This window comes from Limanda limanda, chromosome 1 (genome assembly GCF_963576545.1).
Source record: "Limanda limanda chromosome 1, fLimLim1.1, whole genome shotgun sequence".
In the NCBI taxonomy this organism is placed as follows: Eukaryota; Metazoa; Chordata; class Actinopteri; order Pleuronectiformes; family Pleuronectidae; genus Limanda; species Limanda limanda.
Genome location: NC_083636.1, coordinates 26,905,328 through 27,047,266, shown reverse-complemented (window position 1 = coordinate 27,047,266; position 141,939 = coordinate 26,905,328). Strand labels below are relative to the sequence as shown.

The following is a 141,939-nucleotide window of genomic DNA, read 5'->3' as shown; positions in this document are numbered from 1 at the left end:
TTTTTAATGCGCAGTCACTGACTTTCGGGTCACGGTCTTTATTTCAAACGCTTGCTGAAGGCTATTCACAGATGTTCTTCATTTTAACATACAGGCAACCCAAATGATTTTTTTAAATTTGAGCTATGCACAAGTATGCTGGTAATACGATATTTATGTTTTGCTATTTATTTTCTTTTGTTTAGATAATTATTCTCTTGTCTTTTTAAAAAGTTAGCTAATTAAATTATTGGCTTCCTTTTTTTCTAATTCACTTCTTTACTTCTTTTCAATCTTTTACCCTGCTTTCTACTGCAGGTCGTTAAAATGATTAAGTATTATTCAATAGAAGTGTTTAAATTATTATTTCATTCAACCTTACCCTTTCCTAGATTCATTTTAATTATTAATTCTTTATTCAGTCATTTCTTCTTAGCCTTTGGTCTCTTTGATTTCCATCAATTAATACGAAAAAACATTCTTTGAAACCAAAAAGATACATTTAACAAGTGAATTATTTTAGACTTTGCAGATGTGATGTAGGACAGTACTAGAAAATCCAAATATTATAAATGTAACGCATAAAATAATGGGTGTCTGATGCACATTGTGATTCTGAGCAGAGCTGAATTTGTGATGCGCTGCCCTCAACACACATTTTGTTTCCGTCTTCCATCATGCGCTCTGAGTGTAGGCCAGTGACAGTGATGTCTGAAGCTGATGGATCGTCATGGACAGATTAAACACCGGCTGTCAGATCGTCTCTTTCTGTTGCTGAAGTGCATCTATTCAGTGTGTTCTGCCTTTCTGCCTCCGTCAATTCCACAGGTTAGAAAGAATCAAACCTCTAATTGACTCCACTTAGTGCACGCACATGTTCGGACCGGGTCTAATCATTAGGAGGCAGACGGAGCTCCGACACGGTGCGGTGAAATTATTCGGGTAGGGGTCAGCGAGAGGTCCTTCTCAGGCTCCATACCATTTGCTGACAGTCGTCCAGCTGTGATAGACATTCAGGGAGAATCATATGCTCAATTTACCTCTGAAACTTTCCTTATGCAAAAAGCATGGATATTCTTGCAGCATAAAATGTAGAATGTAGCAGTGTGTGGACGGGCCCTCAGGTTTGTCTACAGCTAGGACTCTATTAGAATTTGATCCATTACAAGCTGCAGTTATTAAAAAATAATGCACATGCTCAGCCAGGGTTTGTATCCAGAGTGTTGGTTGAACTTTCTTGTACTTTCTATATTTGATTTCAGATTTTAAATTTAGCATGAAGATGGAACTTTTTAATGATGAATCAATTTGGGGAAATACTGTGCTACTTTCTCAATGTGTGAATGCAGTATATCTGCCATAAACCAGGAAAAGCTTATGAAAATATAAATATTTTGGACTTAATTTTTTTTTTAAATGCTGTTCTCACACAGACATCATTTTTACAATGTCAGTGCGATCCACATGATAAAGATCAAACCATCCGCACAAAATATCACAGTGATTTCCACCAGTATGTAAAAGGAATTGTTTGACATTTGGGGGAAATAAGTTATTTGCTTTCTCACAGTGAGTTAGATGAGATGATTGATATCCCCACAGCCTGTATGCAGTCATTTATACACTGAAAAATTTGAAAGTTGGTAAAACTCATAATATGAAGGGAACTTGTGCCCCAGGCAACACTGTCTGCATGAGCTGCTGCTTGTCGTGATCATCTATTCACACAGGAACGACTCTGCTTGCGGAGCTGCAAGGTTACCCTACCCAGAGATTAACAGATTAAGGTGGTTTTACAAACCACGTTTTTGGCCTCTATCACACCTCAAATTCGCTCTAGGGGACTTTTTCAAATTTTGAACAATTGTCACTTGGACTCAAACATATGCCGATGGTCAAAGGTCAAAGGTCTGAAGAAAAGTGAATGTAATCTAAAAATGTAGTGAGGCATAGAACTGAAGGGTGGTAATTCAAGCCTAATTTAAAAGCTTCAAAGAGAATCACTGACAGTTGTATAAAACTATTATTTTTGTTTTGATCATTTTCTCATGTCACTGCTCAACAGTGTCCGGTGCATTCTATATGCTTTATTCTATATGTAAAAATTGTTACTCACAATATCACATATGTTCATCAAATGAAAATGTACATAAAGATATGCGTCTGCATTGAAATATGCAATAATATATATATATAGTTTTAGTCTTATTAATTACTAATAGTGCTCGTTACAACTCAGCTTGTGAAGGAAGGGGGGCAACATGAAACCTTGTGTTTCTGGTAAAGAAGTAATTTATTAACAGAGTTACAATTAGTCAACTATATTGAGAACAAAATACAAACAAAACTCAGATATCCCCTCAAAGGTTCAGTTTGTAGAATTTAGTGACATCTAGTGGTACAGTTGCATTTTGCAGCTAAAACACCCTCACCTCACCCCACCTTCCAAACATGAAGGAGAACCTGTTGCAGACTTCAGTTGTTATTATTACTCATAAGGTGTTTAGTTTGTCCAGTCTGGGCTACTGTAAAAAAAAACATGGCGGCCTCCTTAGAGAGGACCCTCACCCGATGTGAATATAAAGTATTTAAATATAAAAGGGCCCATTCTAGGGTAAAGACAACAACAATTTGTACAATTTAGACGAAACAGGCTAGTGAAACATCACTAGGAGTATTTTATATTCAATTTCTGCCAATAGATCAATTTCTTCTAAATCTTACACACAGAACCTTTAAAAACCAAACAACAAAACGAAACCCCTGCTCCTTTCAAGACAGACCTCATTTAAACTGAGATCTATAAAATCAGTTATTGAATTAGCCGACCCTAATGAGGCTGCTGGCAGACTAGCCAAGTTTCAGCTGCCTAGATGATCCGGCTTTTAACGTCTCAGTCTTGATTGGAGGGCTCGACTGGATGATCCAATCAAATCTGACATCAGAGCAGTGTTGTCCAATCAAGTGTGAGGCATCACACACTCACACATAACTCAAGCAAAATGGCAAGTCAACCGCTGAAGGGAGGGAAGGGGGGTGGGGGGGCAGCATGCAGCACTTTCTCTATCACACATCATTCATACACGGCTGGCACAGTGGCCAGGGGCAATATGGGTTCAGTGTCTTGTCCAAGGACTGGAGGAGGTTTGTCTTGAAGAGAGATGAGAGGTGGCTCAGCATGTGGACACCCCCTGCAGAACTGCTCTGTGGACCCCATTTTTAACTTCGTCTCCCCTCAACACAGGTCAAAATGTGTAATTTCGTGTTTTGGGGACATTATAAAAAATTAAACCTAATTAAGTTTGTTGAAGGAAAGTTTGCAAAGCCCATAAAATATGCCTTTTTCACTATATTTTAAATCATAGAAGTTCGAAGCCAAGTAATTTTCCTGTTAGAGTTTTTACATTGTACACAGTATATTGTTTATGTTTCTCTGATGGTAGCCCATTGGGGGCACTTTACACTGAATCTAAGGACCTCACAATGTGGGCACCACAGGCAGCTCGGCAGCAAAATCACAAAATCTCCCACAGAGAAAATAATAATACAAAGCTTCGAGGCAGACTGGAACAAATTCTGCAGATAATTCCAGACGCCTGCCAAGCAGCAAAAGAATATAGCAGGACATCGCTAAGCACCACAATGACAATGAGCCTTGCAAACAGCCAAACAATATTATACACAGTAGCTTCTAGACAGCTGAAAGAATGCTAAGCAATAAGCGTTGTCTGCCAGGGGGGCAAGGCTGCCTTGCAAGTGACAGTCAGACAAGTGGCTCTCGATCCTTTTAGGCAGCATAGTGGCTCAACGTGTCATTGTGTTGACCAGTGCACTGCCCCAGAAGGCTTTATATTGTGACCCTTATCTTGTATTCTTGAAGCCTAACACAAGTTGTCCGCTGTTCCCCGACAGCCAGATATGAGGTCCTCGAGTTCTGGACCTCTTTAATTCTTTCCCTTCTCAGTCTGATGCTCCGCATTATGCATGTGTGTGAATTAACAGTGTGATAAGTGACCGTGTTGCTGTCACATGATCGTTAAAGGGAACAATGAAAGCCCACCAGTAGTAACATTATGTTGTCTACTAACTGATATTCTTAAACGTGTGATATTACCATCATTACCCTGGCAATGTAGTCCAATGTGTTGCTATAACAACCAAACAATATATAAACAGTTTTTGTTCATAATTTTTGCTCACATGAAACTAATACTAACTTTACAGGGATGGATCAAAATGCCTTAAAGGTTGAGTGCGTAGGATTCGGTGGCATCTTGCAAAAAGGGTTCAATCGTATTATTATCTCCTTTTTCCTGAATATTGATTTTTTGCTTTTATTGAAACTGGAGTCAGAGATTGTTAAAGAGACACATCCATCCATCCATCCATTAGCTGGACCACTTGTCTTTAGAGAGTCCCGGGGTGAATGGAGCCAATCCTAGCATTAGCGAGGGGCAGGGTACACAGTCAACAGTTTGCATTCCCACTTATAGGCAATTTTAGTCATTAATTAACCTAATCTGCATGTCTTTAGACTGTGGGAGGTTTCCAGTAGCCGGAGAAACCCCTGTGTGGTAACAAAGTTGACCACTGCACCACTGTCCTTTAAATGTTGGCCCATTGGTCTGGACCATGGTGTTACGCACACTTCACAACTGTTATATTGGTTTGAACTAAACTGTCAGAACAGGGTGTGACTGAGCCCTCAGGGTGCTAATTCACCGTTAGATTGTTACACGGGTGGGTTTGTGCATTTTGATATGGAGGATTCACTGCTGACACTGCAGAAAAAACAATGCAAAGACAGTAATTATTCAATTATCTGTGATATTGAATATTGGAGGTAAGAGTTGATTAAATATGCATCTAGACATTTTTTTTTATATGGTTTCAACTGGTTTTAATGTGGCTCATCTGTGTGCATGGCTTTGCATTTCTGCAAGTTGCCCTAAAGCGTGTTTAAAATGTTATGCTTTTTATCGCATGGACCATAATGAATCTCCTCCCATGTGATTCTCACATGCCAAACATGATTTTTATATTTGCATGGCATAAGCATGCCTTACAGTAAAGGTGTGTGCTTTGCATTCAGCATAATAATATAGTGCAGAGGATTTTCTGCATGTTTCATGCATAATGTGAAGCTTAGGGCAAACAAACTGGTCACTCACCACAGCACATATATAAACTGCTTCTGGGCAGTTTAGTTGTACATGCTCTGTGAATTAACAGCACCATAAACTATCATATTCAATTCCAGACATCATTACCTCTGAGTGTTTCTACCATTGTTCCTATTAGTTAAATAAAAAGGTACATATTCATTATATCTGACAAGCAGCTATGGGGATTGAGGAATGTGTGAATATGCTGCACATTTATTCTACCTCTGCATAAACCTATTAAATGAAATATCACTGTTGGACCATTTAGAGCTTTATTATGAACATTCAGGGGAGGCCAGGAAAGTGTTCATCACAAACTGCACTGAAGTAAAGCTGAGTGAAATATAAGTTCTCCTCACAGAGAGAGTATAGAGACTCTCTCGTGGTTTTATTAAGCCATGCTGAACACTCTGCTCTGTATATACACGGTTTCCATTTAAGCCTGTATGTTCCTGAATACAGAATTATGAGTGGAGGTTTTAAGTCTTATAAAAATCGTGAATCTGCAAAATCAACTTTTCATGACCTATAAGAAGTAAGTTTTCAACTTTATTTAATAAGCGAGAGAATTTTCTCTTCCCATAAGGGAACTCGTAATATTTCAGTTTATATGGTGAATTCATCGTGTTCACTGGACAGCTACTACATAAAGTGTTATTAATTATAAATTATACATTTTTGTCATTTATTTGTATTTGTATTTTTTATTTCTGGTATTTTAACGCATTTGTCAACATTTGCAAGCGAGCGTTTCTCCATAACAAAACAAAAGAAGCCAGGTGGGCCCCAGATCAGTTTATTATCACAACCATGTCATGTGAAAACAACCACAAAGAAACTCGCCATATACATGTAGTGCTGTCACAGTTGAAAATAAACATAAATTTACCTAAGGTACCTGGTACCTAAGTCAAAGTGGTATTTCTCCTTACATCTGATAAGGTAATATTCTACCCAACAAACTATCTAATATTGACTGTCTTTTTTTTCATTTTTATTTTATCATTTTGTTTTCTTCTATGTGTCAAAATTTGGAACAGAATTGAAATGGTCTGTATTTATAAAGCACTTTCCTAATCAAAAAACGTTTTATAGCTTGTAGTTTTTTGCCATTCACACAAGCATTTGCAAACAGTGCATCATATGTGGGGCACTTGCTCTATGAGAACAGTACAGTAGTCAGAGAGATGTTGAGGTTCAGTATCTTGCCCAAGGAAGGAAGGGGAAGACTAAGATCAAACCAACGATTGTGAGGCTACAGGACGATCCGCTCTACCCCCTGAACCACACCCGTCCGAATTTAAGTGCACTGTCGGGTCTTGGTGGAGGTATTCAACCAATATTCAATGTGATTCACTCATACTCTAAACCCACATGGATGAAATGATTAATTTTTCACAGAACACACACTGCTCTCAAAATCTCACATGCACTGTTCCACCTCACAATCACGCCACCTTGGTGTTCCATATTTATTTAAATTCACAGAATCCACGGTGAACCATCCCCACACCTCTGCTTGCCTATGAGTGAAAGTTAGCACGCACCATTAGAACATACTGTACATTACCATTGTCCTCCACGGTGGAGCTAATATGTACTCGCATTAAAGAACATCACCTCTTCCAGCCTTTTCTTGTTTATGATTTACCTCTGTGGGCAGCAAAGTGGCCTTTTTACATTTTTGGCGTAGTTCCGTCAGAGTGAGACTGCAGCACATTCTACTGTACGCAGGCATGTTCGACTGGTGATATTACCAGATACCTGTATGTTTGAGATTCTGAGTGCCACACTAATATGACAGTATGAATACTGAATAGCTGGATCCAGGCATGTGAGCTTGACATTGATGTTATGCTAATGCAGTGCCACTCTCCTGGCAGCGTCCACGCACACCGAGCACCAGCATTAGCCGTGAATTTTCATACGATCCAGCGATAATGGAAACTCGTTCTATTCAGAGGAAGCCGCGGAGGACGTTCAGGTATAATCAAGGCTGTGTAAATAATAAGCTAATACTATTGATCTTTGTCTCTTACCTTTGTCTCCCCTCACTCAGCCACGTAAACATGCAGCGGCCCCTCTGAAACACATCACACCTTGTTTTATGAAGAAGAATATACCACATTTGATTTTGCACACTGAACACGGCACGATGAATTATGAATCCAGCCCTGGGATATAAAAAAAATAAACGGTGAGTGTGCTTGTTTAATTTTTTAAGTGCAAACACAAGATTAGTCCTGGCCTCACTCTGGTCGGTTGTTGTAGGTCAATATCAGAGAGATGAGCAGTCATAATCAGGTTGAGGAAAACCTCACTGGGGTAAACAAAGTGACCACCACTGTGATTTACATTTTAAAAATCTATTTGTCTTGCAGGCATGAGGCATATATTTGATGTAGGACTATAGATGTTCCTAATCCATTTGACTGTGTATTTTCATCACAAGCAAACATTTTAATCTCGGTTTAATCAAAGAGCATCTTCCCAAACATATACTGCAGTTTTTCGAGTGTTTGTTTTGGCTCACTGAAATTCTACCAGGGGGATATAAGCTTGAGATGAGCTCTGGATCTCGCACCCTTGTACCTCTCCTCCTCCTCCTCCTCAAGGTGAGTCTACAAACACAAACTACACAAGAGGCAAAAAAAATAAAGACAGAAGCCTCATGAGAGGACGTCTGGCGGAAAAATAAAAAATCTTAGATAAATACTGAGATTAGTGAAAATAGCTGGATTTTAATACATTGTTAATTGGGGTTATCCTGGGGGTGTTTTCTGCTTTGTGTCAAAACAGCAACTCAGGCTGATTTTAACAAACATCCAAGATAAACCATCACAGTTTGTCTCTGCAGTCCATTCCCATTGCACTGATATGCTGAACTAAGCAGGAGATGGGAACGTCTTAATTATGGTGCGTTCTGAGATGATGATATCACACACACACACACACACACACACACACACACACACACACACACACACACACACACACACACACACACACACACACACACACACACACACACGCACACACTGGAGAATGGTTGAATGTTACAGCAAGGTGAAAAACACACCTTTGCGTAAACACCTCTTCCTGTTGTTTTTTTTCCTGCTTTCTGCAAAGATTAACACTGACAAGCTACTTAAGTAACTGAAAGTTAAACACTTCTTTGTCTCAAGTTGAATTTAAACACATTGGTTGCAAGGTCAAGCCAAACCTTCATCACCAGCCCTGATTTCCTCCACACATAATCGTGATATCCAGCACAGGGCTGGATTAGCTCAATTGTGGAAAATTTGATTAAGCACATCTTAAGAAATATGTGCATTGTGAGCTCAATACACTGTTAACTAGAGTAATTAAAAGAGGACTCATCTGATTAGGCATTGCACTTCTATCAGAATAACAGACTCACAATGGACAGTTTGAGAAAATGCATTAAAATGAATGCAGCAGCAGAGATATTGTCATCTTCATTCCATGCATTTTTTCTTTTTTAAATCCCCTGGCACCTACATCACAGTGTTTCTCTAATTATCACTAATGGTGCCCAGTAATTGTATCTGGCAGAAACGGAATAGCTTTACTCACAGTGCAACCCTATGGCTCATTTTAGCCCCTATGACCTCACTCGATTGATTCTGCTGCCATTTACAAGATTTGTGGAGGCTTAACTGAATCAAAGATGATCCAAAGCAGCTACCGGATAGTGTGAGGGGCCAACTAAACCCTCTGGTGCTGACACCACTCCACGAGCCCTAACAGTTTGCATGGGGAGTAAACATCATATAGGGTTTGTGTCAGAAGGGATAGCAAGATACGGAGCAGAATGCAGACAGGGCCTGGGTATGCACAGGTAGACAATTAAATAGGGCAACAGTGTCCAAAAACACAGAAGCAAAGGAAAAGGTCAAAAAACTTAACTTGGTCATACAAACAGGAGGAATAAACACCAGGAAAAATGCTGTTACATAAACAGAATACTGACGAGAGGAACTGGAGCAGGAAGAAGGGAAACACACAGACTAAATGCACAGGTGAAATTCAAATGGCTCTCAGAAGGCCCAACAGTCCCCAACTAAAAAAAACATGTTTAAATTGACTTGATCTGCATTTTTATTTGGATGTGCACCAAATTGCACACGCTCCTGAATATCTGTCCCTCTAAATATTTATGCCAAATGTTGAAGAAAGAAAATACCGGATCCCTGTAGTTGTTGCTTAATCTCACTTGATAACAGATCCTTGGCGGAGGTAACTAAACAAGGAAGGGCAGATAATCAAGAAGGGTGGGAGGACAGACAAGTGCTCTGAATGGTGAGTCTAAAACAAAACGGGAAAATAACAAACTGCAAAGTGCAATCAAAACAAGGCCAAACAATCCATGAGTCCAACAAAAGATCCACAAAAATAAATAAAAGCTCAATAAAAAGTACAACGAAAAATCCCCAAGAGTTCATGAGTTTCTTCAAAGGTTCACTTCAACTGCAGTTGTCATGACAGCTGATTTTTTGGCCACGCAAAACTGTCTAATATATCCCTTACTGGCAGAAGCATTTCAACTGCTGACAAGAAGAGACTGGACAGACTGATTACCCCGAGACCCAGTGGAAGTGGTGGGACAGAGGAGGATGAGGGCGAAGCTGTTTTCTCTGATGGACAACCAGTGCCACCCCCTGCAGGACACCATCACAGCTGCTTCAGCGACAGACGGATTCACCCTAGGTGTCTGAAGGAGAGCTATCGTTCCTTCCTGCAGCAGAAAGACTGTACAACAAGCTCTGCTCCCAGTGAAACTACATGCCCCACCATTACAGACTGAACTTTAACATTTCTCAGCTGTGCAATATTAACTGTGCCATATTCATCTGTCATTGCAATATAACTGGTCATGTGCAATAATCCACTATACATATTCTGATAATCTGACAGATCATATATTTCTTTACACTGCATATACCGGTTTAATTACAGAATATTCTACACTTCTTCAACCAAGAAGTGCATGCTACTTATCTGATTTATGCTACTTATTTGATGTGTGTTACACACACTGTGTAACACACACACACACACACACACACACACACACACACACACAAACACACACACACACACACACACACACACACACACACACAACAATTTTCCTGTATAGTCCAAAACCTGAAGGACACAAAGACAAACATCTTCGTAAGATGGTCCATTTAACATTTAAATAAAAATAAGAACATTATGCAAACATGGACACCAATATTCGGTCTGTTGATTTAATTCAGAAAAGGACATTATTTTGATCAAAGTTTTCACTGTAGTTGCTAATAGAATGTTCCATTCATATTCCCGTTTACCTAATTAATTTTTTTTTCATTCCGCATGTGAACTTGTACCTGGTACTGTATTTAATGAATATTGTTAACATGGTAGAGTCTTATTCAGGCTGCTCTTTTAATCACGTCAATATCAGAATATTAGTGTCCATGTAACCGTAGTTGATGTTAAAACCACACTGACTCTATATCTTTCAAATGAGAGCCAACATGTCCCAATTGTTAAGTAGAGAGCAATAAGTACATTCACAGGGACACGCCACACAATAGCCGTAACGGTTGGATGAGCACGGTATCTATCAGTATCCATGGCGACTGATTCCTCCTACTTGCAGTAGAGAGTGTTGTGTGCATCCCACAGTTTACCTGTTTATTAATACATGACCGCTTAATGTGGAGAGCCCTCCACAGCTGTGAGGGTGAAGTGCTATTGAAGAGAGATCAATTTGGGAAAAGGGCCTTTGTCCCTTTGTGTCCCTCAGGATGAACGGCTTTGCTTGATAAACCTGCACCAGTATGCACGGAAAGACCTACATTTTAACTGGAGAGGGCTGTAGTTTTAGTGTCGGGTAATTAAGGTAAACACAAGTTAGCTTTGAGAGGAAATGTTAAAGCTTTACTTTCATATTTGGCAGTGGTGCAGAGAGCTAAAGTCTGAGAGAAAGTCAGATCAGGAGGTTAGCAACCGCACGACTGCCGGTGGAGATGTGTTTAAGAGTGGCAGGCGCTCTGAAGGAGGGAGGGATCCACAGGGGACCCTTTAAAGCTGATGCACAGCCCCTCACACACACACACACATACACACACACACACACAGAGCCTACCTCGAAATACTCCTATAATAACTGCATCATGGGAAAACAAAAGACATTTTGAAGAAACTGGCTGGGACCTTTCAGATCAGACATGTGCTCCAGTGCCAGGCCCTGGCAGAACGCCTGTCTGGGAAGCGACACTGTGCTGGTGAGTACCGCTGCATTAATCCCGCATGGGGCTGCTGAGAGGATCAGCTTGTTCATGTAAAATAGGCACAGGCTGAATTACTGAATGGTACTGTGTTCAGTGTAAAGTAGAGGATTATTGTCTGCTGGAAAGAAGTTTAACAGGAATGTACACTGCGCCATTGTATTACTCAGGAAAAGGAGGAAATTAAATGTTAACTTAACAACACAACTGGCTGATTGAGATCATGGCAAAATCTGATTGGATTACCATACACATCTCACAGTCAGCTGATTAGGCGAGGGGGGGGGAGTAAAAGAGAATTGCGCATGCATGATACAGAGTCTTCCAGATTCAACCGACACTTTGTTTCATTTCTCAACTTACTTTTTCCATGTACAGATCATCATAACAAGTAAAACATATAATATTTAGCATATAGAATCAACGTACTTATTCTACAAACCTCTGTCTCTATGTGGAACGCATAGTTCACGAACAGTTGAACTTCACAACTCCGCATGTGTACCTTAAAATTGACATCCTCATATTAAACACAGCACTGGTCGACAACTGGGTCAAACTGTAGGTCACAATCGCAGCTATAGATCATTTTGGTTATTTCCATTACACCATATCAGATTGAGACACAGACAGGCGGACTGACCCTCGACAGCCAGGGCAGATCTCTGTCATGGCAACAACATTCATAGAATCACTTCCTGTTTAGCAAGTATTCTTCAAGGTGAAAGCTCACTGTTTTGTGGCTGCGATGTCAAATATGGAGCTTTTATTTTTGAAAAGTTGTGAACATGTGTCTCAAGATTGTGTTGGTTGCTTAAAAGACCTTGTAAATGGCCGACATGCAATGCATCATACAGCAAGTCAGTAAATCCTTCAAAATTAATTTATAAAACCACTGAAAAACACTGACTTTAAAATCTTCATTGAAGAAAAACCCTGTAGGATGAACGCAATGTTTTCTCAATTGATTCTAAATCATAGACTGTTTATAAAAAGCTCTGCACACAACATGCTTCCACGAACAATAAAAAGTGACATCGTACTGTAGAACTTCAGAACAGTAAGACTCACTAATGACTGAAGAAGCTCCAGAGCATTAACACAGAACAAGAAGATAGAATATTCCAAATAGGCTGGATTAGAACAGGCCCTGCACTAGTACATTCAAACAATGTACCCTAACCTTAGCTCAATAAATCCAATCAACAGGTAAAGACACTACATGACCAAAATATCTCTGTCTCCAGATGATCCATGTAAAACACAAATGAGCACATCGTGATGAAAGACTTTCATGTTGCAAGTGTTCATTTCCTCACTAAGAAGTTCTCCTTCAGCCTTCCACCTGCTTTAAAAAAAGAAAAAGATCTTTGAAAATGCCTTAGGGGATTTTGCATCCTCCTTGTCCAGCGTGTTTGTGTAGAGAAAGAGGTGAGGGTGTTATCCAGTCTGGCAGAACTTAAGTTGTTTGACGACTTAATTGCGAATAACTCCGTTTTCAGTAAGGGTCGCTGGGTCTCCACTCATTTGATGCTCAAAGGCTGCTTTTACAGTATTGCTGAAAGGCAAATATAAAAAGGTTGAGGTAAAGTACAAACTGCTGCTCTCTACCCTTCAAATTCCTGCTCCCTTAGATGTCTATAGCAAAGACACAGAATCATTTTAACTGTATTATTGGATCCCGGCTCCACAATGAATTATCTCCTACATTCATTTCCCCCTTTTAAATCACACAGAGAGAACCCTTTTGTTATGTATCCATATTCTTTACTTATGATAGGAGACGTCATAGAGTGTCGGCAGTCGGAAGCAACACAATTCTTTCACATTAAAACAATCCTTTTTTTTTTAGAGCAAAACAACCTGAAATGTGTGTTTTCCCATTGAGTCCCACAGACAGTGAAAGTATCAGGAGGAGGCATCAGGTCGTTCTGTTATTCTGCTCCCCCACTGTGACCGACAGCGTTTGCAGAGCGGGCCTTTGCTCGGCGGACGGGTCTGCAGGTGGAGTCACATTGTTGTCAGCGTCAATAGACCCACACAAAGCCCTCTCATAAAACACACATGACCTCTGAGGTCACACACAGACACTCCCTAGGTAGAACAACAAGCAAGATCCAGTTGGACACCTGAGTCCACTGCAGTCACCTGTGGGCCTTTATTATTCTCTCTAAAGCTTTTCTGTCCTCAAAAAGAATAATTTCAACACAGGTCGGGGTTTTTTCCACTCAACAACATATATGTGTTGGGATCTCAAAATGTACGTTTGGGAATCAGACACGAAAAGATACGTAAATGTGCTCGATAAATATTGGATAGAAAATTGGGCAGTTTTAAATCATCTGCAGTTGCTCATAATGTAGTATATTGAAAACTCTCACCCTAGGAGGACATTTCCTCCATTCATTGTCCTTTGTCTAGAGATGTAAATGAATGTTGATGGGTGTGATATAATTGTCTGACAGCCAATGTTGTCTAAACGCTGTTAACATTTGTCTGTGTTGTTGTCGCATCGATTGAAGATGTAGAATTTAATTCAGCACAACTCGGAGTTAACGCGTTCCTTCATCCAACTTGCACAGAACAAGGAAAGACACGGAAATAGAGACAGCTTAGCCTCAAAGTAAATGTGCATGTGTCTACTTCATGCGTGGACCTTTATCGCTGTGATACTTCATTTTTGGCTTTGTCTAATTTTATAAGAATTGCTAAAAATAATTTCCAACTCGGGACATGTTTCAGAAAAGAGAATCAGAGAGAATCTAACTGTAAAACATGTTTTCAATCTGTGGCGGTGCCGACAGTACTTTTTACTCACCCACAAACCCCATTTACAGGAAATCTATTTCGATTTCTATTATATGAGTTTTAAACAGTGTGTTCATAACGGTTATAACAGCTACAGTCCTCTGGCAGCAGAAAAACTGCACAGTTATTTATAATTAAACACCTTTATACTCCTGCGACCCTCAAAGCGGTTTAGATAATGGATGGATGGATCTATACGTGCATCGCTGAGTCCTGATGTCAGGGGTTGACGATAAGAAAATGTATTAGCGTCCAAAAAATCACACCTAATGGAGCTACAGTCATTTGCATCACTGTCATCTAAGCAGGTTCCTGTCATTCAAAACAAATTTCTTTTTTCTGAACTTACATCAACAAAACAGACGATAAATATCAGCCAAAGGTTAATTGCAGTCGTCGAAAGAGCAGTATTTACCACAGCGACGAGTTTTCCTGGTGACTGACAGCCGGAGGCAGCGGGGGAAGCCGAGCAGGAAAGCAGTGGCCAGAAGAAAGCAAAGTTTAAAAGAGGCACACACACGCAGAAGGAGGGGACACTTAGCCCTTAACTTGAAAACAACGTGGTCCGTAATTGAAAGGAAAGCGACCGAGTCAATGCTCAATCCCCGAACCTTCTGTCAAAAGCTGCATCACTACAAAGGCGTCTGCAGTTCACTCATGCTAGCTTCTTCAATGCCTTTATAATGAGGCTGTCCTCCTCTAATACACATGCAGACACACACAGGCGAGAAAAAGAAGCTCTTTTAATTAGATATCTCCTTCCAACACGATTAAGGTACGAATACAAGAGAGGCGCCCGCGTGAGTGTGCCATCAGAGCAGTCCCTTCTCCCCCTTCAAGGTTAAGAAAAAAAAAGGAATACTTTTCTGAATCTTTTCATCCTTCCAATTTAATTTGTGTCACAGAGACCTTCCATCCTAACAGGACTTTACTGAGAACGCAATTACTGAATGTATGGTATATCCTCAGAACTCTCCCCTGTCTACCTGAGCAAAAAGGACTGTACTGTACGCCGTAGAAAAAACGCAGCCTCCTTCCGTCGGTTTCATTTCTTTGTGAATCACGAAGAATCTGAGATCTGATGAAAAAATATACCAAGATTTTTATATTTTGCTCATCTAACGGTTGTCATCATACTTGAGAGAGGGCCTTGAGGGATGTTCTCATTGTCCTCCCAGACCACAGACTGCATTTATAAATGGACGTAGACTCTGTGTCTAGAAAGTGAATTCAATGCCGAAGTACCTGAATCCTGTATTCTCTTAAAGGAATTGTCTATGAGAAAAGGATTCTCATTCTCACTTGATTTTTAACATTTCATAACAATTGATTTCATAACAGCTGCTGGGCCTTGGCAGAGGTATGCGCTCCACTGACAGTCTAGACTTGTCTAGATGTGACTACAATGACCCTAATTTAACTTTAATTTCATAAAAAGTTACATTTTATGAAATTAAAATTAATTTCGGAAAGATTTGCTTAATGCTTCGTCTCTTGCATTGTGTGACTTTGGCCATGGGGAGCTGATTGAAGTTGGGGAGAACAACACATCTGGTTAATGGATTCCACGATCAGGTAAAGACCTGTGTCGGTTGTGTAAGCAGTAGACTGAACGTCATAGGTTTGAGTGAAAAAGAAAATTATTATCGACTGAAAGAGATACTCGTCTTAATGACTCATGTTGAGTTAAACTGAATAAACTGCTGCACTGACAAAAATAAAAGTTCCAGGACGTGGATGAATGAAAAATATGGCTGAGTCATATTATCTGAAGACAAAGTCTACTGTAGACATTGCTCTAATGCTGGAGCCCAATATTGATATTGCTCAGATATATCAATGTCTATGGAGATTTGGCATAAATCATCTCCAGCCTGTTAAAGGAGCAGACAAACAGGTCGGTGCTACTTTTTCAAATGGCACTGACCTGGAACAGCTCGCAAGTGTGAACCAAGGAAGTCCGATAAACTCCCGGTGAGGATAACGCACATAAATCCTGCCGCTGTTGGCTACATCCATCAGACAGACCTTTCCTTCCTTTGACAGGAGTGAGTGACATTTTCATTTTAGAGAGTTCTGAGTCTGCACCTCAGCCACAAGGCAAAGCAACGTTTTGTTAGGTGATCTAAGGAGAGAGAAACACTGAATTAGTTTGACATGCTATATTGTCAACTATGTCCGCCGAGACATCTCACACAAGCGCATTTAAGAATACTTGAATGCAAAAGCCACAACACAAATGCAAGTGAGAACACAACAGCAAAAACCATAACGTGAATGCAAATGCCGCGAAACAAATGCAATAGGGACAACACATTTCCAAAAGTTACGGTGGCTATGGCCTGCTGCACACCAGAGGATTTTCAACTTTTGACCGATTTTAAAAAACCTGGGACAGCACAGACATAACGACAGATTTTGAATCTCATGATCTTTAGAACACACACACTGGACGATTTGGCCAGAGCGCCAGACCACACACGATTTCACAGTGGCGATTCCGGAGACTTGAAATGTCACAGAAACTTACAACATCTTCTTCTTCTATTTAGTTACTTTATGGCGGTTGGCAAACAACTGTTACCACATTACAACCAATGGAACACAACCCAAACAAAAGTGAGTGAAAACATATTTTACAATGAAACAAGCAGAGTTACTTGAGTTATGTTTGATAAGTCCATTCCTTTTTCAAAACCTGAGTGAAATGACCTGGATTTCAGTGGCCGCCATAAATGACAAGGAGAAGAGCTTTAATGCTTCACGTCTCTTCTCCTTGAGAATAGGGAACACTGGCCAATCCTTTATGAAAGGAGAGGAGAATATGCCATCCCACAATTCATTGTGAAAGCAACATTTAAGATGACACAACCTTGCTGTTGCACATGAGCAGAACAAACGTACATAAAAAAAGAGCTGTTTTATTCTCCTGACATGATTTCTTCTCTTTACCATTTGACAGTCGCAGTGAAAACAAGCATATTGAACTTATGGCTAACAATAACATCATCGGAACCAATACAGATTCAAAAATCAGACGTAAATACAAATGTAAAAATTATGTCCTCAACTTGTTTTGTGGCTTTTGCATTATTTTCTTGTGTTAATGCGCTGATGTGAGGTGTCTTGGCCTTAAACATACTGGAGGGGGCTTTTAGCATTTAGGCTACTTGTTACTGGTCAAAGGGGAAATCTGGACTGACAGCTTTAGGTTCACATGTTTGATAAACATACAAATTGTGGATTTAGGAAAGAAAGGACCAAGTTAGCATCTTGTCTTAAAATAAACAAGTGAACCACAGATACATTTAAAATGTACTTAAGTACAGTAACAAAGTAAATGTATTTTGTTGCATCAGACCAAAACTACATGAAATTACAATAAATAACCTCTCATCTCAAGTTGATATTCAACATACAAAGAAAATTGGCTTCATTTAAAAAAACAGTGCGTGCCAAAATAACCATGAGCAACACGTTCTATTTACATTAATTCATGCAGTCACCCATACATCAACACATACTGCAAACACAGATTCATCACTATCCTAACGTACTGTACATAACCCTTTTAACAATTTTCTCACATGTTGCACACTTTCACACATTTCCAACAGCTGCAGAGCAACATGGTGTGAGCTCGACGTGTGGCTGAGGGTATGAGGCCCAGTGAGGTTTCCACACTGTGTCCTTGGCAGCACCATCATCTACTAAAGTGCACGTTGATATACAGACTTTATGAAGACTGTTAGAATAGTTCACAGCTATTAATGAGAATAAGGGGGGGGGTCTTGTTGAATAAAAAACAATATGAAGCTTTTCTTCTAAGCTATACTGCACATTATGTATTATTACGTGGTGCAACTGATTTTTGAAAGAGGATATCACAACTCAAATTTTGCTTTACAGGGGAAGGACCATAAACGGGTATATGCTTTACATCTGTCCATTAGCTGGACTGATGGTCACAAAGGGGCTGGAGCCAATCCCAGCTAACATTGAGTGAGACCATGGACAGGTCACCAGTCCATCACAGGGCTGACACGCAATAACCATTCACACCTACAGGCAGTATAGAGACACCCATTGACCTGCATGTCTTTGGAGATGTGGGAGAACATGCAGACTCCTCACTGAACGGCCCATCACAAATCAGGGTTTGAGCCCCAAACCTTTACTGACACAAGAAGTGATGGGAAAAACATCAAATAACAAAATGATCAGACTTACGTCTGGGTCCCACTGGGTGTGTGTACAAAGTGTGACGGCTGCATTGCTGATCTGCTGAGTCTTGCGCTGCTATGTTGTTACCTCACGTAGCATTCCGGCTACATAAGGTTTCTGGTTCAAAGTACTGCATCTCCTCAAATACAACTAGGCCTATATCTACTCAACTAAATGCCAGGATTCTACAGTATGAAGCCGTGCATCTGCAAGTCAGAAATAATAAAACTCTGGTAAAGGACAGACTATGGGACCATAAGGGAAACCGGGGGTTGAACACAACTGAACCCAACAGATGTCCAGACAAAGAGAAACAGACACATATACACACGGGAGGCACAGGTGAAACACATTGAGACAGGTGCAAACGATCACAAGGGCAGGAACCAAGACAAAGACAGGAAGTAAAGCAAGAGGGACACACACGGAAAGACAATTCAAGGTAAAGAGAGCTCACAGTGCAGACAAAGACAAATCCAAATATACACAAAAAGGTCCAGACACAACGAAATTCGGAGGCTATAGCACAAAGTCCAAACGCAAACAGTCTCTCAGAACGTCACAAATAATGATGTAATATTAAATCTCTCTGATTAAACTATTTCTTTGCTGACTAATTGTTTCACTTTGTCAAAATGTTTAACACCTCTTTCTCTGTTCTGTGGCTCAACTTTGAAGCTCTGCAGTTCTGTTAAATCATTCAGAAGTGCTGCCCCTGCTGGCCAAGACGACAGCTTGTCTGTCGAGAGTCTGTCGACTTCTTCAGAACAAATCACTCTGGAAATCATGACTTCTTCAAGGTGATTAGACCGAGTACCTCACAGGAATCACAAGAGACAAACATTTGCATAATTGAGGTTCGTGTAAGTATTTAACACATCTCCATGAAGAGATACTGAAATAGAAATGACACATGCCTATTTTGTCTGTGTGATGAAAAGTGGGAAAGATCACCTCAAATGAATGTAAACAAAAAGTATTAATATTGTATTTGCTGTATTTCTGCATCCTGGCTATAGATGAACACCAAATAGCAAGAATGCAGGTATAGGGTATTACAGGGGGGGAAACAAGATGCCATTTTTATAGTTATTGGCAACAGCGATCCCAAAACATAAAAAACTTGAGACCTTTAATTTGGTCCTTCCATGTTGAACAGGGATCTGCTGGACTCCTGCTCCATGAAGGTGTTGTTATTTTCTTTCAAGTACCGATGTGAAGCTGGTGGAGGACGTGGAGTGCATGAACTCTGTAAAAGTTACCCCCTGAAAACATTAATGTGGTACCCATTACATTGAACCTATGCAATACAGTTATGTGGAACTTAAATATGTCATTGAAATACATAAAGTCAACATTTCTTCCCGTGTATGGGACTCTTAAAGTCACAAAGCTAGCACCCCACAACTGGGGTTGGAAAATGTCACTTCTATTGTTTGGGGAATTTTGACAGACAAAATAAAGGGCAGAAGAAAAAATCCACGAGCAGAGGAGGAATCTGAGAGCAGACAATTCACGTGTGCACAGAAGGAGTTTGAGTGCGAGGAGAAGAGCTGAAGCTGGACTACAGGGGGACTAAGCACAAGCAGGGGCTATTAGAGTGCGAGAGCATTGCATAATCTGAACCTGAAATCAATAAATCCTGCTTTGAAACTGGAAGACCTCACTCTTGAATAAAGAGAGGTCAGCAAAGTTCATCTTAACAGAGACAAAAATTAACTTGAGGGGAGAAAGCGTGTAGGTTACCTCCACCCAGGCCCACCAGCTTCCTTATGAAACCTCATTTAAATTCACTAGATCCAGATTTATTAAGTTTGAGTTAAGATTATTCTCAAATTCTCAAAATCCACAGATATGTTGAAAAATGTCCAAACTCGCAGTGTTAAAGAAAATGAGAAAAAAAAATGTAATTCTGGATCTGCAGCTAAGTTGACTGGGTTCCTCCCTGACACACTGCAGGTTTTATGGTAATCGATAGCTGAACAGCCAGTGAGGCAGATGGGCATGTTAACAAAACTTCCTCGGTGTGATATTTTCATAATGTTCTTTATTTCTCTGACACTGAAAACAAAAATTCTCTGTGCCCATCTGTGCCCCATTTTTGGTTGTGGGGGTGCAGCAAATGTTTGGACAAGTGGGAGGAAAAGCAGGAAGAAGAGGAGGAGGAAACGCTCAAACTTTCCACTTTTATATCCAATGAAGTTCTTCTCACACATCCCTTCAAACCACATCGCAACACATCAATGATCATGAAGGATCTCAACAGCCGAAACTTAAATTCATTACCACTTAACTCCTGTAAGCTTTTTCATTTCTGTTTGAGGCCCAAAACTATTCTCTTCACACTGCGTGTCTGAGAAAGAAATATATCAGCTCAGGGCGGGAAATAGGTTAACAAAACACAATTTAAGGTGAAGAGGTTTTTGAAAGGTGCCTTGTTTGTTTCTGTCCAAGGTGAAAGAAACTCTCAAATCAGCATCAAATCAAAAAACAGTCACACAAACAAACACGCACACACACACACACACACACCCTTTCCTACTCTGATTTCCTCTATTTGTAAGCGCTGTGTAAGCCTCTTTGGCAGAGCTGCACATTTTCATCTAACACACACCCAAACACAAAGATGCGATAAATCAATGAAAGCATTGTTGTCAGTCAGTGGTGACATTACAAAAGCAGATATATGTGTCAGATTTCTAAAAGTGTTACAGCTCCTCATCTTGTCACAAGTGTTGTCAGATGATTTACTGAATTTAAAATGTGTTAATTAAAAGCATTTAGAAGTGTGCTCCTGTCTATTGCTGTGACACTTAGCTTCAATCAGGAGCATACAGTTTTTCAATTAAATAGTTTTTATATGGACATGTCTGCATATATACATTTAGCACCAAATGGTAAATATATGGAGGAAAAACTTATATCTTACAGAATGATTTCCTGAATGCCTGTTTACTTTAATATGTCATGAATAAAGTTGAATATGTGCATCAAGTGCAGAGAACGCACTTAGAATCACACTCGTATATTTAAACGTTTAACGTACAGTCGATATTTAGCTAGCTCATCACAAGATTAAGCCTTGGATGCTTAGCTATGTTATTATTGTGTGTGTAGAAAACACACTACGTATACAGATGTGATATATATATAATGATATGACTGGTGGCTGGGGGAGATAAGGTCATAATCCCACCTCCTTTGTTATAGTGGATGGGACATGTACAAAATATATATCAATTAAGTTTGTTTCAAAGTTGCTTTCTGTCAGTTTAGCTTGTTCTCATCACACTGATAAATGTTCAAGTGCTAATGACTCCAGTAAGTTATGTGACCTCACTACTGCGGCTTCATCCCCTGATTATAGATCAAACAAAGAATGTACAATAGGCACCAGGATTTGTACTTTTTTCCACATACAGAAGCTTTTCTACACAGTTACTTTAGAATAAAATAAATCAACCCTTAGTTTTCCCCACTTTAAAAAGCAAACGTCTTCACTTTTCCTAGCTCTGGCCATACAAAAACATTTACCCAGAAAGGTTGCTTTAATTTGGAGCTTCAATGGTGCAAACCTTTTCCGAACCTGTTGTTTTGTTTCCCAGATTGCTTCTTGTGCACAAATTGCATTTTCTTCACCTGCAAGCACTCACCTGCTATTAATGGACCTTATATACAGTACAGTAAGAATAGTTTCGGATTGCTCCTCCAACAGTTACAAATCATCATAAAAGGGAATTAAAGGTTTAGATAAAATTGTCAGCACTTATTTATGTTGTGTTTAGTAATTTGAATATATCAGCACCTCAATTAATGTACGTATGTTCTAAGAGACACTAGAACAAAAAATTTAGAGGGTTGGTATATTTTCAGGTGGAAAACCTCCAGAATACTTTTTTTTAGTTTTAGTGTTGAGCAGTTGCTTGCCTTAGAGATTCGCTGGCATGCAAATAGTGACATTTGCTACATTGCAAATACCGTCCAAACTGTTAATATGCCCCTTTTGGTTTATAGTGCCTCGGGTGGTTATCGCTGTTAGAAATTCGATCTCGGTCTGAAAGGGCACTAAGAGGGTAAAAAGTTCAGGGGTGTTTGCTCTTAAACAGACTTCCAGTATCGTTACAAATACACGTGTGTACATTAGAAGCTCATCTCAGTGAACCAGTGTCTTCCATCGATGATCAATTAGCAATATGGAGAAGCAAAAGTCTATTCTGAATTTGAATATCTGTAGTGACCTTTTTCAAGTCTGGAAATGAGTATCAATCCATCAGGTCTTACAAAGGCTTAAACTTCAGAGACGACTGACATTTGGAGTCTCTTTGGCGTGACCTTTGCAGCAGTTCACCGAACACATCTCGTGTCAATCTAACTGTTTGCCTCTGAAATTAAAACGTCCCTCCCTGCTGAAGCAGAGCGAGGAGCAGCAGCGTCTTCCCGTTGCTTTTTAAAGACGTCACGGCAAAACAAAGGCGAGGTTCCATCATCTGAGCAGTCGCATTAAAAATAGGTCTGTAGATGTGAAACCGCAGAACTGTGCTCATCATTTCCTGTGGACCGACTCAGTCTTCCTTAGATGCTGGGGCAGAAAACCTTGACAGAAAATGCAAAATGTTATCTATGAGCAGAAAAATACAATCAGCACCACAAGCTGCAAGAGTAATAAGACTCCTCTTCATGGCTGACATTTGTTTGTTGCCAGCCCTAGATCGATACCAACACATGCAGGGATCACAATGAAATATTAAAAACACACGCACCCACTCCGATTTAAGATCAGACACACTGAATATTGTATGTTATATTCATCCATAATCTGAATGCCATGTCTCATAGGCCAGTCAGTGCAGGCAAAGCAATGTGGAAGCTTGAGCCACAGCTCCACTGTGTGGTGAAGTCCTGAACTACCAGCAATTTCAATGCTGAGGAGGTTTGTATGAGAGTCACATGCAAATACAGCAATGATATAGGAAATACAAAGATTCATCCATCCAGCTATCCATCATCTAAACCTGTATCGCAGGCCTACACATTAATCAACTTGACTCCTATCTGCATGTCTTTGGACTGTAGGGGGAAGAAGCAGAGAAAACCCATGCAGACACAGGGACAGCATGCAAACTCCACAGAGAGAGACATTCAATCACATATGACTGTGTATGATAAATCTAAACTGGTATTTAGATATGATGTTACCAGTGTGCTGAGCAAACTGTATTATGTAAGTATATATACATGAATGGAAATTATAAAAAGACGATCCTGGCTTCAAGTTGAATTGATCCTCAGTTATGAGTAATAACAAATATCTGCCCTTCAATCCAAGTGAAGTGAGTATCTATATAGCACCAAATCCTAACATATGTAATATACTATACATGTTATAATATATATATGTTTTTGCTGTTATATATGTTATATTATTTTAGAATGACCCAACACAAGTACTTGATGATGGTGGCAAGAAAAACTGCTGTTTAACAGATTCTTGAGCAGAATCAATACAATGCAAGATCTTCAAAGAGATGTATAGTAATACTAATTTTAGTAGTAATAATTGGAAGTTGAAGAGGATCATGTGAGCAGTGGGTGGTTTCCAATGCAATCACAGATCAAGATTCGTATTTCCTGTCAATACTCATGCAGATAGGAAATAGCAATAGTCCAAGTTTGTGACAAGTAACAAATGCATATACCTGTTTTTATTCTGCATCTTTTTGAGACCTAATATGTCGGATTTTTGCAATGTCACATAGCTGAGAAGGAGACTTTGTTTTAAATAAACAGTCAAAAAAAACACAGAGATTCCTTGTGGTGGTGCTGGTGGCCAGGGCAATGCCATCTACAGGTATTGCCATTATAAGATCATGTGTTTTTGAGCAGCTTGAGGCCAACTACAATAACCTCTGTCTTGTTTGAGTGTAATGGCAGAAAATAGCAGGTCATACAGTTATTCATGTCCGCAGGGCATGCTTGAAAATTATATAACATAATATTATATTAAACTGTTTGGTTTTCTCTGACTTCACTGAGGATGTCCTACATAACAATGAACATTTATGGAACAATATTTTCCAAAGGAAGCATATACTGTATAATGGTAAATACAATGGGTCCAAGCACAGACCCTTGTGGAAGATAAATCTGTGCCGGTTGAAGCCAGATGGTGGGGAATTATTTGAAACTCATAAAGTTGTCACTGCTGAGAGCTGCAGGGATAAACACTGACTACTTACCTTTTGAACAAACCATATTAGAATCCTGGGTAACAGGTTATTCCAGCAACTGTCTGCAAAAGTGGATGCGCAGGTTTTAATTACAGTGATATAAAAAAATGAAAAGAAGGGCTCATTGTCTTCATATCCTCATTCACTGATGCCCCCCCCCCCCCTGTCTAACAATACACCAGGGCTATTGTGTTACACAAAAAGCAACAGTAAACATATTTTTTATTCTAATCTACCACAATAAGATCATGTAATGTTACACTCCACAAAACCATGTTTTTTTGCACTCACTCCAGGTTATTTCCCTGATCATCACCTGGTTTCCTTCCTCCATGCCACACTCAGAAGATGAGTCAATTTGTCACACCCACATTCACAGTTTCTAAAAATGTATGTAGACTCATGTAAAATAGCCACAGCCCCACATTGTCAAGGACATTGTCAAAGCTATGGAAAAAAAAAAAACAAGGACGAGAGACACATTTCACTGGACCAGTTTGCCCGTCTTTATTTCTCAAGATACAACAAAAGGTTTTTTGTTTTTTTCAAAGTGAGGCTCAAGAGGAATGTGGGCTTGGAAAGATGCGAAAACACACCAACAGACAAAATTGTTTTTTAATTTAAATTGTTTTGTAATAGAGATTGATATATGATTTGAATGTATTCCAATTATTTTACTTTTTTTGCTATTTGTTTTACCCATTAAGTGATTGAAAATGTTACGTTGCATATATATATTGTTTTGATGTCATTTAATTGTAAGTGTTATAATATGGAAGAGTAGTTGTTGCAGAGACAATCACTGCTGAGTTTTTCACCACTCGGTTCTCCTCATTACTTGAGGACATACACGCAGGCATGCAAGGATGATGCATATTTGGGCAGGGCGACTGCAGGAGGTGTGAGAAGGCTTTCACAAGAGTTGTATCAGATTAGAATCAGAGACATAGGGGACAATTGTGTAGAAAGGCACTTCATTTTTGTCACATTTCTTGAGAACAGGCATGAGTGCAAGTCATATTTTTCCAACAATTTTTCAACAATAGTTATTTAGAGTCCCTATAGTATTGCACAATTAGAAGACCTGTTTTTCTTATTTATACAAAGAATGAAGCTCTTCAGAAGCAACTGTTTAATTAAGTAATTATATGTTTATATATATATATATATATACATACAAACATAACATTTTTTTTTAATTCTAAAAACTGATTTCAGTTATTTTAGGTAGTAGGTACACACTGATGCATGTTTAAGTGTTAATTCTTCTGCTAAGTTTGGTTTCAATTATTTTTTTGATGCTAAATAACAGGGTGAAGCTTAATGACAGCAGAGACTTGTAATTGATCGACAGCGAATGTCTGTTGGACGTCGATACCATGGAATGATCTCCCTCTGGCTCCAAATACCAAAAAAAGCATGAGATGGTGGCACCCATATCCACACTTTTGGCTTCAAATCTGTTCAACAGGAGGAAGTGGAGACACTTTGACCATCTTTACATATAGTCTCATCTCATCTTCATCCGCTTATCCGGGGTCGGGTCGCGGGAGGAGCAGCTCAAGCAGGGGGCCCCAGACTTCCCTTTCCCGGGCCACATTGACCAGCTCTGACGGGGGGATCCCGAGGCGTTCCCAGGCCAGTGTTGAGATATAATCTCTCCACCTAGTCCTGGGTCTTCCCCGAGGTCTCCTCCCCACTGGACGTGCCTGAAACACCTCCCAAGGGAGGCGCCCAGTGGGCATCCTTACCAGATGCCCGAACCACCTCAGCTGACTCCTTTCTAAGTAAAGGAGCAGCGGCTCTAATCCGAGTCCCTCACGGATGACTGAGCTTCTCACCCTATCTCTAAGGGAGACGCCAGCCACCCTTCTGAGAAAACTCATCTCGGCCGCTTGTACCCGCGATCTCGTCCTTTCGGTCATCACCCAGCCCTCATGACCATAGGTGAGGATAGGAACGAAGATCGACCGGTAGATCGAGAGCTTTGCCTTGCGGCTCAGCTCTCTTTTCGTTACAACGGTGCGGTAAAGCGAACGCAATACCGCCCCCGCTGCTCCGATTCTCCGGCCAATCTCACGCTCCATAGTACCCTCACTCGCGAACAAGACCCCGAGGTACTTGAACTCCTTCACTTGGGCTAAGGACTCATTTCCTACCCGGAGTAAGCAATCCATCGGTTTCCTGCTAAGAGTCATGGCCTCAGATTTAGTGGTGCTGATCCTCATCCCAGCCGCTTCACACTCGGCCGCCAGCCGATCCAGTGAGTGCTGAAGGTCACAAGCCGATGATCCAATGAGGACCACATCATCCGCAAAAAGCAGTGACGAGATCCTCAGACCACCGAACTGCAACCCCTCCCCACCACGACTATGCCTCGATATCCTGTCCATGTATATCACAAACAGGATTGGTGACAAGGCGCAGCCCTGGCGGAGACCAGCACCCACTGAGAACGAAACTGACTGGCTGCCGAGGACCCGAACACAGCTCTCGCTTTGGGAGTACAGGGATTGGATGGCCCTGAGGAGAGACCCCCTTACCCCATACTCCCGCAGCACCTCCCACAGTTTCTCCCGGGGGACCCGGTCATACGCCTTCTCCAGATCCACAAAACACAAGTGGACCGGATGGGCATACTCCCAGGCCCCCTCCAGGATCCTTGCGAGAGTGAAGAGCTGGTCCGTAGTTCCACGTCCGGGGCGAAAACCGCATTGTTCCTCTTCAATCTGAGGTTCGACGATCGGCCGAACCCTCCTTTCCAGCACCTTGGAGTAGACTTTACCAGGGAGGCTGAGAAGTGTGATACCCCGATAATTGGTACACACTCTCTGGTCCCCCTTTTTGAACAGGGGAACCACCACCCCGGTTTGCCACTCCTTTGGCACTGTACCCGACTCCCACGCGATGTTGAATAGGCGTGTCAACCATGACAGCCCCTCAACACCCAGAGCCTTTAGCATTTCTGGCTGGATCTCATCAATCCCTGGGGCTTTGCCACTGCGGAGATGTTTGACTACCTCAGTGACCTCCACCAGGGAAATTGACGACGAAACACCATCAACCTCGAGCTCTGCCTCCAACATAGAGGGCGTGTTATTCGGATTCAGGAGTTCCTCAAAGTGTTCCTTCCAACGTCCGACGACCTCCTCAGTTGAGGTCAACAGAGTCCCATCCTTACTGTACAAAGCTTGGATGGTTCCCCGTTTCCCCCTCCTGAGGTGCCGGATAGTCTTCCAGAAACACTTTGGTGCCGACCGAAAGTCCTTCTCCATGACCTCTCCGAACTTCTCCCACACCCGCTGCTTAGCCTCCGACACGGCAGCAGCTGCAGCCCTTCGGGCCTGTCGGTACCCTGCAACCGAGTCAGGAGTCCTCCAGGATATCATATCCCGGAAGGCCTCCTTCTTCAATCGGACGGCTTCCCTGACCACCGGTGTCCACCACGGTGTCCGAGGGTTACCGCCCCTTGAGGAACCTAAGACCCTGAGGCCACAGCTAGCCGCCGCAGCTTCAGCAATGGAGGCTTTGAACACCGCCCACTCCGGCTCAATGTCCCCAACCTCCACAGGAATGCCAGAAAAACTCCGCCGGAGGTGTGAGTTGAAGATACCTAGGACGGGGGCCTCCTCCAGACGTTCCCAGTTCACCCGCACTACTCGTTTGGGCTTACCAGGTCTATCCGGAAATTTTCCCCATTCCCTGATCCAACTCACAACCAGATGGTGGTCGGTTGACAGTTCCGCCCCTCTCTTTACCCGAGTGTCCAAAACATGCGGCCTCAGATCAGATGACACGATCACAAAATCGATCATTGATCTTCGGCCTAGGGTACTCTGGTACCAGGTACACTTATGAGCACCCTTATGTTCGAACATGGTGTTTGTTATGGATAATCCATGACTAGCACAGAAGTCCAATAACAAACGACCGCTCGGGTTCAGATCAGGGAGGCCGTTCCTCCCCACCACGCCTCTCCAGGTATCTCCATCGTTGCCCACGTGGGCGTTGAAGTCACCCAGCAGAACTACGGAGTCCCCTACTGGAGCCCCATGCAGGACTCCATTCAGGGTCTCCAAGAAGGCCGAGTACTCTGAGCTGCTGTTTGGTGCATACGCACAAACAACAGTCAGAGTTTTCCCTCTCGTCTACCGGGGTAAACTCCAACACCGCGGTGCTCAGCCGGGGATTTATGAGTATCCCCACACCCGCCCGGCGCCTCACGCCCTTGGCAACTCCGGAGAAGAATAGAGTCCAACCCTTATCCAGGAGTACGGTACCAGAGCCGAGACTGTGCGTGGAGGTAAGCCCCACCAGATCTAACTGGTAGCGCTCCACCTCCCTCACAAGCTCCGGCTCCTTTCCCCACAGCGAGGTGACGTTCCACGTCCCCAGAGCCAGCTTCTGCCGCCCGGGTCTGGTCCGTCGAGACTCCTGACCTTCGCTGCCACCCATGTGGCTGCGCACCCGACCCCAACGGGTCTTCCCACAGGTGGTGGGCCCATGAGATGAAGAGAGGGGGGGTGCCACGTAGTTTGTTCGGGCTGTGCCCGACCGGGCTCCGTGGCAAACCCGGCCACCAGGCGCTCGCCATCGAGCCCTCCGTCTGGGCCTAGCTCCAGACGGGGGCCCCGGGCTTCCTCCGGGCTGGGTCCCATCTCCTCTTGTAACGATATTCATTGAGGGTTTTTGAACCATTCTTAGTCTGGCCCATCACCTGAGACCACTCTGCCATGAGAGACCCTACCAGGAGCACAAGGCTCCAGACAACACAGCCCTCAGGTTCACAGGGACACGCAAACCTCTCCACCACGATAAGGTGACGGTTCCAGGAGAGGTTTACATATAGTGTCTGTTTCAAACAGGTTGTTTTTTGTTACAGTTACATTACATTTGTAAACACAATACATTTTTCAACATTTTCAAACACAGTTTTTATTTTAAGATTCTTTTTTGTATGTGGATCTTGACACATTCATTTGACAGCAGTATTGAGACTAATTTCTCTCCATACAAATCCCCTGTTGCATGTCTGCACCACATGAGCACATCTATCTTTTCTTAGCATCAGTCACTCATTTTTTCCTTTCAGAAACCACCTATTGTTACATCTATTCTTATAGATCCCTCTGGTGAATACCAATACCAACATAGCACATCAAATAATGTTGTGCAATTCCTTTCCTTTTATGATGAACTATCTGTCTGTTGTCACTGTGCTTGAGCACGACTACCACAGACGCAAGCATGCATGTCAAAATCGCAACCGTGTTTTGTGATGGATGTCATTTAAGCACAAAGATGAGACACAATAAAAACGGATTAGTCGTGGAGAAGATGTCGAAGGGCCACGCCTCCGACAGGTATGTAAGTTTTAAGACAATCAGATGGTTCAAGAACATATAACTATTATCTATCTATCTTATCTTATCTTATCTATTTATTTTTACTTTGTTGGTTTATTCGTTTGTTGGTTGGTAGGTTGATTTGTTGGTTGGTTTGTTGGTTGGTAGATTGATTTGTTGGTTGGTAGGTTCATTTGTTGGTTTATTGGTTGGTTTGTTGGTAGGTTCATTGGTTGGTTTGCGGGATTGTTGATTGATTGGTTGGTTGGTTTGTTGGTTGGTTGGTTGGTTTGTTGGTTGGTTGGCTGGCTTCAGACTAAGGGGCAGAACAAATTGTTTTGCCCCATTTGTTAACACTGTCAGATAATGACTTGCTAAAATGACTTCATCTAAAAAGACTTGAGTTGTGTTTTAGGAAGGGAGCCATCAGAAGGTTAAGCTCTTGAAAGCAATCTTAGAAGTAGCAGTCTTGTTGTTCACCAGCGTTGACTATAATCACACATGGAATGCAAAACTGTCACTGTCAATAAATCAACTAACTTGCGTACAGTCAACATTGTCTCAGGAACCTCTTATCTTCCCGCATTTATACATGACTGAGATTTAATTTGTGTACCTGCACTCTTAACGCCTGCTGCACCAGTGTGAACGTCCACATCCTCTCAGAGGACATGGCAATGTGCCCAAACGTATGAAGCCGGGTGTGCATGCAACCTGTTTATATCTGAATGACGATGATATCCGAGTATCAGCAGTGACTGACGGTACATGACGTGTCATTGTACTCCAGTCATTATGTCACCTGTTCATCACCCAGTCTGCGTTATAAGCTGCACGTCTGCATTCCTCTCAGGGATATTGTCTTGTCTGTCTGTGTTACACAGTCAGGCTGCCAGAGCTATATAAAACAGGGACTGTAATGAGCAACACTGACCTACTTTTTCCACTTTATGACTTTTTACATGTTTAAGGATGAGATGTGTGTATTTCATTGTTTTGTTTTATCATCATGGCCGACTTTTAAAATGTGCAAAGAACAAAGACCAACTGAGCAGCACAGAGGTTACATTTTATTTTCTTATATTATATTTATAGTTTATAATAATGTATTAACTGTAGTGTCTGATGCACAATTAAATAAGCAAATCTCTGAAATGTGTCTGCTTTACTCTGATCAGTGCTTGATCTCTTACTGCTGAATATACACACGTGGACAAAATTGTTGGTACCCTTCCGTTAAGAAAAACCCACAATGGTCACTGAAATAACTTGAACTGACAAAGTAATAATAAATAAAAATGTACTGAAAATTAACTAATGAAAATCAGAGATTGCTTTTGAATTGTAGTTCAACAGAATCATTAAAACAAACTAACTAATGAAAATGGCCTGGACAAAAAAGATGGTACCCTGAACTTAGTATTTTGTTGCACAACCTTTTGAGGCAATCACTGCAATCAAGCGATTTCTGTAACTCTCAATGAGACTTCTGCACCTGTCAACAGGTATTTTGGCTCACTCCTCGTGAGCAAACTGATCCAGCTGTCTCAGGTTTGAAGGATGTCTTCTCCAGACTGCATGTCTCAGCGCCTTCCACAGATGTTCAATATGATTCAGGGCTCATAAGAGAGCACTTCAGAATAGTCCAATGTTTTGCTCTTAGTCATTCTTGGGTGTTTTCAGCTGTGTGTTTTGGGGTCATTATCCTGTTGGAGGACCCATGACCTGCGAATGAGACCAAGCTTTCTAACAACTGGGCAGTACATTTCGCTCCAGAATGCCTTGATTGTCTTGAGATGTCTTTGCACCCTGCACAGATTCATGACACCCTGGGCCAGTTGCAGCCCCAGAACATAACCGAGCCTCCTCGATGTTTCACAGTAGGTACAGTGTTCTTTTCTTTGTATGCTTCATTTTTGCCTCTGTGAACATAGAGCTGATGTGACTTGCCAAAAAGCTCTTATCTCATCTGTCCAAAAGACATTCTCCAAGAAGCTTTGTGGCTTGTCAATATGCATTTTGGCAAATTCCAGTCTCTTTTTTGTATGATTTGCTTTCAACAGTGGTGTCCTCCTCGGTCGTCTTCCCTGAAGTCCACTTTGGCTCAAACAGCGACGGATGGTGCGATCTGACACCTTGACCTTGGAGTTCACCTCTAATTTCCCTTGGAAGTTATTCTGGGCTCTTTGGTTACCATTCATATTATTCGTCACTTCATTTTGTCATCAATTTTCCTCTTGCGGATATACTTCTGAATAATATGTGCAACTGTAGTCACATGAACATCAAGCTTCTTGGATATGGTCTTATAGCCTTTACCTTTAACATGCTTGTCCATAATTTTCTTTCTAATCGCTTCAGACAACTCTCTCCTTAGCTTTTTGTGGTCCATGTTCAGTGTGGTACACACCATGATACCAAACAGCACAGTGACTACTTTCACCCTTTAAATAGGCAGACTGACTGATTACAAGTTTGAAGAGACCTGAGATGCTAACTAGAGGTCACACCTTAGTTTAACATGTCCCTATGGTCAAATTATTTTCAATCTTTTCTAGGGGTACCATCATTTTTGTCCAGGCCATTTTCATTAGTTTGTTTTTTAAATGATTCTGTTGAACCACAATTCTGATATTCATTAGTCAATTTTCAGTAAATTTGTATTTATTATTACTTTTGTCAGTTTCCAGTTATTTCAGTGACCATTGTGTGTTTTTCTTTCTTTAACGGAAAGGTACCAACAATTTTGTCCACGTCTGTATATTTGTTTTCTTAGTAGTCACTAATAATGCTGAGCTGAGTCTGTTTGTTTAACATCTGCTAAAACAAATGACTCTTTTATTATCTCATTCATTTCAGGTCACATACACATGCTAGTTTACCGTGTACAGTAATCCAAGGTTTAAAGGCGTTGCCTGTGACAATGACGGACAGAGATAGTTATAATATACCATTGAAAATGGACGAAGAGGCGACGGAAGCGCCTAGTTTTCCTGCAGACACTTGTCACGGCTGTGTGTCAAAAGGGCAGGTGAAACTTAAATGACTCCAGCTGGTGGTGCAACTAATATAATTATAAGTGTAGGATACATTATTGTTTGGTGTGCGTGAGGAGGCTGCAGTTAATGTGATTAATAATACCTGTTCTTCTCCTGCTGCGGCAAGATACAACGTCTCCTCCAGTGATCATTGAAGCATTTTCAGTGGTTTGGCGTCTATAACACGTCAGCAGTACAACAAAGTGACGTTGAATTATACCGCTTCATCGGCAATCACATGCCATGTGCCTGTTGTGGGAGTGTTTGTTAAAGTGAACATACAACATATGTTAGCAATGCCACTGTGTCTAGAAAAATGTTAGGAAGTGCCACTGGGGTTGGTGAGCAAAAAAAAAAAAGAAGCTTTTCATTTGAAACACATCTGTGTGAGTGTGTGTCTCCTCACCTCCGCAGAGGAGATTATGGTTCAATTGCTTCATTTGTCAGCAGGATAACGCAAAGATTACTGAACTGATTTTGTTGAAACTTGGTGGAAGGATGGGACCTACTGTAGGTTAAGAAAGAACCCAATAAAGTGTTTGCCACAGATCCAGTAAAAGGGGCAGATCAAGGAAAGTGTTAGTCACTTTCTTTAATGTTGCACGATAGGGCCTATGTGGTTTCTGATGAAAGAATCTGGCGTTTATTTGGTGAGGCTTGATTGAGATTAAGGGGAATGTTGGGCCTTGGTGGAGGAATGAACTCCACTGAGAGCCATTCTACTTTATATCTTATTTGCAAAGAAAATGTACACCAGGTAATGATTTGTCTGTGTCAAATAATAGAGAGAAATATAGGAATTTTGTTTCTCCCTCTCTCTACTTGGTCTCCACTTGCAACATCTTGTAAATGTCAATTCGTCAAGATACCTTCAAATGTTTTGTCCCTATGATTTTTTTTAACTTTCATGATTTTAATGTTGTGTTGATGACTCTTCTTTTAAGACCAGAAATGATTCTCTATAACAACAAACATTGTCTCACTGGGGCGATCTGTGTATATGGGAAATGGGAAAGATTGGATAGTTGTTAAAGGTCTGTTTTTGCTCAATAGATGGGAATTGCATTAAACGGTAAAAGACAAGTGAGGGAACTGTTTTCATAAATTTGTCGTACATGCATTTTTTCTTCTTAATCTTTAGGGCCAACCAGGTATGTGTCATATGACAATTGGCAAAATGTCAAAAATAACATACCTCACAATTACTTATATGCTTTTTAACTACTGTTCCTCTGAGTGTGAACAGGTTCGTGCATCCTATATACAAATGTGTGTGGAGAATATTTGCCATTAAACTTTTTTTGTACACATTATTGACAAACTATTTTGTAAATTTGGGGAAATTTTATGACAGATCCAAATGTCAAGCTGACATTTCAATAAATCATTTTGGATATTATTTTTGCATAAATCGCCCAAACTGGAAGATACCTTATATGCAATGTTTGATAATAATTCAATTTAATTCCAGATATCTTGAATTCTATATATCTATATTTTAAGAACTTTTTGGAATATCTACTGTGGATTTTTCCACTGGTAAGAATTTAACTGTTGATGAAAGAATGAAGAATGACTCATCATAAGGGAGTGTAGCCTATATGTCTCAACCAGAATTTCTACTTGTCAATATTAGATTATATACATGATTTGGAATTCTAAACAGGCAAAAAGCAGTTGTTGACATCTGCGACTGCTATTACTGCTACTGGGGATATATCAATATTTCATCCCTTTGTGTAGCCCCATATTAATTATAATAATCACTGTTTTCTTATGGATAAAATAATAATCAGACTTTGATTGGACTAATATTATTAAGTGTGTTCTGAGTTTTTTTATTTCTGGATTCTGCTCATACCAGCTCTGAATATATGCTCCAGTGCTCAGGTCCTCCTCCTGCTGCCAGACAGGTAACCCAACATTGCCAGGAGGGAGTGAGTCACACCTGAAGAGATCCTGTACCGTGTCACATGAGGTCCTCTGTGACGGCTGGGGATTTTTTTTTTTTTTTTTTTGCCTGGGTGGGGCGACAGGTACCATTGGCCTCTGAATCAGAATCAGAATCAGAATTCTTTTATTTGCCAGGTATGTTTGCAAATATAGGGTTGGTGCTGGGCACTGTGACGTTCATCTAACAGCTCAGCTTGGCTGCTTGATCTGGTCTGCTCATTTCTCACAGAGCAGAGGGATTCTAAAGAAAGCAAAACCAACCTTAGACACAAAATAAATAGTTTGATTTTTGTGTTTGCAGCTCAGGAAATTCTTGAAGATCAAATATTTCTATGTAAAAGGAAAAAAAAACTAGATTGTAAAACATGCTTTCGTATCTCCTTGTTTGGAATCCAGTAATTCTCCTTTCACCTGCCTGAGCCCACAGAGTTTACATAAAGCTACAGCTTGTCCAAAACTCAGCTGCCAGAATTCTGACTAAATCAGCTAAAATACTTACTTTTCTTTGATTTTAGATATTAATATTTAAACATTATCTTTTAAGGCTCGTTCTAATACATTTTGTACATCTTTTGCCCGGTCGTAACCTCAGCATATAGGCCCGACTCGCCGTTCCAAAACAAAGAAATTCCAAACACCCTTTTTCTCTTTTAAATCTCTCTTAAAGGGATAGTTCACCCAAAAATGCACTCATTATCTACTCACCACTATGCCGATGCAAGGGTGGATGAATGGTGACAGATTCTTGTAACGCAAGACAAAACATATATTTCTATAGTTCTTATTGTATTCATAGCATATACTCTCCCCTCTTCATTGTTTCTGTTATGCTAATATATGTTCAGTATTTTAATTTATACAAATATTTTACCTGTGTTGAGGATTTTGTATGTTTTGCATTTCAAATGATTTTTTCATATTTGGGTGTGGTTGTCAAGCGATTATAAACTATTATTGTTTTCTGCTGCACACCATGCATATTTTTCTAATATTACATTCATGGGTTTTTTGAAAGAAAGAAATAAAGAGTAAAAAAAAATGAAAGTGAGGAAAAATATAACAAATGAGGGAGTATGCTGTACGTCAAAGGTCCGGTAACTTCTTACTGTCATTGTATTGACAATGCTTTTTTAACGCCTCGATGAATACATATAACCTGCCGTGATCCCACCTCTGCTCTGCCTACAGGGCTGAACCCTGAAAGAGGGCTAAAGAAAATATGGAGCTTTGCGTTAGTGTATATAGGATTGGTTCACAGTAGTCAGGTTCCTATATAGACATTGAAACTGGTTTTACTCTCTGTAATCACTGCTCCTGATCATACAGTCCATGAAGATATTCAGCTCAGCTTCAAAACTCAGTGACGGGGGACATACTCCACATGTCTCTGATTATATGAAGATAATCAGTCTTAATAATCTAGCAATAGCTCAAGTTTCGTCATGTGCAAGTTAACACAGGGTCAGCATGAGCTTTAGAAATATCAAGTGGTTATCTTCCACAAGTTGTAACTTTCCCATTTTCATCCATTGCAGCTTTGAAAATGCATAAATGTCATTAATTATCTAAATCAAAGTTCATATCATCTTTGTATTATATATTTACATATTTCCAGCTATTCTTTTGTATTATCTCAATTACTTTATATGTTGTATGCATATCTATACTTTTCTTTCTTTTACCCCTTTTAATCTCTTTATTCTGCTCTTTTAAATCTGTTTGATTGCCCTTTTCTTTTTATTCTATTGAATTATGCCCTTTGAGTTTAAATGTCTTTTAATATTTTCTCTGCGTGTTGCTTTTCATGTCCCCGCGCAGCACATTGAATCTATTAAACATTGGAATGTGCTGTTTAAATAATAACTCTGTGCCTTGCCTATTTTTTACAAGGTTGACCAGGACTTCTTTTTCCAACCTAATCAAGTTTTTGTGGGTTCAAGTTTTGTCTCTCTATATTCGGTTGAACTATTACTACTATTACTACCTTGAAAGAAGTGACAATAGAAACACTTTCTTCCAAGCAAAAGTATAAATTAACTACAGGCCTCTGCAAGGGCGTAGGATTATATAGGGACGGTAGGGTCCCGACCCTACCAAAATCCAGCCTCTACTGTGTAGTCCCTACCAATAATACACCCGCTGTCCGTATTGTTTAGGCAATAATTATAGTACACAAAGGGTTAAAAATCAGTCTCTGCTAGAAGTCCCGCCTCTAAACAACTATCGCGCTTTGATTGGCTGTAGCGGTTTCCCGCAAACCTATATTCAACCTGATTGGCCGTCCCCGCTGTCACTCCATCTGCTTGTTAAAAAAAAAAAAAGCTACCGGCAATTTGCTAGTCCCAGACAGGAGGAGCAACAGGACGCCTCAGTGCATAGCTAATATCTGCATTTGCGAGTGTAAGTTCTGCCTTCGGTCACGTCAGCGAGACGGATTTTAATATCAGTGATGTAATTTGCAGTAACACTTATATTTGTGTGTGTTTTATGCTTGTGCGTGCGCGCGCTGTGCGTGCATGTGTGCGTGTGTGTGTGTGTAGGATGTCGAAGAAACGAAAACTGGACATAAGAGACTTCTTTAGAAGTCAACGTGTAAGTTAATTAAAAGGTTATATATTTTAGAGCCATAACAATACTGAATATAAGTGAATGACATTGTAGATCAGTACCCAGAGCTGAACAGGGACATACTAAAGGTCCAACTAGCCATGTTTAGGTCCAAATACACTGTCAAATCTAGTGTTGAAGTGGCAGAAATAATGAGAGGATTGACAGTTGAAGTGAGAGGTCTGTTTGATCAGGTTGAGTCCCTTATCAGGCTGCTTTTAGTCATACCAGTTGCATCAGCTGAGGCTGAAAGAAGTTTCAGTGCTCTCAGGAGGTTTAAAACATGGCTGAGAACCACCATGACTCAAGTCAGATTGAACAATCTTGCAGTGTGCCATGTCCATCAGGAGACACTGGACAACATTGACCTTAAAGAAATCTATCAGCAGTTCATTTCTGTTACAGAAAGACGTAGGCATGTGTTTGGTTCTTTCAAATAGGAAGAGCACAATGGACACTAATCTGTGTATATGTTAGTATTAGCGATTCCTGGCTGATGACCCTGCAGCTGGCTCATGGGCACTGGAGGAAGAAATGCCCAGCAGGAAATTATACTGACCTGTACATTTAGTGATACACCTGTTGTTGTATTATTTCAAAAATATTTATTTACAATGTTGTTGATGTTGTTTACAGTTGCACCAGAGTAAAGTTGAAAACTCTTCTAAGTTGACTCATTTTCTTTCATTAGTTGCTTTAACCTATAACATTACAGAATGCATATTCTCTTTTGATATTCAGATATGCATTATAAACATGTTAATTAAGCCGATTTATTGATTTTTTTTTCAATTATCATTGCGAATACAAAAAAAACCTATCAACTTTAGGAAGCACTTTCATATCCCACGGACCCCACCAATGTCCAAATCAAACCTACTCCCTTGGGCCTCTGTATTAAACGTCCAAGTGTCCTTTACAACAGTAGGATTTCACAACTTAGACTTCCAGTTATCCACAGCCGAGGAGGACTGGGCTATGACTTTCGCCTTCTTTTAGCTATGTCAGGTTTCTATCTTTGTGCTGTAGCAGTGAAACAGCTTAAACCGTGTTGCGTTTTGTTTTGATAGGGCAGAGCCACACCCCAGCAAGGTCCTTCGACATGAAGCAGGAACAATGCAGACTGTCAGTTGATGAGATTCTCAGACTCTATTACAGACAGATGTCCTAGGCCAACAAAAACACATTCCTGCAAACGTTGATTAATTCAGAGGACAAAGTGCAATCACAATTATTCCGCAGTAGTTCCTGGTATATGATATTGATTCACCTTGTGGATTGTTGTTGTCCTTATTATTACTGTGTTCTTAAAATGGTTTTCAAACAGAAAGGCAGCACGGCAGTGGCAGATCTAGGATTTGATTTCACAGAGGGGCCAATTACACGTCTACAATCCCATCCGTGCACAATTCCCTATTCAGTGGCGTGCTTATTTAGGTCAATCCTGGTTAACCTTTAGCTTTATAGCTTTGAGCAAAGTCACAATTCACTGAATATATTTTGAAATTTGTTCCTTGTTCAAACCTTTTATGTGGAAAATAAAAAATTTTAACATGTGTCCCATTTATTTTAGTATTTAATATGTCATTCATTTATTTTTAAATACTACTGACAGGAGAGCAGCACTTCAAGGACCAGTTGAATACCCCCTTGGATTTCCTGCATCGTGGGAATTCAGGAAATTCAATCGAAAATAGATTATTACATCAGCTAGAATGCTCCGAAATGAAATGAGGCTTAATCTCAGCTGAAACATTCACAGTTATACACTATTGCTGACAACATAAGTTTGAGGGTGTGTTTGAATTATATAGGCCAAATGACTGGCTGACTGAATACAATATGCAGTGTAAAAAACCCTTCAGAAATCTTTTCTGTTCTTCAGCTTTGTGTTCAGTCCAAAGAGTGCCGTCCTCATTGTTCTATACAGTGTCCCAGTCATTTGGACCAATCGAATCCAATAAAATCTCATATTTCTGAGATTCTCCTCTCCTCCAGTGTGAGGGTTTGAGATTAACCAGCTGCTATAAATTCACTCAACACATTGTTACTGAAAACCCAAAATATTTCAGTTCATTACAACTGCTAAACAATGTGTCGACTGTGTCATTTGATTGACATCAAACAAGGGACTTAAACGTAGGTCAAACACGAGGAGGAGACAGTGTCCGCCCTGTTTAGAAAATATGACACACATTTCTACCAGTTTCCTTCTCACAGTGCCAATTTATGTGGACAGTGTCAGTGTATCTATTTTTTTTTTATTTTGGGACACATGCTGAGGAGCAAGTTGAACCGGTCTGACGATAGAAATCTCAGCAGGAAGACGGTAGAGTAAACACCCCCCCCTCTCTCCTGTGAGCCTCATTGTCACACAGACACTGAGGACGGGTGTGTGACTGAAACGGCATCAGTACCTGGCAGCAGTGATTTTTCGTCTACTTCTTTCAAAATTCACAGGAGGCAACACACACGCTGTACGATGCAGCAGCTTGTTCTCTGATCACCGGGGCTAAGACATAATACATTCTATCCATATTCTCGCAAGTGTAACACAGGTGAGGATTAACATTTCATTCATCAGATAGCACAGTTGCTCTATGACGATGTGCTGCTTTCACTGGTTATTCCTTTAACTGTTATTGTATAAGCTTGCAAAACATAGAAATCAGGTTAGTAAAGTTTTTGCTTTATTTATATATTTGCATCAATGTATTTATGTGTCGAAAAAGCATTAATGTGATGATAGTCACCCGTTGGTAAACAATGAAATACATGAATGGAAGTAATCTGATAGTACTGAAAATTCTGAATTATAAGTGGAAACCTTTGTAATGAGACATTTTTAGATAAGAAATGATTTAATATTCAATATACATAAACACTGACATAAACTGATGCGTACTATGAAGTCATGACGTTATTGTGAAGAAATAGAAAACAAAGAATGAGGTAATGAATAGAGGTCACTTCATTTTTGAGACTCATATTTATGGTATGTTGCTTTAAGGGACGAGGTTGACACCAGTGAAGCCAGTGCAAATGTGTGTTGAGTTTGATGTATGTTTCATGTTTGACAATCATCAGTCAAAGATGATGTGACCTGAAAACACTGAGGCATTGTCACCAGAGTATCGGTGTATTCACTAACCCTAATCATGCCATCTCAGTTTGGTTTAAAAAAGGAAAGGATTCATTTTTTGAAATACCAAGATATCAAACATTTGTCGTGAGGATGATTTGTTTAACATGGTTCCTCGTTCTGCTCAGGTTATTTCAGACACACAAGGAAATGGCACAAACAGAGAAAACAAGAGAGCTGGTGGACGAGATCAAGGAGGAACAGTTTCTTAAAGACCTCTACATTTTCATGAGGAAGAAAGACATGCCGATAGAGAGGATCCCACATCTGGGCTTCAAACAAAGTACTTACCAATATTTAATCCAAAATTAATATCTATAATAAGCAATTTTAGTTTGGTACATTAGTGAGACACAGCTGTTTTTAATTTGTGTTATGTGGCAAAAGAAGGTATGGTTCACACAACGCATGTGTAGTAGGTCAATGAGCAGGTGCAAAGCAGTATCCAGGATACAAGGAAAGAATGAGGATCAGTGATTCTTCACCAATGTCTATGACAAGTTAATGAATTCAAGATTTAAATAATTAAGTTTAAAAACTGAGAAGTTCACTGACAGAAAATTAATCCACAGCTTATAATCAATTATCCTTTAAGAACATTTTCAAGGACCAGTGTAGAAGCTTTTGGAGAATTAATTTGCAGAAATGCAAGATCTTTATATTTTCATTAGTGGATAATCACCTGTTACTAAGAATCACTGAGTTTTCTTTTCCTGTGTTTGAGCCCTTTATACTCTGTTATTTATTTGGAGCAGCACTTTCACACACTTCCATGTTTCTACAGTAGCCCAGAACGGACAAATCAAACATATTATTTGAGTTATTTGAGACCCTCCTAAATGCTACAAAACTAACTTTTAAAGAAGAAAAGTCCTCAGCTTTTCAAATATTAGAATTACATTATCATAACATGTCTTTGATTTATGTCAATGTTATCTGCGCAATGTCTGATTTTACAAGAAAGATACCAAAAGAACATACAAACCTTTTAAATGGGCTCTGTGTTATCTTGATAGGTGTTTTTACATTTATAATTTATGACATTTCACAAAAGAAACAATTAAGTGATCACCTAAAAGAAAAATCCAGATTCCAAAAGACTTAATTTTCAAAAATGAATGGTATTTGATTTTGTATATTTTCGCTATTTTTCAGTTGACTTGTTTGTGATGTTCAAGACTGTCGAGGACTTGGGTGGATACCACCAGGTAATTACATATTTATTATTTACTGTTATAAACAATTTACACTTTATGGCAACACAAAAGTTTTTCTTAATACATATATATATTTATATATATATATATATAGTATTTATATGTTTAAATAATCTTAAATTGAAAATGTCTATGACTAATATTAATCATACCAAGGAAGTACAAGGACATGATGCAATGCTTTGGCTTTAACTGCTGTAGGGTGGGGCATTTGCCATTCCATTGAAATTAAATTAAATAAAAGTCTTGTTAATAATTGGTAATTATCAAATTATAAACTAACTGTACCCTGCACCTCTTCAGGTAACTGCGCAGCAGCTGTGGAAGCAAGTTTACAACAGGCTTGGAGGAAACCCCAGAAGCACAAGCGCAGCCACGTGCACTCGTAGACACTACGAAAAGTGAGAGCAACAAAGGGTATACACACCTATCATGTGGAGTGTGGGTGGTTTGTTTTCTAACTGTTTCATCTGATCCGTGTTCAGGCTACTTCTGACATATGAATGTCACAAGAGAGGAATAGTGATGAATGCCTTGCCTAAGCACCAGCCGAGACTCTTGCATGATGTCAACTTCAACAAAGCCGACGAGGACGGCCAGAGACCAGCCAAACGCACACTGTTGTCAGTGCCGCTGCAACAGGTTGGTCTACTTATTCCCTCAAATAACAGCAAAGCTGCCCTGCACTTTTGCACACCAAAAATGTATATTGAATAAATGAGTGCACTGAACAATACATTCGCCCAAGTGCCGAGAGTAAGGAAGAATTTGATATCACTCTCCTGTCTGTGTTGTACTGGCTGTTCTCAAGCTGGGCAAGGAAGCAAATAACTGTAATGCCAAAAAATAATTCCCAAAACTATTCCTACGAACACTGACAGAACATTTCCTTTTCCACAGAGCGCTCCTCAGCTCCAGTCAGATGCACATAGGAACATCTTCCCTCTGCCACTCCATTACCCTCAGTACTATCACCCAAACCGTGCAGTTCTGACCCCGTATGTCCCGATGCCCCCCCCCATGGTGACATCGCAGAGTCCCCCTTCCCCCGAGCCACAGTTCCCTTTCTGTCCACCTCATCCAAATCCAACAGACAGGGCCAAGAAGCCACTGGAGCACCTGCGCCACCTGGCAGAACAGTACAAGACCTCGTCCGGGCTGGCTGAGCCCCTGAACCTGAGTGTCAAAGCCCAAAGCCAGGAGGCCAACAGAAACCCTGCCTCATCCTTCGCTCCACCTTCATCCAGCAAGAACCCAAAGTTTTTGAACCAACCCTCACCTCTGTACACACCCCATTACCCTCCAGTGGTGAGAAACGACGGATGCGAGGCTCCAGATGGCGATGCAGATGTCACACCGTACTTGTATCCTGTTAAAGAAGGGGAGGATTATGTCATTGATGTCGACGCTCTAACAGACTCAAGCAGCCCCAACCTTGAACCTACTCTGACGGCAGATGAAGGCATCACAACTATGGCACCAAAACCCTGCTCTCCGGAAACAGATTATAGAATCTGGCCAAAAAAAGACAGCGAGGGCAGTTCAGAAGTAGAGGGGCTTAATATCAGCTACGCTCGGCCCAGCCCCCCTCAAGACAACGGAGGCAAGATGGAAATTCAGATACCGCTGTCTATGTTCCACAGCTGGCTCAGGCTTTGTGGGTCCTCAGCCCTGATTCATGGAGCTAAGCAGCTACAGACACCTCCACTGGAGGCACAATCAGAACAGAGGAACTGCTCTGATCCAGACATCCTCCCCACCAATCTCTCCCTACGCTCAGATCCCCACCGCTGGAGCCCAGCTGCTGAGGATTTGAGGCTGAGGCCGAGGGCAGCACCAAGCCCCACACCAACCATCCAGACAAATAGCACGAGACAAAACCATATCACCAGCTACAAGTCTTTGCCCTCAGGTGGCATTCTGAAGCACGCATCCAGCCGTGATGTCTACCAAGTCGACCAGCAGGATAATATTCAGTCGTACGGCTCCAACGTCTCACGATGCTGGGACACCTATGACAAAGAGACCCACATCCGAGGGAAAGTCGCATCCAGTCCCATCACAGTTCAGCAAGACTTTACCACAAAGTCCTTGTACCAAGACGCACCCAAGGGAGGAAAAGAAAGGTCGGAGATGGCGCCCTCAGCCTTGCTAATGGTGAATTCCAGCTCTCTGCTGCACCTCACCACTGAAGAAGTGATGAAGCTGAAGAAAATCATCTCGAGCTCATCATGAAGATCAGTTCAGATTATACCTCACATACTCCAACATCACATTAAAGCTGACCGTTACTGTTATGTTATGTTGCTTTTCCATTTACCAGTTATCTGTTTCAAAATGACTTATCTCTGGATTCATAAAATGATCATTTAATGAATAATTTTAATATGAGATGAAACTTGTTTTTTATGTATAATATGCAGTTTCTTTTTTTATTTTATTTTGATTAATTTTGTACAGACATTTCTTACTTGTTTGACTATAATACATTTTATCCAAATAAATTAAGATATATAAATAAATTAAATGTTTCATGACTCATTTGTTGATCCTACTGTTAGCACTCTACTATGGGCTTCTTTAGATTAATCCAGTCAAACAATTGTTTAGTCAAGCTTATCAATTTCTCTTCTTTAGAGGATTTTCCAAGTCATATGTTTGGGAGATTTCTTTGGTATTTAATGCATAGTTGATGTTGATGTAATTGTCACCTACTGGCCCAGCATGCTTGTTTGAATGTTTATATCCGTTCTCTTCTCTGGATGGAGACTTTTTTGATTAAAAGAGTGGAGTGTATCCCAAAGTCATTGCAAGCTCAATGGAATGACCCTGCAACACCCATACAATCCAGCCATATACAGATTTCTACCCAGTCTTGTTCAACCTGAAACGAGAAGGCAAACAGCGCTCAACGAGTATGACTGAGTGAACCTTGGTTCAATCTTGAAAAGTCTAACTTGAAAACTCAATGTCACCAACACGAGAAGGGTGAATCAAGAATAACCTCATGCGACATTCAGGGAGAGGTGTGGAAACCTGTGGCACGATAGCCAGAGATACAGGCTTTTTGTTATCCCACAATCTCATTAATCGTTTTTTTTTTTTTATAGACAGTACACAACCGTGTCATTTAAGTGGATCATGGAACTTCTTTCACAGCCCAGTTAACAATAAGCATTCATAGCTTGACGTGTCTAATTAATCATCTGTTATTTTGTTTTCTTAAGGAGGGGCAGATTTAAGGTTTACGCTGTTTACTATCATGGAGACAGTTTGTGTCTGAACTTCTAAATTCAAATCTCACAGTTGCTGCTCCTGGTTTTAAAAAACATGATATGGGCACTGTGTTACTGTGTGTAAACCATCAGGTAGAACACAGACAAACCAACTGTGTTCAAGTTATCACTTTTTGTGTTTCTCACTTGCATTTTTTGAAGCTTAAAATACGCAGACATCTATTATCTATTATGCTAATCACTATAATCAGTACGTCCTCAGATTAAAAACAGGATATGTGGAATTTGTAGGGTGTGACATGAAGGTGAAATAGGACACTCCCCATCTGTAAAAGTACTGGGTCTTTGTTGTGTACACATTTTTCTCTAATTACGTAAAGGACATGTGACCACCTTTAATTATATATACATGCCACATGAAAAGGACTTAATGATGGATCATAGTCACTAAGCCAATTAATCACGAGCAAAGTTCACCCTTTTTCTTTGTGACGTTAATTCTTGCTCTTTATTGCGTTGTAGTTTAGGGTTCGACTCACTTGCAAAGGAAACCATGTGGAAATATTTTTACATCATTAGAAACAGCAAGACCTTAATACATATTTTAAAATAACACAAACTTAACAATAATCAGAACCTTCAAAATACACAGTACTGTATGTCAGTCATTTTAAATAATGAGACAATAAAAATTACTAGTGTATTTTGTAATGGTTCAAATACCTTAATTTATTTTACATAAAAAAGCAAAATCGTTCATTAGTTTGGAGATCACCTTAATTTACAGTTAACAGGTTAAATCAACACAACTGAGAACTTTAATTTGAAAAACCATAATTCATTTGTGTGTTGGCAATAAACAATTGTTTTCCTTCCGTGTATGGTCAAAACACCTCGGCTGGGAGGAGGCAGATTGTGACAGCTGATCACCAGGAAGCTACATGCACTGTATCAAGGTAGAATGGCATCCAGGAGGTGTGGCAACAGGCTCCACCATCTTTTTATACAGTCAATGGACGGTCATCGTCCATCATCATGTGGGCAAGAATCCACTGGTGGACAGTCTGAGGGGTGCAAGCAGGCCAAACTTCTTCTCCTTTTTCAGCATGTAATTATTAACGACTGGCTGTCAAATAAGGTAATAGATAGATTTATATTGACTAGAGATTTACTGTACATGTAAATGTCATAATGTTGAAATGAGACCATGAGAAAACACTACATGCTTGGATTCAAATTTTGTTGAGCATTTAAATAAATATGAATTAAATAAATAAAAGATTTATCTATCTCCATCAATTTGAGAGTGACAGTGGGTTCATTTTTGTAATCATACATATCACATCAGATTCAGAGATGGCACCATTTATCATGTCCATGCTTGTTTCCTTGACCAGGCATGGTAACCGAATAAAACGGGTTCTCACTCCTCCAGTGCAACTGTGGTAGGGTCATCAATAACTGTGAAGAATAAAACCAGAGAAAACTGTTGTACAAGTACAAAAAAAAGACATTGGTGCACTTAATACGCATCTCAGTCCTACATTATCATGGTCACAAGTGGACAGCTCTAAAGCGCCCTGAGGACAAAAGTGTACTTTGTGAACCTACTTCAATATGTGTACGAGTACTTTTTGAACAATATTGTGACAATAATGTTAACCGTGATCATTTTGGTATAACCGTGGTATGACATTTTCACATAGTTTCATCTCTACATTAATCAAGTACCTATTACACTGCTCAGCATCACACGTCAAATCAAATTAAATTTTTATTAAACTGTGTACGGCACACTAATTCCCTCAGCCCTACCTTGCCCATATCTCCGTCACAAACACAGACACATTGTCTCTTACAGTCGCACTGATAAACATATAATTAGTCTTTGTGAAGGGAGATGACGTATGTTGGTTACTGAATATAGCTTTCATGGATATTTGAGATTGTCTTTTGGCTTATGATTGGATCATTTGAGGACTGGGAATTTTTGCAAAGTCATCAGATGTATTACTGTCGAAGCGGCTTCCAGGAAGTGGTCTTCAACAAAAATGTCTTGCCATGAGCTTAGTTTCCTGGTAACACACACACACGCACACCTGCCCAATTAGAATTCCAGTTGGAAACCACAGCACGCATCACACTCCCTTGGCATTTGAAACTATTCATGCATGTATCCGTCAAAACAACAGCTCACCAAGCGAGATTTGCAAAATTCTTATCACAGCATTTACTGGTATGAGGATATAGTCCCTTTACTAACCAGACTACGCATCAAACATTAGCTGTATCTTCCTTATCGCTGCAACGAGGGTGTGAAAACATCTTGGTACTGGTTTTATTCACCTGCTGCAGAGGGAAATATATTTCACAAATTGAAACAGAAAAGCACCTTGATACGGTGTGGATGCTTACACATTTTTACTCCAGTATTTTAGTTGCATTTACATTGACAAACCACTCATGTGTCTTTGCTGGGCTGATTGTAATTTTCTTAACTCTACTTAAACCGTCTCTGCAAAGTACATTTCAAGCCTCACTGAGTTGACATCTGAGATTATGTCAAACTCATGTTGTGTATCACTGAGGGTAAAAAAGTTGGCAGTGACTCATCAGATGTTGTGTACAGCCATGACACAATGGAGAAGGGTGGAGCATCGCTGGGAAAACAGTCGACTTACGGTCCAGTAGAAAAACAGACTGTTGCAATCACACAATGAGTTCTAAAAATAAAGAGTGAAATATTTTTCAGCTTTGATTATTGCTTACAATTATTGACCCACAACTGCGTTTAGATATATATAATTTTGGCCACTTTAAAATTTTCATTGAACTTAAATGACAATTTTAGTTAAAAATTTTCCACTCGTGCTTTGTCAGACAGTGGTATTGAAGAAAATTCACATTCTGACAGAGAAACTACTCTTCTCGGAATCAAAAATATCCTGAATGCTGCACTCTCTTTTTAAATTTTCCCATACAGGTGCTTTATTTATACTTTAGTTCCGTTGTCATGTTTATGTGAAATACTCCCACACTTTCAAACGTTTAACTTCAGGCATTTTGTTGTCTTTTCAACTCTCCTTTGAGGGAGCTGCCAGTTAATCGCAGGCTAATTTTAGATGCTGCCGGAGCCATGTAGAGAGTGTATTGCCACCAGAGTTAAGTGTAATGTTAACGAGACATGTGTAGTGATTCTTATATTGCCTGAAAGCAGGGTACTATTTCAGTGCATGGCTCAGGCACAGAAATCTAGCTTGTGATTTGGTCTGGTGGGTAACGCAGGGTAAGAACCGGTACCTAACCCTGGGTGTCAGTGTATCACCTTTGGCACTGATGTGACGCTCTACTTTATTTTCACTGTATGACCTCCTTTCGGCCATATAATACATAATGAAATCTCTGATCTGTCCTTTCTGGTTAATATCCTAAATTGAAGCCACTTAGTCTTAATCACCCTCTGGGGGATGGCTGCAGTTTACGTCCTAAACTCCACGTCCTCCATGATAGTGGATGGGACATCAACACATCAAATAAATCATTTTTATTTGATGTTATGAAAACAGTTTGAAACTTCTCGATTGAGACCAACTCGCGAATGGTGAAGCATGTGTAATGGCGTGTGTAATAACGTGACTTAGATAGCATCGGACACTTCTGCACGGACTCTGGCTCCAAATGATGTAAAAATGGCAAGATAACAGTTCCTGTATCAGGGATATTTGAGCTTAATTTCTATACAACAGAGAAGCAGAGAGATGTCATCTATCTTTATATACGTTCTTGGCCATATTAACCTGAGATCTTATAACGGATGGTTAAGCAGAGATCATTGTACAGGCTCACACACTAGAACAAAATGCAGCTGCTAGACTACACTTATTTTCAAAGAAGAGAACACATTACGGGTACCACACTGGCATCACAATTCCTTTTAGATTTGATTGACTTTTACAGCATTAAACACAAAGGGTCCAGAATAAATTTTAGAATTAGTGATCAGACTAGAGCCCTCTTAATGCTCCTATGTCTGACTTGCCTTTGCTGTTGGAGAATATGAGGGCAGCCCTGAGGAGATCAATCCTCAGTCTACTTATTGTGACTTGTTTATAAGTCACTGGTAACATTGGTTTAAAAAAAACAAAAAAATATTCACGACTGCTGGAAACACAGATGCACACACAAAGTTACACAAAGCCACCATTGTAAAAGCTGGACCCGGACAACTTCCTCGCTGGTTTCTTCATATATATGAAGTCACCAGCACAGCCTGTTTCTCTAGAACATCTTTTGACCAAATCCCTGCCTTCCTCTGTACACAAACAACCACACTCCTGAACAATATCTGTAGCATTTGACACCCAGGTGCTTTATGTACCGACTTAAACTTGTAACCTTGTGTGTTTGCCGTTCTAATCAGTCAAATGATCAGTTGATGTTTGATGACATAGCCCACATTATATAATAGGACCATTATGTATTTTGAGTCGCAGCGGTATTTATCTTGCTTAGCTCTGATGTCACCTGCACAGTCATGTCCCTGTGACCTCAATGGGTACAAGCAAGAACAGTGCGTGACTTATGCTGCTCTTTCCACAATAAAGAATGAACTGACCAAACAAGATATTCTAGCCAAATATACAATTACATCTTCTTAATAAAGCTTGACTCAGAGCTGCACATCATGAGAAGTTAACCACCCAAAGTAATCTCATTGTTGTGTGTGGCAATTTCTCTGAACAATTAGCAGTTAATACAACTAATAATAATAATTAATTTAGATTATGAAATCCTGTAAAGGATGAGACGCGATATCTCAATAGATATTTCTAATCTTTATAGCTGACACCCTTGTTTAGACATTTTGTCCGGTGAAATACTGACAGGAAAACATGCAATGGAAAAACTTCATGGCATTCTAAGGTAAACTGTGGTTGGGAAGTTCTTCACTCAACACTCTTTGTGAATGCTGGACAGTTAAATTCTTATAGGCTTTTCTTTTTTTTGTCCGTTGCAGGGTCAGCATTTATTTCCATGCCTCAGAACCAGAAGCATGTCCCGATTAGCGTTGTACTGCTTATAGTTCAGTTTATTTATCTCAGGGACTTTACATATAAAAAACATTTCTTTAAATACGCCATGATTTGCCAAAAGGCAATACATAGTATTTTTTACGTATGTCGTCCTTGGCCTTGTGAGAAGTTGGAAGCTTAGAATCAAGAAACAAGTTTGAAATAATAGTACTCTTGTAAAACATGGGAAATATTTTGAGAAAAGACGTAGGCAGCAAAATTACTGGTTCAACAAAGCAGTAACAACCAGTTACAGTTTAAATAACAGATCAGCTTCGCAAAAACAGACATAAACATGAGCATAGACACAAAACCGGACATGCCAGAAACAGAACCTTAAGCACATTTAGTTGTATCTAAGTTATATATTGACAGTCATTTGTTAGATGATGACAGAATATATACTAATGCTGACAGGTTTATTGGCTTGATTGACTAGAAATAATTTGTATTTGACACTGATTTGTATTGTCAGTGCCTAACAAATTGAATGGGGGAGTGGCCATGCAACTAACAATTTTATAGATTAGACATGTATTTGGATTTTTGAGATTAGATTGTCCCAGCTCAAAGATTAACAGTATTTTCCGATGGTGAAACTGAAAGTTATACTTGACGCTTATGCAAACCTCAGATATAAACAGATGCTTGAATCCATCACAATCTCAAGGTATTTAAAGGCTCTGTCATTCCTTGTCTTTGTTCAAGTACAATATGTGGCTCAAAGGTATTGCCAATATGGATCCTTGTGGGTGAGTAAGAGAAGTCGATTGATGGCTGTTGAGATCAGTCAAGAAGACTACTAGCATCTAGAGAAAAAACTAAAAGTAGATAAATAAAAAAATATGACAGCATGGTTTACAGCAGTGGACACCAACCTTTTAGAGTCCAAGATCACTTTTTAATTCCAGATGTAAGCCGAGATCTACCACCCTGATATCTTCCCTTTGCAGTAAAACACAATGTTTATCTGTCTCTGACACAAACTTATTCACGACACTTCCCGAACCCGTTTCAAAGTAAAAGCACTCCAGCATTTCACATTCTGAATACATTAATTTGCTCTAACAGGGCTTTGACTGTAATCGACAGACCGGAAGATGCGCGTCTTTATACCATAGACTCCTGACATTTAGTATAGTACATAATCCGAAGTGTATTGAAGGAAATGCAATAAATAAACCAGCAGTTTAGCCGCCAGTAGCAGACACACATAAAAAACACTGCCCCAACAATACCAACCTTAATCAACAATGATTTAACCTTCTTTACAACGAAGCAGCTAGTTGCTTAGCTTGTTTGGCGCTAAAATAAAAAATGCATTAGAAAGTAAATTGTGCTATATGTATATTTTCTTCAATACTGCCTGTATGCAGAGCTCTGTGAAACAACCAAACATTCCATCTTTGTGATCATGTGCCATATTGTGTGTCGTAGGCAAAAACCTCTCCCAACATCTGAGTTTGGCCGCAGCCTCCAATGCTCTAGTCTTGTTTACTTTACTCAGAGAAAAACAATAGAGCCTTTCAATCAAGCAAATTCAACTGGTCCCTTAAAATGTTTCCACGGATTTCCACACCATTTGCATTCTTAGTTTATGATGTCCTCTTTTCTTTATCTGCTCTCAGATTATTCAGCATTACCTCTAACTTTGCTAATTGTTACTCGGAAAAAGCTAGCTTTAGCCAGTGTGTTCCATAACACAGTGAAATTGAGTTAAGATATTTCACTTTAGAGCTATTTTCAGGGCAACCATTCACTATTTCCACAGTAGATGTTTTGATAGTAACCTTGTTGGAGTGACACAACAAACAAGTTATTACAGTCAACTATGTGCGTTATAATGACAAGGTGAGGTTGGCATGTAAATCATTCTGCCAAGTTCATGCAGATGCTCACGTACGAACGCTGAAAGAAAAGTGCTCTGTGACTGAAAGCCTACCTTTCCTTGTAGTAGGAAGAGAGCAAAGTGCGGATCTCTAAAGATAAATCCGGAGCCACAAGACCGTCTCCGGGAGACGAGGGTGTCACTTAAAAAAAAGAAAAGAAAAGAAATTTTAATCACTTAATTAACACACCGAGTATTTCAAATATGCCTTTTTGACTTGAATGTCAAAGTTGATTACTGATTAAAGGGAATTCTGAGAAACATCACTAGATTTACTTCATAGATTGCCAACTCTTCCCTCTGACAGTTTTTATTTCTCAAGCTATCTTTGCTAAGCTTTTTTTTGTCAACATGTATTAACGTCTACTCTACAGCATCTGCCCTATTGTCCCAGATCACTGTTGAGCCATTTATCGCTTTTAGATCCTGTGATTTGCTTAAACCTGTCCGTTGACTTTCATGCCAGGCATCACTCCTGCTTTCTGCAGAGGAAGACAAAGCCTGCACAAATTTTCATTTGAAGTTTTATTAGAATATCTGACTAGCATATAGTGAAGAGCTGTTCGGGTGTAAGTTAACGGCATTTTGATAGACAAGTAACTGTACCCTGATATCATTATTTATGCAGTTTAATTTTTTGATTCATGCGAATGTGAAATTTTAACACAAATCAAATTTGACAGGCGGAACTGCTGGTAAAGGCCCTTAGGACTTTGTTTGATTGACATCACACTGTGAGGTGCAAGTGTGAGAATATGTCAAGCGTCACTCTTCTTGTGTTACACTACCTATTTCATGGTATAGCGATCCCTGCCTCACTGCGATGGATTTCCTGGGGCTCGGCATTTCAATCTTCATGAGGTGATGACAACACTGCTTCCACTGGCCTGCAACAAACAGTATGAGCGGTGATTTCAAAACACATGGACTTAAAAACCTTTTGTCAGCAATTGATTTACAACCTGCTTCTCTCTGACTCCATTCAACTGTCTGTGAAAAAGTGGTGCACACAGACAGCTGTACATTCCAACATATCATCAAAACAGTGGAAGGGATAATAATAAATGAAAATAAGGCTCCCATACATACCAGAAACAACTTAGTGACTCTCGTAAATGGGGAAATGTATTCACGGTCATGCAAGGTAAGATATGTATACAGATAAGGACTAAAAATAGCAAGAATGTGCATTTGTAAAGGCCTGAATATCAGTGCACTTCATCATTTATCTCCAAGGTAAAATGACAAGTGCGCAGACAAGCACTTGTTCACGATACTGCTGTCATTAAAGACTCAAAGAAACACTCCAACATGTTCCTCGAATGATAACCAAAAGACAAAACAAAATAAGTTTGGAAATACTTTCTAAATTCATTTAGAACATTGGACGCAAAATAATCCCTAAATGTACGATAATAGCCCCAAGGTGCAAAGTATTTCATTAATTAAGAATTAACAGACTTGTTAACAGACACACCTTTGGCACAGCGGGTGTGTCTTTAAGTCCGTCGCTTTCATTAAATAAATAGTCAAACCAGAGACAAATATTTAGTATTCGTAAAACAGCCCATGGCTTATTATTGTTTTAGGTGTGTGCGGTAATTATTCATGCATTTAGCTTAACAACAGTGAAGCATCTGTAATGGATGTCAAACTATTGGTTTTTCTAATCAGGATGCCAGGCGAAATAAAAGAACTGCACAGGCCGTTATAGCCTAAGGGATCGAGGCACTGCAAGCTATAACATACAAAACACGACTGCAGACAAACAGACAGATACAAACAATACAACCAAATAAAGTAAAATGCTGTATAGTGGCCTGTATACACTACAGTTATAGTTGCTCTGTAACCTGATCTGATTCTCCTACATATACCTAATAGGAAATGTATCAATACATTTAGTTTAATGGGGTCTTATTGAGAATATAGGACGAAATGTTAAATATCCATTTTACGTTTGAAGGTCTTCTGCACAATTCAGGTTACCAACTACCAGTAGTAGATGTTAGCAGGTGTTAGTTGGCACCAGCAGATGTAAGGGACATCCTGTAACTGTGCACCTCAGCATCTAGTGTTTTGGGCCTGTAATTAATGATACAGGCCGAGCTTGAGGACGCTGAAGCCAAAGGTAAATCGGCCTGGCTACCGTCTTGTAAGGCAGTAATATGAGAGCCATGTGGCCCACTTAGTAGATCAGATGTCATTACCTCAATGCCTTTTTAAACTAAACACTTTCCCTTTTTTAAAATATGACAAGATGGAGAATACGTAATGTACGTTCTACCGCACTTTTTAATGACTACCACCAGTTGATGATCGGATGTTGGTGATCACCAGCGAATTTTAGGGACATATCTTCAGTTGTGTACCTTAGTGTCATCAGGTGTTTCGGCCTTTTAATCACAAGACAGTCTCTTCTAAGGCAGACCCACCACAGGTTGTCAGACCTGGGTGCATGTCCCTAGCATCTTGGGGCCCATTTGGGATCTTTCCTCCAGATCCAGAGCCATTGGCTGCATCGTTCTGCAGTGTGCAATGTTTTTTTTAAGGTCTGGCGCAGGACTTGTCCATGGATCCCTAGATCTTTGAGCAGCCTGATGGTGGATGTTTCAAGGAAACCCCTGCAGTCAACCTCCAGAGGGCAAACTATTGCTTTCCAGCCTCATTGCTCTGCCTCAATTACCATGTCTGCTTTTTCCTCTCATTCGCTTCATCACCATAATCCACCAAGGGTACTGTCAATTTTACGAAGTAGATGACGCACAAGGTGTTGAACCAGAGTATAAGGTCAGGTCTTAGGGTGGTAGTGACAATATGTGATGGGACTGGACTGTAAGCCGCTGGCCCGCCAATATCTCCCAGTCTCTGTCTTTCTCCAACTTACCACTCCTGGTCAGTGGAGGAGGCCCTTTCTGTCCCTGTTCCCCCTCACGGACAAAAGTTGTCCTTTGGATTTGAGTACCTGGTTGTGTCTCCATGTATACCTACCTTCGGAGAGACTTGTTTTACAACCAGTGATGATATGTCTGACGGAAGCTGGAGTTTAGCTAGTGGGCAGGTAGATCTTCGTTCGCCCAATTCTATAGGTTTTAGGGTGAGGTAAGGACGTCATATGTTGCTCTAAGCGCGAAGCTAATCCTACTTGCATCAAATGCACCTGTCTGGCTTGAGTGACAGCCTTCGCACATTTGCTGCCTCTTCCTGATTCTGGATTTCCATGAATACCAATTTTTACAGGGGTCTACTCTGACCTCGGCCCAAACCTTCTCTTTCCTGTTGAACGTGGCCCACAATGTCATTGCGCTCGAGTGCTGCTATTGCTTGCTGAGTTGCACCTTTTGGTGTCCAGTTCCGTCCTTATGATGGTCCAACAGCCCTTATAGATTTGTCTCCGGACTCTGAGACGGTCATCTCCAGCCTTGGTTTGGTGCATTTAAACTCCTCTACGAGACTTGAGATAGGTAGCTCCAGGGTACATAGGAATTGATTGTTTTCTCCATGTTCTCAACTTTTGTGTTCAGAACGTCATCTACTGTAAGCGACCACAACAGTCGGGTAAACGGCCAAACTGTAAGCACCAGAGCTTTAGCTAGCAGGAAAGCGTGGACTGGCATCGTCCAAGGCTTTTTATTGGTTTCTTAGACTCTGTCAAAATGGGTTCTCCCGTCCCCACTCTCGCTGACTCTTGGGATATTTTTTGTTGAGTTGCTTTCGTAGCCATTAGCGAGTGTCTTCGCATACCAATTCCTATAGGATCCTGCCAGTATGGGTAGCCTAACCCATGCCGTGGGAAGGTCTTCAGCACATTTTAGGTTACAAGCTACTTTACAAGATATAAAAAAGTCTAATAACGATATTAAAATGTTTCTTTTCAGCAATGGCTGCCAGCTAGATTGATGATTGATTGTACGCAGTGTACGAACAATCTGTCATCACCCGCCCCCTGACAAATTTTAAATCAAATGTGATGTGTTTTTTATTATTTTGATGCTCTCGACATGAAGGTACGAAGGCGTGTGTGGTGAGAGCTGATTAAAGCCTTTACAGTATCGAGGAGGTTACACCTGTCAACAAGAAACTCTGCTTCTAAGCTCTTATCTAATCACTCACAACTGCTGAATTCATATTAATGTTCCTGGATAAATGGGGCGTCGCTTCTTCTGCAACAATGATGTTAAAATGCATTGTTGCGTCTTAGACACCAGGAAGAAGTTCTGTCTGCAGGTGTGTGAGTGTGTGTGTGTGTGTGTGTGTGTGTGTGTCATGAATCCTTATCTCTACGGTCACTTTAACACTGATGCCCTGGCTAGGAGCTCCATGTCACGTCTCGTGTGTGGCAGGTGAACTGTGTGCGTGCCAAATATTGGACTTTTTTCCAAGGCGTTTAAATACATGCCACAAACTCTAGAGCGTATCACACACACACAAACTAAACTTCAATACTGTTCAGATCCTAATAACCTCTGATTAGGGATGGTGAAAATTGTTAACATGTAAAGTGACCGCAGGTCAGCGAGGGAGTGGGAACATGCGGCAGGGTGATACAGCTATGACTGATTGTACGTCAGTCGACAGGTTGGTGGTATGTGGCGCAAATAGAAATCTTTGCAATCGCACTTGGACAATGAACAAAACATGCGTCAAAAGTGAGACAAATATCTGAGTATCCAGGGGACACAAAAAGGTCATGAACCTGGCGATGACAGGCCAGTTGTTCAGTGTCAAAGTTTGTAAAAACCTGATTCAAATGAAGTAATCAACACATTGTGTATTGATGGCTGGAGCGCTAAATGTTGCCTTATGTTGTAGCTATGTCTGATTGTAGCACAAGCAGATATTGTTTCTAGATGACATGTCAAAATGCCACATACTCCCCTTTAACTTTTAGTTTCCTCTATGTAGAGTTGGTTGTACTCCGCCACATGGCTGGACGTCACACATCTTAAATACATATAAATACTGCAATACATAGAAACTGACTTCAGAGATTTCATCGTAGCAATTTCACACGTGTGTGTAAACTTTTTACCAGCACAGAGACAGACTGCATGGTTGGACAGAGAGAGAGAGACATAATTAAAGTCTGGTTTCGTGTACAGCGGATGAGGAAGTTTTAAATAATAAAAAAAATTTGTGATTCCACATTCCCGGCAAAAATTAAAAGTGGTTCATTGTGAAAGACTTTTTATTGTGAAAGAAACGATTAATGGTCAAGTATTTCTCAAAGGATTACAGAAGCATGTTTGTCTTAATGTGTGTGTTTGTATTTGGCTCTTTTTTGTTTGTCTTGAGCTAGATGTGAAGACTGATACCCTTCTCATGTCAACAAGAGTTTTTAACAGGCATCCAGTGGTTAGCAGGTGATCCTGTGGTTAGTCAAAAAAAGCTGTCTCGCCTAACGCAACCCAAATCAAAGCAAAGCATTTCTTAAAATCTGCTCCATTCTAATATAGAATGCTAAATCCAAATTCCTGACCATCAGTTATGAAGTGACTATAAAAAGTCATATTTCTTAAGAGTTAAGAGTTTATGGTTTCAGTCCGTTTTTTCTTTCGTCTGTCTTTCGTCCGTAATCTCAAAAACCTACCCACATATTTGAGTGAGAGCTGCTGCCACCTCAGGTCATGACTCAGCAACAGAAAAAGTGTTGTGTGCTCTTTGGGGGCAAATGTGGATCAACGTGGATAACTTTAAGGGCATGAACTACTGAACTGTACATGTGTGTTTCAATGCAGATGAAGAACAAAGCCAACCTACAGCTGACTATTATTTATAATAATACCCTGCTGTGGAACCTTGGCAGAAGTACGAGTGTTTGCATGCCAAGTGTTCGTGCTTGTCAGAACACTCTGCATGCAGTCAAAGCACAGGTTACTCCAATTAAAGATGACAACAAATCAAAGATTATTACTTGGCTCGCTGCCTAAATCCACACCTAAAACCATATAAAGATAATTAGGTGACAGAAAGCAACCCTGCCCAGATGAAAGACCAGGTGTGAGCATTAGGTTTTCAGTATATGTGCAAACATGAATGTATAAGTGCCATCAGGAGCAAAAATAAACATTTTTGTTGTTGTTCAACCAGGTCTCACTTATGTTGTAGATGTGTTGCCACAGGGCCTTGCTCCAGCGCTGCGTGTCTTCAGGTATGTGCATGGTCAGTGTGTAGGATACCTCATCTCCTTGACACTGTGTAGTCATGTGTATTCTCTGGGTATGAACAGCATCTCTCTCCAACGCACAGACAAGCGTATCCTGACAGAAATAAAAAAACACAAACATGGAAAGTATTGGAGTGAGTCAGTGTTGTTGTGGTTCATCCGCATAGCTAAGACATTACTGTACATGTAGCCTCGCTAGGACAGTCAGCCCACTCAGATATCAGCAGCTTACATGTTTATAGAACTAATAATCCAATAGCTTAAACTGGAGTTTAACAGGAGCTCAGAGTAAATCTGCAACTGACACTTTAACAACAAACACTTTTACAATAAAATAAATAAAAATGCATTAGCAACTAGAATAAGTGCTCTGTTGTTGTATGCCTCAGCCAACCAGCAGTTTCAGTTCCTTCAGGTGTTCCTGTAATATTACATTCGCAATAATATACAATAACCTTTGACTAATCCAATCAGTTCATCGTTGAGTCCAAGTGAGAACTGGTCAAAAGAAATTGCGACATCATGTTCACAAGGACAAAAGGGTGTTTTCTGAGGTCACTGTTACCTTGACCTTTGACCATAAAAATCTAATCAGTTAATTAGTTAGATAATTAGTCCAAGTGGACATTTTGAAAGGATTCTCTTGAGCTGTTCTTAAGATAATGCTTTCACAAGGCCCAAAAAAAAAGGGTTTGCAATGTCACCGTGACCTTGACATTGGACCTTTGAGCAGCTGAATGTTTGTAGCCAGTGGTGGAATGTAACAAAGTATTTTTGTGCTTACTTTTGTACTGTACTTAAGTAAATTTTTACGTATCTGTACTTTACTTAAGTAAAAATAATAGTGCATACTTTTTACTTTTACTCCGTTACATTTTGCAGCTATTATCCATACTTTTACTCCACTACATTTCTACAATATGTGTCGTTACTCGTTACATTATATGAACACAGTTTCGCCAAAATGTTGCTGTGACGGAGCGGCTCCGTCACTGACCATCAGCGGTCCACACACGCACACACAGTCACACACGCGCACACACAGTCACACACACGACAACAAACATTTCCACTCTTCCTGTTAAAGTTAATACTTGATCACTATCTAACCATCAGCTACTCTGTTTAGCGCAGGGCCGACGGAGGGTGCACACTCTTCAGCTCGGCATCTGGGTTACACACACGCACACACACACACACACACACACACACACACAGGCCGGTAATCAGCCGTCCGGACCACTCCGCGAAGAAGGAGGAGGAGACGTTTTCTTCAGTTTTAACGCCGCCACTTTATTTATTGACTGTCCACCGGAGCAACACTCTCATCACCTCTAGATGGTCGTTCACTTCTCGTATTCCCACAATACCCAGGTGAACTACGTCACTCTCTGGGCCCGTTCCTTAAAAGGGCAGGCCATACCTGCAACAGCGCGTTTGGCAGCAGCACTACAACCTTGTCTGTTTTGCTGAAACATTCAACAGACAGCCTGACTAACTGCCTATTCAATATGGATCCAGAGTCAGCCTCAACTGAGCCCTCTGATATGAGCCACCCTTGGCCCTATTTAAAAGACATGTTCGAGTTCAAAGGCCCCAAGAATGACTCGTGGAGGTTTCAATGCGTTTCTCCCTAAAAAAAAGGAGTTGCTAGCTTTAAGAATTCGCCTTAAAATTTAAAGGAGCATATCGAGGTAAGCGGAGTTCTGGCTTTGCTAAGTTAATGTCCCCATGGTTTGGCTTAATGGTATTAACTTTGCAGATAATCCCTGCTAGATAACTTGTCATCCGCAGAATTGTAAAATAGAGTGTGAACAGTATTACAGAGGGTAAGCACAATAAGTACACCAACCTTTCCAATAAACAAATGTTGTTGCTTATAATTATTACTAGTAGTGACATCTGTAAAGGCATGAGTATTACCAGTAGCTATATCTGCATTCTTTATCAAAATGGCACAGCCTAGACATTGAGACAACCCATTGCGTGAGTACTTTTACTTTTAATACTTAAAGTAAATTTAAAAGTAAGTACTTTTTACTTTTACTTAAGTAGGATTGTTGATGTAGTACTTTTACTTAAGCATATATTTTCCTGGGTACTTGTACTTAAGTACTCAACTTCAGTACTTCCTCCACCACTGTTAGTAGCAAATTTGAATAAATATCTTTGGAGGCATTCTTGAGACCTCGTGTTGAAAGGAGGGTGCATATGAACCCCCCAAAAACATATCAGTAATACAGTTAATAGTGATTAATAAACAGTCAAATAAATAAAGGTGATCCTACTTCATCAACAAAAGGAATTTACGTTGTATGCTGTTCGTGCTTAGACCTAGACCACAAAAAAAGTTCAATTACTTCTCAGCCATGTGGTTTCATATGAATGACAGGTCGGATACATAAAAAGATGTAGTGTTCAACATGTTCAACTTGTTTCAAACGCGTGTGTTCCCTGCACATGGAATGAAACACCTGCGAGGACCCAATTAAACAACCGTCTCTTGTAAAGTAGTTAGTTGGCAGAAGCTGATATTCCTCGAATAAAACATGAGAGGGGTCAGATGTAAGCTGGATACTGCTTGGAAGCTTGAATCAAGCAGTCGACCCACAATCTTTGAGGAGATACTGATTTGATAATGCTTAACACTCAGATAAAAAAAATAATAACATAATGTGTTTGTTTGCTCCAAGTGGCCTTATAGTTTCGAAATAAACAGTTGTGTGGTTGTACCTTGCTCCAGATGTTGGCCATATGTGAATTCTTTGTTAAAGCAGCGTCCACATAGATCCCCAACTATTTGTAGGAGGAAACTTGCTTTATTTGTGTGCTTTGGACGATAACCAGTGGAGAGTATGAGTTCAAGAAATTTTATCTTTTGTCTATGGATTAATAATAAGTGAGTTATTTTCATACTATTCCACAAATCCATCTGTACAACATGATCTATGTTTTTCTGAAACTTATACAATGTTTGAGATGTAAAATCTTCATATTAAAAGTTACTGGTTATTCTCCGTCAGATAAATGTAAAAGGAAAAAGAAACGTATTTCTCATTTGGAAGTACTTCACTGAGTCAGTTTACTTTCCACCACTCTATTTGTACTGTTGTTTTGTTGTTATATGTACAATATGCCACTAGGGGTCTCTCAATCAAAACAATAGCAAAAGACCAAGTCTGATGATGTTGTGCAGCAGCATGGGATCACGGGAGTTGTTATATTGCCCACCATTTCCGATGAAAATCGATCTGATGCCACTATAATGCAAATCATGTTCCCAGATGAGGAAAAGTATTCACGTTTTATTCACATTACGCAGCAAACGGCAATAGATAATTGTAATCTATTACGAGTGACCGATACAAACAGTGGACGGAAGAAAGAGCTGACTGGCTGACTGGCCAGCAGCGTGTTTTTCCTTCGTCTTACGTCGTTTGCCCCTGAAGTTTTAGCCGAGACACGCAAAGCCACAAGTGAGGTGGATATGAGGCAATAAACGACCAAAATTATGCAATAAACAACCGAAATGTAGCTTGAATTCAATTGTGGATTTATATGGGTTTAAATATTGTTGGAAACATTTTGGAGAGTGTAAATAAACATGTCAATACTATCTATTACATAGGTCTGGTACTGTTTAGACATTTTAATGAAAAATTATTACTTACTAAGTCTAAGAGTAGTCATTTATTTCATTTTATGGTCAAAGATCCAGCAAGTCCTCTGGAGCGGCTACGTTCCAACCCTTTGCTGCCCCACTCTTCCCTTTCATGCTTGAACTCTGTCCTTTCAAAAAGGGCTCCAGTATCCCTGAGACTCTTAAAGAATATGATGGAATGGTTTGACGGTCAAAAAGCTTAAAATGGAGTTTAACAGGAGCTCAAAGTAAATCTGCGACTGACACTTTTACTATAAACACTTTTACAATAAAGTAAATAAAAATGCATTAGTACATTTGACAAAACTAGAATAACTGCTCTGTTGTATGCCTCAGCCAATCAGCAGTTTCAGTTCCTTCAGGTGTTCCTGTAATATTACATTTGCAATAATATACAATAACCTTTGACCAATCCAATCAATTCATCTTTGAGACCAAGTGAGAACTGGTCAAAAGAAATTGCTACATCATGTTCACAAGGACAAAAGGGTGTTTACTGAGGTCACTGTGACCTTGACCTTTGACCGTAAAAATATAATCAGTTAATTACTAAGTTAATTAGTCCAAGTGGACATTTTGAAAGGATTCTCTTGAGGTGTTCTTAAGATAATGCCTTCACAAGGCCCAAAAAAAAGGGTTTGCAATGTCACCGTGACCTTGCCATTGGACCTTTGAGCAGATGAATGTTTGTAGCAAATTTGAATAAATATCTTTGGAGGCATTCTTGAGAAATCGTGTTGAAAGGAGGGTGCGTGTGAACCCCCCAAAAACATATCAGTAATACAGTTAGTGATTAATAAACAGTCAAATAAATAAAGGTGATCCTACTTCATTAACAGAAGGAAGTTGAATTGTATGCTGTTGGTGCTTAGACCTAGACCACAAAAAAAGTTTAATTACTTCTCAGCCATGTGGTTTCATATGAATGACAGGTCGTATACATAAAAAGATTTAGTGTTCAACATGTTCAACTTGTTTCAAATGCTGTGTTCCCTGCAGATGCAATGAAACACATGCGAGGCCTTAATTAAACTTGTAAAGTGGTTAGTTGGCAGAAGCTGATATTCCTCGAATAAAACATGAGAGCTGTCAGATGTGTCAACATTGTTGAGCTGGAGACTGCTTGGAAGCTTGAATCAAGCAGTCGACCCACAATCTTTGAGGAGATACTGATTCCATAATGCGTAACACTAAGGGAGAAAAAAAATAATAACATTATGTGTTTGTTTGCTCCGAGTGTAAATAAACATGTCAATAAAATATATAACATAGGTCTGGTACCTTTTAGACATTTTAATGAAGAATTATTACTTTAAGTCTAAGAATAGTCATTTATTTCATTTTATGGTCAAAGATCCAGCAAGTCCTCTGCAGCGGCTACGTTCCAACCCTTTGCTGCATGTCTCTTCCCTTTCATGCTTGAACTCGGTCCTTTCAAAAAGGGCTCCAGTATCCCTGAGACCCTTAAAGAATAAGATGGAATGGTTTGATGGTCAAAAAGCACCACTTGATTATTTTAAACTTATGTAACAGAAAGATATACATCTTGGATTAAAGAGTATCAAAACCAAATGTTCCAATCTTTAGATGCTCATCACTACAATGGGCTTTCTCTCCTGGGAAATCCTTAATTAATTCACAAGTGCACTCTGGTGGCCTCAGCATGTTATGTCTTCTCTTTATTCATGAGGTGCTGCTCGTTCAGAACCGACCTTTCTGATGGGGATCACAAGTAATGGCTTCTCCTCGGACTCCAGCTCTTCTCCACTCTGATAGCAGAGGAGTCTTTGTCCCCTGAGGACCCCATAGAGGTTTTCCCAGCAATCAAGGTCCTCTCCAAGCTGAATGAGAGCAGGGAGAAAACTTACACTGTGAGTGACTGTTCACTAAAACATCAGCAGATGGGAAAATATAAAGAAAATATAGTCACCTTAACATCGAGTTGACCACTTATGACTGGTTGAATCATGCACAGAGGCTGAGCAACCAAGCGGCAGCACATATTTCCATAGAGAGGTAACCAGTATGGACTGTCCTCTGGAAAAGAACAGAGATTTAAGGGTTGACTTGCAGGAGAGAGAGGAGAGGAGAGGAGAGGAGAGGAGAGGAGAGGAGAGGAGAGGAGAGGAGAGGAGAGGAGAGGAGAGGAGAGGAGAGGAGAGGAGAGGAGAGGAGAGGAGAGGAGAGGAGAGGAGAAGAAACAAGAAAAGGAGAGAATCGTAAAGGGTTAGAGAGGAGACTAATTATATAGGAGATGAGCGGGTGAGAAGAGCCAAGAAAAAAGGAGAAGGGAGGAGAGGAGAAGAGAAAGATTTGAGCTAAAGGAGAGGAAATAAAGGAGTGGAAAAAAACTGAGTAAACAACAGTTATTTAAGTGCAGATGAGACAAATAAAGAGGAGATGAGAAGAACAGAGGAGGAAGAAAAAGGGAGAGGGGAGTAGAGGAAAGGAGAATAGAGGAAGATGAGCTAAAGGAGAGGTACAACGGAGTAAACAAAGTAAGTGCAGAGGAGAAAAAAAAGAGAGGAGATGAGAAGGAGAGAGGAGAAAAGTAAAAGGAGAGTTAAGTAGTGGAGGAGAAGAGGAGAGGATGTATAACTCACCAGCTGCTGCTAAGGACAAATCATGGGTCTTGAAACCCTCCTGCACATGTTCGATTCTCAGTGTTGTGTGAGCCAACAGGTTGTACTTTGGGCCCCTTCAGGCAGAAAGCAGTGGGGAAAATCAAATTCAATTTTTTTGTGTGAGTAAAAGTCATCCATCAAACATTCCTCTCTAATGTGGCTCTGAGGGGAAATTGTCAAACCTCACAGTTTAGACAGATGAGTGGATAAAGGCGGCGACGAGTACCCCTGGCTTACGTCTCCTCCACTGGAAGCAGACCCACAAACAGCTGCAGACTCAAACGCAGCACGGATCTTTTTCCCAGAGGAGCATCCCAGAGAGCCCCCCAGACGGGTCACTCTCCTGGGTCCTAGAGCCCCGGGGGAGAAATCCTCCACCACACAACTGCTGTAGAGCTCAACGCGAATATGGAAGCCTGGATCCACCTCAGTGCTGCTCACACAAAAACACAGAGAGCGGAGGGGAGACATTTTTTGCATCACATGTAAAAAGTCTGAAACTCTGAGAAGCTCCCAGTGAATGTGACATACAATACGATTGTGTCTTCGAAACAGATGTCAGTTAAGGTCCTGTCCACCATCACCAGGCCCGTGTCATAGATCTCTGTGCCACACTGAAGCAGGCAGAACACGGCACAGCGATGCAGCTCTGCAAACGAAGATGAAGAGGACAAGGTGGAAAAATTACCCTCAAGATCTTTGCTGTAATAATATTCATTCATTGAAGTCAGGGCTTGGATTAGGTTTCTAAAAAAACTTCCATGATGTCCAGCAAAGGAGACTTTGCATTACAGTGATATTCTTGAGGGACCAGTCTGCATGAAGTGTTTGTTTTTCAGCAACATTGTACAAAAACTACTGGACGGATTACCAGGAAACTTAGTGGAAGGTCGTCTAAGGTCAATGATGGAAATGAATGCTCTTTGGAAGAAGACAGATATTATCATTATTTTATTATTCTCCATCCTTTTGTCGTTCTCTCTTTTTTCAAGGGGATGGGGTTCCTAGGTTTATCTGCAAAATAACCACTAGGATATAATGATTATTTATTGGTTTTGGATAGGATCAAACTAGATATCCCACCAATACAAGTTCTTCTTGTATGTGTGGTTCAGCAGCACTTAAATACTGGTACTGCCAGACCTAATGTCAATAATCCGTAATGCAAACATTACACTAGGTGATATGCCCCATCTCCTTTGTCAGGGAATTAACTTTGAATTTTACCGTCTCTATGAAATGTCTTGAATGCAACTCATGCAACCCTTTTTATTAGAAAACCTTTTATTGTCACAAAAAAAAACAAGTATGGCCAAAAAGAATAACATAATAACACAATAAAAAATGTTAACAGCCCTGAAATATGAGATATAGAAAAACAATCTCTTTTTCCTCACAGAAAAATGTATAACTCTTAAACTATAAACTGTATTCACCTTTAACCATATATCACCATAATGCTTTTACTACCAAATAAAATATATCCTACATGTATTATGTATCCAACAGCCAGTACAGATAGTGGGTATTTATCCTTCCCCCACTGATATTTTTTTTGTCTTTGGATAAACTAAGCAACTTGTGTCACATCTGAGGCTTGTTACACTACCATTCAAACAGCTTGATGCCATCATCTATGGCAATTTACATTCAAGAAACCAAGTTCCCTCACTTTTGAGGGCTTAATGCAATCTCTCCTCTGGGAGATGATTTGTCGGAGAATATTCACGTAAAAGGCAGTGGATTCATTGTGATGACACTGTGTGACAGTTTAGACCACTGTCCCTGTTTGGCTGCCTGTCGGCGGCGCGCATTGATGGATGGTGTGAGCGGCAAGGCCCTCAAGCATACATTCTCTTTGTTCAAACACTCACAAACAATCTTACCCGCTCACCACGGCTCTGTACTGCAGACTAAAAGAGTCAGGGTGGGGCTGAGGGCTTTAAATATGGTGTCAGGAAATACCTGCTGCAACTGATTGGACTGATTGGCCATGTTTGGGCCAAACCATTTTCCCTTGTGTCAAAGGGGGACACTGGACATTGACATTGGACATTAATGAGTGACAATTTTAAATGTACTAGTGAAAATCACTAATCTGCTAAATGAAAGTAACATTAACATGCATGCTGTATTTTTTGATGAGTGTATTCATGGTTGGTTGGCAAAATGCTCAGTATTATAATCCCCCTGTTGATTGGGCCTGTCTAGTGGGAGGAGCCATGGGGTATATAAGGGGTGAGCTGCTGTCCTTCTGACAGTCTGCTGCATGCTGTTGCCGGAGGAGGTTGTCGGTGTTGTGCAGGGTGCTCAGCTCTCCACGGAATATCTACTGAGATGTTTGGGTTTTGGCCTCCTATGTAAGTTGTGCACTTATTTTGACACGTTGGGAGAATAAATGTTGTTATAAACCAATTTGCAACTGTGTGCCTTGCCATCTTTGGGTTTGAAAGTCCAGTCTTTTTAAGGTTACATTACCTTCACCCGAGGCGGGGTGTGACACACTGATATAAAAAGAACGTCTCTTAAGTACTACTTAGTTCATTCGTTCGCAGCAAAGAGCCGTTAAAAAGAATCAAATTGCTCCTCCACACCACTAGTAACGGGTCAGGGAAGAACCAATGATATTTTATGCAGATGCAGGAATTTTAAAAAACTTTCTTCTACACTGTGAGATATATATATATTTTTTTATATTATTGATTTCTTAGTATTGATTAGTCTTAATGAAAAAAAATCTGATATGTTTAGGGAACGGACATTAATATTATAGTATCATAAATAGTGCATTATGGTATAGATCCAAATAAAAACCTGAACCTATTGAATTGAAATGTGGTTTAATAAGGGGCCTGGGGCGGTGAGGGATTCACTCCGAGTGCTGTTCTAGTATTTTAATTGATTTCAGAAATTCACATCATTGAGTTCTGACTCACCTCCTTTGTTTTTGAAGTACTCTGAGTCTTTCCACATGAGCGGGACCCGAAGGTCTGCAAGGTGAAAATTGTAGATAGGGGATAAGAACATCAGTTATTTTTGTCCATTTGTGGGAAGATGCTTTTGCTCCCACTCACCTGAAAGGGCTACTTTTCCAGTACATGGCACTGTGTCTTCAGAGGACCTGCAGGTAAAGATCATTTATCAACCATCCACACAGTCAGGGGAAATAACATGGAGTAAGTCCCACTAGACACATACATGTGTGTGGATTCTGCATGCACATGTGTAATGTTACATATAAATTATAAGCCAATTCATTTGGTAAACCCTCACATATACTGTATAATCTTGACACGTGTCTGCCCTCTAGTGGCTGATAGCAGACATACCAATATCCACAATCACCTCACTTACCTGTATAACTGTATAACCTCCCTTTACACCCACCAATCTATCATCCACAGTATTTACCCACGCATACAGTTTTGTGCGCCATCTGACCTGCGTCCTACTCCCCGTAGGATTTGAGCTTTCCTCATCTTCTGCAGTTGGCTGAGCAGGGCCAGGATGCGGGCGTTGCAGGCCAGCAGGCTCTTTGAGGCCTCCAGGGCCTGCTCTCTTCGGGAACAGGCGGCCAGCAGCTTACTGGCGCCCTCCCGCATCCGCACCTCCCTCTCAATGTGCCTTAGCAACTCTTTGTCCTGGAAAAATATATTATTGTAACTAAACAGGAAGCTCAAAAGGTTCTGAGGATGGTAGTGAGGTTTATCAGGCCTTCAGGACCCAAACAGTAAGGGGGTCAGAGCATGAATACACTGCATTCTTAGCCCAGGCTACAGCACTGTAGCCCCATAGGGATGTCAGTGACCGTCAGTTGATCCAGAACTTTGGTCCAGACGTAAATAAGTCGACAGCTCCTAAATGGTTTGGCACGTATGTTTGAACATCCTGAGCCAGCGCGGTTACATAACAAGCACTCGGAACTAGTGTAGGTTACATTAGTGTTTACAACACTGGAATAAGTGCAACACATTTAACCCCTGGATACAATCCAGCTGTCATAACAGGAGAGTCGGATAGAGATCAATGAGATGGGGCTAACGTTATCTTTCTAACGATATACAGTGAGCAAGAATGAAAACAGAGCGATGGAATAACGATTTCAAAGTCCACGTGAGTGTGGAATTTTTCTGTTGATAATCTATATCGTAGCACATTTCCAAATGAGTGAAATATTTCTTGTAAACAAACTGTTAAAAGCCTCTAAATCTTTTCAAGTGTGATGATGACTATAAAAGTTTCATATTAATAATAATAATTTGAATTTATTTTGCAGCTTTTAAGGGACCCAACGGTGCTCAGCAGAGTTAGAAAGAAAACTTTCAAATGATAAACACAGCCTGAATATTAATGTCGTGCAAATGTTTCTTAGATTTGTTTCACTGCGGATATCATTACATAGTGTGCTATTTGTTTGTGGATCCCATAAACTTGGAAACAGTGTTTTGGGGTTTTCCATGTATTAAAGAGCCAAACAGCACATGTGAGGAGAAGTTGAGCTTCAGGGATCAGAGGGTTGTTACATAATTCAGTGAAGTATTCGGAGCTTAAGCCTCGATACTGTGTTGTGTCTTTGTTATAAAGTTCCCTAAGAATTAGCTATTACCATAACCTGAGCTTTACTTTTGACCTTTAATATATTAAATTTTTGTTTGTTTCTTTTTTCATTATTATACAAATTAACAGTAATTCATATTTAGAAGTTAATAATAGTTGTTAAATATGGAAAAACACGTTTTACAATACTTTTTTTCAAGGTTTTTTCCCACATACACAGAGAATTCATTGAATTGGAATCATGATCACATCAATGCAAAGATAATTTATCTGACATGTACCGTGTAGCTCTGAAGAATTAGTAGATATTTAGAGTTTTATTCCAGAAATCACCAAAATGAATTTCTATACTGGAGCACAATGCGCATATTAATCAGAAATATAAAACAGGGGAAAGTAAATCTCTTTTCACTGACCTTAGTGTTTTCGTTCATGTTACTTCTCCACTGTGCCTTGGAGGTCGGCTCCGGTCCCTGAACAGTCAGCAGGCGGTGCAGTGAGCAGACTGACTAATCCTACAGTTGACTACAAGCGTTAAGAGTGGACCTGCAGACGGAGCCGCTAGTTAGTCAAAAAAAAGATCAAAACCGGTCTTAAGCCTCACTACAAGAGGTTGCAGCAGGAGGGATTAGAGGAGTCTCAAACCTTAATGTGTCTCGGTTCCGCAGCTCCATCACTGGCACTAGTGAATGTTAAATATATTGTGATTCACACAGAGTTTAACGGTAAAAGATTAAAGTACATTTTGATTATAGTGTATACAGTGATGGTGTCTGAGGGTTTCTTAGGTCATGAAGTGTGACGGCGTGAATCGGATTAGATTATTGTATGGTGCAATAGCTTGAACCCTCAGTGTAAATCCCTCATGTGGTGCACAACTAGGACATGAGCGGTGATGTAAAAATTCAAAGCAGGCTCATTAAAACATTCATTGAGTGACGCCAGCATTTCAAGTGTGCCCCGTGACTTCTATTACAACAGGTCACAACTGACAATCAGTATCCAAAACTGCAGCATGTTCTTAACAGCTCAAAGTGATCATCATATTAGAAATACAATAGTATTATATACGAGCAGTATTTTCTCAATATTGCTTGTACATCACAGTAAACACTCAATCCAGTGGTGTTGGAAGAATATGTTTTATTCTGATGCTATAAAAATCCATCTTTTACTTTGGATTTCTGAATGAAACATTTAAGGACACAGTGTTTTGTTTCAAGTAATGTCTAGAGTTTTCTAAATGAAATAATTTTTAAGCTATTCTTTAAAAAAAAAAAATCAAATTCAAAGACAGAATTGGTTGAGATTAAAATAAATTATGAAACATTATCACAAAAATACACATGCGCATAAACGTTAAAAACGTAGCACGTTTAAATGTACAACTGTACACTGTGACCTAATCCAGTCGTGTTACCCATGTTGTGGTCTGGAAAGCAATATGGGGAAACATTTAAAGAACTCTTTGTTATTCTACAATATTTACATTATTATAGCTGTAAATAAACAACTTCAGAAATTGGAGGCTCGAAACATAATGAATTGTTGAGAAAAAGCTGCCGCCTCCTTCCCTCAAACTGGTTATTTACCTGTTTGCTATGAAGGTGACCAAAACATCTTGGCAAGCACAAGTAGTATATACACTGACTAAGTTCACCATAGACAGTAAATAAAGATTGATGACACTGCAGCTCCCACAAAGTGAAGCAAAAGCGTCCTGATCACCACCTGGTGGCTGGCTGCAGTCTCCTCTTTGATGGATGGGTCATGGACCAAAATAAAAGTCAAACAGTGTCTCTCATAGGGGCAACATCCTTCGAAGGCTGCATTTCAAGAGCGCTTGTGTCACAGCGGCGCCGCTTAACCGTCCCACTTCGAAGGCTCCTTCAAATGCTGCCAACAAATGCGTCCTTCACCAGAGAAACGAGGGTTATAATGGGTGTATCATTCCCTGCCAAGACTATCCCAGGATTCATTGAGCCTCATTGACAAAATGTTTTTCATAAAGGTAATGGCAACCAGATGTCCGATGCTTGAGTATCATGTTTCAACTCAACAAGTTCAACAACAAGTTCATGTGTTAAAACACAGAGGGACATTGACACGTTCACGTCCAACTACAGCTCTGTTGCTAAGCAAGGGCGGGACAGGCTGCTGCACCGAAATCCTCTGTAGACGAGACCATCTCAACTCGGTTCAGCCTTCGTGGTCTGCGCGGCCCCTCCAAGGAGGCAATCTTCATGGGCCACGGAGACCATGTTCTTGAAAGGATGAAACTCCTGAATTGAACACATTTTTCTAAAAGATGGTCTTTGTCATTTTAGGTAATCCGTATCACACTGATGCATGTCCAAGTGCTCATTTTTCTGTCTCCGTAAGATGGTGGCATTCAAATCCTGGTAATTTTAGCTTTGTTTCTGAAGTGGGAGGACGTGGAGATGAATCTTTATATGCAGTCAATGTTGTAAACATACAATTGTACAATGTTTATACGTTCAAAATGCTTGTGAGAGTGAAATCGTTTTTGTAAACATAGTAAATTCAGCTTGACTTCACTACAGGGGAAAGAAAGCTTTTTAGTCATAAATAAATCTTTACAGAGAAAACTTTACACAACAGAATGAAGAAAAAGCTGAGGGGCTGGCAGGTCCTTCCTCTCACTCCCCCTTTCATCCCTACTCCACTTCAGTAAAAATATCACTTAAGAAGTACTGAGACACACTGGTGGGCTCCACCTGTGTAGCACTGCTCTCCACACAGTCACTTTGCTGCGGAGCTGAAACCTACAACAAAGAAGAACAACGGATCAGCTGTAATCAATGTAACAATTCCACTGGAGTAAGATGGCGGTCCATCCAGCTCTGTAGCCAGTAACCCGTCTTACCTCAGCTGTACACTGAGAAGTGCTGGGACTGGTCAGTGCTGGCAATGTGATAGAAGAGGTTGAATGGCTGAGTTTCTGTGGCTGCTCTGTGTGACCAGGTGAGGGAGCGACAGTGAAGGTTGAAGCTGCAGGTGTCGAGGTGGAGTGTTTTCTTGTGCGTGGAGTTTGGACCTTAGGGCCCTTGGAAGCTGCTTTGCCACGAGGAGGGTCGCTGGTGTTGGCGTCCGAGAGGAAAGAAGGGAAATCCTCGGGTTTTCTGTCATTATTAGAAAAAACTTAAATAACATGATCCTTATCAGACATGTCGAATTATCATGATGGTTGTTCTTTGTCCAGCATCACCATGAGGACATCTAGTTTTGGCCAATACTGTGATATATGATCTAATTCCTGAAGACAATCAAACATTGATTAACATCGATTTACACTTTCGTAGCCACAGACAAAAGAGGAGATGTGGACGCAATGAAATGCTAAGAAATAGGCGACCTGTTTTTAATTTAAATGGAATCAAAGTCAAAACCGAACTCAAATCATATTTCAGTTGCTTTTTGCGAGTTGATATAAATGTAGCTAAATTTGTAAAATGGACACGTAATATCTTACTGTTACAATCACTTGCCCCTAAATCGTACGGAACTAAATTGGATTGTGGCAGATTTTGTGATATCAGCAAACATATCATAACATTGGCCAAAGAATCTATATCAAATCATATTGTGATAAAAACTGTTGATTTACGCCCCTGGAATATAACCTGTTAAACATCAATAATTAACAATCGTCAATGACATGTTGTGTTGTGTTATCATGCTGTTAACATTTAATTACAGCCTTACAAAGCTGCTCACATGCTGCAGACTCCTTAGTTCTGTTAAATTTAAGTATTTTAAATGTCTTTTCCTCACCTTGCCCGAGTGATCCTCCCCCTGGTCTTTTCCTGAGTTTGTGCTCTTGGACTTCTATTCTCTGGACTCTTCCCAACCGACGGAGTCTCCTTTCCTATGTCTCCATGGTCACCACTCCTCTCCCGAGGTTCAGTGACACCGACCTTGCCTGCGGTTGTTTTTGCATCAGAGGTTTCTGCCTGCGTGGAAGGCCCAGGACGGCCTGACTCCTGGTTGGTGTTCGCAGCAATCGTCTTACTGGCTTGTGTCTTCTTTGTAGTATTGGGCTTCACCTGCACTTTGGCTGGTTTGAAGAAAGACAAGTACATGATGAAAAACATGTGTCCAGTTAGAGTGCATGTGAGGAGTTTATGAAGAGTTTGTCTTTCCCCTGCATACCTCGTCTTCCAGTTCCTGATATCCTCTTCTTGGCAAGGTGGGTTTCAGTCTTGGCATCACTCTGTACAGTTTCTGGTAATGTGGGGGGCTGGACTGTCTCTGTTCCAAAAAACACACAAGATCAACATTAACAATCAGTAATATGAGATGAACCACTTGTTAAAACAATATATATGATGAAATCACTCTACCCTGTGGATCTTCTGGATTCTCCATGACTGAGACCTGGTGTGGGTAAAAGAAAATGTAAGATAACAATTGACATTTCACACAAGTGGTACCTTTCAGCTTCACTCACTTTATGTACAGCCGAGATGGACACAGGGACACTAGAGAGAGATGTGTCTTCCTCTGGTGACAGACTCTCTCCAGGAACACTGCAGAGAAGTAAAGAAGGGTTGAGGAACCATTAGCTTTACAAAACAGGCTGCAAGTCTGCCTGGTTAGCAAGCTGATGAGAGGAATGCACAAACCTCTGTTGCTGTATTGGTGCATCTCCATCTGGAAGATAAGGTAGGGGCCCTGCTGCACTGTCCACCAGCTCCCCCGAGGAGCAGACTGGGATTTCACTCAGTGAAAGGATGAAAAACGGTACATCTGAACCTGAAGGCATCGGCTCGGACGTCACTGAGGAGCAGGGTGGGGGGGGAGAGGTTTTCACATACACCATAATGACTACACACTGCACAACACAAATCATCTGATGTGAGTGGAACGTGATCCATGATTGACTTACAGTCTGGGAATATTGTGAGACATGGATGACTTTGGGTCCCCTCTGTGCCTAATGTGGATGTGTTCTAGGATTTAAGGAATCAGAGAACAGTATTTCAGGATAAATCCTTACGAATATAAAATTGTTAGATACGTAAACAGAAATGGATGTAGCCTTCTATCTATACTCTGCGTTCATTTTGTGCACGTCAACTGTAAGCTTATGGATTGAGACGAAGTGGAGCAGTACCACTGGAAATCCTGAGAGGCAGTGGAGCCAATCGCTCAAGCAAGACGACCATGAGACACAAGCAACACATTTCAACAAAAGTGGAATTTTCTGAGCAAAACAAGATGGTAAAAAACTACAGGAATCGATATGATGCTACTTTTCCTGGGCACATGGACCAACAGAGGATTTGGCCTCTTTCTTAGGAGATACATACAACCTCTTCCACCATTGCCATGTTTGTTGTTGTCAGACACTCGAGACTTTGCGCTGCCCTCTAGTGGATGTATTCTATGTAATATATTCCATAGGATGCATGGTGGACATCTATGAGGGCAAGGATGTTTACATTGTTTAAAACAGACAGATGTCTTTTTATATGTTAAGGCAGCATAAATCAGCCTCTAAATGTGATTGGGTGTCACTAAACAACATTCTTAATACAACAGTGGATACTGTTAAACTACAATAATGCATTCATAACACTGTAACATATTGTCAACTGCAGAGTACAAGCATGGTAAGGAATCTGTATCATACAATAACACAATGAGAATAAGTTTTTAGCATTTGTTATTAGTATGATGTTACATATCTGGAAAATACCAATATAAACAAGCAGGCATTTCAATACAAAAAGACACTGCAATCATACTTGTTATCCCACATATTGATTAATATCTTACTTGAGAAAAATTGTCCACTGCTTGCGTCACACAACCCATAGAGGACACAGCATCATTTGAATGGGAGTCACTCTCCTGATGAATAAATTGCGTCAAACCCAGCAAGGACTGAGGATCATTTGGGCAGGACTCTTGGTGACTATGTGATTCAACAGCTCCCTCTACTGGATCTGGAATGTTGGGTCGGAGTTCAGACACGGGGTTAAGGGAAACTGAAGCGTCAAAACTTTCTGATTGAGCACCGGAATCTGTGAAAATAGAAGAACCATAAGTGGCAGTAATTTAAAAAAAACTGCTCACCATTATTGGAGACAAGAAAACTTTTCATTTAGGGTTTCAAACCTGCTTTTGCTTGTACTGGGGACCGAACTTGTTGGGGCTGTTGAGGCCGACTGCTGCGTCCCAGGTTGGGTTTGGGAATAATAAGCCTTCCTCTTCGACTTTGAGGGCCTTTTTTTGTAGACTTGGAAGAGTCTGTGAGTTCTAACTGAGAACTGTCAGTTCTGTAAGTGGAAGTAAACAGTTACAAGATAACTTCCTACTTAAAATGTATTACATGACGTTCAAAATCTATAACTAGTATTTAGATTAAAAGACAAAAACGTTTTCATAGAATCAGGAATATAAAACTAACATCTTACCTTGAAGCGGATTGAGTTTTGTCAATTGATGTTTGATGAGTTTCGGTCGTTTCTGAACATTGCTGGGCTGCATCTTGACTTTTTACTTCTGAGTCACTTTCTGGACATGACTGAGGATAGCTCTCTGTTGGATGGACGGTTGTTATGGAGAAGACATTCGTTGCCAAAACCGACGATATTTTTGACTCTGTGGAGCCACCTTCTGGAGACTGAGACTCTGAGGCCGTAATTGGATCAGAGACTTGTGAAGCAGGTCCAGCCTCCACGCTGTCATTATTTGACATTTTGTCCCTCGTGGATTTCGTCTCAAACGTGGACATTTCAATGATTTCACTTTCAGGGATTTTGTCTGGCAACAAGGCCTGATTCTCAGCAACGCATGATGTTGCCATGACAATACCATCAGAAGATGTACCCTCTGTCTTTTCCGACTCTGCAGGAGCAGATTTTTTCAAACTGAGTTCTGTATTTAACGGACACTGCGATGATGTCAAGAGCTTTAAGTCCTCCTCTATCAGTTTCACTTCTGTTTGTGAATTGTCCACAGGTGATGGTTCTGATGTTACATTTGAAGAGGTGTCCATAACTGAGGGTTCACTGATTGTCTTTGGCTGCAGTTTTATCCGTGTGGTTTTGGTGGAGGATACTTTGGAAAACTGTTGTCTTCTATGAGGTACATTTGGTTCTGAACCTTTTAAGATTGAGTGTAGTCCAACTTCTGTCAGTTGTTGCATAGTTGCAGATGATTCCTCTGTGGGTTTATGACTAGAGCATAATTCCAGTGATGGTACAGAAACCGTAGAAGTGTCAGTACTTTGAATTGGAAGCGAGATGCTGCAAATTGGTGGAGCTTCTATCTCTGCTGTTGTCTTCTTAGTGGATTGAGGCTTTACAGTTGGGCTGGAGGGTGTCTCCACAAGCTGCACCTGCATGACAGGGTCTTTTGTGGTTTGAGGTTTGGACCGAGCGGTTCTTGATGTCTGTGCTAGGTTTGGTTTAGGTTTGATTTTTTGAGCTCTCCTGATCTGGCAGGTCGATGCCACTTCCCTCTCTTCTTTCTGACTGACTTGTAAATCCTCAGATGTAGCAAATGAAGCAGGGTTGTCAGTGCTCTCTTGGACTGAAGCTGCATCACCAGTTGCCATTTTGTCATTTGTCGATCCAGATGTTGACCCTGTGTCTATGTAACTGGTTTCAGAAATGCTCTGGTTTTGCGAGTACACTTGACCAACAAGTGCATCAGCTGTCCTTCTCTCCTCAGTTGTAGACAGCATCTGTGTGGGTGTAAGAGTAGAGCCTAAATCAAACAGTGGTATCAAGACTGAAGCAGGACCAGTGCTGTGACAGGGTTTTTCAGGAGAGGTGCCACAGATTGCTTCGGATTCTCCTTTAGTTTTTTCATTGACTTTGGGGACTGGAGTCGGGCTGGAGTCTTTCTCGGTGTCTTCTGTGGTTTGAGGTTTAGATCGAGCAGTTCTTGTTGTCTGTGCTAGGTTTGGTTTGGGTTTTACCTTTTGAGATCGCCCTCTCTTGAACTGGCAAGTAGATGCAGCTTCACTCTCTTCTTTCTGACTGACAGGTACATCGTCTACAGGTGTAGCTGATGGAGCAGGATAGTCACTAATCTTTGGAGCTGAGTCTTGCCCAACTTGTGATTTTGTGACAGCTGAGTCAGATGTTACCAGGTTATCCCTACTCTCGGTTGTTCCATCACGAGTTGCCATTTTTTCATCTGTGGATCCAGATGTTGACCCTGTGTCTCTGTTACTGGGTTCCGAGAGGATTTGGTTTTGTGAGACACTCTGATTCAATCCACCTTCTGTCCTTTTCTCATCAGTTGTAGACATTTCTATTGCGGGTGTATGGGTAGAGCCTAAATCGAATGGTGGTATCAAAGCTGCAGCAGGACCGGTGCTCTGACTTGGATATTCAGGAGAGGTGCTGCTGGTTGCTTCTGGTTCAACTTCTATTGTTTTTTCATGGATTTGGGGGTCTGGAGTTGGGCTGGGGTCTTTCTCTACTGTGGCATTTGTAGTTTGAGGTTTAGATCGAGCAGTTCTTGTTGTCTGTGCTAGGATTGGTTTGGGTTTTACTTTTTGAGATCGCCCTCTCTTGATCTGGCTAGTAGATGCAGCTTCACTGTTTTCTTTCTGACTAACAGCTACAGCGTCTACAGGTGTAACAGAAGAAGCAGGATGGTCACTGCTCTCTTGGACTGGAGCGGAGTCCTGCCCAACTTGTGATACTGTGATAGATGTAGCTAGGTTATCCCTACTTTCAGTTGCTTCATCACATGTTGCCATTTTTTCATTTGTGGATCCAGCTGTTGACCCTGTGTTTCTGTTACTGGGTTCAGAGAGGATTTGGTTTTGTGAGACACTCTGATCCAATCCACCTTCTGTCCTTTTCTCTTCAGTTGTAGACAGTTCTATTCCGGGTGTATGGGTAGAGCCTAAATCAAATGATGGTATCAAAGCTGCAGCAGGACCAGTGCTCTGAGTTGGTTTTTCAGGAGAGGCGCTGCTGGTTGCTTCTGGTTCGACTTCTATTGTATTTTCATGGATTTGGGGATCTGGAGTTGGGCTGGGGTCTTTCTCTACTGTGGCTTTTGTAGTTTGAGGTTTAGATCGAGCAGTTCTTGATGCCTGTGCTAGGATTGGTTTGGGTTTTACTTTTTGACATCGTCCTCTCTTGATCTGGCTAGTAGATGCAGCTTCACTCTTTTCTTTCTGACTGACAGGTACAGCATCTACAGGTGTGACGAAAGCAGCAGAATGTTGACTCCCTACGTGAACTGGAACAGAATCTGATGTTTCAGATGTTGCTAAATTACTACAGAAACTCTGAATTATTTCAGCATGAGACTTCAGCTTTTGATCCGACATCTTGTCTCTGGTGGCTTGTTCTCCACTGGGTCCCAACTGGGTATCAGAAAAGCATTGACTCTGGTGTTCTGAGGCACTTTGGTCTAATGCTGCTGCCCCTGACCTGTCCTGAGTGACACACAGCTCTTCTGTGTGTTTAACTTTAGTAGAGGAATCTTCATCTATTGATGATGTTGGAGTATTTTCTAGTACCTTCGAGGTTGTTTCTTCAGGAGCTGATGGTGATTCAGTGACTTGAATGTTTGAAGCTTCTGTGTTTGTCTCTCCAGCTGTCTGTTCTGTTGATGTATCTGGTTGGGATTTGGGCTGTTCAGTCCTGGAGTCTCGGCCCAGGTTAGGTTTGGGTTTAACCTTGGACAAGCGTCCTTTTCTGGTCTGTGGAGAGTGTTTCTTTGCACTTTCTGGACATGACTCTAACTGAGGGCAAAAATCTGTATAAGACACAGTCTTCTGCCCACCACACGACTGATCACTAGTTTCAACCTTTGGAGCGTCACCACTGTCTGCTGTACCTTGTTGTGGCTCCACAGTATCAATAATTTCTGCTATTTCTGTGTCTCCATGATCAAACATGATATGAATTTCACAGTTTTCCTCTTGGTCAGCATCTCCCAGGTGTTGCTCAGTTTCTTCTGCACCTACTGATGTTGTCCCTGCATTTTAAGACAATGCCACATATTAAGTTTACTGAAAATGAAAAAAAAACACTAAAAAAGTTCCAATCGCAGAAATCTCGTAGCATCTGTCTCGTACCTGTTGTGTGGTCTTCTGTGACTATTTGACTCTGTTCTGAGAGTTGAGTCAGGTTGCCGATGGTCAACAGAGTTTGAGCAGCTTCATTGTAGCTCTCGTCTTCAGTTACTGAAAGAAAAGACACCGCAAAACATGAATGAAATAAAACTAAAAGATGAGTAATCCACTGGCAACTAGTCAGAGTACCTCTTCAACATACCTTCTGGGTGTTCTGAAGAGAGGAAATCTATAACATCCTGCAAAGTAAACAAAGAGTGTGATTATTATTGATCATTGTATGAGCCTTCTTTAAAAAGGTGATTACACCCGGACAATAAAATGCTGCAGTATGCTCATCCAGCTCAGCAAATTATAAAATATAAAAAGCTGGAAGAATCAGTTTCTTCATTTAATGTGTGATAAAAAAAATAAAATTGACATGAGGTCATAAGTCATAATATGATAGTGATACAGCAACAGACAAATACATGCATTAAAACTGAAAAAAAAAATAAAATAAAAAAATTGCATTTTATCAATATAGATAAAACTAAATAATTTGAAATTATAAAATGTTTAGTGTGACAGGGGTTAATGATTTAATATCAGCTGTAATACATTTTAGACATGATAAACTTACAACCAGCAGGTCCAACTGATGTTCACATGGTTCAGCTGTGCCGGTGTCATTTTGTGCCAGATCGAATGAGGAATCAGGGCACAGTACATCTTGGGAGAGGCCCAACACATCAGGCATATCGGCCAAAATATCAAGCTATGGATGGGATGGGGAGGGTCAGAGTGGAGGGTGTGAATTATGAAATGCAAAACCATGCACAAAGAAACACGGATGCAAAAAACAATACAAAAATGCGTGTTTTATGAATTATGTCAAATTAAATCAAATGAATGGTAGCTGTTCAAGATGTCTGTGAAAACAGTTTCCCGTACCTCCTCCATAGTCTCTTCCACCTCTGAAATCACAGGATGCGGGGAGCGCAGGCTGGCCGGCACAAACACAGGGGCAGTGCTGTCCTCACCGGGGCTACACAGAGGGTACTCCTCCTCCTCTATCTCTTCCTGATCCTGCTGCTCTTCATCTTCATCGCTGAAATCTGACCGAGAGGTCCTGAGTGTGACTAGTTTGGGCTTTTTGGACTGTTGGGCTGATTGTTGCTTTGAGGATCGTCCCCTCTTGGCTGTGCATTTGGGTTTAGGCTTGGCAGCAGAAGCAACTGGTGAGGCAGGGGAGGAATTGGACGCAGAGGTGGGTTCTTCTTTGGCGGGGTAATTCAGGAGCTTGGTGGGCTTGGGCAATCTTCCATACCTACAAAACATAGTCAGAATAAGTACAAACCAGTATACAAGTATAATTTTCTAATATTGATACTAATAATATTTTATTAGATAGTAGTTTCTTTGAAGGGTGGGAATGTCAGCATTTCTGGATAGTTTTGAATGAGAGTGTCTTTTAAGACATGAAGTATTTTGTACCTGGTAGGTCTTGGAGGCAGAGCAGTGACATCCTCTTCTTCAGAGGAAATGTCAGCATCGTCTGACTTCCTCTTATTATCCTCTCTTAAGGGTGATGAATCTTTATTTACCTAAAGGTTTAACATAGCTTTTGTGAGATACAGTTACGAAAAAATGTGTCGCAAAATGTGAGGAATGTGAACTGAAACTGAGATAATAACCTGCTCCTTCGAGGCTCCATCAGTCACACTCTCGTCTTCTTTATCTGAGGCAGTATCTTTGGCCTTTGTTGAGTCTGGTGGAAACTTTTTACTCCACTTTCGTCCCAAAGGCAGTAGTGGTTTTGGCGCTCTGCCTCTGGAAAGTTTAGCTGGCTTGATTGCTGTGTCCTTGGAAGCATTCACGTTCTCAGTCTTTTCAGACCTAATTATTTGGAAAAAACGATGTATTGAAATTCAAACTTTAAATACATGAACATAGTTTACTTAGAGAACATTTCTACAGTTTACTTACATGTCTGGAGTTGTTTGGTCTTCGGCAAGAGCAGCTTCAGGGTCTTCAGGTATGCAGGCCTCACCTGAGCATTGAAGCAGATCATAATTAAGTTGCAAGAAGCCGAATACAATGTGAAAGCACACATGGAGAAACAGGAATAATGTGGTCACAAATTACTTTCTGGGGCTGCATGGCCCCTTTCTATAGCCTGGAAACCAGATCAATCAGCAAGTTTATGTTGATCCCCATCCATTTTGAAACTGAATGAGCCAATCACAACTATTTCTCTAAAATGAGGCATATTTGATACAATGACTGACAGAGTAGCGCCCAATTGGAGCGTGGATGGGGCATTTCTATTCACAACCAAGATGTGCATTTTCGCCAGGTCAATCAAAGTCTGGTTTTTGTCTCCCAAGTCAAATTACTCTGCACTAGACAGAGGTTTTTATATGCTCTGATTGACAGTGATGGAAATGAGAAACCAAGGTGAAAGCACCAATTTGGCAAGACAGTGACGTGAGAGAGCTTCTCAGGCTCAGAAAAAAATAAAAGACAAACTCATATACTGGCAAAGGAAAATTACCAATCTTTTTTTAGGTTTCACTTGCGTTTACAAAAAACTGGACGGTATATTTTCTCTATGATTGCAGCAGGACTGCTTGACATATAGTATTTAAGTTATCTTTCAAAATGCTTACCCTCATCAATGCTGCTAAAAACTTTAATTCCGATGATGTTTTCCTACACCTGACATCTATTGCACTTCTGTCCGTCCTGGGAGAGGAATCCCTCACATGTGGCTTTCTCTGAGGTTTCTACATATTTGTACCTGTTAAAAGGGTTTTTAGTAGTTTTCCTTACTCTTGCTGAGGGTTAAGGACAGAGGATGTCACACCATGTTAAAGCCCTATGAGACGAATTGTGATTTGTGAATATGGGCTATACAAATAAAATTTGATTGATTGATTGATAAAAGTAGAATTGGTCCATGCTGTAGTCTTTTTACATTCTTCTGGAACTCACACATTACCTTGATATTACATTGATAACCTGGAAATCAAAAATGAACTGAGCCTGATGTATTGCATTTCTTGAAATCTTGTTAGAATCTAGTTAGAACCAATTAGGTAAAACTAAATGGCAGCTCCCATGGATCTACAAAGCAATATTTACTATTTAATTCTACCAGGTTATCTAGAAATTGTGAACATTTTCCTGAAACAAGTAAACGCTAGTGTACCTTGTTCATTGTTCTTTTCACCAGTTTTCTTTTTCTTATCATTTGCTTCCTCATTCACAGCTGCCTGTTTAGCCTTTCTTTTGCGTTGTTTCTTAGGCTTGGAAACAGGGGTTCCTCCTTCATTACAGAGATTCTCGTTCTCTTTCTCTCCCTCCTCTTCCTCATCCTCCAGATTTGGAACTTCATTGGCATCGTCTTCATTTTCTTCCTCCACATCACTCAGCGTGCTTTCAGCTTTTTTGCCTGTAGAGGGAACGAGAACGTTGCTGTACTCCAGACTGTAATCCATAACCCTGAGCATAAAACATGGTAAAATAAAAAAAAAGACAAGATAAATACCCTTTGCCTTTCTCTTTGACTTCTTCGGGGAGTTCTTCTTAACGAGTGTCTTGAGTTTCTTCCTGTTTTTCTGAACCTCCAAAATTTTCTCAAGAAGCTTAGAAAAATACTCAATATCCAGCTTGCGTCTCTCTCCTACAAAACAATTGGCAGTAAATATTGCATCAAAATAAACACAGGGGCCATTCATTTAATGTCATATTTAACCAGCCAAATAAAGTGCTACTGAATACTTACTAAACGCCTTGTCAATCCTCCAGGAATTCTCTCGCTCCTCTTTTTTGAATTTGTTCTGGAAGTTAAAATACAGTTTAAATAGTTTTAATGAATTTATTTAAACAGTTGGAATCTTCTCCTTTGTCCTACTATACAAATATATGTATGTATGTAGTAATAGCCTGGTCATAGTAAACATCTCTGACCTTTATCTCTGATCGAGCTCTGTGAGGAAACAGTTGGCAAATCATGGAGAAGTCTGTCCCCACCATACTGACTGACAGGTAGAACATGTCTGTCTCTGTTGAAAACAAAATATTCAACTAATTAAAAAGGTGAAAACGGAGAAAAAGCTTTGTTATAAAAAAATATTGTAAGTCTGGATCTTATTATTATTATATATGCCAACCTTCACTGGACCAGGGTTTTGAATAGCTGCTTCTCCTGAAGCTGGAGTACGTTGTCGTGGAGCCACGCTCAAAGATGGGATCTCGACCCTGTGCTGGGTTTGGTCCTTTTGCTCGCTGGACTTCCACCGTCAAGCTGAGATGCAGGTAGAGAGGATATTATTAAACATACAAATGGTTCCATCATCTCTTAAATCACAGTTATTTTTACATTGAGAAGACAATTCACATGTATGAGGACAGTTTGGATGCATTTTTAGTTATCAAGATAATGAAAAACTGAAGTGTGTACAACCTTTAACCAACAAAAACAAAGAAAAGAGAAGTCAATAAATATGAAAGAATGCACTGACCTCTCTTCATCAATGATGAGAGAGCCATCCTCTGCTACTTTGACTTGAGGAACCATGAGTGAGTCATCCTCTTCGTCTGCCATCTCCTCTTCATCCTCCACCGTGCTCGGCAGTTCAGGGGGAGCTTCGGGTTCCGGCACTTTCTCTGGAGACCTGCAGGCGATAAATTATAAACAGAAACAGATTATAAATCAGAGAGAAGGAATGTGCAGCACCATCGGCCTCAGGTCTCAAATGGCATTCTTCTCTCCTTCCACAGTCTTCCACCAGCATCCTGAACGATATTTTGACAACAATTTGAATCATGCAATCACACAGCTGACATATATTTGACTGTTTTTGTTATTTGCCATTTACTTTTAATGACACCGATTCCTTTCCGATATATAAATATTCCACCAAAACAGGCCCCCTCACACCATTTTACAAAGGCAGAATCAATGCATCCTGGGCTTAACACCAACCAGGACATTTGTGATTGGTTTAAAGAGATACAAACAAGCCTGGACATATTTTGCTCTAAAAGCAGAAAGATAATGGGTGCAGCCACACCATTCTCAAGCACTGACACAGCACTGATAGGTCTGGCTTTACAAATGGACAAGCAACTTGTACTGGTTATTGACTAAAATAATCCAGACTATTCTGTCTTTCAGTCAATCACTTAGGCCGTCTTCAGACAAACTGATAAAGATGTCTGTACAATGGGGTCAGGACTTTGTCCAGAGATTGCTTATCATAAATAAAGAACGCAGCAGGACATCCTCCTATCGGACGCATTCACAGCACCACAGAACATTCAGGCGAGGGGAGGTGCAGCCTGCAGGAGGCGGGTCATAACGTATAAATTCTGCTGCGGAGATCACATGAGTTTGTTTACAGCACATCGATACAGGCATCGGCCAATATTATCAAAACCTTTCGAATATCATCCTCTTTGCAAGTTGATGTCTTTGTTGGCGACTTCTATGTGTATGGCTCTTTTGTTTGTTTTTGTATGTTTCAGGTATTTCACGTGTTAGAAACGTCATCAACACATCCACTCACTTGTGGGGAGTCCTCCGGAAAATATCCTGCCTTTGTGTTATGTGGGCTCACAGTTCGGACATTATCCTGTGTTTTTACTTGGTGACTGACAAGAAAAACTGTGAATTTACGGAGCCTCTAAGTTGGACCTTTATGTTCTCACCTACAGCCCCTTTTAGGGCTGCTCAATTAATCGAAATATAATCGTGATTACGATTATTGGGTCAAACGATCTCCAAACTACTATAATCGAGTTGAAACGATTATTTGGCATTTTTTTCTAAAGAGACGCACATGCGCAATTCAGTCCCTCCTCTAAAGCATTCAGCGCGGCCCCGCTGACCGGCACTCACTCTCAAGCAGCTGTGAAGTTAAGGAGGCGAGTTGTGTGTGTGGGGCCCGGAGGTATTTAAAAAACAGCGCGAGTGGAAAATGGCAGAGGGAGGGCAGCCACGTCTGATCGACAAAAAGTTATGTTGTATGGGAACACGTCGGATTCAAAGAATCCGACGAGCAGCAGCACCACACAGTGTAGCGGCTGCGCCGCACAGCGTCCACTCTACAGCGCGCAGCCGCCGGCTATTCACACCTGCGCGGGTCAGCTTGCGATTCTCCGCTTGTTGTTGTATGGAACCCGTTCAATGTCGGGGTTCGGGGGTAAATGATGATGGTCCTCATAGCCCCCCCCACCCCTCTCTTTCTCTCTCTCTCTGTGTGCTTGTACTGGGGGGGCAGATGGGGACATTTAATATTGAGAGGAAATTTCAAAGTTCTCAGTTACAAAGTGTTTTTATGGAGAGTGTTAATGTTGCCATCATTAAGGGTTTGAATAACCGGGTACCGATATCCTGCATGGTTTCACGGAGGAATAAGACACGCAGCCGTAATCGGTGTAAACCGGAACCAGAAGTGACTGGTACTTCCGGTTAGTCATTAAAAAAAAATAAGGGCACATTAATAATCGTTTGAATAATCGTGATTTCGTTTTTGTCTAAAATAATCGTGATTATGATTTTTTCTATAATCGAGCAGCCCTAGCCCCTTTAGATAATGTCGGTATTTTATCCAGAGCTTTATAAATTAGGCAAACAATCTCTATGAGATGTGCAGTAAATTAGAAATTTGATTTTTGAAAGCTAATGCTGCTACTGCAATCATTGAAACAAATACTGTATCCCCATCCGAAATATTCATCCTCAATGCCAAGTCAAATTTTCAATGACCAATAACTGTGTTCAGCCATCTTTCTGCTATATTCGTCTAAAGAAAAACTCATTTTTGATTGCTAGACATAAACAGGGAAAGCCAGAAAGAAGCCAACACAAATTGTGCTGCCCAATAAGTATAATATCAAGAAAACATAAAATGAAAGGTATTTAGAAGAGTATGATATATCCTTACGGTTCTCTTGCTGGTGAAGCTGGGAGCACAGTCTCATTTTCCTGAGTAATGTCTTCTACGGTCGATCTGGAAAAAAAGCAAATTATATTCACATAAGATGAGGAACCACAAATGTTATTATTCCAAATAATCAACAGAAAATATTTTTTCTGAAGGTAAGAATTAAATGTTTATCAAAAATAAACTATAGAGACAGTTAAGAGACCTACGTCATGGGGTTGGACAGCGGTAGATAATGGATAAGGTCCCTCATGGTCATTTTGGAGGGATCTAAAGTATATTCCTTCACATTCGGCTTCATTTTCTTGAGTTTCTGCAACACACAACATATAACGTCTTTTTTAGTCAGCATTTTAGTCAGCAAAATTGCTAGGTCCATGAAGCTAGCATGTTTCATTTTTTCCACATTACATGATCTAGTTAAGAAAGGTTTGAATACCGTATTGTAATCTAACAACTAGAAATCATGTGTTTAACAAAAAAATTACAAAGGAACCACTTTACAACAGTTAGTGCAAAAAAGCTGGAGATCTATCTGACTGTGCATCACTTGCAGGCTCTTTGGTTTAGCAGTGAATGCGAGGTCTACTTCAAGCGGTCCTTCTCGGAGGACTCTGCGTGGGAAGCACTGCCACAAAGGGTACAGGTGCCAAATGAGCCGATAGCATGGATAAGAAGTTTACATGTGCTCTGCCAATCAAGGAGAGAAAGTTCCAGGACCTCCAGTCAATGAAACCCATCATGCCCATTGAGTGTCATCACTTCTTTCACAATTTGCCACATTAATAGGCATCAGTCAAAAACCAAGCAAAAAAGAGCTGGAGGGAGAACTAAGGAGATGCACATGCCTCCTCACCATTATGTAATGTATTCCTCTTATGTTACATAATTGACAGACATTGTTATTAGCATGTCAATAGTCATCTATTGTCATAACCTTTTTGAGTGAAGTTGTAAATAAATATCATATATTCAACATTTGGTTAATTTTTTTTGTGTTTTATGAAAATACTGAAAAAATTACTAGGGAGATTCGTTTAAGAGAGTGACGATATTGAATACATTTTTATTCAACTGAGAGTGAAGATAAGTAAAGAACAATGTGAACTCACCTTTTCTTTTTGCTTCTCCTGTCTGAGTAACTCTCTCAGTTTTTGGGCCTTGGCGAGCCTCTGTAGATCGGATGGGTCATTCAGGAGTCTGCTCAAAGAGAGCGCTGATGGGGACAATGAACGTCCACTCTTAGAAGACACGAGAGACTTGGCCCTCTCGGATAACTCAACTGCTTCTCTGTCTGGTATAGAGAAGAGCACTTTATCAGGTGGTCTGGGAGGAACTTCTTCAACTTGGCTGCCTGACTTGCTCTCCAATTGTAGGCCACTGTCCATGGGCTGATCGGTTTGTTCTAGTGAATCCTCAGGGAGAAGGACAGCTGAAGGCTCAGAGGAGTCAGTGGCTGCTTTAGGCTGCACTTTGGGCTGCTTGCTCTCCTCCGAACGCCTTCTCCGCCTCGGGGACTGGAGTCCTTGAGGAGCAGCCGTTGTCCCAGTTTGGATGGATGTCGATGGCTTTTCAAGGTCTGAGCCGGGGGTTTCAACGGGAGTTTCAGCATCTGCCTTGGCGAGGGACCTCGATGTCCGAGCGAGGGCGGAGGGGCGACCAGGAGCCACTTTGGGCTTGACAGAAAACCGCTTCCTTCTCTGGAGTGCAGCCGAGGAGCTGGCTCCTTCCGCATTTTGGTCATTGCCATCCCTAAACAGTAGTGAGATAAGTTGTTTTAGTTATACATAATGTGAGTAATGTCATTCAGAAGTCCTTTAATGTCTGATACTCACCCAGGGGCTGTTGTTTTTTCAGATGGGGTCACGTCAGATTTGATATCTGTCACAGCAGTGGGAGTGCTGCTCTCACTGATGTCTTTGGGGGTCTCACTGGACTCCTGGTTTGATGAAGGTGCTTCCTGAGGTATTGCTGCTGTTCTGCCTGCCGTTCCGACATTAGGCCGAATACTAAACCTTGATCGACGAAACATTTTGACCTAAAAATAAAAAAGCTGCATTAGTATTCCAAAAGTAAAAACAATGTCCTGAAGTACAAGTCGCTCTCACTATTTTGCCTTTAATGACTAATTAACTGTCGTGAAGGGTTTTCGAAAGTCATTCTAAATTCTCCTCATTTGAATATTCACTTCTGCATAAAACTGAATATTTGTTCTGGTTACCATTTGTATAACTTCAAGGAAATGGCAAATGCAGTCCCCAGACTAGAATTAGTCGCTGTTTGACTGCAAACAACTGTTTAAAATGTTGTGATAGATGAAATGTCTGACATACAGTGCTGTTTTTTTGTACAGTTATTGTACAATTATTTCTACAAGTCAAATAACTCTATACATGTATGATAGACAGTGAAAGAACCCAATCAGGTAATCTTCAAGAGGGACAACCTGTCTTATTCATAGCAGCACCAATTCTACTATAGTTACACTGGCACAGTTTTTCAAGGTAATCGTCAGGCAAGTTGTTTTAAGCCTCTTAGAGGCGTTGCCACAGTTCTTCTGTGGATTAAGGCCCTCGCTGTCTTCATGTAAAAACCACAAAGACATAATGTTGAGATCATGGACTCTGTGGGGGACAGACAATCTGCTACAGGAGTGTGTTTACAGCCATTTGCAGTTTACTTGATGATGAATAAGAATCTAAATCATCCTGTATTTCCAAATTTGTCATAGATATTAACTTCCGTCAAGGAAGTTATGTTTTCATAGCCGGTTGTTTACTAGTTAGCAGCATTACACAAGCACTACAGGAGGGATTACCATGAAGCATAATGGAAAAATCAATTTTGGTGTGGATCCGGATCAGAGGGAAAACTCAAGATATTTTTTCAAATCCTTTAACTTTAAAACTTATGTTACCTGCACCAAAGACCCTAACCCGAGTAATATTGTGTTAGTAAATTGCATGATAAAAAAGGAAATTCCAGAGAATAACGTCACCATTTACCTCAATTGTATTGGATTCGGCTGCAACACTGTTTACCCCTGAAACTCCATAAGCGTTTTGTGGACTCAAATACTTCACCCACCCCTCCATCGGCATAGTGGTGAGTAGATAATCAATGCATTTAAATTTTGGGGTGAACGTTCCCTTTAAACATCACAACTAAATTCCTTACCCTAACCCTGCAACCAAGTCTTAAAGGGGACATATTATGAAAATTCCACTTTTGTAGTGCTTCTACACGTTAATTTGGGTATCTGGCATGTCTACTGTCTCCAAAACTCTGGAAAAAAACAACTCTTGCGGTTTGTTATGGTTTCTCTACGTCAGAAACGTCATGCTTGAGTGACTGCAAATGAGCTTCCGTATCATTCCCTCGTCACAATGAAATGGGAGTCTCTATTATGGCACTCAAAAAAGGTCAATCTGAGGAGGGATGTTTTAGACAGGGTAAAAAGAGTGCTGTTTTAAATTATCCTAGTGGTATTTTGACCAACATATGTTACAGACATTTCATTAAGACCCCAAGGAACCATATCAACTTGTGGTAAAATGGGCATAATATGTCCCCTTTAAGCCTCAATTATGAGGACCAGACAGAATGTCCTCACAATGATGTTTAATGGTCCATAATCGACCTGATAACTAACTAGCACCCACCCACCCACACACAGTAAAAGAAGTGCTAAAGAAGTTTTCACCCTGTGATTGTGACGTTAGACAGAAACGGTACCTGCGTGGCGCCCCAGCCAGAATACGTTATTTACGTTACGTAGTGCAGACCTGTGACAGGACGAGAGAGGCTGACAGGCGTCACCTCCGGCTGCACAGAAAACAATCAGCAGGAACCATCAGCACAAGTTGAACAAAGAGACACAGTCTGTTCTAACGAGGGTGAGAAGCAGGGAACGGACTCATTCTGAACCAAACAAGTACAAACACACACACACACGACCCGAGCAGCTGCTGCTAAGAGTCCACAGTCACACTGAGCTCATGTCAACGTGGACACAGCTGAGGCGGCCATGTTCCCGTCTTTACCACGGCTACATGTGTAGTGTGACTTACGATAACGGAGCAGCTCCGCGATATGTCCTGCGCGGCGAGAAATGCGCTTTCATTCAACGAAGAGTGACAAACAGCGGACTTCACGCACACATCCCTGCGCCATGTTTAATTATATGACGCGCTACACTCGTGGGTGAAAGGGGTTATGGGAAATGTAGTCAGGTGGGCTGTAAAGAGCCGCATGAGGCAAGATTACTTAGTTCATGAGTAAGACTGGTCCTCACTGTCTAAAGGAGCGTTACATTAGAGACATATTTAGATAATTAATTTAAAATAACATCAAATCAGTTAGAGAATTAGCAGCAACATTTACTGTAATATATGAAATTATTAATAATGAATAAACGTAACTTGCAAAGTAAATATCTGAAGTGGCTGAAAGCTGCCGTAACCCCAGTTCAGCAGGCCACTGGAAGAAGAGTGAACCTCCAAATTATAAAGAATGGTTCAGACTCCTCACAGAAACAATATACCTTTCAACGTTTCATTTCTAAGATAAATAATAACCCGGATGTCGTATTGGCAATCTGGGAATCTTTTTTACATTCCATGAAAACGACCATAGATTTGTGTTACCTTGATGAATCTTCGAGCATGTGTTTGGATTGAATTGGTGGGAGTTATGGCAAAATACTGTTTCCTGAATGTTATGGAGCAACCTTTAAATAATTAGGGTGCGAGCACTGAACGGTGAGAGAACCTATTGAAATTGTAAGAACTTTTATTGTTAGGGCGCGAGCACTGAACGGTGGGAGGCCCTATTGTATTTCGAAGGATTTGTATTTCCCTTTTGAGCTTATCAGGGCCTATACATGCTCAAATTCAAACCCTTCACCTTGCAGAAGTTGATTTTGCAGAGCACGTTTTTTAAAACTGAGATGTATTTGATTTTCTCATCCGCGTAAACTCACCTGCTTGTTAAGTTTCCATGGCACAAGCGTAAACACAGATCACAGTTAGCCTGTTAGATACCCCGCAGTTAGCTTTATCAATGGTTTACTGTTGACACAAGATTCTTGTCGTCACCACTCACTGTTTGTTGTTAAATTCTGCTTTAATGGTTGTAGTTGTATTGCGAAGTCACTAAACTGAAGTAAAATGTAGTTGCTACACGCCACGGTCGCATAAAGTACTGCTAGCGTAGCTAACCTTGACAGTTGTGTTAATTTTTAGTCAGCTAACTTAAACTCGTAAATACGGGTGCACTGAAGATTTGTATTTTGTGAAAATAAGCCTAGTTGCCCAGCATTTCTTACCTCATGCGGAAAATGTATCAGCTGTTGTGCCATTATGGTCTTTTCCTCAATTTAGTTTCCTGCTAAGATTAGTTGTTCAGGTGAATACACTGCATAATATAAATATTGTTTGTGAGTTACTATTTCACTCAACAATACTTCAAAGGAGTCATTGATCAAAGGATTCTGTCAATTTGCTTAATGTCATTGTTTCATAGATTCCTTTGATGTCTTAGACTGTTGCAAATGTGAAAGATTTATACGATCTGAAGAGAAACAAGACAGTGCTTTGACCTGAACAGATCTTTCAGTCTTGTATGTCCTGATAGCACCCTAAAGGTATTTGAATTCTGGAGCAATTTGAAATGGGCGTGGCAAAATGACTCAACAGCGCCATCTAAGGAAAAGCCCCTCAGTTATGACATCTACACAGAAATCATGGTTTATAATCACAGCGCAAAATAGATAAGGACATGTTTCTTTTCATAACAAACAAATAAGTCCCCCCCCCCCCCCTATCGGATACATCAGTGAACCTGAGACCGGTTATCTGACAGATACCTGTGAGGGATCGAACACAGCGGACCGTGTTTCCTGTAGCGGGTCAGGATGAGACGTCCCAATCTGGGTGAAAAACAAACCTCTACGTTTCAGTTTCTTAAGCTAACACTTGTTTGCTAATGCCAGACGGTGTTGTGATGCCATGTGTTAGCGGGATGTCGTGGTATTGAGACAGTAACAGTGACGCTGTGTTAACTGTGGTTGTGTCCGGTGAAGGTGAAGGAGGCCCCAGGGATTATGTCGCCAGCGGGTACAGTGTTCACGAGGAGGAGAATAAACATCTGCAGGAGGGACTGGGAGCCAAAGTCAACGCGCTGAAAAGTGTAAGTTTCTCCTGATGACACGAATCAGCTGCTGGGGACACGAGTCTGTGTGTTTGTAACATAAACGTGTTGATACTGGTTTCCACAGCTGTCTATCAACCTCGGAACGGAAGTCAAATACCAGAATAAAATGCTTGACGAGATGGTGAGTTTGACTTCAATACTGAAACTAAATATCAACAGCAAATAACACACATTCAGATACTTGGATTAAAACCAGTCCTACACAGTGTAATAATACCTAATAATACTTTACTTAAAACTTAAAATCTACAGTTTGAAATCAAACGTACAGATATGATATTGTGTAATTTATTTAATGTAATATTTAGTGTCTCAAAATCCCCAAAATGCAAATAACTCCTTACCAGCGCTGTTATTAAATGTGGTAGAGTTCAGAAAGTACATTACTTCTATATGCAATGTAGCAGAGTATAGTAAATACAGTTAGTAAATTACATGAATTAAAAGTAAAAGATTTTATCTTTTGTATTTTATTACTATACTCGTTTTAGAACACACCCTCTTTTGAACAGAAATATGCTTATTTTCAAATATAAAGGAAGTGAATCTTTTATGGTGTTGTGTAGTTTAATCTATATTATCATTGGCTGATTTGCATAATAAAATACAAAAAAACTACTTACCAAAGCTGTTATTAAATGTATGAATCCAGAAAGTAAATAGCTTTTATCTGAAATGAAGTAGAGTATAGTTAGTATAAAATAGCATCAGAAAATTACTCTATTTGTGCCTTTATACAACCTGGATATTTTGTAAGTTTTGTATTTCATTTCCTTGTTATATTTGGGTGTGGTTTCCGTCTAAGCCATCACTGGTTTCTTCCAAACCCCACACATATTTTAAACACTTCCTATTATGTATACATTTTTTGTGAAATAAACTAAACTAAATTAAAGTTACTGTTCTTGAGTAAAAACATTGGTTACATATCACCATTGTAGTATCTGAATCGAAAGTGGACTGTATTTATTAAGAACTTTTTCTAGTCACATTTACTCATTCACAAACACACACTGACGCTGCACTTAAATATGATTCACTATTCAGTCAGACTTATGGAGCAGTGACATCAGGAGGAATTTAGGGTTCCATGTTTTGTAGACTAGAGGACCCAGGGATTGACCCACCGACCTACTTGTTAGTGGCCGATCCGCTGTCTCCTGAGCTGCCTGTTACATAATAACACCTGGATCATTATCATGATCCTTTTCCGGACTTGGGACTTTTACTTGTCTCTCTTTCCCACACTAGGACTCAGACTTTGACTCAACCGGGGGCCTGCTCGGTGCAACCATCAGAAGAGTGAAGCAGCTGTCCAGACGCAGTCAGACCAAGCCGCTGTGCTACATTCTGCTCTTCTGCTTCTTTGTTTTCTTCGTCCTGTACTCCCTCATCAAGCTGAGGTGATCGGAGGACCCTCCTAGAGTTGTCCCTTTGCCCACATCTCCCTCCTCCCGCAGTCCCTGTTGCGTCTCAAAACAAGACAAGCATAATGATGATGATGATGATGACAGGCAGGGGTTTAAAATAAAGTGTTCAGCTTTACAGGGGGCCAGTGTCTGTGAGCATTTAATACAAAGACCCCAAAATAGAGCCAAGAAAGGACCAATGCTATTTAATGTCTTAAACAGTAAAACCAGTTTAGGAAGGTGAAACAGTCTGAGGTGATTAAGGATCACATGTATCACGTACGCAATAAGTGGATGATACCAGTATTTGTACGTCCTTGACAACAGCCCAATTTACCTAAAGTGAGAAGATGAGAAAACATGACACCCAAGGGCGTAGGATTATATAGGGACGGTAGGGTCCCGACCCTACCAAAATCCAGCCTCTACTGTGTAGTCCCTACCAATAATACACCCGCTGTCCGTATTGTTTAGGCAATAATTATAGTACACAAAGGGTTAAAAATCAGTCTCTGCTAGAAGTCCCGCCTCTAAACAACTATCGCGCTTTGATTGGCTGTAGCGGTTTCCCGCAAACCTATATTCAACCTGATTGGCCGTCCCCGCTGTCACTCCATCTGCTTGTTTAAAAAAAAAAAAAGCTACCGGCAATTTGCTAGTCCCAGACAGGAGAAGCAACAGGACGCCTCAGTGCATAGCTAATATCTGCATCTGCGAGTGTAAGTTCTGCCTTCGGTCACGTCAGCGAGACGGATTTTAATATCAGTGATGTCATTTGCAGTAACACTTATATTTGTGTGTGTTTTATGCTTGTGCGTGCGCGCGCTGTGCGTGCATGTGTGCGTGTGTGTGTGTGTAGGATGTCGAAGAAACGAAAACTGGACATAAGAGACTTCTTTAGAAGTCAACGTGTAAGTTAATTAAAAGGTTATATATTTTAGAGCCATAACAATACTGAATATAAGTGAATGACATTGTAGATCAGTACCCAGAGCTGAACAGGGACATACTAAAGGTCCAACTAGCCATGTTTAGGTCCAAATACACTGTCAAATCTAGTGTTGAAGTGGCAGAAATAATGAGAGGATTGACAGTTGAAGTGAGAGGTCTGTTTGATCAGGTTGAGTCCCTTATCAGGCTGCTTTTAGTCATACCAGTTGCATCAGCTGAGGCTGAAAGAAGTTTCAGTGCTCTCAGGAGGTTTAAAACATGGCTGAGAACCACCATGACTCAAGTCAGATTGAACAATCTTGCAGTGTGCCATGTCCATCAGGAGACACTGGACAACATTGACCTTAAAGAAATCTATCAGCAGTTCATTTCTGTTACAGAAAGACGTAGGCATGTGTTTGGTTCTTTCAAATAGGAAGAGCACAATGGACACTAATCTGTGTATATGTTAGTATTAGCGATTCCTGGCTGATGACCCTGCAGCTGGCTCATGGGCACTGGAGGAAGAAATGCCCAGCAGGAAATTATACTGACCTGTACATTTAGTGATACACCTGTTGTTGTATTATTTCAAAAATATTTATTTACAATGTTGTTGATGTTGTTTACAGTTGCACCAGAGTAAAGTTGAAAACTCTTCTAAGTTGACTCATTTTCTTTCATTAGTTGCTTTAACCTATAACATTACAGAATGCATATTCTCTTTTGATATTCAGATATGCATTATAAACATGTTAATTAAGCCGATTTATTGATTTTTTTTTCAATTATCATTGCGAATACAAAAAAAACCTATCAACTTTAGGAAGCACTTTCATATCCCACGGACCCCACCAATGTCCAAATCAAACCTACTCCCTTGATGACACCTAATGTAACTGGAGAAGATACTGCGTCAAACCCCTTACAGTAACAGAACTGTGGATTATTTCATCAACCACAACCTTTGCTGTGTCACTAATAATAACTATTGTTCATAAAAGTGCTAACGTTGTAGAATACTAAAGGAAATAAACTGGTGTATTTTGACTGTGCTTGTGACGTCAGAAACGTTACATGCACGGCGCCCCAGTCAGAATACGTTATTTACATTACGTAGTGCAGAGTGATGCTGACAGGCGTTACCCCCGGCTGCACAGAAAACAATCAGCAGGAAACATCAGCACAAGTTGAACAAAGAGACGAAGTCGGTTCTAACCAGGGCGAGACGCAGTGAACGGACTGATTTTGAACTAAGAATACGTTGTAGCACTAACAGGCCTGAGCACATGCATTTTGAAGCCTGTTGCGGTTAGTGTGGAGAGCAATCAATGACCATGCGCACGTCTCCACGTTGCAGGAGTTTTGCGCACTGCAGCAAGGATAACGCTTCACTTCCCGTGTCCGTCACGCGACGTCGATCCTTGCGTACTAATTGTGGTTCACGGTCCACGCTATCAATTGCAGATCACACGGTGACAATTTTATGTAAATTGAATGATAGTTGTTAAACAAAGCTTACTTCCTGTTGCCAGTAGGTGGCGCCATCACTATTATTACATACAGACTAATAGAGCTGTTCAAGTAGGGGCTCTGATGTAGCGGAAGCAATTTTGTGTCAATTGCTATGACACTGAGGACATATTGACACATGGAGCTCTTCAGGCTTGGACTGATCATTAGACAGAAGTTTGGTGGTGATAAGACAATGCACAGCAGAGTTATGACAACACCCCTTTGGCGATGGATAAGAGACTGCATAAATTGAAATGGTTTGGAATAAAAAAATGTCATAAAGACAAACATTTCCTACAATAAGTCAGCCATTCTTTAAAATTAAGAGCAACTGTTACAGAAACTCATTCTCAATCCCTGCTCTGTATATTGACATTGAATATGTTTCGGGTTTCCTCCTAAAAAGTCCACCTAAAATGTTAATTTGATGGAAGTGAAGAAAACTAAACTAATTCAACATATCATGTACCAAAATGGTGATTTGTCTATCACATTCTGGGACAAAATACTACATTAAGAAGAAATCCATATTATATGTGTAGTGTAGACCATCTCTTCCACCCTTGCATACAAATAACTTACAATATTAAAATGAGAAATAAACACATCAAAGCAAAATAACCCTTAACAGAGTACTAAAACAAAAATCACACGAAACACATGAATATTTTAATATTTATTTTAAAGACTATGGTCTCCTCCTTCTCTGCCTTTTCCTCCTTCTCCTGTGTCCTCCATCACACCTGCACAAATGAAAAAAGATAACATTCATTATATTTGACACTATTTTTTTGTCACAATAATGATCTGTTTAAAAAGAAATAACCATTTAATGTTTACATGACTCACAAAGTTAATGAAGGAGATTTCAAAGTCAAATTCTTCAATATTTTAAAAGACAAAACTAGTTGGAAACTCCATCCAACGGTACCAGTTCAGTGTGGTGGATTTAAAAAAGGCTTGAACCTGCTATACTGCAGTGAAACCAAAACACACACCCACAATAAATTAACAAGATAAACATCATATACAATGCAATCTTATCCTTGACGTGACACAAAGCATATCAAGACACTTACCATCATTGATGAAAGCGGCACAGGCCTCCAGCACATCCACATGCAGAAGGGCATCCTTGAGGCGGCCCTCCATTACAGCAAGCTGCGCCTTAAAGAACGCAGCTTGATGCATAGCAGCCCTCCTGAGCCGCTCATTTTTTATCAGGCAAGCTATCGCCTGGCTGTGCGCCTCATTGATAAGCGTATATAGCTCTTGCCGGCCGAGGGCTTCATCCATACATGCATACTACAAAGAGAAAACAGTTTTTCGCTTGAATGTGCCACAATTTAATAAACCATTACTAAACAAATACCTATCCACAGTCACATCAGATAACGGTTATATTTTCAGTGTCATGGCTTATTCAGTATCAATAACTTACGCTGGCGATCTGGAGTGCATGGCGCACTCCCTCCACCTCCTCATCATCTAATGTCGGGAGTTTGGTTGGTGAGGGTCTTGCCATCTTCTGTCAAACATGTGAACTGTTGTTCACATTGTAACACGGACATTCTAATTCTTCATCAGCAATGTCTATATAAAACATCTAACAAAAGGACCACAAAGGACACAACAAAGGGCATTATTTAGCATCAAAGGAACCGCCCGATACTGGTTTAAATTGTATTTTTCAGATCGATTCCAATTCCTGCAAATTACTGATACGTCTGTGCGCACCAATGTTAACATTGAGCTGGATCATGTGTCAAGTCAACCAGACAGAGGGAGAGGGGCATAGCCATTAAAAAAAATAAAATGTTGGATCCTTATTTACAGCACCACCATCTGACCAATTGATCTAATATTTCTGGGAACCTAACACACATAATTTCCACTAATCATGCCAAGTTCCATGTATTCAGCTCATTCCAGGTCCTCATTTCAATTATATATAAATGTAAATGTGTTTGACACATTTCTGCAGTTAATTTTAATAAAAAGGTATCAAATTTTGCTAATTGTTTTACCCTATCACTTACATTACACTTGCTGATACCATGTAGGGGCGTAAAAAAAATGTCATGTAGGGACGTAATTTTTTTTCCCCCTTAAATAGTTTATCTGCCTGATAGCTGAAGCCCAATTGGACAGCAATTAACGGCTGAGTCACTTCCTGAATCTGAGGAAGACAATGAAGTTGTCACCACTTTGCAGCATCATGGTTGAATTATTTTATTTCTTTAATACACACAGCTTCAGCAGTGAGCCTCTTTTGACATATTCACACATACACACACACACACCTTGTTTCTATCTTCAGCAGATCATGACACAACATTTACTTCTCAGATCAGTGGTCTTCAAAAATAAGGGCACTACTGATTGGACAGAAATAAAACATCAGGGAAAAGAGTTTGTTGGATTGTCTCGGGCATTGTCTCGGGCTGATTGTCCTAAAGGTGGGACGTGAAGATCTCCATTTTCCATTTAATCCTCTGTAAGAAAAAAAAAAGAAAACTTTAAAAAATTGTCAGCAACTAAAGCAGACAAAGTGAGATAAGAAGTTAAGAAAACACTTACCTGGGAATAAAGTTGTGGTCAAGCAAAGGGGTTTCCAAAGGGATCCCCGAAAGCAGCTGTTGAACCAGATGTCTGACCAACAGTGGCAGTCTGTTGTAAGATGAAGTAAAACATGACACATGAAAACATAATTACTGCAGGCTGCTTGTTATTGTGTAAATATGTTTCTAGGTGTATATCTCCGTACCAAAGTTACAGGCGGCCCCCCGAACAGACTCGAGTTTGGAGACCCAAATGCTTCATCGAACATGTCCTGATTAAGGCCTTGTCCCTGGGCTGGTGCAGAGTTATTTGAGATGGAGGCAGAGGAGAAGGCATCGAGGAGTCCAGCGTTAAAGCTTGGAGCTGCAGCAGGAGCAGGAGCAGGCTTGGGGACATCTGAGCAAACACAATACAACAGAGGACAAGATTAGAGACAAATCTCAGGGTCATTCAAACACCAATTCGTAAAGTTGATCTCCATGTATTATGCCACTGGTTTACCATTAATTGCTGACATTTGATGGATATCAAAGTCATCATGATCTGCAACATCCTGAGCCAGGCCCACTTTATTGGAAAAGTACTGATCGAAAGACCCTGGCTCACTGCTGATGGGGGCCGGAGCAGAGTTGGTCCCGAGCTCCCCTTTCCTCGCTGGGATGGCTGGAGGCTTGGCAATCTGGAAGTCCTTGAACATGTCCTTTCCACACTTCTTCTCTTTTTCTCCGAGAGGGTCCAGAGCTGTGAAGGCGCTGTTCTGTACCTTTGGAGCCTCTTTTACCGGTGGCCTGGGAGGGGGGCGCGACGGACCTTGCTGCTCGCCCATCGCAGAGAACTGGCCTGCGTGGAAAGGATTGGTCATTGCAGGCTGACCCCAACCTGGAGCTCCGAGTTGGCCAAGTGGTGGAGGCTGGCCCCAGGCGTGGGGCGGGACGCCAAACTGGGATGGCACTGGCTGGCCCCAGGCTGTGGGTGGTATGGGTAGACCTCCGAAGGCCGACGGCTGTGGGAAGTTAGGCAGAGGGCCTGGAGCGGTCATTCCTGGCATTGGGAACATGGAGGGCGCTGTAGTGGGGGCTCCCCACATGCCTGAAGCAGGGATGCTTGTGGTAGCTGGAGGACTTAGATGAAGATTCCCTGAATGAGGAAAGAACCGAATATAGAAATTACGAGGGAAAAAAATATAGCCTGGGAAAAACATTTGCATAAGTTGTCCTCTTGTGTGTTACCCAGGGCAGCTAAGGAGGAGGGAGCGGAGTTGGCAGGTGCACTGCTGAAAAAGTCACTTGGGGCAGATGAACCCTCAGATGGAGCAGGAGCAGCAAACAGCTCTGCTCCAAACAGGTCACTGGATGCAGACTAGTCCCATAAAATACAACACAAATATGAAGCAACATGGCAAATGTACATGGTTACTCATAAACCACAGTAACAAATACTTTACTATAAATATGTATATGTCAGAAATAGATACTATCTACCTGAAAACTGATACAAATGCATGCTTCTTCACTCACCAGTGTTTTTTTCACTGTAGCATGAATGTTAGAAAAGGGATTGTGAGCAGAGGAAACAGAGAGAAGTTGATTCAAAGTTAAAGTGTCATTCACCAAAGCCAGTTAGAGAAGCACGTGACCACCTGAGCATGCATGAAGACAGAACGGATCCAAACAACGAGGCCCCTAACCGCAGGTCCAAATTACAGGCCTTGCCAATGCATTCTCCAGCATAACACGCCCTGTCTGACACCAGTGCATCACCCAAATGCTCAGTGAGAGATGTTAGCAACTATTATTATTGTTCGCTTGAAAAAAAAAAAATACGTACAGACACTCCATTTTCAGGCATCGCACATGCAGCTATACTTCATCTATGAAATTTCACCTTTCCACTCCGTCGACCTCGTCCGGCCTTAGAGCTCTGCGGAGGGGGGCTTATGACAACTGAGTCCTTGCTATGAGTCACAGGGGGTTGCGGGTGAGGAGTAACGCCATTAGTGACGGGCAAAGTGTTCGAAGATGAGTCAAAAAAGGGGTTTTTGGTCGAGAGGACTCCAGAGTCATTTCCGTCCATCATGGTAGTAGTGCTGCCTTGAGATATTTTGCCCCCCAGTGGCCACTGTCCGTTACTGAGAGCAAGGATCATATTCTTGCTGGTTAACCCATTCATCTGCTGACTAAGGTGTTCAGAGTTTCCATTTGTAGGACCATTAATAATTGTCTGACTAGTGCCGCCAGCAGTGCCGTTTAGGTGACCGCTGGAGAGGAAGACCTGGGGATTATCAGGTGATTTAGAGAGGGGGTCGTCTTTGAAAGGGTCACTGACTGGAGCTGGGAAATAACCAAATGTGGAGGAAAAGGGATTCTCTGTCTGGGAAGACAGCCCACGGTCAGGATCATAGGACGTTACAAAGGAGCTTCCCTTTATGCAATTCTGATTGCTGTCAACTTCAGCGGAAAAGTCCAGCAAGAGAATATCATTTGAGTCCTGGTTAACAAGTGAGGGACAGTGGGAGAGAAAAAAAAGGATTTATAAATCATGTCTGCAAAAAGAAGGTAAACATATGTGTTAACACAATGAAAAGCGAATCAAATGGTGTGAGAGGATATGGAGATTTAAACCTGCTACCTGAATATTTCATGTAAGTTTTAAATTGAAATTGATGGAATGTAATTTACTTTCTTCCAACTTGGAAAATGAAGTGACCGAATACTGTCGAAAAACAGCAAGGTAGTCAGCAATAGCAACTTGACCTTAAAGGGATAGTTCACCCAAAAATGAAAACTACCACTATGCCAATAGAGGGGTGGGTGGAGGGTTTGAGTCCACAAAACAGCATTGCAGCCAAATCCAATACATTTAAAGTAAATAGTATACTTAAAGGATGGGTGTAATTTGAACACCTCTACAAAAAAGGAAACTGGTATGCTATTTAACAACTGAACTTTCCCTTTAAAATTCAAGGAGCGCTGTCACAACAGTGCTGCAAAAGCAGTACCAGTATTGACCTGAGGGGGTCACCAAATTTAACAAAGATATTCAGTTTTAAGCTGCTTTCAGACAAACACTGGAGAAAGTCCGGATCCCTTTTTGGCAGACCTTCTCCAGAGTTTATGTCTGCAAACAGCTTTCAATTCAACTTGTAGCAGCTTTAAAAGGTTTGATGAACAACAATGAGATTGGTAAACATGAAGAATAAACTCAATTCTTAAGAGAGTTGTTTGCCCTAATCCTAAAATTTACAATTTATACATAAAAATTATATTAAACACAAAACTTAGATCTTTTAAGAATTGAGTTTACACACACAGACACACACACAAGAATGATCTGCTGAGGTTATTTAGTGGAGCACGTAGCAAAACAGAGTTCTACCATTAAACTTACTGTATCAATATTATCACTTATTTTTTGCTTGCCAAAAACTCTTGCTATAGAGAAAACACTGGATAAAAGGCCTATTGCAATGATTCAGATGTGTTAAAAGAACACAAGGTAAGTATAAAACTGTTAATACACAGCCACACAACACTGACTAAGTATAATTCCACTACGTGGTGGATAAAGGGGACATTTGACACTATGGCTCCACACTTACATTTGGAGCCTGGATGTCTGGGGGGGTTGACATGTCTCCAAAAAGGTCAAGCTGCTCCACTGGCTAGATGTCAAAAAGAAACAGAAACATACTGTATTTATCCAGCTAATAAAACCACCATAACAGTGATACTCCATGCTGGGCTTTAAAACAGGGCAGGAACTCTTACTTGGGTAGTTTTTACTTGACTATCCATATTTAACAAGGCATCATTTCCATTCTGAAACAAAACAAGAGACAAAATGAAAGTTGAATTAAGGGAGCGAGAAACTATTTGAAGAAAACCAAGTGCTTCCAAGTGCTTACCTCAACTACCCCAGTGCCATTTTCACCCTGTAAACAGAAGTAGACTGTTAATGATTGCACTTATTTTCGTAATTTCCTGAGCCATGTGTCATTCATGTCGTCTCATGGGAAGATGTGATTCCCTGAGAGAGCACAGAGAGGCAGTGTTGAGGTATATACAGTGTTTCCTGTCAGTCCTCCCACATGAACACATAAAGCTTTTCAGAAAGAAAATGTTCTCACTGTCCAACTCTTGAAAAAAGAAAAAAAGCAACTTTTTCCAGTTTGAAGTGGAAAGCTCCTGAGCCACTCACCTTCTGTGAGGCCTCTGCCTCCTTCTTCCTGACGTTGAAGATGACCTGGAAGAGATCTTTCAGATCAATCACCAGCGGCTCTGCCTGTTGGGGTTGAAAATAACAGACAGCACAGAGTCAAACGCCTGTAACAGAGTGGGAATACATGATATTGTGTTGTTGTTTTCATTTTGAGAAACTATGGTCCTTCTCAAAACAGTTCAACATTATACGTTCACTTTTTGTTGTTGTTTTGGTGGGCTGTTATTATTTTAATACATTACTTGTCGGTTATTTTAGAAATTTCATTTTGCGAATTCATTTATGTGTTTGTGCCTAAGTGTGTGCACAGGCGTAAGTGCTGTTTTTCCCTCTTTTGTTTCCTTTTCCTTTTCCCTTTCCCCTCTTGCATTTCCTCAAAATTTTCCTTCTTCCTTCCCCCGATCTTTTTTTATAATAATCAGAAGAGTCCTGTCAGAGGGGCGTTGCAGTGTCCCAGGTCAGCAGAGTTTACCGGCTGTGTGTTTGTCACTGAGTGTTACCTGTTGTCCAGTCTTTATGGCGAAGAACTGATGCTGTCCCTCGGCGCCACACACATATCCAAACGCCCTGTTGTCCGTCACATCTCTGGCGATGAAGGAGATTTTGTTCACCACGTGCTCTTGTTCAATCACCTGTGTGAGGAGGTTATAGTATAAATTAGCACTGAAAGATCTCCAGTGTTTGATATGAGAGACGTGGAGGGAAACGGTCAGACTCACCCCAGACTTCTCATCAATGATCTTTATTCCCGACATGGAAATGTTGACCCAGATCCTCTGTTTGTGTTTACCCTGGGTCCGGGCAGCTACTGCCATGCCCTGGAATAAAAAGGCTTTTCAAAACACTTATAAGCAAACCAAGCATGAGAAGATTTGAAGTAAGTTCCTGCACAGTGTCGCCCTCTGCAGGAAGCACACGTCATCAGCAAACATGGTGTAATTATGGAAAGCAGGCATGGAATTGAATCAGCCAAATTTGTCAAATGCAGGTAACAGTAGAACGTGTGCATGTTTTTCTAATTGACTATGATACCCTCCAAACAGATGTCACGATTAACTGAAAACATCACAGACACCACCTTTAAATAAACATTCTCCTCAAACTCTTAAGAATCTTAAAGCTAGTAGATTAATGTCTCAGGTCCCCGGCTGCACCTTAAGTTTCATCATGGAGTCCTGGCACATCTTGTCTCCCCGAGCCTCTGGGACGTCATCAATGCCGATCAGTTTGGCCTTGTACCTCACGCCATCCCCTTGAAACCTGCCCAGCAGGTACTCATCTGTCTTCTCTGGAACTGTAAAAAAGAAAAAATCAAGACAAGTAGGATTTGTGTCAGATCTTAGTTTAAAATAGAAGAAGGTATGATCATGAGCATGTTTTCTTTCACCATTCACCTTTCTTCTTCTCTCTCTTGAATGGGACCTTGGATGTGGCCGTTGCAGGGGAGGCCGGCGGAGTGTCGGAGGCCGAGCCTGCGTATGGGGAGGTGGCGCCGGCATCGGCTGGGACGGGCACGCTGTTCGCCACCTCGGTTGACATGGCGTGGAGTGAGCCTCACGGGACGAGTGGACGGTCAGGCGAGGTAGAGCAGACAGGCGTTCAGGGGCAGCGAGGTCAAAGGGAGCAGATGACTTTCAACACCCACACATGCTTCTCTTTTTTATTTGTCTGGAGGAGAAAAAAGTGAAGTGGGGACAGTGGTTAATACGCAATAATTCCTGGTGTTGGACTGTAAATAACTAGAATTAATATACTTTGTTTGTGATGTGAAGCTTATTTTCTCACAATCATATTCCTTTAATAATCCACAGTAAACATTTACAACCACAGAAACATCTTTAAGAGGGAGAAGCATAACAGAACACATGACCAATAAAACATCATGGCCTCATGCGGACACAAGCACAGAAAACCCACACTTTAACCCAGCTTTATACAAGCTGGGCAAGTTGTTCAACCTCGTAACCTCCTCATAAATGTACATGAATCACATCATTGAACTTCTTATTTATCTTACATGGAATAAGTCAGTATCACTGTAGATGCGAGGGATGAACAAAGGAAAACACATTTTGCAAATCATGCTGCCACATCATGTGATGCATTACCCCGTAAAAATCCAGTGAGCTGTGAAAGCTGTGGCTCGAACAAGCAACATGCTAAATCATATGTATCTGCACATCCACAATAATATCATCAATTTAAGTGACCGCCACCAAAGAATGTGCAGGAAAGTCAAGGCACTGTCACAGATTCACCTACTTCTTCCCAGCTACTATAAAACCAACAATATTGATATTTCAATATCACCATTTGCTGACTTCATAAATTAAACTTCATAAAATGCTGACAATCACACAAATTCAGTCAGAGAAAAACAAGCCACAAACGAGTCCTGCTCTGCACAACCAGTGCACTATACTGGGACGTACATACCTTTAGCACCACATCCACCGGCTACTCTGGCTCAACTACCGGTGGAATGAGGTTGTGAGTAGTGTGGGACGAGACCAAAGGTTGTCAGTGGGCAAAGGTTGAGCAATTACCTGAGGTTAATCTTACGCTAGCAAAGCAGGAGATCCCGTGATGCCCAGCTAACTATAAACAGAAATTGGAGCCTCGGGAACGATCATTTACTGATAATGTTGTAATTATCAAGACGCCTAAGAGCTCTCATTGTACTGGACACAATGGCGACGTGGAATCATGAGAAAAGTGCAAATGCACCTGTGTGATCGGGCAAATTCTGGATTGTTATCGTCTAAAGACAGAACAACTGTCCAAAACACTGCGGTTGTTCATGATGGATGAATCCAGCAGGCCATTAATTTGAGTTATAAAGGAAATGAGAGCTGAACAGGATGAGATATCTCGTGTGAACTTTCAGGGCACCGAGTGCTTCCCAGCCAGGTTGCATACTAGGGTTATACAAGTATGCAGGAACTGTAAATTCAAAACCAAGGTTGAAGAGATAATGTGTCTTGTAATCGAGAAATCACCTTTTTTAATTGTTCTTTTTAAGAGGATTGCATCACAAGAGCTACTGTACAGCCGAGTTGTAAAACAATTAAAGCTTCATTTTATCTTCTGGTACCAGTTTTAGAAGTGAAGGAGAGAAGCAGTGTAAACTCAGGGCAACATCCCCATGTTGACATTTAAATCCCTGCCAGGCTCTGATGCTGTTTTTTTTTGCAGTGCAAGCAAGCGTGAAAAAACAGGACCCTAAACACTTGTTGATGCTCCATTTACACAGTCAGGACACATGACTGCACCCGTCCAGTCACCGCCGTGGTGTCAGAGTCCCACTCACTGGGGGGAAAAGGGCCAATAAAAATGGCAAAGCGTCAGCACTTCATTGCAGATTTTAGTTAAAGGGTTACATTTTAACAAGAGGCCGTCCCAGCTCCAGCATTAAGGTTTGTTTGTTTTACAGCATCCAGCCAGTGTCAGAAAAAAGAAAGAAACCTCAGGCTACAGGAACAAGTGTGAATTCTTCTTTGTCAGCAGAACGGCTGCAGAGCAAGAGGCAGAAATGTCACAATCCAGGGCCGTCAGGAAACGTAAACTAGTGCACATCTGGAGGAAATCAGGGAATGACTCAGTCTGCAAGTGAACGAGATGGTGAAATACCACAGGCCTGCACTGTGGACAGAGAGCATGCCAACACTTTCACACTGAACACAACTGGAATATCAGATCAGATGCACATTCAAAACTCACAAGTGTAGAATAGATTTGAAGGGGAAAAACGTTATTTTGCTAGAGCAGTGATTTTCAAAAGGGCAAACCCACTGGAAAGTGTTTGTTATTTCTGCAGTGGAGGCAGGAGCAGACCCAGGAGCTGAGTCACAAATGAGACAGAAACAGCGAATAAAGTTGGAATGATGCTCCGAGGCTGAAACTCAACTTTCTCAAACTTACGTGCGAGTTCACACTGCGGATCTCGAACGCGCAACGCCAATGAATCTTAACTTTACGCACGGGTGGAAAACACGGTACCTGTGTGAATGCGCGCAGAGGAGGGATGGTGGGATCCTGCTGTCCGTCTGTGGGACTCGCTGCTTGTGGCTGGATTTTTTTTTTGGCGTGTGGTTTCCCGTGATGCCTCCGCGGCCCCCGGTGCGAAGTGAGCAAGAAAAAAAAAAAGAATGAAAGCCAGCTTCGGGAAGAAAAACCGAAGCAGGAGTCAGATGTTTTCCGCTTAATGCAGCGGACAGAAAGCAGAGACTGCTGCTGAGAGCTGCCCGGCTTAACCCCTTCCCTCCCTGACGCACACAGCCAACTCACAGTCCACAGCACATTTCCACTGGGAGAGGGGCGGTCTCTTCACGTGGAAGAAAACATCACCAGTCCTGCAGAATTTAAGTGGGTCATGAACATTTCCCCCCAAAAAACATACAGCACACTCTTTGACAATAGTGGTCTGTTCTCTACCCATTACACCACACACACACACACACACACACAAACACACCACAGAATGAATTTTTCTTTGGTGGCCAGGAGTTGTTCCTTTGGTTTGGATGACTCGATTGGGTGATGGAAGATTTCCAATTGTGGACTTGTCACTGGAGATATGGGCCAGGTAAAGAAGTGGTGTTCTTGTGCAAAATGAATGTTAGACCTGCAGGGATGGTTCACCCAAAAATGAAAATTCACTGATTATTTATCACCACAATGCCGATGGAGGGGTCGGTGAAGTGTTTGAGTCCCAAAAAACACCTTTGGGAGTTTTAGGTGTGAACAGAGTTGCAGCCAAATCCAATACAGCTTAAGTAAATGGGTCCTGTGGAGTCATCCAAGTGTCCGGAAGCCCACACCATGTTTTCAGCCTATAACTCCTAACGTGATGTGGATGATACCGTTTCAAGTCCAATTTGAATCTCTGGGCTTACATGGCCCACTTGTTAAATAGCTAATGTGGCCCAGTTTTCTTTTTTTGCAGAGATGTTAAATTACCTATATCCTTTAAGTAATCCAAAGTACCTAAACTCTTTATGTAAAGGTTTTCTTGCTGTATCTGTTCAAAGTAAACTGAAACTCATGTCACTTAATGAAGTATTCTAAATGTAAATAAGGCCGGGGAAAGGAAAATGTGTTGCTCTGCTTCGTCGTTATGGACATTACCATTAATGTTGGCCCATTCTTTACTTTCTTCTATGTTGTTCACGGAAATTTGCGCCTCTTCTGTGCGCTTGAGTCTCCCCCTCTTGTCTATTTCCTCTCAATACGTCCTTTACCCCGTGTAACGTATGTTGTGTTTGATAGAGAACAAGTGTTATTTTCCATCCAGGTGGATATCTGTCTTGATATCTGAAAGGCAGCGCTCGATGATGTAAAATGTGTGTATTTTTGGGGGGTAAAAATTATAGATATGTGTGTTTAAATGAAGGGAGTAAACGTGAAAAGTTTGCAGAAAAATAAATACTCAAGTAAATTACAGATACATGAAAAATGCTCCAACAAAGTATTTGTTACTTCCCACCAAATAGTGGTGACATATATATAATATAATGGTGAATGGCCCAAATAGCACAAAACAAATCTGGACCACCTTTGGCACCTTTGTGGTTAACATGCAGTATTGCTATGGCTTACTTGTGGCCCAGATCTGGCAAACAGGAGCTGACTGTCCAAGTGCCATCACTCCATGTGGTATGTGGACCGGGCGACAGTGTGGCAGTTTGATCAATTTGAGTTTGGGTGATTTATTTTTCCAGTAGAATTTGCTTGTTATGAAGTTTGGTAATCAAACATATTAGTGGTGGGCTGTGTCTGAATAGAATAGTTGATTTTTGGCAATATGAAGATTAGTTAGAAAACAGTAAGCCAGCCAGATGTTTCCCTCATATTGGTGGGGGCCTAAACCCGAGTGGTTATTAATCATTCATTTGAAATATGTCAATGTTGTGTTTCCCTTTTGTCACTGCTGCTCTCAATTTGCCAAAAATGTATTTACTGCAGCTTTAATTTTCAATTAATCAAGTCCCTTCTCACAGGCCAAATGGGAGTATAAGGTGAAAGTCGTCAGCTTTCATTTTTATTGTTTGCTGAAACAAAATATCTTTCAGTATAACTTTTATTTAAAGTGAAATATGAGACTTCATTTGAAACATGTGGTTGTCGTTTTCGAAAGCAGCAGAAGGTAGAAAACGGGCTCGACTGAGATGAAGCAAAGACCCTTTGTTGCTCAATGAGTGTAGCCAAATTTTCTACTGTCAGTAATAAATGTAAATTTATGATTATATCCTTCCTCCTCCACAACACCGGGTGACATTCAAATTGTAAAACTAAAACAAGGGTAACAGCTAAACACGGAGTTCAACAAGTATCTTAAAATGAAATGTAGGAGTGAGGGGATAGAAGAACCTAAGCAAGGGAGGAAAGCTCCACTTTTGCTGACACATCTCTTTTTGAAAGAGCAGGCTCTACATTTCCTCTGCCGTGAACTCGTCCTGCTACAGTCAACTGACGGCTGAAAATGGGTCATCAACTTCCTCAATATAAACGTCCATTTTACCATTCACCACGCCATGAAATGAATGGGCCATGTAATGACAGTTTTTATATTTGCTGTTCTAAACACCAGGTGCCGTTCAATAATGACTTTCCCAGGAGGAAAAAAATCCTCAGGTCACACAGGAAGTGTTTTGTGTCACGTTTGCTGAAGCACCAATGGATGTTTATTCAGGATAATGATGAGATGAAGTGTGTGGTTTGTGTCAGCAGGGGTTGGCACGCTTTGTGGACAGAAAATACAAAAGAACACACACAAGACCCGTATGTAAAAAAGCTAGAGTAAACATAAACACTGAGATGTGCAGTGACATGAGTAGTGATGTCAATGTGGCCTCTTCCTGTGATCCGGTTTCACTTCTCTAAATGTGCGTGTATCGCAATAAAGCACAGAGGACTTTAAAATGACTGATGCTCACTTAATCCCAAGATGCCTCCTGATGCTGTGGTGTGTTCAATTAATGAAATGTGTGTAAATTATTACTGACATCATGAGGAGTAACAGAATCAGAGAGAAGACTAAAAGATATAAGGCCTTAACGTTTTCTTCTCATATACTCAGTTTTATGATTTTATTTTATGTATATTTATTTGTAAAAACAACAATAATAATACAATAAAATATATTTATTTATAGAGCACTTCTCAAAAGAAAGTGACACAGTACATCTCAAATAAAAACACAAATACATAAAAAAATAGAAAAAATAAAAAAATAAAACACTAAATGTGAGACAGATATTTAAGCACGACCACCCAACACATGATTAAACCATAATTAGGTTAAATCATGGGAGTCGGTAGGATAAATGTACGTTTTGAGCTTGGATTCAAAGGCAGCTACGCAGCCTGCATTTCTTCAGACTCATCTCACAAGCTCTGTACCTCTTAGTATTTAACCGAAATTTATGAGAAATTAATATGAAGGTTTTTATTTCACAGACGACGTCTCTGCCACCATATGTCAACCTGTTGATGCCGTGGAACTGAAACCGTCACAGAGCCGGCCAGCCACAACTTGACAGCAGCCAGATGTAACAATCACATCTTCAACCCAGATCCTCGTCATATTTACATAGTTCTGGTACCTCACAGAGGGCAAAGTGATGATTTTCTTTGGGCAAACAAAAACCCTTAATGTGTGATGTTAAAGAGATGAGCAGTGTGTTGTGGGATGAGAGTTAAGAAGCGAGAGGGATTGGGACAGAGGAAGGACGTTCTTCCTGGCTTTGTATCCTGCCTTCTGCTGACAGAGGCTGGTTTTGTTGGAGATGAGCCCCACAGAAACCAGATAATTCACTAGATGAGAGAGTCTGTTTTCCCCTACAATCACCAACCAAGGGAACTATCTTTTACATAGCCTTTTATGGTGTTCTTTGTGAAATTCAGTTGTTTCACATGTGCTTATTCATCATATAAGTATTATTCAGTGTGAGTAGGGGTCATCATATACGAATGACAATAACAAAATGTCCTTTCTATTAGTCAGATTTGGAGAATGTTGAAATCTTCCTTTCAGCGATGTGTATCTCTGTTCCTTTGCATGACTGTCCGATGACGTTGAGGTCCCTTGGTTCCTTGTTCTTCTGAATGTGATTCATCTTCTGTTAAGATCCGCGCAACTTCCAGCTAAACCGCACATGTGGACACAGGAGGACATGTCGGACATGTTCTACTTACTCATGTGGAATTTGAGTACGGATTTGAGTGTGGATTCTGGGAGGACGGGGAGAAGTTTGGGACTCCCTTCATCAAGAGTCAGATTACAGATGGCACATGAGAGGACTTATTTTTATGACAGAATGCTGACAGAGACAATCTAATGGGAAGTGTCCTTTCCCTCGTTTATGACAGGAAGGACACAATCCAAACATAAAGCATTTGGGGCGTGATTCCTGGAACCAGCTGCCACCACAGCCAGAACCTAAGATAGCCACTTATCTCCAGTCCATAATTGAGGTAGTCTTAGATTTTTATCCTCTCTGTTTTTTTAACTCTCAGCTGCCATCACGGCTCTTGTCCGATTCAGTCTAAAAATACAGCATGAAGCAGGAGTGGCGGCGCAGGAAGCAACGTCATCATATTCTGACAAGGTTTGTTGGGATGTAGTCTGTAAATCACAGTGAAAAGAGAGGCTCTGTGAGTGTTTCCACACAGTTCCAGCCACCCCCCCCCCCCCCCCCCCCCCCCGAAAACAGGAAGTCTTTCTAGTCAGGAGAAATATTGGCCAAGCACCTTACCTACCCTCTGGTTTCCTGAGAAAGCTGGGAGGAAACTGCCGAACCTCTTAAAAGTGGTGACTTCAGCACATATTTGTGCCCCTCCAGCGGGCCATGACCACATAGCCCCCAGAACTACCCCATTTCTGCTCGCAGATAGAGCGAAAGAAAGAGGACAGGGCAGGCCCCACATTGACTTTGGAGACATCAGGGAATAGTCCAACTGTGTTTATTTAAGTCAGCAGAAAATACGGGTCAAGAGTATTCTCAGCTTCACACTGGATAAAAGCGGACATTTGTCGGCCTGTCCACGGTGCTGCGGTTCTGTATCCACGAATCAAGACTCACCTGATCATGAACAATTAGCTAGTTTGATCATAACCTTAACAAAAAATCCAGTAATGCCTATTCTGAGAAGTCGTCCTTTCCCTTTGTTTTTGTCATTTACACACACTGCACTCCTTCCTTTTGAAGAACCAACTAGTGCAGACTCAGCAGCAGCCTCCGAGATCACATGACAGATCATTAGGTGCAACAGTTTAAAACTTCCTGTAAATGACTCAAGGCTTGTGTTGATATATTTACATAAGAAAAGTGTGTTTGACCTGGTACAGAACCGCATTAGTGCAAACACGCAGTCCACTACGTGTAGTAATTATAGTCTCTGTGTCTGTGTTTTGCTTCATTCAAGATACATAAACAGTGTGAGACTGGAAGACGTGGACACAAAACACAAATACTAATGGTCTGTTCAATGTTGCCATCTTGTGGACAGAGCATAGAACTTCAGTACGTGCACTTCTAATCAGTGTCCCAAACCCCTTTCATTCACGTTACAGTTCCTTTAATATCATTAACATTGGCAGATAGATCAGTTAAGTACCAGGTTGAGTTCTGAGAGTCCTGCCATTCACTTTCCAGACTTCTGATGATGACCTTGATGAACCATGGACAAATCTTGTCAATGTATTACAACAGTCAAAAACTCCCTTTTCCTGCAAATATTTGCTCTGCTGTGCGGTAAACCAGCCAAAAACAATTGCATCATCTTGGGAACACAGAAATTAACAAATTGTCTGCAATCAGGATGAGTGTTCTTCAACTAAAAACACTAAAACATCACATGAGCTTGAATTAAAAGGAACCCCAAATGTTTGTCAGCTTTTGTGTGACAAGCTTCTCCCTGCATTTCACCTGTGCATGCTGGGATGCTTTCCAACTTCCCCTGACTCTGAGGAGGACTGAATTCATATATAATGCATCAAAATGTATAATACTCAAATAATACTTTCCAAAAACTACAATAATATTTACCATGATATTTACTGCCAAAGATTGTAAGTACCAATGATCAAACTTCTTCAAACTGACTTATATCCAACTCAAGTTGAAGCCTTTTAACACAAATTCAAATAATTATTATCTATACTGTCAAATTGTATGATCAAGTTGATAAAAATAGATTAGGTATTAAATAAGAAAACTTGAAAACCAGTCTATTATATTTATTTTTAATATGCCCTCAAAATGGTTTAAATTTTGTGTGATTTCAGTGTCTTCATTTGTTTTAAGAGTTTCAGTAGTTAAGTTTTTTGCAATAGTGCTAATTGATAAGGGAGAAGATAAAGGGAATATGTTTTATTAGTTATGGGTATACTCAGTTTAGTTTGGATGAATGTAGTACCAACTAAATAAAAGTACTTTAACACAGAAAGTTTGGGTTTTTCTAAATTAAAGTTAGCAAAGGTGTTAATATAACTTTAAGTTGAACAAACTGAATTCACTTGTGTGTTACTAATTGAAATATAAGTAATTAATTTAATTATGTCAAAAAATTTTCTTATTTTCCTGCAGATAAATGTAATTTAAAAAAGCTTGCAGGGTCAATAATAACAGATGAATCATCACTTTTACGTAATGTTAAATTTATGAAGACACTTCGCTGTGAAGAACAAAACATAGAGACTGGATGAGTAAAACGTTTTTACTTCAAACAAACACTGAACTTCCAAACACTGACTCAATGTCACTGTGGCTGAAATCCAAACTATTGACTTTCAACTTACTGCGTAGTCCTTCGACAGTTGGATAATCATTGACAGAGCAGCAGCTTAAAAGAGAACAGACGCTTAACACCATTTATCTTTTCACAGGTTCATCATGAGGACTGAGGTCGCCCTCCAGCTGGGCTTCTGTGGCCTGTGTCTGACTCTGGCACTTCTTGGGGAAGGAATGTATGTATACGTCCTGCTTCATTTGAGCCTGAACATTTGAGACATATGAGGATGTTGTTTTTTAATCAAACTGTGGATCTTAGTTCTTTGTATCTAATGTGTGTATTTCAGGGCAGTGGAGCTTCCTGACCCACCAGCAGTGAATTGTAGATGGGGTACCTGGACACCGTGGATTGCATGTGATCCGTGCACAAAAACCAGGGTGAGATCATTTGAAACTGTTTTGATGCCAGTGATTTCAAAACTCAAGTCTGAACTTAGTCTAATCAGAGTCTACCAGCGAGTATGTAACAAACGGGTTAGCTTGTTACATACTCGCATAACCCTGACAAATATTTATATTTATTTGTTTATTTACTAGCCTTTATTCAACCAGGTTAGTGCCATTGGAGTAGTATCTCTTTGAAAAGGGAAACCTGGTCAAGTATAGCAACTAAGTAAATGTTAATGTTTTAACAGCTTAGTATTTCTGTATGTTATGCCACATAAATAAGGCAGAAGCTAAATCTAGAGAAAAGTAAGTAACACCAGAAGAAAAATTATAAGCTAGCCGAGGATGACAGAGCATAGAGTAAAGTTAAAGGAAGGTTATCTAGCACCACCTCATATTTATGTTATAATACTGAGTCCCCTGTTCTCTATTGCAGTATTAATAGGATACAAGGTTTGGTTAATAAGCTAGATACATAACAACTAAATGAATAAAAGGCTATAAATAATAATATTCCTGTGAGTGGGCACTCTGACTTCCTTGGAGAAGGATAGAGAAGACACAATAATGGTTTATTTGGTTTAATTGGTCCAATAGGGTAGCTCCATTTAAAGCCTAATGGTATGTAGCCAGTCTGGCCAACGTGGCAAGGACAGGTCAGATTTGGTCGTGACAATACAACTATGAACTTGTTAACTTTCTGTCCACCTCATCAGCCTGGTATCCCTGATACATCTGGAATTGAGAATAAATACTTTGCTTAAGACGTCATCCATCTTCAGAAAATACTTCAGTCCTTCCACCAGCAAGATTTCCCTCACTATCTGGACTAGAAAGCTAAAGAAAAACCAACCCATAATGTTTTCTCTGGGCCCTTTGTAAAAAAAACTTGTAACAATGATCTAAAATAGGAAATGCATAAAATCAAGGTTTACAACATCTGTTATACAGTTTGTCATATTTCAAACCTTTCTTCTCTCAACGCCGCAGAGACGTTCTAGAACCGTGGAAGTGTTTGGCCAGTTCGGAGGTGACTCGTGCCAGGGTTCACTCGGGGACAGGGAGCACTGTGTACCAGATACTGAATGTGCTCGACCACCACCCCCTGAGTGTTTGGACTCAGAGTTCCAGTGTGAGACAGGTACTTGTACTCCACCTACAGTAGATCTCTCTTTGTGATATTAAACTCCATCAATTTAACCCCCATCTGATCTCATCTGAAAACAGGTCATTGCATTAAGAAGAGACTAATGTGCAATGGAGACTATGACTGTGAGGATGGATCAGATGAGGACTGTGATCCTGTTCGCAAACCATGTGGGACGAGGGTTGTTGAAAACAACGAGCAAGGCAGAACTGCAGGATACGGGTGAGAGCGAGTTATTGTTATTTAGGATCTAGAAAGAATCAGTTAATTAAAGAAGATATATTCATTTCTCTCCTAGAAAGGAACTCAGTGGAGTTCAAATCTCTCCCAAGTCCCAACAGTCCCATTATGAGACAACATTCAATACACGAGATCCAGATTTTTATTCTGATTGGCACATTTTTTTACATAATCATAAATATTTGTCCCCTTAACATGACTTATTTTTCATTGAGATACATTAATTATTAAGACATATCAAGGAAAATGTTGAAAAAAACAATGCTAAAGAAAGTGAAAAGAAACTCTGATCCGGAAATCCACAACAATTTGATGGGTTCTTTCCTGACCCATTCCACATCCACACATTTTAATGGTAATCTGACAAATAGTATTTGCATAATCTTGCTTAAAAGACAGCAGAGAGGGGTTAAAACATAACCTCTATAGCGGAGGTAAAAAATCGAACTATTCCTTTGAGTACAAGTAAAAGAATGCGTGCTCCTCAAACTTAAACTGTCTGAAAGTGTCTGTTCTGTCCATCGTCCAGAATCAACATCTTGGGTGCAGATCCTCGTATGAACCCCTTCAACAATGACAACTTCAACGGAAGATGTGATGTAGTCAGGAATCCAAACACTCAGAAGTATGACAGGCTTCCATGGAATGTTGGTGTGCTGGACTATCAGGTGAGACGGAATTATTTTTCCTATGGGGATGTATTAACTATATCGTTGTGCTTTAAATCGTGATGAATATAAAGGCAGTGATGGTTCTAAAACTGTTTTTCCAGACTCTGGCTGAGGAGACTGTTTCGAAAGAAATCTACGAAGACACACACAGCCTTCTGAGGGAAATACTGAAAGAGATGACGGTGAAATTGGATGCTGGACTTTCCTTCAAATTCAATGCGAGTGAGGAGTCCATGTCCCAATCGCCTATAAAGTTGAATTTAGATTACCATCACGACAAGAAAACTATGATAAAGGAGGTCACAGAGTACAGCACTATTAAGGTAAATGAAATAATTCACAGAGCAGTATATAGCAGTTCAGCACCATTAACCAAACAGGAAGAGCAGGACACAATGCCTGAAGCAAGAAGGCTTCAAAATCATCTGTATTCATGAATAACTCTGTCCTACACGCTCAGAACAAGAGCTTCATGCGGGTGAAAGGCCGAATACAGCTGAGCACCTACAGGCTGCGCTCTCGTGACTTGAAAGTGGCCGATGAATTCCTTGCGCACGTCGAGTCTTTACCCTTGGAGTATGAGAAGGGTATTTACTTTGCCTTCATGGAAGACTACGGAACCCACTACACAAAAAACGGGAAGGCTGGTGGCGAATACGAGTTGATCTATGTCCTCAACCAGGACACCATCAAGGCAAAAAGTAAGTGTGTTTTCAAATCCTCAGCTCATTTTTATGTTGTGAAACTTTATAAAGTGATAAAAAATCAATAAAGTGCTCATCTTTACTTTTTGAATCCTTGCAGATCTGACTGAGAGAACGATTCAAGAGTGTGTCAAAATAGGCATCACAGCAGATTTTGGAGCAGATCAGAAAGGAAACGTTAAACACGACAAGTGTAATGACGTGACCAAGAAAGAAGAAGGTTTGCTTTCCCTGTTCCTAGCGATTACACGCTGCATTATATCATAGGATTTTCGAGCCTGTTTTAGTACGATACTTGCCGACCATATGTACACTGTAATGAAAAATCTCATAATCATTCCTCCTGTCCACATTGGTCAATGCCTTAGCAAAATAACCCTATGACATCCACAGCCCTTTGGTACTTTGGTTTTGCTCTGTCCGATGATAGACCTTAACATTGACCCAGCAAAAAATATGTCAGGAGAAAAACAAAGATGGAATTTTATAACTTTGGTACGCTGGTTAAAAGATAGACTTTTAAAAATGTACTTTCCTAAGAGGACACAGACACTGTGATGAGTTTATGTAAAGTTTTACACAAATGTTACAATAATTCAAAGTCACTAAACGTTGCTCTGCTTCTGGCACACAGGAAGCATTCATGGAAAAGCAGTGGTGGACAAGGTGATGACATCAGTCAACGGAGGCACTCTAGAAAGTGCAGTCACTATGAGAGCTAAATTAAACCGGGATGGGGTGATGGACCTGGCTACGTATCAGAACTGGGCTCGAACCGTCGCTGAGGCCCCAGCGCTGCTCAACAGTGAGGTAGGAACTGTTTATCGGCAAACTGTCACGCAATGATGACAATGTTGTGTCAGTCCACCGCTTTGGCCCAGAGGGAAACACTTCAACAACTCATGGGTTGTTTAGGAAATGTATCAGTATTCTTGGTTTCCAGAGGATGGATCGTAATGACTTTGATGAAACTCATATTAGGTTTTTATTGAAATTTCCCAACAGCAAAGAATTCCATAACATTTTATTCAGATAGTCATGTCCTGCTCAGAGGTAACTTGTAAAGCTCTGGGTTGACTCACTTTTCCTCATTGAGGTAAAGTTCTAAATACATGGTCAAAATTATAGGAAATCTGCATGGTACTAGCAATAGCTCCAACCTGTGCTTAGTACAGCCTCATAGAGCTTCTAGTGAACCAATGCTCCGGAGTTCATGACTGAAAACGGCTTACGTCTTATTAAAATCCTACAATTTGTTTCGATGTAATGTGTTTTTTTCTGTCGCAGTGTAATGGCAAGTGAACTGAAGCCCATATTCTGTTGTTTCTGGCAGCCAGAGCCCATCTACATGTTGATCCCGCTGGACATGCCTGGCGCTAACTCCCGGATAGCAAACCTGAAGCAGGCCACAGCAGAGTATGTAGCAGAGTACAGCGTGTGCAAGTGTAAGCCCTGCCATAACGGAGGCACCCTCGCTCTGCTCGATGGAAAATGCATCTGTCTGTGCCCTCACCTGTTTGAGGGCATGAGCTGCCAGAATTTCAAGGGCGATAAAGCTCAACACCCAGGTAAGAAGAGAATAAATCAGAGCATACAGTGTGCCAACATACCGACAAGGCCACTCATAAAGCTTTTTCTTCTTCTGAGTTGATTTGGAAAATGTTTTTTCAGGTACGAGACCAACTGTTAATCAGGAAGGTAACTGGTCGTGCTGGTCGGCCTGGTCCGGTTGTAACGGAGGGAAACGCGCCAGGACCCGCAGCTGCAACGCAGACGGGCTCCATGGAGCTGTGTGCAGGGGCGACACCAACAGTGACGAATTCTGCTCAACAGAAAGATGATCAGTTTCTCACTTCTATCACTAACACACACACACACACACACACACACACACACACACACACACACACACACACACACAACTCTAACCCTAAAGTCAATCTTAGCTCTCAAACAAAATATCCTCACTTTCCAAAAATATCCTCACTTTCCAAAAATATCCTCACTCTGTAGGGTCTATCCTGACAATGGTCCTCACACACAGATAAGTACAGTAACACACACACACACACACACACACACACACACACACACACACACACACACACGCACACACACACACTCACTCTCTCTCTAAGGAGAATTTGGAGAACAGTACCGCCTTGAGGCTGTTCATAGATAATGCAATTCATTTAATGCTGTCTTTGTTATTTGTAGATATGGTTCATATTCTTTTGTGATTTAAATGTGAAGTGTCAGTATGCAACATAAGTTGTAAATATGTTCACACATGGATTGGTTTGAAAAAAAAAAATCAAACTAGATGATCCAGTCAACTTAACAACACAAGCTGTCTGTTTAAGTAAAAATGACACAAATTTAATACATGTGCTGATTTCAGCTCCTGTGTCATTTAAGCTCTTCTCACTTCGGTATATTCAGCAACTTCATGGCTCAATAATAAAACAATAAATTAATTCAAGAGCAATTTTCAGCCTTTTTCATTCAAGATTCAGAACTGGCTTTTACAATCCACAGTAACCTGGACAGAAAGAAAACAGTGTGTCCTGATCACTCATTAATCAGACTAAGACCTAGATCCAAAAGAACTTTGACTTTTTCTCTCCGAAACAAAACTGTGTGTCTTTCAGCTGTAGTTCTCTGAACACGGTGCAGGCTGCAGTGTGTATTAATGGGCTAATAACTCATCTTTAAAAGCACAGACACATTCCATCTGGATGTGCCGTGCAAACAAGAACCAGAAGAGCAGACGCCGACTGGGTGGAGGGAGGAGTGAATAACTGGAGGACAGAGATCAGAGATTAAGGTGTTAGACGTAAACTCAACATAAAGATCACATCATATGAAGACAGTTTATGTGTGTTCTGTTTCCCTTTGTTGGGTGTTGCTGAAAACTCCTTCACACATGCACGTGTGTTTAAAAACACATGTTACTCATAAATGCGACGACAGTTTGAATATATGCTGCATATGGTGAAATGTGGGAACAGAAAGACACTTTTGGAAGTCTGGAACTTAGACATTGAAAATAATAATATATAATATGCAGATTATTGCTTTTTGAAGAGCTTTGTGCTCCCTCTACTGGTGAATAGGTTGTGTAACATGGCAGCACACATTGTAAATAATACATAGGCTTTTGAAAGGAGTAAGCAAAGTAGGAAATATTGCTAAAGTTAGTTATTCCTCATTCATCATAAATAATGCATCATATTAATATGCATGGCGGCTCACTGTTACGCTGCCATTAGAACACCTTTTATTTATAGACATGAACTCCTGAAAATGAGTTTTTCTTTCACCTATGAAAAACACAGCAGAAAAGAGTCTGAGTCAGACGCGTTCACAACAAGAAAATGTCCGGAGCATACAGGTGAGGGGGTGGAGCCTGGGTAAAGCATGCAGGAGGTGCATTCGCCCCTCATTGCCAAAAGCTCTCTAATCTAATTGTCTTTCCCAGTTGACGTCTTTGCCTCTTCTACATGTGATGGTTGCAGGTTACATCGATATGATGAGTGTTTGTCATTCTGAATTATTTGGTTTCTTTTGGGGTTCACTTCCGCGTCAGTCGTGTGTTGGAATCGTCATCAACACGTCCATTTGCTCGTGGTGAAATCTCCAGATAATCTCCTGCTATTCTTACACGGGCTCACTCAGATATTCTGTGTGTCTGCAGCCACTAATTCACACTTTGGAAAGTTTCAGGAAAATGTCTGGACCTTAGTGCTGGTCTGAAATCAGCTTTAAAGATGAGTCTCCAAAGGACTGTCTGCCTCGTCCTGTGCTACAACCCACTTGATCTTTTCTTTCTTGTCATATTGATTTCTTCTCTTTTTGTAGAAGTGTGTTTAACCTCTTCTAATCATTACTGGTAAGAATACTTACCACTGGGTATTTGCTCTAATTCTCATTGATTTGCCATCACAATGGGCAAAAAAGGCTGCCTGGCATATTTGCTCAGCTTAATGGCCTTTGATTTTGTGTTTGCTCTCGGACTTAGACCCAGTCATTTAGCACCAACACTGCAGGCATGACTGCAGATCCTTGTGTCAGAGGAGGCCCCGTAAAGTAAACAGCAGTAAGTGACCCAGCAGACAGTTTACTACCACTACTACAGCCTGGCACAGTATTTGGGACTAAAGAGGAAATGTCCATGTTATAAAAAGTGTGACATTTTACCTATGTAAAATGAGACTATGAATTCTTTGTGATCTTTAATATAAAATAAAATCCACCCACCTTTCACCAAAGTCTGCTGGATTTACCCTCACCTCCAACCCTGTAGGATAAGCAGTATGGATGAGTGGATGGATTTAAAAAAATCCTCAACAGACTTTAATAAAAGAAAGACTGAGAGGATAGTAACATATAGTGCACCAGGATTGAATGTAGGCTCTTTGTATAGTGTGTATCATTGAGTTGGGCTTTGTTAAATCAACTATTTTCAATAAACAATAGTTTAAAATGACCTCATCAGTTTTGGTCTTTCTGATTCATTTATCACTTATTCCCCTTTCAGCAAGTTTTCTGGGAACAACACCTCTTAAATAGCGTGGAGATGAAGTCCTACAGATGCATGTGTGTGTGTTGTGGGGGGTGATAAATGCATGCTTGAGAAGTAACCACTGGGGGTGGTGGCCCCTGGCCTTTGGGATGTCCGCATAATGGAGTAAAACTTTGGAACCTTATTGAGCTCTGGGAAGACCCCATTCACTCCAGAAAGAAACCCAGGCTCGGGCCATTATCTTAGCCTAAAATGTTTTGTTCTTCCTCCAGCCTTCAACGGAACAGTTAGCGCGAAATAATGAACCCCTCTTCATCGATTGACTGCCTGATTGTCTTTTACTAATATTAGCTCACACTCAACTGAGGAACAAGGGGAGATTTGAAGCCTTAATGTCCAAGCTACTCAAGATGCTGGCATATAGCAGGTTCTTATTTCAATATAAACACTGAGAGAGCACATTTTCCATTTCAGCCGAAATCAATTTGAATATCTACAATCCAAAATAAATATTTTACCCTATATGTGCTTAGTAGAAGCAACTTAGATTGCACATTACTTCATCTTGATTTGTTTCTGCCCTAAAAGTATTCAAAGATAAGCTCTTCACACTTTAATGAAGCACGTTACGAGAAACATAAATGGAGAAAACGCAGTTCATTCCACTGAGTAATAACTTAAGTCCCAGATTTCCTCACTTTGAGACTTCGTTCTCACAGTCTGTAGGAAACTGCATTTGCTTTCAAAGTCTAGCCCATTGTCGCCTCATCTCATAAACATATAGTCCCTGCTTTCAGCGAGGAAGAGGTAAGGGATATTTTTGTTAACAAAAGCCCTTAGAAGGGTGTGAAAGGAGCCCCTTCGCACTACTAAATGCCTGCTCACAGTAGGAGCTGCCCCCTCCCCACTTCCCCGGGTCACTAAAGGCATTGAAGTTTCAGAGGGCTGCCACGGCAGATTACTCCACACAGCTGTCCCAGCACCGTGGAAATGAAGTTATGCCCCTCGTCAGCTATGTTTTGTGTCCTCCTTCTCCTCCTCCTCCTCCTCCTCGTCTCTCACTCCATGAAAACTGTGCACCAGTGCTCTTTGGTTGGCCTGCAGGGGGGAAACAGAGGAGGCCACTAAAGGACAATCGCCGTCCAGCCTTTGCAGATAGAGAGAACCTGCTCTGATTGGCCGATTAAGTATTCCCCTCTTTGTATCATTAATCAGACAGCCTTAAAATCCCTGACATTCAGGCCCAGTGCAGCCCTTCTCCCAAACCAGACCCTTCCCCCATGAACCCCCAATCATAAATCAGCCCCTCCTCCACCTTTCCCACCTCTCGAAAGCTGGGGATACAAATACCCACTTCAAATCCAACCCCCAACCTTCCAATTATTGTGAGTCTCTGGGGTTCACACATTGCACTTTGCTCTTGCTCAAGTTTGTTTACTTATAGTCAAACCTGAGCTGTGGTTGCCCAAACTAGTGACGTGATAAGGAAAGACTTAGATTATGAAAACAGTAGTAACAAAATCCTCCCTTTAGAAAATAAAAAAAAAATTTATGAGCAACAAAACACAGCGTGCAAGAATTTTAAACTTGAATGATTTGCTGCAACAGCCTCATTTGGTGTGATGAGGCCAGCAGCTTGGTGGATAGATAATATTAGTTTATACCTTTATATATATAAATATATAAGAAATTTTGTCCTTTTGCTGACTTTATGTGACTCTTTTTACTATCAGAGAAGCACTTTATATAAATGGTAGCAAGAAAACCTTGGAAAGAAAAAAGGAAAGTGAAATTCAGTGTTACTAGCATTTAGTCTTTTTACATACTATAACTTTAAGGTATTTAGTTTTAATGAATGACACAGAAATCAAATATATGGTAAAGTTCTCCCTTACAGCTGCCAACAGGTGCATTTGCCCAACCAAGATATAGTAGAGCTGCAACAAACACTTATTTTATTATTGTCAAATGTTTGTTGAGTTTGTTTTTTCGATTAGTGGACTAACCATTTCGTCTATGAAATTTAAAAAAATGCAAAATGCTCATTGCATGTTCCAACTATAACTCTAATACCTGAAAGATATTGGATGTACAATGATGAACTAAAAGATAAAAACTGAAAAATTATCAAGTCTTAGGTTATATCCATATGACTCCTCCTTTGTTTGATAATGGCAATTTCAAACAAAATCGATATCTGTCCATGTGAGCGTTTTGGCTCCGTATCCGTTTTATTATATCACTCACATACACTGAGCATGCCCGTGCGAGTGTAAACAGGAAGTATTTGGTTGTTCTGGAAGGGGTCATGTGATAGGAGCCTGACGAATCAGTGAAGGTTATGAGTGTCTACCTCATCATTCCCAAACATCTCCGTTTTTGCTCGGCTAGACTAAAAAATAGAGGCAGAGTTTTCAAACTAAAACAGAGCCAGCATGGATGTAGCCTTAGAAAACGGGATCAGCAAAGATTGGAAATTTCCTTGACAATAACTCAAAGAAACATCAATAACGGTAAAATAGATATATAAATCAGTTGATTGTTTTAGCTTTTGGAATGAGTGCAGCTAGAGAAATCAAAAGCTAAGATCACACATCACAACATCTGCAAAATTTAAGACTTTGCTTTTCTGCTGTTTGGATGAAAATGTGTTCGCTGTCATCATGTAAATCTAACTTTGTCCTCTCCGTTCACCCTGCATGTCTCTTTGGGTTCACATGAGCAGAACTGAATTAGAAGCAGTTCTCTATATATCAGGAGCGGGAGTTTCCAAATGTCCTCACCAAGAATAAGTCAGTCTGGTGGCCGAGCTGTTTTAAAAATGTCTTGCAACGTTCCACTGGGACTTTGAGAGGAAGGGAGTTATTTTGTTGCCTGTGATGCCAATGGAACTGAGGAGCAGTGTCTGATAATATAATTTTACACCCCAAACATTTATGTTGAGAGTAAGATGGTGATTAAGTTTGTTTCTTTACACCAGTAGTCAATTAAAACATATTTAAGTGGGAACATCACTGGTCTGATTTAATATTGTCTAAAGTTTAAGTCCCAGCCCTGTTAGCTTTTCCTGAGTGAAACCTAGAGGACGGAGGATTCAGGCGTGACAGAGGGGAGGTCGGCCCAGCAACAGAGTGAGTTATGATGAGGCAATTTTAATGAGCTTCTAGTCCCGGCACCAAAAGCCCCAGTTGACTCTTTTCTATTTCAGCATGGAAAAAACACACAGCATTCCTATTTTTCTCTGGTGCCAAAAGTTAATTGAAAACATTTCAGGGTAAAGTATGGTCTGGGGCCCCCATATGACTCTCATCCCTTCATTATCCCTAACAATAATAAAAAGGCATTACAATTATTAATGGCTGGAGCGGAGGCCTTCTCTCTTAAAGGGACAGTGGCAGGCTATTTTGTTTCTCACAACAAAGGCCCCAGAAATGGCTTCATCACATCACTTTGTTTGTCTGTTTTTTCGAACACTCACTGTCATCGTAGGATTTATTATTTGTGGTCGTTCTTTTTAAGCCTGCTTTTTTCAAAGTCAAGTGAAAACCGAAAGCCAAACTACGATAAAGTGAGTTAACCCGACAGCCGCAGGGAGAAGATAACATGACTAAACATACAGATACCAAAGAGATACCTGTTGCAAAAATGAAAGTTGTAGAGGGAATATTAGACGAAGCAATAAACCAGAACTTTCTCACATAACTCCGTCCTCCTCGTGGACGGCCGCCTCCTCCCGCACTCCCCCACTCCCTGAAGAGGGGGGACAGAGGAACAGTGTGAATGAAGTGCCCCCACATTGTGCCGCAGCACTATTGTGTGTTTTGCATCTCCATAATAGAGGTGCCACTCGACTTCTCTTCCAATCAATGGGCTGGAGGGCCCATCGCTTTGCCTTGAAAAGCAATATGGCTGCCATCAATGCTTTCAAGACCCATTATCACAAATGAAGGAGTGAACACCATTTTTTGTGTTTTTTTTAGAGCCGACTGACTCATAAGATGTAAATAAAATACATGTTCCCTACAGTATCACTGCTGTTACAGATTATCAAAATGTTACAAAAACATCAATGAAATGTGTAAGAGTTGATTTTTCTGGACAACCACAAGCTGTCACCACAGAGCAAGGCATGTACTGCTTGTTGGAATAACTAAACATATTATCACAGCCATGGTGAACCTACTGAGACCTTAATCTGGTGAATTATAACATTTCAAGTGGGTAACATTGGATTCTGAGTTGTTCCGAGGACTATTACTTGTTCTGAGTAGTACGAGCACTTAGGTAATGTAGGTAAATTGGCCTACCAAGAATATCAGAGTTACTGTGACTCAAAGGCTACATCCACGCTACTACATTTTACAGAGATGACAGTCACCCACATTCACTTTCTGATTAGTTCTTATTGGAATGAGTACAAAATGTTGTAAACACCTACTGTCAGATTCAGTTCCACCCAATCGTCAGTCCAAGAAAATGAATCCCTCATCTCACTTTCATTTTGTTGTTTCTCATTTGCTGTATTTTCTGTAACCAAGCAACCAACTGCGGAGTAAAGGCAATCTGCTTCCCGTTTACGCACATGTCAAGTCTACATGATATAGGTGGGTTAATGTGGACGGGGATTTTATGCAGAGCTATAACGCACATGTGGATGAGAATACGTAAGTTTTAAATTGCTGTTTTTAAAATGACAACATATTTGATGGATGTAGCCAAAGAGTCATTGTGGGTAAGGACTCTTGCCAGATGTTTAACATGCACACTGGCACACATGGTACAGATACAAAAATAAGGCTGCTGCATGCAAATATTTAGAAAACCACTGTAAGGCTCTGAAATTGCTGGAGTTTCAATGACACATGGTAAATAATTACTTTAAGAAGTAGCTAAACACATCAAACCCTCAAGTGTGTGTAAATGAACTAACATTAATCAGAAACTGTGAAGTCTGGATTTTTCCAAAAGGAATCAAGACAGGTTAAAAGTTTAAAATTGTTTTAAAACGTATTTATTTATTGTGCACGTACATTCAGAAGAGTGTCTTCATAAAGGGCCACATAATATCTCAGCTCACAAGAACACAGGCATCTTCTTTTATCTCAGTGTGTCTGAGACGACTTCTAACAGATACACAGGGTGAAGATAAAGAAAGTTACCAAAAGCTCCATATGTGCTGCAAATCCCAGAGAGGAGGAGTTTATACCTTTCTCTCACGTTTGAACAGTTTCCAGGAACAAACAGATAATACCTTCTGCAATCACCAACGTTTACAAGGTCAAGTCAATGCCTCTCAAGAGCTTCTTTTATCCAGATGTAAGATATCCACAGGGTTTTACTGGCTGCACGTCACCTTTGGTTATTTAATGAATGGGTTGTGGAGAGAGCTGCTTTCACAGCCGGTCACTTAATGGTGAATAAAAAAACCAATATTAAAACTTTTAGGCACTTTAACACAAATCATTTCCCCCTTCCTCTGTGGTTATAATGCAGTAAGGCTGGGACTTGGCTCTTCGCCTACAGTGCAAATCTTAAATCACATATACAAACACTTTTGACCAAAAATAATTTTACACAATATACTGTACAATATATCCTTATATTGACTACATACAAAATAGGCTCCTCCAACTTTACAAGATGACTAACATTTATGATAATATAACAAGGCTTCATGTGCTATAACCCACAAACTGTCATCTGCATGATCCTGACATGAGCAGTTCAACAGCAAATGTCTTGAAATATATAAATTTGTGCGGATTTTAAGTTTATAGACAAAAGTGTTTGGTTCCAGCAAAGCAGATGCTGGAGAGGTGGGTTGACTCCACAAAGAACAACACTACTGACTGTAGTTGCCCTGGATGGCTGCAGCTTTTCACAATAATATGGTTAAAACCAAGATGGTGGTCAGGACTTGCAGCACACTCCGACACGGTGTGGAGTCCCCGGAGTCTTCCACATATTGATAATCCCCCTGGTCCGGGTAATCGTCCTCCGAATCGTCCTCAGCGTCCGAGAAGCCGCTTCCCGCGAGCCTGTCGTCGGGGTCGGAGCAGAAGGTTTCCATGCTGACCTTTATGTACTCGCAGATGTTCCTCTCCGCGCCGTCGCACACGCATGTGTCCAGCTGCTGCGCCTTGGAGATGGAGCGCATGGTGGCGATCACCCTGCGGCAGCCGTCCGAGCACCTCTCCCCCCCGAAAAGCTTCCGACAGTGAAATAAATAATCCTGCATGGTGGAGCTGCAGGCCGGGTCCGCCTCGCACTGCCGCCGGGCCTCGGTGCAGCCCAGGGTGCTGGTCCGGGGCAGGCACGGCTCGATGGCCTGCTTGGCGCCCCTGCACACCGGGTCCAGGGCGCAGTCGCAGTCCTCCAGAGCCGGACCGCTGCGGGTGAGGTTGAGCTGGATCAGGGACGAGATGCAGTGGCTCGGGCACTTCTTGCGATCCCCGTTCAGGACAGAACCGCAGGCGTAGAGGTACTGGTCGTACGCGTAATGGCACTCCGGCTCTCCGTGGCACTTGAGGATGGCTTTCCAGCAGACCAGCCGGCGGCTGTGGCTGGGGGATCCGACACAGAGACCCACGGTCAGGAGGAACACGCTGCAGATCAACACCGCTGCCCGCTCCATCAGAATGGCACGACCTGCCATTTCCAGGAAGAATGAATATCAAAACGGTCCAACTTCATGTGGACTTCTGTAACTCCGCGACGCTGCGTAAAAACCGCGTTTCTTCTCCTGGATTGTTATCATGTCTCGGTTGGTGGCTCGGAGCGACCGAGGCGCCACAAAGTGAGCAGCAGCTCATCCTGGAGGGCTGCACGGAGCCGGGCATGATCGTCTATGTGTCGTTGAGGAACCGCAAAGACGAGCAAACTTCTCCAAACTTCAACATGTCCTGCAAAAACACTTATAAGTTCTCCAGAAGTGTCTTGAAGTCACTCATCCGCTCCCTGTTGCACTCCTCCTCCTCTTCCTCCTCTTTACCCTGAGCCCCGCCGCTTTGTGATGAGGGCTGTGTAGTGATGGGATGATTACTGCAACCACCACGTCCCATTGGTCCGTCACACTGTTGTGATTCGCTCGTCACAGGGGGGGCCAGTGACGCCAGCTACTGTTTTTAAACTGAGGAACAGGGAGATTTCCTCCTGATGGTTTATCCCATCAGGAAGATTAAAGTGGCTCCTGACGATAAGTGGTGTTGATGTCCTAAACACTAAATGCAACTATAAACACGTATTTAATGAGAGAAGAATTACAAATAATATAGGGGCAGTATATTGAACTGGCAGAGGCTATAGTTCTGTAGGTTAGCCAATAAGATAACACATAAGAAATGCACATCAAAGTTGAACACAATAAATATCCAACTAATCTATATCTCTCCAAATTTGTTGATACTGGAAACAAATGTAACATTGTAACGGTGATACAGAACCATTGAAGTAATAATTTAACCATCGAATCCATTCAGTTACTTTCCAGACTGGATTGAAGGATTGTATATTGTGTGAATCTATGCTTCATGTGAAATTTGACTGTTCTAATTATTATTACACATTTTAAAGATGAGAACACGGACGTCATTTTAAATGTCATGATTCTGTTGGGTTCATTTCCCATCCATAAATGCAGATGCTTAACAAATTTCCAGGATTTCTCAGCGAATTTTAAGAAAATATCAAGACTATAGAAAATGTATAGACACTAAAAAAGTAACAAAACTGTCCAAATGTGCAATGAACTTTTCAATGAGCTATAAGAAACTGTTTCCCCTTCTATTTTTATATTATCTCATTTGTATTAAATTAAATGTAATCATTTGACACTTTGTATGTACTATTTTTTTATTTATTTATCTGAATGACCGTTTATTTATTACTGCAACATCATTATTTATACACATTTGTAAATAAAGTTAGAAAAAACAGCTAATTTAAAATGAGGCAACAGGGGATTTCTTCTGCCTTACTTTTTTATTTTCCTCAATGTAAAAAACAAGAGAACATGTAAAAGTATATTAAAAAAGAGAATTAACTAACACTATGCTAATTAATAATTATCACAATATAGTTTTATTATATATAGCCCATTTGATATAATGCTTATGCATCATCACAGTGAGGAGATCCAATATTGAGCTCTCAGACTTGTGTTTGTCATTCTCTGAGCGTAAAGAGTTTAAAACCACAGCTTTCACTCAGCAGTAAAAGTCAGTGACATTTATCATGATTATTATAATTGTACCGACTGACTCGTTTTGGGACATATCTCCAAGCCCATGGTCCAAATTATCCAAAAACTGTTCTGAAGTTATATTCTCTTTATCATGAATTTTGATTTACAACACAGTTCAACTACTGTGGTGGGATTCTTAACATTTTGTTTGTAATAATTGTATGTATAAAACCCTTGAATTGTGTGGTCTTCCTGTCTGCAGGGAGCTACAGCAGCTGTTCTAACACACGCAGAGCTCCTGTTTTACACTTTCCCCCATGAAACATGACAAGTCTTCTAGCTCTGCTACAACATACGTATCGACACTGAACAGGAACATTAACACACACCAATAACGGCATGCCAGCTGAAAGAGCCATCGTCTCCACATAGGGAGCTGGGAAAGTACCAGAGGCCTTCACACTAACACATTTGGTATTTTCTTTACGAGTGTGAGCAAGCTGTGGTGTGAAAATGACCAAGCGCTTTACCTTTTGGTGTAGGGTATTTCCTATTTCCTAACAATAACACTTAACAAGAAAAAGCAGTGTGAATAGCAACTGCAATCACAGGCACGCCGTGTAAACAAACATCGAGCTAGAGGCCAGCAGGGAAGGATGTAGAATGGATCATTTGAGGCCAACGGAACCAAGAAAGAAAACCACTTGGTTCTCCTGACCCCGGCACATCACCGCGCTATGACCCACAAAGAGCTGGCAGCTCTCGGGGGGGACCCTCGAACGCCCCCGATTCCAATTAAAGAGATTAGAGAAGAGTCGGGACAAGTGCAGAAGACTTTCTTAGCCAAACAAACCAAACACCCACCTCACTCCCTCGCGTACAGCTGGCATACCAGAGCAACAGGGTGACTGCAGACTCAATTTAGAGCAACATCAAAGTGGTGGATAGAGAAAGCCCAAATGGGGAACTGCTCAAAGGTCCCCATTAACTACAAAGAAGCTGACATAAGCCAAGACCAAAGACAGTACTCAACAGAAAGATATGTATAAATAAGGCTGCTGTGTCTACATATTTTGTACTTTTAGCTTAGCCTGTTTTTTTTTCTGTAGAGCTACAGTGAAACACAAGTCTGTACAAAGCTTTCTTTTCAACCGCCGAGGACAAACTGAAGCACAAACCCTGGCCACACTTGATTTTGGCTTTTCATAATGCCGAGCAGAACCAAAATCCCATCAGTGCTGGACGTCAGCCAGATAAAAACAAGGGCCAGATTCAGTGGAGCCAGCAGCTCTGTATGATGGAGCAGGCAGCTGCTCTCCCCCCTTACTGGACCTCTTAAATTACTCTAATAGAGCACTTGCATTTTTTTCCTTTAATACCAAATGTCTCGGTCTGTACTTGGGGCAAATACGAGGCCTTTACAGTTTCCTTTACAGTCTTGTCGACCATTAATTTCAAAAGGAGTTTACGTTCAGATATGCATCCTGTTCGTGCGGCTGTTCATTGCGACTTTCACCAATGTAACGGGGTTTCCAGAAATGGAATGCGGTTCCCGAGAGTGTATTTGTAAATACTCGGGCAGAGACAGACATGCTCTTCAGTTTGTCTCCACTGCTGTCAGAAGTCGCTACACACGAGCTGCCCTGCCAGAACAATTCACTGAACTTTGTATTCAAGTGCTTCCAAGCCCAGACACACACACACACACACACACACACACACACACACACACACACACACACACACACACACACACACACACACACACACACACACACACACAAAAGTTGCCAAATGTTTTTCTGCCTACGTTTTGTATTTCTTTGTGGCCAATGGAAACTTCTGTTCCAGATATGTGCATGTGTTTCTCCACGCTTTTCAGACAAAAGAAGAATCCTTTAGTGAAAACAAGAATTTACCTTTAACATGACTATGAATATCAGTGCCATTATTATTTATTGAGTCAACAGCACTGTAATATCAAACAGTATGGCCCACCACTGCTGGAGAAAGGTAATTTATGCTTGTGGCATAATGTTGGTCGATAAGTCAACAACTACTGGGTGGATTGTTACATCTGTATTCATGATCCCCAGATGATAAAGCTTAATTACTATGGTGTCCTGGTTTTTCCTTAAATGCCCCCATGAAATGGAAGTTTTTGTTTTTCAGTGAAATATATCACATTAACTATTAAACCTATTGCCATGGAGTTTTGTTCAGATGCATGGTTCACAGGGGATAAATCTTAATGATGTTGTTCATCTCCTGACCTTTCATCGAGTATTTCCCGTGGGTAAAAGTTTTCATTTATGTGATTAAATATTTCAACATTAACCAGAAGAATTGGCACAACGTTTCCTACTAACTTTCTTGGTTCCCAGACCATGAATCCTGACTTGTGGTGACTTCCCTGACTTTTTTTCCCTTTGCCATCCCAGGGCCTAAATTTGTGTTTCCTTCGCTTGACTGACAGATCCTAGGATCTGATCACTCAAACCATATTGGGAGGTGGTCTGGGACACATGTAGCTACATTCTATTTCACTGTGCGAACACAAATATTAGCCTGGACCATATGCAAAGGACCAACCCCTCAGTTGACGTCTTAAAACCCATTGCAGTGTAAACAGTGTCCATATTTTCATTTATTTGTAGCTACAATATCAACACTGAGCACCACATGAACACTTTTCTTAAATTGGTAAAACATTTCTTCCTAGCCATGGGTATTCATTCATTCAGTCCCTCCTGCCTCCACTATCTCTCTATCTGTCTCTTTCTCGCAAACAGACACACATAAACATAAGACTATTGGTCTTTGTGATAACAAACAACGGTCTTATTTGCATACAGAGCTGTGGAGTTGAGATCCAACCACAAGAAGTTACAGGAGACACATTAAGGACGCATTTTAATGAAAAGTGTAAACAGAGAAACCTAACGCTGGCCACTTGTGATTGGGTCTCTCCGGATGGATGTTAATATTAGATTAGATTAGATTCAACTTCATTGTTATTGTACGAAATGCCGTTTAGCATCTAACCAGAAGTGGAAAAAAAGGCAGTAAAAGTGCAGAGTATTGTGCATATTTAATGATAAATATATGAATAAATAAGATAGGTACAGTAAGAAATATATATGGAATAGTACAGTATTAAGAGGTATTGTATGATGTAAGAACAATGAATACACTATGAGCAAGATAAATATCATATCCGAACAGAGCCTTTGACACAATCAGTCTTCAAAGCAAATAATGCGCTGCATAACTTTTTCACACCAGAGATGTTTTGGGATGGCACCACATGTTCTGAGACTATGTGCATCCCTCTGGGGGAAGCCACACACCACAGCAGGAAAAGGATTTGACTTTGTTCTCACCGAGGATTACAGAGCCACAGGTTCAAACATGGGTCACTCCTGCTGTAAATTAGCTGAAAGTACTCAAAGTTTGAATCGTCCAAGCGAAAAGTTTAGAACACGGTATGATGAGAGGTTGAGCCGATAGACAGTTGTTACTGGTTTCCCATTAATAAGACTTTCAGATTCCTTTGGTTTATTTGATGGAACAGATACTACGACAGGGAGTAAAGCTGGATAACGTGACAAAAAGATGCACCGTTTCACATAAGGTTTCGTAGGAAAACAGATGGTGCTGTTAAAAGCATTGGAAGAGGAGGCTTCATTCCAGACAGAGAGGTAGACGCTGGTTTTGCCATCACAGATGACGGTAACTGATATTGGATGCTGTGGTGGATTAATGACACCTGCAGTAAAATCGGAGTTATAAGGAACAATGAAGACCTCCCAGGGTTGCAAAGGCCTTCAGCACAGAGGTACTCTCTTACACCGGTCAGGTAAGGATAAGATAATGGAGTCATTTCCCTTCAGTACAAAGCAGAGGAGGACAATGAAGCGACGCAAACACCCCCTGAGGTGATACCACTCAGTATCTGTGCCTAAAGAAGGAAGCGTGCACCGCTACAGACGAAAACACAACTCTGGGACAGACAGAAGGTTTTAGTTTTTGTTTGAAATGTGGCCTCTCCTCTTCAAACAGCGATCACGAATCTCTCCAAGAGGAAATAACTGCTCAGGAAAACACAAATGCCACCATGACCTCTGCACATAGAAGTCATTGTTTATGATTTCAGGCTTTAGAAGACACCAGAGAGGAAGCTATTGAAAAGAAAAGGAACATTTTGCTCTTCAGTTTTTGTTGAGGCTAATCAGATGAGATATAGTGTGAATTAGTTTTTTGAATTAGGCCCTGTTCAAAATCCTCACCCTTGGCCCTACCCATAGATATGAAGTACCTTCACTGGGAGGGAGCCACAAGGGAGAGAGCTAGAAAATCTTCCCCAGGATCATCAGCAGCTAACCAACGTTATTACAGTGACAAACAATATCAACTTTTTCATATTAAAAACCGTTATCAAACAACATTATAACAGTGACACATCTGACAACTGCAGGACAGACGGAACAGATTAATCTATTGATCAATACACACTCAGCAGGCTTACATCGGCTATTTCAATGTAATGTTAGTCCTGTCCATAGAAACTTTGGCCCCACAGTGAAAACATTATAACATGACGGGATTTTTTATTTTTTAAACTTCATATACTGGACAAGGGAGTAACAAACCTTACTTGTTACTCTACAGGGCTAAATGGCCACTACCCCTACATCACATAGAAAAATGGGGCAACACTACAAGCAAAATGAAGGGGTAGGAGCAAGTGGTAGGGCAAAGGGGTGAAATGGGACAAAGCCTTGAACTGTGCTAAATAGAGAGATTGTTCTTTACCTTCCATCATGGCCTTCCGTGATAAGCTAAGCCAGTCTAAGTGGCTGCTTATTAATGTGGGAATAATACTCTGCATGCATATAATCACATACAGTCCCACAGTATAAGTTGCAGAAGCATGATATGAGGCTGCTAGTTTTCACATTTTAATGGTACATCCTGTAATTCAGACCGTCTGGCGTCCTGCCAATGTGGGACACACAAGCTCAGTCTTTAAAGCGTAGCTGCTGTTACAGGAGACAGAAAATGAGACATGACCCAATGCTTCCCTGACATTTACCCAAGTAATCACAGCGCTCTCTGAGTCTTGGTTTTCATAGAACGCCAGACAAGACATGTGAATCATGTGGGCTGATTCATGGCATTTTGCTGTTGCTGATGAACAGTTGATAAAGGTGATAAACATGTGTCTCTTTCTGTCCTCATGAAAGAACATTTTCGTTTTTCTTGTCCTAAAGTTCATAAAAGATCCAAGTTGGATTCACCAAACTCTCTTAACTGCAAAATGTATGCGCTGTGCTGATGCCGGTAGTACAGATCCGGAACTAAAACACAATTTGACACAGAATACTAGACTGAAGTTTTGAAGAGGGCGGTTGCGGTTGTGAAGTTTTTAGTGAAGTGAGGCCACGGTGGAATTTTAGGCCAACCTGATAATGGGAACTTCATGGGAGTGCTGGACATTATCAGAGAGTTTGATCCTTTCTTGAAAGCGCATATTGAAAAATATGGCAAGGCTGGCGAGGGACAACCAACATACCTCTCATCAACAACATATCATGTATTTGTTTCACCTGATGGTTCCATCAAAGAGCATTTAGTCAAGTTTCAGCCTATTTAGAGTCATTTCGGGAGAGTCGCTTTTGCTTTTGTTATGTTGCATCTGTTGGTTTAGTTACCTTAAAGCTTTTGGCAGCTCCGGCTTCAACAATCTGTATGTGTATGTCAGTGCACCTCAGTGCGTTTGGGCTGTGTAATATCTAAATTGCAGTGTTTTTCTGGGAAAGCGTAACAAGTATGGGGGCCCCACAAAAAGAGTAGCCTGGGCGGCCATGACCAACTTTAATTCGCCACTGGCTAAGAGAGATTTCTGAGAACTAGAAAACAGATGAATGCCCTGAATTTACTTAAATTACTCATACATGCCACTTAAAAATGAATCCGTCTGTATGGCTGACTCTTGAATGAGGTCGAAGATGCCAACGACTGCAGAACTGTGGGTTAGGGAAGATGGGTACACGGAACGGGTGACAAATCCCTCGTGCAAAAAATACAAATGAAGACATACTCCAAAAAAATCCTATATTTTATTCTTTTTATAGTGGCAGAAAAGGGGTCGCTCTTTGGTGGCTATGAGGTTACAGTCGTTGTTGCTAAACGTTACTATACACGTATGGTACAAGCAAAATACATAGTGACGCTCTTCTGGTGGTCAGAGCTGGGATGAGACTGTCTTCAATGACAGTAACCACATGAATGCTTTTAATCCAAACACACAGCAGTGGTCTGGTCCAACTTTCCCCATCCATGACACCATCGAATAAATCAAGATCATCTGCGGGGACTTTTTCCCATTTCTATGCATACACACCACAAAAAGACTGAATTGTAACCACAACAAAAAGAGAGAGAGAGAGAGAGAGGGACGATAAACTTGCTAAGTACCAGGAGCAGATCCTGGGGTGGGGCCAGGGGGGCACTGGCTCCATCTGAAATCTGATTGGCCCCAGCAGTGCCCCTGTCCTGCCAATATTCTGAAAGAAAATAGTCACCTGCAAACGATATTCACAGTAAACATAACAGTGTGTTAGGATACATTTAAATTTTCTAAGCTTTCTAAATTACAGAATGTATTGTAGTGATGCACCACTGCTAACGACACACACATGAACCCAGAGACATTTAAAATCTGCTATTAGAGGAAGTTAGAGGACCAGCTCAGCTCACTGCATACATTAAACTTGCCTAGTAACGCAACTTTGTGTAACGTATTTTACTTCTTTGTCATCTAAACTTTAGTAATGTGTTTATCTTTTATTCCAAGTTGATGTCATCAGACTCTGCTAAAATCCCCCTCGTCTAAGACAAAAGAGTTTTCAAATGCTACAAAAGTCAATCAGATGTCAGGTTGAATTTGAGATTTTTGCGGTGTTGTGATGTGTAACACTACCAAGGGAAATCATCCTTCTTGGAAAGGGGTTGAGACAGAGTTTGGAGTGAACTCCTGGGTGCATCAGGGTGGTCTGGCATACAGAGTTTATGTTTAATTTAAACAGGGGCTCTCCAGGTCTGCGTACTGTCACTTCGCTGAGAGGAACTTATCATTTAAACAAGAGATGTGCAGTTCACATATAAAGAATGATGATAGAGGTGACTGAGGTTGCCAGACAGAGAATCTGTTTTTTTCTGAAAGTCAATGGCTAAACAGTTGTTCACCTTTTGCTCGTGGAATACAGTTTACTCAGACCTTTCTTTTTTTTTTTTGGGAATTGTGCTCATTACAATTAACTTATTCCTGTGTTCTGTTTCAGATCAAGAACACCCCCCGACTTCTAAATCATGTATCAGTCTTGACAGAGGATGAGATCACTGTAGATTCAGAGGCCACAACCGAAACAGCTCGTATAAATCTAACCAAATATGGTGTGCCAGCTCTTCTGGGTCCAGCCGTGCGTATATCTTCCTTCACTTGGTACAAGATGGAGATGGACCACCAGAGAATAAGATGTTTATTGGTGCCCTGGTGGCCCTGGTTAAGATGAACTGCAACATCCCAGGCTTCTCCCCTCGTTTCCTGTCAGCTCTCTACTGTCTGCTCTCTAATAAAGAAAAGTGGCTCCAAACACAATTTTACTGCTTTGCCTTAAATGCTACCAGCATGTTAAGATATTTGTTTCATGCTGATGTTTAACAGTCATGTTTACCATCCTCTTATTAAGCATGTTAGCAAAATTACCACTAAGAGCAAAGGCAATTTGTTCTGCATCTACCAAACCAAACCAAACCAACAAACCAAAGTGGATACATTACATTTTTTAACCTAATGGTGGCGTCAGAGGAAAAGTGGATGAAGAGAGAATGAGGGGGATATCATTTCTTTACCAATTTTTTTAATAAGGGTCCATTTGTTGAGACCAAAACCTTAAAGTGCTGAAGAAAAAGCTCCCCATTTTAAAGTTTGTATGAGTGATCCTCTGGGGACCACAAATGTCTGATCCAGATTTTCAACCGATGGGAGCAGGTGGAAGTGAGATATGGGGCTTTGTGGGCCAGTTTCTATATCGGCTTGGACCTTGAGGTGAATCAGAACATTTAATTTCTGACCAAAATAATGGGCCAACTGATTAAGCCATCCTCTACTTTTGTTTCAGGATATTTAGTTTTACTCCTGCATTTCTGGATGAACATGAAGAGGATCAAGACCTGTTGCCTTTTGGGATCTTCTTTTAAATCTAGTGTCTGAAACACGGAGATGGGCTGACAAGGAAAAGGCGGTTGTTGACTGAGTAAGCTGTCAACCGCAAAGACACACCACAGACACACAGCAATAACACTCTTCATCAGAGTGCAAAGTAAACAGAGCCTGTCTGGACACGGGGCGGATATCAGACACACGGTGAAGGAGCGACAGCAGGAAACAACTGGTACTGACCAGTCACTGTTAGAAGAAACAAAAAGGATAAGACAGGGCTACATAAACAAAATTAAATAACAGAGAGACAAGGATCTGGTTTATTTCATCATGTTATGAATCCACATTCACAATTATCTGGCTAAATTATACTGCCATTGTCTAAAGCCTCTGTTGTTCACAGGGCAATTTAATAGACAGAAAGTGACGCAGATAGAAAAACAGAACAAAGAAATGCCACTCTGAAATGTATGGCAAAGAATAAAGTGCAGCCTTACACACTCAACAGTGGATGTTATAGTTTCCACCATTTAACCTCTGTTATATTTTTATCTGTATTCATATGTTAGAAAAACTACTCAGACAATTTCCATTAAATTTTGTGTAAGGCCGGGTCATGACCAAAATAAATTAAAGATGAATCTGGGGGAGGAACCGGGAATTTCAGAATGATTGCGAGATCTGACATTTATTCAACTGTTAACTGTGACTGTTGAGCCTTGGCAGTGGTATGTGCACTACTGAGCGCCATTCTAGTTTTAAATAGTTATTCCTAAAGTCAGACTTATTCAAATTGAGATACGTCATCTCGTCTTTTTTCTTCTTCCATCCTTTAGACACGAGTAAACGCATGTACACGCAGCACAAACACACTCACCACACAGTAGCAGGGAGAAAATAAACAGGCTGGGTTTTGCTTTTCCTGCGCAATCTAAATATTGACTCAGTAACCTATAATCATACGCAGTCTGAACAGAATCGAAATAAACATGTGCGGCTGTAATGTGTAAGTGTTTGTGAGTCTCATGGGCACCGGGACCCTTGAATGCTGACACTGACAAACACACATAAAATATGGGAAGTGGTTCAGTTTTCAGTGAACACCAGACAATATGGATTCCATCCAGCACACTGGAGCAACACAAGTTATTTTGCGTTTGCTATATATACAAAGGAGTCCTTTCAAAGTCGACCAAGCCTTCCATGTCTGATCAAACATCTGCTTTCAGTTCACATGATTTAACTTTCATATGACTTACAATATTCTGACATTAAGAGGCTTTAAATTGCCAAGATGTGAGTAAAAAAAGCAATAAAAATTCCACTCGACTCCACACTGCCAAGTTTCCAAGTGACACAGCCAGTGAGCAACACAGCCTAGTTGTTATTATTGTGTTTCAACATTATTAAAATCTGATTCGGCTTCAAACCAGACTTCCAATCTATTGTTTTCCTTTGCTGGAAACTACAGGACCATATTGGGAGAGATACACACTGGTCTTTGCAGACGTTGTTGTTCTACGCACCATAATGACTGCTTTCCTAAATAAACTTGATTGATTGAATGAGGCTAGAGTGCGAGCACACTGCTGGATCTTTTGGTTTTTCTCAGTTACTTTCTTCGGCTCATTAGTGCAGAGGCACAGCCAAAACCTTTCTGCCGCCGCTGAGGCCTGTCAGGGTTTCCTGCTGATACTAGAAACCATCAGAATCTGTCAACACAGAGTCTGAGAGAAATGAAAGCTGCAAATGGGCAAAAAGTTCCAACAAAGACAGATGAAGGGTTCAATATTCTGAGAACGGTTCAATATTCTCTCTTGCAGGCAGTCAAATAAAAAGCTCAATACCTCTTATATATATTATATATATATATATATATATATTTCCATTAAATATGAAGCTGGAGCCAGAACCAAGTTAGCTTAGCTGGGATAAAGACTGGAAACCTGGCTAACCGGGCTCTGTCCAAATTTTGACGGCTCACTTTTGGGTTACTCTTGGATCATTGTACAGTTTAAACACGCAAGATAAAGACATTATCATATTTCTTTTTTGATTGAATCCTTCCAAAAACCAAAGAGTAAATACATTTATCATGGTGGTGGAACTCTTTTGGACTTGAGGGATTTGGGGATATGTCAGCTCTTGTATTTGTGTCCTCTACGTGTATGGCACCACGTTTTCATCCTGAGATATTTTTTTTATTTTTTTGCATCTGTCTCATGTTAGAAACATCAACACACCCACATGCTCACAGTGAATTATGCAAAGGATTTCATGGTGTGTTCTCATATCTGCTCCTCGGATAGTCTGTGGACTTTTTACTATTTTATATTAAAATATTCAGACTTTTTAGTTTGGCCCATGTCCCTTCCTCAAACGCAGAGGAGGCAGGATTCTGACCTATACTGCAACCAGCCTCCAGGTGGCGACCAATACATGTTGACTTCACTTTTGAGGAGCTGTCATATTGTCCATCTTTATACACAGTCAATGGAAATACACACTTTTGTTGTCCTCCATTGTATCATACGAAATTAAGGTTTTTGATTCTGTCCAATCAGTCTTTGTGGCAGCAGGGGGCGCTCTTCACTGCGGATGATATCACAGGATCCTACACACCTTGCACTTGCTAATTAGTGAATGTTATACCAACCAACAGTGTTTTTGGTATGTAAGAATAAAACTATCCTAACGTAGAGACATAATCCTCAATACACACATAAATATTCAACTTTGGAAAGTCAGTGAAGAACATGAGAATCGTTTCATTTGTGTTTATTTAAAAAATACAGGGTGAGTCCCTTCAAATAACACACACCACAATAAGTGTGTGTAATGACCACTGTGTGAGGTGTTCATAGGTCCATTGAGGCTCCAGGTTCCTTTATCAGTGCAGCGAGGGAATGAGTAGAAAGAAATGTGCTGATTGGGTCTTGTAAGCTCCAGACTCCAGACTCTGCCTGCTGGGTTAAAAGAGGAAAACATAACTTATTAACCAAGACAGTTTGCCAATTTACACTGATATTATTATGTCTTGTGTGTTAGTTTTATACTTAGCAGATCCGAGTACCTCATTTGTTATGCTTCTTGAAAATGGAAATGTATTCCTGCACATCATCAGGGGATCCGAGGACCACAGGGACTCGCTGGTGGATATTGGTGGGCTGGATGTCCAGAACGTTCATGGATCCTGTGGTGGCCATGCCTCCTGCCTGCTCCATGATGAAGGCCATGGGGTTGCATTCGTACAGCAGCCTCAGCTGAAAAACAAGAAGCAGACAGACTGGTGAACGTGAATGTGAACGTATATATCAAATAACGTGTCATTTAAAGCGACTTAACACAGATCATGTGAGTGACTTTTTTAGAAGCTCTGTCTGCTCACCTTGCCCTTTGGACTCTTGACATTAGCAGGGTACAAAAAGATTCCTCCGTAAACCAGAGTACGATGAACATCAGCTACCATTGAGCCAACATACCGACTGCCATATGCAGCAGAGCCATCCTGGAAAACAGGTTGTGGAGAATTTACAAGTCAGTTTTGTGATGGTCAGCATTTACCAAATACAATAAAGATGGCTACTGGAAGCCAGTTTAACATTTGTCCTTTGTAAAATCTTTGTAAAAGTTCATTCATTGCCAGTACCTCTGGGTATTTCTTCTTTTGCAGGTACTCGGTCACATCTGGGTAAAAGTGCTGCGCATATCCCTCATTCAAGCTGTAGATTTTTCCCTTTTTCTTAATCTTCACATCCCGATCCACCAAGATGAACTCACCGATTGCCTGCAGAGAAATGTCACATCATCAAAAGTGATCATAGCAACAACAAGTTTATGTATTCAGTATATTATCAGGTTATGGTAATGTCTTGGACGCCATCTTACGGGGTCGAGCATGAAGCAGTCGACTCCCTGTCCAGTGGAGAGGACCATCATGGTGGCACTGCCATACAGAGCGTAACCTGCAGCAACCATGTTTCTTCCAGGTT

General features: G+C 40.8%; 8 protein-coding genes across 11 annotated transcripts in view; 3 read left to right on the top strand and 5 right to left on the bottom strand.

The window, feature by feature from the left end:
- The first annotated feature begins 30,042 nt into the window (after nucleotides 1-30,042).
- arid6 (AT-rich interaction domain 6) lies at nucleotides 30,043-44,242 on the top strand. Its single transcript, XM_061072426.1, has 9 exons — nucleotides 30,043-30,068; nucleotides 31,556-31,601; nucleotides 31,868-31,934; nucleotides 32,114-32,171; nucleotides 40,919-41,073; nucleotides 41,946-41,998; nucleotides 42,311-42,408; nucleotides 42,493-42,649; nucleotides 42,908-44,242. Exons 1-9 carry the CDS (start codon nucleotides 30,043-30,045, stop codon nucleotides 44,240-44,242), a joined length of 1,995 nt encoding a protein of 664 aa, XP_060928409.1.
- Nucleotides 44,243-50,584: 6,342 nt separating this feature from the next.
- On the bottom strand, nucleotides 50,585-69,645 carry LOC133002583 (rhotekin-like). The gene is made up of 13 exons (XM_061072415.1): nucleotides 69,628-69,645; nucleotides 68,096-68,295; nucleotides 67,729-67,775; nucleotides 67,591-67,644; nucleotides 65,186-65,303; nucleotides 64,842-65,087; nucleotides 64,634-64,728; nucleotides 63,961-64,067; nucleotides 63,743-63,871; nucleotides 58,301-58,463; nucleotides 52,992-53,090; nucleotides 52,258-52,345; nucleotides 50,585-50,588 (listed from the first exon to the last, which is right to left on the bottom strand). Exons 1-13 carry the CDS (start codon nucleotides 69,643-69,645, stop codon nucleotides 50,585-50,587), a joined length of 1,368 nt encoding a protein of 455 aa, XP_060928398.1.
- Nucleotides 69,646-70,334: 689 nt separating this feature from the next.
- Nucleotides 70,335-90,353, bottom strand: zgc:162472 (uncharacterized protein LOC553495 homolog). The gene is made up of 29 exons (XM_061075792.1): nucleotides 90,295-90,353; nucleotides 88,060-88,262; nucleotides 87,337-87,976; nucleotides 86,434-86,537; nucleotides 86,225-86,290; nucleotides 83,798-83,950; nucleotides 83,447-83,580; nucleotides 83,244-83,338; nucleotides 83,059-83,113; nucleotides 82,822-82,956; nucleotides 82,483-82,725; nucleotides 81,258-81,321; nucleotides 80,966-81,167; nucleotides 80,766-80,875; nucleotides 80,223-80,598; nucleotides 79,912-80,046; nucleotides 79,492-79,528; nucleotides 79,293-79,400; nucleotides 75,655-79,192; nucleotides 75,356-75,516; nucleotides 75,014-75,261; nucleotides 74,121-74,184; nucleotides 73,858-74,011; nucleotides 73,683-73,761; nucleotides 73,576-73,609; nucleotides 73,385-73,483; nucleotides 73,007-73,289; nucleotides 72,099-72,354; nucleotides 70,335-71,997 (listed from the first exon to the last, which is right to left on the bottom strand). The coding sequence occupies exons 2-29, from the start codon at nucleotides 88,254-88,256 to the stop codon at nucleotides 71,890-71,892; spliced, it is 7,878 nt and encodes a 2,625-aa protein (XP_060931775.1). The 5' UTR covers nucleotides 88,257-88,262; nucleotides 90,295-90,353; the 3' UTR covers nucleotides 70,335-71,889.
- Nucleotides 90,354-92,138: 1,785 nt separating this feature from the next.
- LOC133002480 (BET1 homolog) lies at nucleotides 92,139-93,844 on the top strand. The gene is made up of 4 exons (XM_061072347.1): nucleotides 92,139-92,157; nucleotides 92,307-92,413; nucleotides 92,502-92,558; nucleotides 93,689-93,844. Exons 1-4 carry the CDS (start codon nucleotides 92,139-92,141, stop codon nucleotides 93,842-93,844), a joined length of 339 nt encoding a protein of 112 aa, XP_060928330.1.
- A 4,663-nt stretch (nucleotides 93,845-98,507) lies between these two features.
- dab2 (DAB adaptor protein 2) lies at nucleotides 98,508-107,348 on the bottom strand. Of its 3 annotated transcripts, none has more exons than XM_061067464.1 (15): nucleotides 107,071-107,348; nucleotides 104,466-104,739; nucleotides 104,226-104,365; nucleotides 103,791-103,889; nucleotides 103,572-103,703; nucleotides 103,051-103,134; nucleotides 102,758-102,784; nucleotides 102,621-102,671; nucleotides 102,452-102,514; nucleotides 100,738-101,340; nucleotides 100,083-100,212; nucleotides 99,355-99,990; nucleotides 99,059-99,249; nucleotides 98,872-98,961; nucleotides 98,508-98,786 (listed from the first exon to the last, which is right to left on the bottom strand). In XM_061067464.1, the coding sequence occupies exons 2-14, from the start codon at nucleotides 104,608-104,610 to the stop codon at nucleotides 98,890-98,892; spliced, it is 2,373 nt and encodes a 790-aa protein (XP_060923447.1). In that variant the 5' UTR covers nucleotides 104,611-104,739; nucleotides 107,071-107,348; the 3' UTR covers nucleotides 98,508-98,786; nucleotides 98,872-98,889. The 3 variants fall into 3 exon arrangements, with proteins under 3 accessions (XP_060923447.1, XP_060923453.1, XP_060923461.1); XM_061067470.1 differs by lacking the exon at nucleotides 107,071-107,348 and adding an exon at nucleotides 105,508-105,527; XM_061067478.1 differs by lacking the exon at nucleotides 100,738-101,340 and having other exon boundaries at nucleotides 107,071-107,345.
- Nucleotides 107,349-113,945: 6,597 nt separating this feature from the next.
- c9 (complement component 9) lies at nucleotides 113,946-119,495 on the top strand. The gene is made up of 11 exons (XM_061070988.1): nucleotides 113,946-114,040; nucleotides 114,152-114,242; nucleotides 115,242-115,392; nucleotides 115,479-115,620; nucleotides 116,168-116,306; nucleotides 116,411-116,632; nucleotides 116,770-117,010; nucleotides 117,114-117,233; nucleotides 117,648-117,823; nucleotides 118,347-118,581; nucleotides 118,685-119,495. The coding sequence occupies exons 1-11, from the start codon at nucleotides 113,967-113,969 to the stop codon at nucleotides 118,852-118,854; spliced, it is 1,761 nt and encodes a 586-aa protein (XP_060926971.1). The 5' UTR covers nucleotides 113,946-113,966; the 3' UTR covers nucleotides 118,855-119,495.
- Nucleotides 119,496-126,533: 7,038 nt separating this feature from the next.
- On the bottom strand, nucleotides 126,534-128,544 carry LOC133002567 (growth arrest-specific protein 1-like). Its single transcript, XM_061072410.1, has one exon. It carries the CDS (start codon nucleotides 128,191-128,193, stop codon nucleotides 127,417-127,419), a length of 777 nt encoding a protein of 258 aa, XP_060928393.1. The 5' UTR covers nucleotides 128,194-128,544; the 3' UTR covers nucleotides 126,534-127,416.
- A 12,165-nt stretch (nucleotides 128,545-140,709) lies between these two features.
- The window catches only part of fbp1b (fructose-1,6-bisphosphatase 1b), a 3,028-nt gene continuing 1,798 nt past the window's right edge, over nucleotides 140,710-141,939 (bottom strand). The window contains exons 4-8 of one of the 2 annotated variants that reach the window (XM_061069714.1): nucleotides 141,836-141,939; nucleotides 141,597-141,734; nucleotides 141,336-141,455; nucleotides 141,021-141,210; nucleotides 140,710-140,910 (exon numbers count right to left, since the gene is read on the bottom strand). The exon at nucleotides 141,836-141,939 is cut by the window's right edge and continues 37 nt beyond it. In XM_061069714.1, coding sequence (XP_060925697.1) covers nucleotides 141,022-141,210; nucleotides 141,336-141,455; nucleotides 141,597-141,734; nucleotides 141,836-141,939 — 551 coding nt within the window. In that variant the 3' untranslated portion in view covers nucleotides 140,710-140,910; nucleotide 141,021. Of the gene's footprint in view, nucleotides 140,914-141,020; nucleotides 141,211-141,335; nucleotides 141,456-141,596; nucleotides 141,735-141,835 lie in introns of both variants that reach the window. The other variant, XM_061069706.1, reaches the window with a different exon arrangement.

Bases quoted from the DNA above. Each gene is read 5' to 3' on its own strand.
- c9 (XM_061070988.1), top strand. From the start codon at position 113,967: ATGAGGACTGAGGTCGCCCTCCAGCTGGGCTTCTGTGGCCTGTGTCTG. The intron at 114,041-114,151 runs GTATGTATACGT...TGTGTATTTCAG, and splicing joins GCACTTCTTGGGGAAGGAAT to GGCAGTGGAGCTTCCTGACC. The intron at 116,307-116,410 runs GTGAGACGGAAT...CTGTTTTTCCAG, and splicing joins TTGGTGTGCTGGACTATCAG to ACTCTGGCTGAGGAGACTGT.
- zgc:162472 (XM_061075792.1), bottom strand. From the start codon at position 88,256: ATGTTTCGTCGATCAAGGTTTAGTATTCGGCCTAATGTCGGAACGGCA. The intron at 81,168-81,257 runs GTAAGTAAACTG...CCAAATAATTAG, and splicing joins GACCAAACAACTCCAGACAT to GTCTGAAAAGACTGAGAACG. The intron at 80,047-80,222 runs GTACGGGAAACT...TCCCATCCATAG, and splicing joins TGGAAGAGACTATGGAGGAG to CTTGATATTTTGGCCGATAT.
- dab2 (XM_061067464.1), bottom strand. From the start codon at position 104,610: ATGTCAACCGAGGTGGCGAACAGCGTGCCCGTCCCAGCCGATGCCGGC. The intron at 102,672-102,757 runs GTAAGCACTTGG...GTTTTGTTTCAG, and splicing joins ATGGCACTGGGGTAGTTGAG to AATGGAAATGATGCCTTGTT. The intron at 100,213-100,737 runs GTGAAATTTCAT...TTATGGGACTAG, and splicing joins GAGGTCGACGGAGTGGAAAG to TCTGCATCCAGTGACCTGTT.
- LOC133002480 (XM_061072347.1), top strand. The intron at 92,414-92,501 runs GTAAGTTTCTCC...TGGTTTCCACAG, and splicing joins AAGTCAACGCGCTGAAAAGT to CTGTCTATCAACCTCGGAAC. The intron at 92,559-93,688 runs GTGAGTTTGACT...TTCCCACACTAG, and splicing joins ATAAAATGCTTGACGAGATG to GACTCAGACTTTGACTCAAC.
- LOC133002583 (XM_061072415.1), bottom strand. The intron at 63,872-63,960 runs GTGACTATATTT...GCTCTCATTCAG, and splicing joins GTGGTCAACTCGATGTTAAG to CTTGGAGAGGACCTTGATTG. The intron at 52,346-52,991 runs GTAGTGTAACAC...CTTTTTTTTAAG, and splicing joins ATCGCTATACCATGAAATAG to TGACACCCTCGTCTCCCGGA.
- arid6 (XM_061072426.1), top strand. From the start codon at position 30,043: ATGTCGAAGGGCCACGCCTCCGACAG. The intron at 32,172-40,918 runs GTGCGATCTGAC...CGTTCTGCTCAG, and splicing joins GGCTCAAACAGCGACGGATG to GTTATTTCAGACACACAAGG. The intron at 42,650-42,907 runs GTTGGTCTACTT...CCTTTTCCACAG, and splicing joins TGTCAGTGCCGCTGCAACAG to AGCGCTCCTCAGCTCCAGTC.
- LOC133002567 (XM_061072410.1), bottom strand. From the start codon at position 128,193: ATGGCAGGTCGTGCCATTCTGATGGAGCGGGCAGCGGTGTTGATCTGC.